Consider the following 144,179-nt stretch of genomic DNA (forward strand, 5'->3'; position numbering starts at 1 on the left):
ACTGCATATTATTATTATCTTTATCATTGTTATAAGCAGGTTATTAATAAGGTGTGTGTGTGGACCCCAAACTTCTGACCCGGGTTTGGAGGGCGCCACAGATTTGGTATTAGAGCTACAGGTTATAAGTCACTGACACAAGCCTAGATTGACGGGAATGGGTAGAGGGTTAGGATTAGAAGTAAGGAATAGAAAGATAGAACATCGAGAGGTTGAGTGCTACGGTATAACAGGTATTAGTATGATTCACGTCGTGGTTTGAGATTCTTATATTGCGATATGATTTCAGATAGCAGTAATGGCCGACTCTTTTATCCCCGTATCAGCTGATCACTCAGAGCCTTCAGTTGGAGTACCATCTTCAGATCCACGTCCTGTTGTTCCACCAGTATTGGCTATTCTACCTCCACCTGTGTTGCAGCCCATACCACTGTAGGCTATTCCACCCCCAGGCATGAGGCCACCTATCAGAGGTCCCCCACCTGTTGATTCAGGCTTTACTGGTCATTCAGTTACAGGAGTACCTTTCCAGTTCTCTTCTTTTCATGTCCCATATCATCAGTTTGAGGCTTGCCTTATGGAGCAGCGATTTCTAGATGAAGAAACCTCATTATTGTCTTGATGTGTGATTGAGTTTTGATTGTTAGAAACTCCCCCTGAGTTTGAGGATCTTTGATTTGAGAAAGGGGAACTTTCTATAGGTGATCTATCTTGATTTTCTGCTCCTTTTGATAACCCGACGGATGGTGAATTTTGAGTATCGACGGATGAAGCTGGTTGTCTCCCGACGGATAACGCAGATTGTCTTCTGACGGATGAAGCATTATACAACTCGACAGATGTTGAGTTTTGAGCTTCATTGGTGGTAGATTTATCTGTATTATCCTTAGATACATTCTATTGATCACTTTCATCATCACTGTCATCACTAACCATCTCCACATTGTCGAATTTGAGGCTTTCATAGTAATCTCCATCTTTCAGTCCTTCAGTCTTTTTATCATCAAACACAACATGTATTGATTCCACAACAATGTTGGTTCTCAGATTGTAGACTCTATATGCTTTACCAACAGCATATCCAACAAAAATTCCTTCATCTGCTTTAGCATCAAACTTCCCATTTTGATCAGTTTGATTTCTCAGAATATAGCATTTGCAGCCAAAGACATAAAGAAAGTTTAGAGTTGGCTTCTTGTTCTTGAACAATTGATAGGGAGTCATGCATCTTGCTTGATTAACCAGAGAAATATTCTGAGTGTAACATGCAGTATTTACAGCTTCAGCCCAGAAATATGTTGGTAACTTAGATTCTTCAAGCATTGTCCTTGCAGCTTCAATAAGTGATCTGTTCTTCCTTTCCACTACTCCATTCTGTTGTGGAGTCCTTGCTGCAGAAAACTCATGCAGAAACCCATTTTCCTCATAAAATGCTCTCATGACAGAATTCTTGAACTCAGTTCCATTGTCACTCCTGATTCTTCTGACCTTGAAATCAGGATGATTATTGACTTGCCTTATGTGATTGATGATTATTTCACTAGCCTTATCTTTAGACTTTAGGAAATATGTCCAAGAGAACTTTGAGAAATCATCTACAATTACTAGGCAAAATCTTTTCCTTGAGATTAGCAACACATTGACTGGTCCAAAAAAATCCATGTGAAGCAGTTGCAAAGGCTCTTCAATTGTTGAATCAAGTTTCTTCCTGAATGATGCTTTAATCTGCTTCCCTTTTTGGCAGGCATCACACAGTCCATCCTTAGAAAACTCCACTAAAGGAATGCCTCTGACCAGTTCTTTCTTTACTAGTTCATTCATGGTCTTGAAGTATAAATAGGATAGCTTCTTGTGCCATAGCCAACTTCCATCCTGACTTGCTTTACTGAGAAGACAAGTTACAGATTCTGCATTAGATGAGTTGAAATCAGCTAGGTACACATTTCCTTTTCTCACACCAGTGAGAACCACTTTGTTGCTTCTTTTATTAGTCACAACACAGGCTTCTGAGTTGAAGGTTACAGAATTGCCTTTATCACAAAGCTGGCTCATACTCAACAGATTGTGTTTGAGACCTTCCACTAAAGCAACATCCTCAATGATGACATTGTCCTTTGAAATCAAGCCATATCCCACAGTAAAACCCTTGTTGTCATCTCCAAAAGTAATACTTGGGCCAGCTCTCTCCTTAAACTCTGTGAGCAGGGTAGAATCACCAGTCATGTGTCTTGAACAACCATTATCCAAGTACCAAAGATTCTTTCTGTTTCCCTGCACACATCAAAATCAAATCAAGTTGATTTTGGTACCCAAGTTTCCTTGGGTCCTGCCTTGTTAGCTTTCTTTTTCTATTTCTTAGGCTTTATTTCATTTGGCTTAGGAATTTCAGAATTATCCTTAGTCATTTGAGTTGAGCCTTTGAAACCATTCATTGTAACAGAATTATCATGCATATTATGACTAACAGGAAATGGCATGCTATGTGTAAACATGTTATTCTAGTAAGGCATGCTAAATGGCATTTGTGGCATACTATATGCAGCATAATAAAGATTACGTGCAAATGGCATATTAGCAAAATGCGCATTCATATTCTGTGTAGACATAGCATTAACAGGCATGGGAGGCATGGCATTCATGTTAGGAAATTGAGGTTGCACGGACATGGAAGTAGATATGGCATATTTGCAATTAACAGATAGATGATTTACACTACCACACTTGACACAGATTTTTCTAGGAGCATATTTATCAGGTGTGTAGTTATTGTGTTTGTTAATCCCTACTTTACCAGTCCTATTATTTTTCCTTTTAGTCTTTGTTTTTACCTCAATCTTTTCAAGTCTGTCACTTAACTGTTTGACAGTCATGTGACCAACATTAGCCTTTTTCCCTTTCTTAACTTGACTCGACTCTTCTAAAACAAAGTTCTTGGAAACAGACCCATACTTCTCATTTAGCTTAATTAGTTTGGCTTTACTGATGGGCTTGCTCACAGCCGACGGATGATGATTTTCATCATTTGACGGATAACACTTTTTGTTATCCGACGGATGATCCTCATCATCCGTCGAGTCTACATCTGTTAGCAGCCCATCTACCAAATTAGGTTCTAATTCTCTTTGTTCTTTTTCCAGGCTTCATCACAGAAGGACTCGATTCCTTGAACTTTGGTGATTTGAGCATGGACATCTCTGGATGTTTTCCATGCTTTAATCACCTCTTGTTCACGCTCGAGCTGCTTCTTTAAAATATCTTCCTTCTTTATGGACTTAGTTAATTCCTCCTTAGTAATCTTACACTCAATTCTTAATTTCTCAAAATCAATAAACTGAGACTCAAGCACATTATTCCTCTCACTCAAAAACAAATTGTTTTCTTTGATTTTAGCATTTTCTTTAGTAAGAGACTTAAGTGTAACACACAAATAATATAACTCTGTAGACATGTCATTAATGGCATCATTACACTCAGCTTTAGATAAATGTGCAAGGTTTGTAGTAATTACCTGATTGTTTGAGGAACTTGTCTCTGTCTCATCAGACTTGGCCATTAAGGCTAGATTGACATAGCTGACATCTTCATCTTCATCCAGACCATCTATTGCCCAGTCATTTTCTTGTGTAATAAAAGCCCTTTCCTTTTGCTTGGGTAGATCAAAGTGTTTTTGCTTATAATCCATAGACTTAAACCTTTTCTTACTGGAATCTGACTTCCTACACTCACTGACAAAATGCCCTGCCAAGCCATATTTGAAACATTTGAATTTTGACTTATCCACCATGTTTCTATTTGGCTTGGCTGCTCCAAAGTTCTTCTTGAACTTGAGCTTGGCAAATCTCCTGGAAAGAAATGCTAGGTGTTCATCAATGTCCTCCATGTCATCCTGGCTCAAAGAATCTTCACTCTCTACTGCAAGCCCCTTGCCCTTGTTCTCACAGACCTTTGAAGTTGATTCAACAACTTCCATCTTCACTTCCTTCTCCTTTTCCAACTCAGCAACTAGTGCAATGGATCCTTCTTTCTTCTTTCCGCTCTCCATCCTTTCATCCTACTCTATTTCAAGCTCATAGGTTTTCAGGATGCCATACAGTCTCTCCAAAGTAAACTCCTTATAATCTTGTGAGTTTCTTAATGAGACTGTCATTGGTTTCCATTCCTTTGGAAGAGATCTAAGGAATTTCAGATTAGAGTCTTTTGTCTGATAGACCCTTCCATGCAACTTGAGAGCATTTAGTAGTTTCTGAAACCTACTAAAGATGTCAGTGAGAGACTCACTTTCTTCATTATGAAAATGCTCATATTGCTGAATCAGGAGCTGCATCTTGTTTTCTCTAACTTGCTCAGTGCCATCACAGATAATCTGTATTGTATCCCAGACTTCCTTGGCAGTTTTGCAGTTGATAATGTTGTCAAACATATCTCCATCAACTCCATTAAACAAGATATTCATGGCCTTTTTATCCTTCCTGACTTGTTCAATGTCAGGATCAGACCATTCATGCCTTGGCTTGGGAACTGATGGCTCGTTTCCTGTTGTAGCTCTCATTGGAACATGAGGGCCTCTTTCTATGCAGTCTACATAGGCCTCATCTTGAGAAAGCATGTGAATATGCATCTTTACCTTCCAATGATGGTAATTATTTTTATCCAGAAAAGGGATCTTGACTCCAACATTCTTCTTGTTCATCTTGCTGTATTGTTTTGATCTTTAAACTCTTTGTAAGTTAAGAGCCTGCTCTGATACCAATTGTTATTCCCTTAACAATATGACAAGAATTACATAAGGGGGGTTGAATGGAATTCTTGAAACTTTTTCTTGAAATAAAATGTTCAAACTCGAATATAAATATAAGTGTATTGATTAGCACAATGCGGAATAAAAACTTAAGTGAATCAAAACACAAGTAATTAAAAACAAGAGTCTTTAAAACTTTCTGGTGGATTTGAATGATTCCACCAGAGATATATAATATATATCGAGAGAACTCTGTGTGCAAGAATGCTCACAACTGCTTACAAATATGAACTGCTGAGAATACAGAGAAATGCTAATAATTCTGCTTACAAATGTTTCTCACTTTTTGTATCTCAGATATTTGTTTCTATTTGCTACTTCTTGGTTTATATATTACCAAGATTATAAAGTCAAAAGACAGGATCATTATAGAAACTATCGGGTCTAATGCTTTGCTACTTTGTTCTCTATTACCCAGTTAATAGGATTTCTCATTTCATTTGCATACACTTCGACGCATGTGACTATGCTGTCACTGTCAACTGATATTTGAATTCTTTATCCGTTGAGTACATGATCATCTGTCAATTTTATGATCATCCATTGATGGCTTCATTAATCATCCGTCGACTGCTATATTGAACATCCGTTGATAGCCATTTGTTCATCCGTCGATGGCTTTGTTAATCATCCGTCGGTAGCTATTTTGGCACTTGACTTCATTTCATTTATGCAGAATTACAAGACATCATTTATGTACAATTAATCAAGCTATTCTGCATATCTAGTTAAAGTCAAACATGACTTATATGCTACTACAGAATCTTTACAAAGGTGTATGCAGAAATGTGCTACAGACTCATTATTACATAAGCTACTCACTCGATGGATAATAGGTCATCATCCGTCGGGACTATAATGTGTTATCCATCGGGACTAAAATTCTTATTCGTTGAGTGCTACATTATTTCACTAAGTAAAATCTACTTAGGTGTTTTGTTCATGTAATCATCAAGTACACAACATATGCACAACAGAGAGTAGTCCATCAAATCCTTTGGATTTGCTTCTGGTTCTCCCATTGTAATAAGAACCTCTTCTTCTTTCTCAACTAAGATCTCTTCTTCAACTTTCTCCTCTACTACAACTTCTTCCTCAGCTTGATCCAGTGTTCTCTTATGAGACCGAGAACGTATGCATACACGCTCGCTAGATTACCTGAAACACGTCAAGGAAATAAGTAACAATGTCCGAGTCACTGAACTCTAACGACCAATGATGACAAACACATAAACTAAAAATTAACACCGAAGTCCCCGGCAGCGGTGCCAAAAACTTGTTAGGGCTAGAACACGCGTTAATATTCACGCAAGTATACACGATCGCAAGTAATATAGAATAAATTTGAGTTCGTTCCCACATGGACTGGTTTAGGTTAATTTCAATCAATGTATCTATGCAACACTAGTATGGTTTTTATCCAATGCTAAGACGAATAACAAATTGATTTTTATTATAGCTAAGATTAACTAAGAATTATACTAAGAACATAAACTAGGAGATTAAAGAGAGTTGAATAATATATGACACAAATATGGGATTCTAACTTCATTAAATACTGCATTTAATAGCCTTTTCGTTCTTAGACTTAGCATGTAATGGTGATGACACTAATCAAATAACACGAAACTGATAAACGCCAACTTTCGTGTTACGAATACCATACTACCTGATATCCACAAATGAGATAAAAGGTGAATAGACACCAATTATATTGAGACCCTATATGTCTATAGAATTTAATAACATAATGGTTTAATGCACAAGTTATCTATCGTGATTACATAGGGCAAGTAAGATGGTTAAAATTACCTACGAATCATGCATATCACATACATGAACCTATGCTAGCATGGCAAGTTCTAAACCTTTAAATTCACTTTCACTTTATTAAAGATTAACACACTATCTTATAAGTTCGCGACGCTCATAAGACGAATAAGCACAACCAATACTAGGTTATCATACAATCACCACACACTAAGGCATCGAAACGAATTACTAAAGAAATCCATAAATAAATCCGTTAGAATCCCACGATAACGATTAGCCCATAATTGGACTCATCATCAACGTGGATTCCGATGAAAGCATGGTATAATAAACGTAGTCTTCATACTGAATAAATAATAAACCAAGTATGAAACAAGAGTATAGGTTCACGAATAAGAAAACTAGCATCCAAATTTACAACTTAAAACAAAGAATCACAAGTATGAACTAGATCTTCTTCGCCTTGGTTAAATTGTGCTCAACAGTCTTCTTACGCCTTCTCTTTAAGCTCTGATACATCTTGTTATGAAAAATGAACATAAGTTATGTATATATAGCAGCCCATGCAGAGTAGAAGTCCAACTGATCAAAATTCCAGAAGAAACAAGATTTTATTTTCCCGACCTGGCACGGCCGCGCGCTTCACCAATGCGGGTGCGCTGACATTCTGGTCTTTGGGCACGGCCACGCGCTACTTCAGCGCGGGCGCACCGTCTCTCTTGAGAAATTTCTGCCTTCTTTCTTTTCTTGCTAATTTGAGCTGGTCTTTTCACGAGCTTTTATTCTGGACATCATCCTAGCACCAAATTAGCATCCCAACAATGCTAATTCACCTGTATTCCTGATAAATGCCTAAAATGCAAAAACACTACAAAAACACGTTAAAAACACCAACAAATTATTGAGTATAAAACATCAATTCAAAGCTTTACGGCGCGTTATAAAGTGTCATAAATGCCACTCAACACTACCTCTTCTTGAATAACTTCATAAGATAGTTTGATCTTGTCAGTCATTCCATAGTATAAGCAGTCATCTGAGAAGGCATCTTCATCTTCATATTCTTCATCTTATGTGATCATCTTTATTTCTACCATCTCTACCTCTTCAAAAGTGGGCTCGCATTCCCTGGGAAATTCACTCTCATCTATCTCCCCTTCCTCCAAACCTTCCAACTCTGAAAATAGGGTCCTTGGAGCATATACCTCAGATAGAAGATTTCTCTGAACCTTAATGACTTGACTCAGAAGATCTTGTTTAGATTTTGATTTCTCTCCCTGAGTCATAGAACTCTTCTCAGCAGTTCTAGATTTGATCAACGCCCTTTCATCAATTCTTTCTTCTTCTAGCTCATCTCCAAACTCATCATATCTAGAACCAGCTGCTTGAAATGCATCTTAAATTAAATCCCCAGCAACAACTACTTTTTCTTGCTCCACCCTTTTGTCCCCCTCAGTTGTGTTATCCTTCAGAGTTGGGGTTGATTGAGCATGCAAGATCAAGTCAGGGATATCTTGAATAGATAGTTCTGAAATAGACACTTGCTTGTTGACTGAGGTCTTTGGCCCAATACTGGCAAGAAATATTCTGGTGGAGGCAAGGATTTGCGCTTGCTTTCTAACTGAGAGCTTTGGCTCAATATTGGCAATTACATTTCACTTTCCTGATTGTGAGAGAGATTACTCCACGAATTCCCATAAGCTTGCATATGATGCTTGTTGAAGTTCAAGCTGCTCAAAAAGATGTGCAATCTGTTGATCCATGATACATAATTCATTTTTAAGATATTGATCCTTTAGAGCCAGTTGTTCTTTGAGATAACCATCTTTAAATGCCAACTGCTCTTTAAGATAAGATTTTGTGACGTACTGTGACATGTATATAGGTAAGTTTTGGGTGGTAGGTATCTCAAGGGCTTCTCGCAGCGTTTCACTCAGCACTCTATCACTCGTTTTTGGGATTGGTGTTTCACTCATCCTCACGGATACACTCCGTTCACAGCTCTGAGATCCAGAAGTACCTGCAAGAAACACTGGAGCCATCCTTAAGGAGGTTATCAATGGTGCAATGAGAGTTTACGAATCCTGATCCTTGTACAAGATAAGTTACATGTCATCGTGATATGACTAGTCCAAAGTTAGAATCTCTGGGAGGATCATCGAGGCCGTTATAGTTGGCATTTGTTTCTCAACTTCCTCTAGTGTCGATGAAGACACTGTCCCCTTAGGCTCACCAGGTGAATCTGGTTCATTGCCAGTGGGTTGTCGATCCGCACCTATGTCAGATCCCCTATCCACAGGTGCATCCAGGTTTATTAGTCCTGGGGAGGTAAGTGATGTGCTAGATGTGGCAGCAATTATATCACTTTCTCCTAACACATGTGAAGGCAATTGATCCATTGAAGGACCTTGAACATGATATTCAAACCGTAGTATGGTTTAATGCCCTATTTTCATTAATTCATCCTAACCAAATAACGCTCTTCTAACTGACTCATTTAAACTTCAAGAGCTTGTATATTGGAAATAGTGTTTGACTCAATACAGGAGTCGTGGCCGACGAACGAAGTTCAATAGACCCGCCTTGTTGAGAAGATGGATCTAGTAACTATTTAAGTGCCTTTTCAGCCAAGTTATCCTTTTGGGAAGATACTTTGGGGGGGTTACAGTTATCTCTATAGGGGAACTGCTTTGCTTCGTAGGAGACAGAGCTGTGGGTTCACTCAAAGTACCTTCCTTATTTACTACATCTAGTGCAGTGTCTCCCTCTTCACTCATAGGATCCTTAAACGCTAGGGTTTGGGTTAATAGATTTTGAGAAGTTTGTATGGGCTTAAGAGGGCGGCTATGAATTTGCGTGAAAATAAATTCACTACCTCTCCTATCTCCTTGTTTCTCAAGAAGTTGTGTGTGAAAGTCACCAAGGTGTAATGAGTCAATATCTACTAAATCAACAAAAGTTGCACTTTGAGAAGACTTATTCATACCTGTGAGATCTGGCCTGTAGAAATCTGCTTCTGATTGAGTGGGCACATAATCTTCTTGTTGTTGTTCAGTAACTTCAGTTTGAATAACCTCTTCTGGATGTTCAGCAATGACAGTTTGTTGATCAATTTCCATAAGTTGAGCTTCAACTTTAGGCTGTGGAACATGTTGCTGAGCACCCTGTTGACTTGTACCAGCTTCAGCTTGATGTCTAGCCTCAGATTGTTGAGCAATGGTAGGAAAGTACTCTTCCATAAAGTCTATCAAGAAATGGGGTTGTTGTTGGGATAAGGTGTCTGATTGATCAGCTTGACCACCATTTTTGAGGACAACACTTGAGAGTCTTCTAAGTTATCATTGTGAACCAAAGTTTTCTGATCTTCTATCAGCTTTCCGTTTAGAACAATCTGGAGAAACCTGACATACAAGATGTGATCTTGTTTCTAAGCTTGTTTATCTAATATCTTCTCAATGAACAGACGCCCAAAGTTAATGCGTAGATTGTTAGCAACAACTACTCTAATTTCTTGATTGAATAGTGTCAGTTCATGAAATTCACCAGTCTTGGTAGCCAGACAGTAAGACAAAATGTTAAAGAACAGGTGCCATGATTTTGGTAGATGGCTTTTGTTGAAGTGCTTTGGAATTATGTCATTTGGCATGGTGCTTCCGATGACTTTGAAGAAGCTAAACAGTTCCCATTTCTGTGGTAATTTAATAAAATTATCCCGAGGGAGGGGGAGATACTCATTGAAATCATCCTCAATGATTCTAATTGTGTCATTACCAACCAAGAAAGAGAAACTTATCTTATCGTCATCTGACGTGTCTTCAGCTATAGTGTGTACATATCTGAGGAGCTCAACATTTAACTTGACATTAGTAATCAAAGCATAGTACACAATCGAGTGCTCATTCAGAAAACAGATCCATTTTTTAAAATCACCCATTTTAACTGGATCACGTTCTATAACCGAGACATAATTAATTTTTAGTATCTTAATATTATCCGCCATTTTAATTAAAAAATGAGAATACAGTTTTGATCGTAAAACAAATTAATCGTGCACTTAAATTAAAACTAGAAATTAAATCCAACACACACAAATAAAAAGGAACAAATATTTGTCATAAACCCTAAAGAGCAAGTGACTCGATTAACCAATTTAGATCAATTATAAAGAACTAAACAAAGCCTAAAGTCCAAGGGAAACACAGATTCTGATCTCGTTTAATCTTTGATGATATCAAAAGATATTGTTAAGTGGCATTTATGTCCACTTAGAATGCTCTATAAAGGCTTGGATTGATGTTTTGTACTCAAGTTATTTGTTTTTTTTGATGTGTTTTTGGTACTATTTTGCATTTCAGGCATATATACGGGATCGAGGTGATTTATCATTGCTTTGATGCTAAAATGCTGTTAGGAAGGTGTCCTTGGAGTTTGCTCATGGAAAGCCATCAAGAACCAGCAAATAAAAGAAGGCAAATCAGTTTTTTCCATAATGCCAACGCGCCCGCGCCAGAGAAGCAGAAGGACAGCGCGCCCGCGCTGGTGAAGCGTGCGGCCGCGCCGTGTCGGGATAATAAAATCCTATTTCAATTAGAAGACTGTTTTCTAGGCTTCTGGATTAATTGGGCTGCTATTTAAAGACAACTTAAAGACGTTTTTCATAACAGAGCTTAAGGAGAAGACATTGAGAAGACCTAGGAGCACAAATACAACCAAGGCGAAGAGGATCTAGTTTATTCTTGTGATTCTTTATTTTAACTTGTAATCTTGGATGCTAGTTTTCTTGTTTGTTGAACCTATTACTCTGGATTACGTGCTTTGTTTATTATTTATTTTATAAAGACTTAGTTTATCATACCATGCTTTCATCGGAACCCACGGTGATGATGAGTTTTTTTATGGGCTAATCGTTATCGTGGGGTTCTAGCGGATTTACTTATGAATTTTAATAGTTAATATATTTTGATACCTTAGTGTGTGGTGATTGTATGATATCCTAGTATTGGTTGTACTTATTCATCTTATGAGCATCGCGAACTTATAAGATAGTGTGTTAATCTCTAATGAAGAGACAATGAATTTAGAGGTTTAGAACTTTTTATGCTAGCATAGGTTCATGTATTTGTTATGCATGATTCGTAGGTAATTTTAACCATCTTGCTTGCCCTATGTAATGTAATAACCCCAATTTTTGGAAAATTTTTGAAACCCTTATGAATAGTGTTTTTGCTGAATGAGAAAACTTTTCATGCCACACTAGGTAGGGGTTCTTTTATGGATATTCTGAGATTTTATTGGCACACTATATGGTATATAAGTGTATGTAAAGATCGTCAGAATCCAATTCCGAACACTTTGATTTTTCCCGGAAATCCACTAGATACGGAAAGAATTGAGTATAAGGTAACATGATAAAAAGGATTTAAATTAAAGGATTATAAGAGAGGATCATAAAAGAAATACAATATATTGAGAAAGGTTAAGGGAACCTAAGTAATAAGATCCCGGGTATGATCCCTCAAACGATAAACGAAAACGAAAGTTAAGCGAACCGTATAACAGATCAGCGGTCATTAGGCAAACAATTAGAAGCTAATCAAAGAGATTAGAAGGGATGATGACATAGCAATGTGACATAAGCATGACATAAGGGGAAAGAGATGTGGTTGATTTAAAACCACACAAAGTCAAGGCTAGAAAGGTAATTAACCAAAAAACAAAACAAAAAGCAACCAACCAAGCCAAAACATCTCATTTTCATCAAAAAACACAAAACCCCCATTTTCTTCATGAAGCTCTCGGCCCCTTTTCTTAAAAAATGAAGATCCAAGCTCCACCAATTACTATTTAGCAAGGTATTTATCTAAGCTTCCCCATGGATAGTTACATACTTCCTATAAGTTTAAGCTTCTAATTCTAAGCCAATCTTTTTCTATAAATCATGGAAGAAGATGGTGAATAGTACTTTCTTGAAATTAATTTTTGTGTTCTTGATTTCTTTGAAAGAACAAGCTTGTAGGAGGTTAGATTAAGGCTTCCATGGGCATTTTAAGGATCTTTCATGGATTAAAAGCTCCAAGGAAGGTATAAACTCCAAACCCTAGCTTTAGTTTTGAGTAATTAGGAATGAATATGATTGATATAGCATATGTGAAGCATGATGCTTGATTGTTTAAAGTTTGGTTGAGTTTGTAGAGATTAGTTGGTTTTGTGGTATTTTTGGGGTTGTAAATCTTGATAATTAGTTAAGGAACCTAAGTAAAGCTTTTAGTTCATGTTTGAGGGTAGTATGAAGTTGATAATATTGAGTTGTTGGGGATGTTGGAGTGTGTTTTGGATGGATGTTGGTTGTATGATTGATTTGGGGTTGATTGGTGGTTGTTTTGGAATGGTTTAAATTTGGGAAATCGCGTAAACATAGCCGTCGTAATGCCCGATTTACCGTAGACTGTTTTTGTTCTTAACATCAGAACCCTTGAACTCACTGCTAGGTTTTGACCATTGCCATGTTTAGATAGTTCATGTTACGAGCTTCGTTTTGATATGTGGTTCGTTTGATTCCGATGAACGGTTTAGGAGAAACGGCCGTTTTAAGTAACGACGTTTCGCGAATGAACCCTTACCCCTCGCCTTACTTTGAAACATAGGTTAAAGACCTTAAAGGACTAATTGAAGTATGAAACATTTATGTAAGGTGTAATAGGCAGTTGGTAAGACACTTGCGAAAGAATCGCCTTAAAACTCGTAATGGTTAATTTACTAAAATGGTGGAGCCGAGGGTACTCGAGTGACTTAAGAGAATCAGTAAGCGCAAAACGAGCGTTAGAGTCTGAGTTGGTTAGAGTATAGATTTACAAGTGACTTTGGTTTAATTCCAACTTACTTGTTGCTTATAGGTTACCAGACTCGTCCCGAGCCATTCGTAACCCCCAGTCGCTCAGGCAAGTTTTCTACCCGTTATACTGTTGTTGTGATGTATATGTGTATATGCATGATCTTGCGATAAATGCATATTTGTTATTAGCAAATTCTTGTGATATATTGTAGCATGTGATATGGTATATATGCATGCCTGTTTCATATTCTTGGATTATATATCTGTTGGTTAAAATGATTGCAGTTGCATAATACCTATGCTAGAGATAAGCGGTATTTGAATTTACCCTTAGTATAGGGGATCAAAAGGTGAACATATTTCTAAACCGGGAGTTGATGTTCCCGAGTATAATATATATATTTTTATATATATATGGTTATAGTTTTTAAAACTATTAATCGAATAAGGTTTATTCGATAACTTTAACTTTATATTATTATTGAATATTATTTCGAATATTCATCCGAGGACTTATGACTCCTTTATTTTATTATTGAATATTATTTCGAATATTCATCCGAGGACTTATGACTCCTTTATTTTATTATTGAATATTATTTCGAATATTCATTCGAGGGCTTATGACTCAGTTTATATTATTTAATTATTATTAATTGGATGGTCATTTGAGGATGTATTGACTCATTTATTGTATTTAATGAATATTATTTATAATATTCATTCGAGGTATTATGACTCCGCTTATTATTTAATAATATTCTTTATTTTATTAAAGAATAATGTTTCGATAATCAAACTTATTTTTGATTATTCAAATAAAGATAGTACTTTCGTATAAGTATATCTTTGGTTATTTAATACTCATTTCAAGTATAAGTTTTAAAACTTCTACTTCAATTATTTTTATAAAGATTATTCTTTATGGGAATATTATTTAAATAATAATATTCAGATATTTTCTAATATATTGGGACTGATTTATTTCATTAAATCAGCATTACTCCAAACACTCTTTAAAGTGTTTTCGAGTCTTCAAAATAATTTTTAAAAGTTAGAGCGGATCTCAAAACTCATTTTTATATTTAAGATCTTCCTTTTAAAGGGGATTTAAATACTCGTTCAAAACTTGAGGGATCCGGCTCAGTGGTGTATTTTACATTCGCAACGAGGTTGCTGTTTTGAGAAAACATCTTGATTACTTGCCCATCGTTCGGGAAGTAAGTTCATCTATTTGAGTCGGCATAAGCAACATGGGCTCAGTGGGCGTCCATGAAAGTGTAAGTGGCTCAGTGGGAGTCCATCAAATGCATAAGTTGCTGAGTGGCAGTCCAGCATAAGGTCCTATTGCGGCCAGGGTGATCACCAGTGGGGAATTCGTCCATCTACTAGTAGAAAAGGTTACTTATTGGTATCTTTGCCTGATCAGCAAGATATCAGGTTTATGCCAAGGTTTTCTCATTTCCAAATTCATTGGATATTGCAACTCTGTTTATAATTTTCATAACAGAGGTTTTCAAGGAGTGTATGAAATGTATATATATAGGTGTATATATATATCGGGATTTAATGAAGTATCTCGTAACTTCATTATTTATAATGATATTCAAAGATTGAATCAATTCAAATCTTGTCTTGTAGTCTCATCTATGTGATGAACTTTTGAACTGATTATAACTTGAACGGTGGTAGTTCAAGTAATATTTGGAAAAGATATAAGTATATTGGGGTATCTTGTAACTTCATATTTTCAACTTATATCTAGTTAATGATTATCTTATGCATATCAAAGATTTTCAGAAAAACGTTGAGACAAGGGTAGATATATGAGATCACCTTGCAACGATATTTTTATACAGTTATAAACTGGAACTCTGTGTATATTATGCATGGAAGAGGACTTCCAAGATTTTGAAAAGTATATATGTATATATACTGAATATTTTGCGACTTCATCGCATTAAGATATCAAACTTGGTTCATTCCTTTTGACCAAGACTTTCATGAGTACTATGAGAAGGCTCATATATTGTTAATCATTATACATATTATTTTGGTGGGCTTGCTGCTCACCCTTGCTTTCTTCTTTCATCACACAACAACAGATAGAAAAGATGAACAGGACCAAGCTCCCGATTTGTAAGCGGTTAGAAAACGTTCCGTAGTCTTCTGGAAGCGTTGATGCCGCCGTAGCTGAGGTGGGAGCTACCAATAGGCTAGGTTTTCAACTATTGATGAACCAGACTTATGTATAATATGAATTGTAATAATGGCAAGGAATATGTAAATTTATTCAGAAAACCTGTTAAGGTGTATTGGCAGATAATTGTGGAATAAAATGACTTGTGATTATTTTTTGGATGTTCATCTCTGAGACTATAACGTGTGGTGTGTGTGTTTATTGTGGGGTCACAGTACAGAGTAGTTGATTAATTATTAAGATTGGGTGTTATTAAGGGAAATGGAACTCGTGACAACCCGGATCCCCGACCCCGGATTTGGGGGTGTTACAGAAGTGGTATCAGAGCTAAGCGTTATAAACCTCAGAGATGATGTGACGTAAAGATAATAAGTTCACTAAGATAATAAGAACTCTTGCCAAGTTCATAGTCGGGCTACCTAACGTAGTACCGACAGTTAAAACCCTTATGGGAACCCTTATAAATGTAGCGATAGAAGCGTAGTTCGTTATCGTATATGGTAGCGAGACACCGAACCCTGAGGTTGAGGAGCAACAACGCGATGATGTTTTATTACTTATTGGAGATCATATTATGGATCCGATAGAGCGTCCTAACGCAGGACCGGATGATGTTGATATTGAGGATGTAACGGTTGAGGATGTTGTCCTAGAAGGGACAGTTGCTGAGGAGGATCCCATGGAGGATCCTGACAAGAATGAATAAAGGACCATTGAGGAATTGATAACCATGGTTAGGGAAACTACCAGAGGTAGGATTGGCCGATCACTACCGGAGGTTCGTTCAAGTTTGTAAAGATAGTAGCCCCTTTAACGCGGCTTACTCGTAAGACTGAGAAGTCCGAATAGACAGAGAAATGCGAGAACAACTTTTAAGAACCGAAGCAAAGGTTGGTGACGTTCCCTATGTTGGCGTTGCCGGATGGAAAATGAGATTTTGTGAAGTGTAGTGACGCTTCGCATAAGGAATTAGGGTGCTTCTTATACAGCACAACAAGGTAATCGCGTATGTGTCAAGACAATTAAGGGAATATAAAATTCGATATCCCCACCCATGAGCTTGGGCTCGTGGCAATAGTTTTGCCCTAAATATTGGAGGCACTACTTGTATGGAGAGAAGTGCGAGATTCACAAACCATAGGAGCTCTAGTACATTTTTACGCAGAAAGAGCTCAACATGCGCCAAATGAGGTGGTTAGAGCTAATCAAGAATTATGATTGGGAGATTCTTTATCATTCAGGGAAAGCCAATGTGGTGGCTGATGCCCTTAGTAAAAAGGAGAGACTCAAGATAATAATGTCTTTGGGAGAGTTTATAAGAGATTTTGAGAAAATGGAAATAGAAGTGAAGGTAACCGGAGCCGGTACCGAAAAGCTGTTTGAGATTGCAATACAGTTCAAATTATTAGAAAAGAACATATTGTGCCAAAAAAGTGATGAATGAAGGCAGAGAGTCAATGACTGGAGAAGAGATCCATACCGAGAAAGATGATAAGAGGATAGTGAGGTGTTCCTACAGAAATTGGGTTCCAAAAGTTCAAGAGCTTAAGGATGAGATCTTAAATGAAAGCTAGTTTGAGGAATAAGATATAGAGCAAACCCTGAACGTGATAGTCAGGGAGGTCGCCATCAAGATAGAAGGAACCCATAACATAATGAAGTGGAAAATGAGGATTTTAACGTATAAGATAACCCCAAGTATGGGAGAAGGATGAAACATTTCATATTAAGGAAACAGAAAGTCGAGTAAGGAAAGGAGACCCGAGATGGTACCCCTATACGGCAATTCATGGACCTGTCTAAAGAGAACTTAGACTATTATCCCCAACCACCACCCTGAGGAGACGGTGTAGTGGGAAATTCTTTCAGGACCTTTAAATCGCTAAGCTCTCAGTGTTCCAAGGAACAAGTTGACCCAGTCGAGGCAAGAGCCTGGCTAAAGGAAATATAGGAATCATTTGAGATTCTAAATGATTGACGAACCACAAAAGACTGTTTTTGTCACTTACCCTCCTAAGAGAGAGACCACCCGCTGGTGAAAGGCCAAGGAAGGCACGGGGCAAGAGATTATAATAAACTGATTTAAGTTCAGTCAATTGTTTTCGGGAGAGTAATTCCCAAAGATAAGGAGATAGTGTAAAAGCTTTAGAGCCAGAACAAAGGCAGACGAGTATGATGAATTATGAATCTAAGTTGTAAAAGTTGTCAAGATTCGTTCTGAGGACACGAATCCAGAATGACGGGATGTATGAAATCAATGCTTATGTTGTGTTGGTTCATGAAATAATGATAAGAGAAAGGAAAATAAAAAAAAGGAAACTGAAGTGCAAAGGAATATAAAGGCAAGAGAGTTTGAGGAATGATAAGGGAGTTGGGTATGAGGAAACCCTAAAGACTCGTGGTAATAGAAATAGAAAAGTATGTGATCGTCAGGATGAGGGTGATTCACCATGAGTTAAATTGATGGTTGAAGGTATAAGAGATACATATGTTTTATCCCCTGTAAGTTGGGAGGATTCGAGGACACCTTGAGATAATTCGAAGGATAAATAAGGAGACGCAGATAGACTGAGGAGACAAGGAAGTAAGAAATTAGGAAAATTGGATGAAGGAAGTGACCTTCAAGAATGTGAAGTGTAAGACCGGTGGCTTGATACCCAGAAAGGGAGACGCCCGGTATGAAAGATATCCCAACATTGAGATGACTGTTGAGATAAATAACAAAAGTAAATACGGAATTGTTAAGAAGAAGTTCATGTGAACACGACCAATATCTTCCAGAACATCCATGTTATCATTACCAAATCAGGAAAGAAAAACGGATGACCATTGTTATCTTTTGGAGGCCATGTGGATTGACCTCAGTTTGAATAAGGATGCTATTGTGAAATTAGGCATATACTATCGAGGTTGGAATGATTGAATAAGATACCCTTATCAGGGATATATGACTTGATTTATCCATGGAAGGATGCATGTACCTTTTAAAGGTGGAATTAAGGATAGAACATCGGTAACTTAAAATGAATCCTCGGGGAATGCATAAAGGTTGGAATTTCACCCTTAATAGGGATAGTGTGAGTTTTGACAGTATGAATTGGAAAGGATTAAGGTAATAACAACCTTTAAGAATCAGTGGAGAAATTTTTCAGAAGTATATAAACAATGATTCTGGTATTAATAAATGGTATCTTGATATGCCCTGTATCTAGGGAATACATGAGGAATGATTCGAGGATAAACTTAGAGGTTTTACAAGGAGAAAGGTAATATTCAAAATTCTCAAGAATAAAAACGTTGATAAAGGAAATATGACGTAATTATAATGATGCCAAGTGGGGCACGTGTTAAACCACGAGAAAGTATGGATCGAACCAGTAAAGGTCAAAATTGTTCAGGGCAATTACGGCCTAAAATAAAAGATGTTCTAATTATGATTGAGAGTCAGTCATGACAGTGATTAACCTCTAAAGACTGAGGCAATAACTTATGGAAAAATGGTAATTTTTTTTTTACTCATCAGATTTTAAGGAAAACATCTTCACATAAGCTGTGATTGAAATAAGGTAGAAAATTTATTTGGAGGTGGTTAAAATGACATTGACTGTAAGGAAATTTTACTATCAGGAAAGGCCAAAGAGGTGGCCGACACTTTAAAGGTAAGAGGATAATTATAGGCGCTTGTGCCAAAGGAATACAGTGATGATGGTTAAAGCTATGCAGGTTGTATTATGGTTTGGAAGATTGACATTCCTTCTGATGACTCTGCAATACCCAACCGTAATAGTAGTTGGTAAAGGTTTAATTCGTGTAATCGCCATGAGCGGGCTATCTATCTCAGAAGATACTATCTTGAGAATACTCCAGGACTATGTTTCGAAAAAGACTAAACAAACCTTTGAGTTAAGTCTTCTATTTAAGGCATATGATTAAGAGTGGTATTCACCTGCTATCGTTGCTTTGACTGAAACTCTTCTGCAATTTTATCTGCTTCATGTCATGTAAGTACGTCAAGTTCAGGAGTGTTCTTCATGAATCATGAATGGTGATTATGTTAACTCCTTAGAAGGATTCTATACGACATGTATGGACTCTGTATGGTTAGATATTAAGATTTCATGGAAAGTGAATGACGACAGTAGGTCAGTGGTGGACCATAGTAATGCAACAATGATTCTGGGAGTAATGAGCTGATTACAAACGTGAGAGTTGTATTGGAATGGATGTTGAGGTTGAGTACCACTAATCGGGTCGAGGTAGCGTATAAGTTATCTTTGATAGAAAAACTAGGTCGATTATTTACCTATTGAGTATCCATTCCTTCTTATCAATAGGGAGTCGTGTTACTATATGAGGAAGGTTGCGGTGCAAGCATAGAATTCTAGTAACGATGATGTCTAGAATGAGATCCCAGATTCGATTTTCGATATCGAGGGAGTTTCAAAGGTGATTGTGTACAAGCTTGAGGAAGAGCATGGGTCCATAGAATGATGGACGGAATAGCAAAACATATTTAGGCATGTGAAATACGATGCTATAATACTTGATGTTGATATAAATACATATATGTTTTGTTCTCCTATGACAAACCTCTATAGTTCAGAGGTAGGTTCCAAGCCAGATATTTTGTGGCAGTATATTTTTTTTTTCATATATACAATTCTCTTCATTTCGTTCTTTTCTCTTCTTTTCATTTCATGTAAGCTGAGAAGAACAACCTTTCCATAAGGGGAGGTATTGCCGAATGACTATCTATCTGTGTGATAGAAGCCTAGTAGGATACCATCTATTGTTTAATTGCTTGTCAAGTACTAAAGGCTGGCCACCTTCTGTACTAACTATGCAATGTAACAAGTGTTCATGATCATAGTGATCTCTCAATAAATTCTTTTACTTCTATATGAAGGACTAAGCTTTCGAAGATAGAAGCAGCTGAAAAAGGAGTAGTAAAGTTGTGGTGGTATGCGGAATGGAAACACATTCGTGATACTAAGGTTGACGAGGTTATTAAAAGGATATAGAATGCTAACGAGCAAAAGTTTAACCAGTATAATATTAGGGACGGAAGGTAGTAGCGATTAAGAACTGGAAAAGAATGGGTATTGAGAAGCAAAAGCTCTAATGCTAAAAGCTATAATGAGAGTCTGTGCAATAGACTTGAAAGAAATTGGAATGATCACTTAACACGGATTGAGTTTTCTTACGACAATAGATCATATGTCAGTATTGAGATATCGCCTTATGAGATCCTTGAGGGAAGACAATGTCGATCTCTCTTATGTTAGGATGAAGTTGTAGAGCGCAAAATGCTCGGACCAGCAGTGGTCCAAAGGACCAAGGATATGATAGATCTAATCAGAGGACGGCTGGTAGTAGCCCAAGATGGACATGATACATATGTTGATTTGACATGAAAGGACAAGGAATAGGAAGTAGGGGACCTAGTGCTGTTATAGGTATTCCCTCGGAAAGGATTGATGAGATTCAGAAAGAAAGGAAAGCTAAGTCCACAATGTGTCGGACCCTTGGAAATATTAAGAAGTATTTGGAGGTTAGCATATGAGCTAGCCTTACCCCAGAACATGTAGAAAGTCATAACGTGTTTCACATATCAATGTTAAGGAAGTGTAATTCGGATGCCAGATAAATAGGGGCATATGAGCGCATAGGCATGCGACCAGACATAACCTATAGGGAGCAACCAGAAAGGGTTATAGATCGAAAAGGAACAAGTGCTTAGGAGAAGGGTTATCAAACTATTCAGAGTTTGATGGAAGGACCACAATGTGGGAAAATTTACTCGAGAGTTAGAAAGTGCAATGCTAAGAGAGTATCCCTATTCATTTTCTATCTGATTCCGGGACGGAATCCTTTTAAGGAGGGGAAACTGTAATAACCCCAATTTTTGGAAAATTTTTGAAACCCTTATGAATAGTGTTTTTGCTGAATGAGAAAACTTTTCATGCCACACTAGGTAGGGGTTCTTTTATGGATATTCTGAGATTTTATTGGCACTCTATATGGTATATAAGTGTATGTAAAGATCGTCAGAATCCAATTCCGAACACTTTGATTTTTCCCGGAAATCCACTAGATACGGAAAGAATTGAGTATAAGGTAACATGATAAAAAGGATTTAAATTAAAGGATTATAAGAGAGGATCATAAAAGAAATACAATATATTGAGAAAGGTTAAGGGAACCTAAGTAATAAGATCCCGGGTATGATCCCTCAAACGATAAACGAAAACGAAAGTTAAGCGAACCGTATAACAGATCAGCGGTCATTAGGCAAACAATTAGAAGCTAATCAAAGAGATTAGAAGGGATGATGACATAGCAATGTGACATAAGCATGACATAAGGGGAAGGAGATGTGGTTGATTTAAAACCACACAAAGTCAAGGCTAGAAAGGTAATTAACCAAAAAACAAAACAAAAAGCAACCAACCAAGCCAAAACATCTCATTTTCATCAAAAAACACAAAACCCCCATTTTCTTCATGAAGCTCTCGGCCCCTTTTCTTAAAAAATGAAGATCCAAGCTCCACCACTTACTATTTAGCAAGGTATTTATCTAAGCTTCCCCATGGATAGTTACATACTTCCTATAAGTTTAAGCTTCTAATTCCAAGCCAATCTTTTTCTATAAATCATGGAAGAAGATGGTGAATAGTACTTTCTTGAAATTAATTTTTGTGTTCTTGATTTCTTTGAAAGAACAAGCTTGTAGGAGGTTAGATTAAGGCTTCCATGGGCATTTCAAGGATCTTTTATGGATTAAAAGCTCCAAGGAAGGTATAAACTCCAAACCCTAGCTTTAGTTTTGAGTAATTAGGAATGAATATGATTGATATAGCATATGTGAAGCATGATGCTTGATTGTTTAAAGTTTGGTTGAGTTTGTAGAGATTAGTTGGTTTTGTGATATTTTTGGGGTTGTAAATCTTGATAATTAGTTAAGGAACCTAAGTAAAGCTTTTAGTTCATGTTTGAGGGTAGTATAAAGTTGATAATATTGAGTTGCTGGGGCTTTTGGAGTGTGTTTTGGATGGATGTTGGTTGTATGATTGATTTGGGGTTGATTGGTGGTTGTTTTGGAATGGTTTAAATTTGGGAAATCGCGTAAACATAGCCGTCGTAATGCCCGATTTACCGTAGACTGTTTTTGTTCTTAACATCAGAACCCTTGAACTCACTGCTAGGTTTTGACCATTGCCATTTTTAGATAGTTCATGTTACGAGCTTCGTTTTGATATGTGGTTCGTTTGATTCCGATGAACGGTTTAGGAGAAACGGCCGTTTTAAGTAACGACGTTTCACGAACGAACCCTTACCCCTCGCCTTACTTTGAAACATAGGTTAAAGACCTTAAAGGACTAATTGAAGTATGAAACATTTATGTAAGGTGTAATAGGCAGTTGGTAAGACACTTGCGAAAGAATCGCCTTAAAACTCGTAATGGTTAATTTATTAAAAATGGTGGAGCCGAGGGTACTCGAGTGACTTAAGAGAATCAGTAAGCGCAAAACGAGCGTTAGAGTCTGAGTTGGTTAGAGTATAGATTTACAAGTGACTTTGGTTTAATTCCAACTTACTTGTTGCTTATAGGTTACCAGACTCGTCCCGAGCCATTCGTAACCCCCAGTCGCTCAGGCAAGTTTTCTACCCGTTATACTGTTGTTGTGATGTATATGTGTATATGCATGATCTTGCGATAAATGCATATTTGTTATTAGCAAATTCTTGCGATATATTGTAGCATGTGATATGGTATATATGCATGCCTGTTTCATATTCTTGGATTATATATCTGTTGGTTAAAATGCTTGCAATTGCATAATACCTATGCTAGAGATAAGCGGTATTTGAATTTACCCTTAGTATAGGGGATCAAAAGGTGAACATATTTCTAAACCGGGAGTCGATGTTCCCGTGTATAATATATATATTTTTATATATATATGGTTATAGTTTTCAAAACTATTAATCGAATAAGGTTTATTCGATAACTTTAATTTTATATTATTATTGAATATTATTTCGAATATTCATCCGAGGACTTATGACTCCTTTATTTTATTATTGAATATTATTTCGAATATTCATCCGAGGACTTATGACTCCTTTATTTTATTATTGAATATTATTTCGAATATTCATTCGAGGGCTTATGACTCAGTTTATATTATTTAATTATTATTAATTGGATGGTCATTTGAGGATGTATTGACTCTTTTATTGTATTTAATGAATATTATTTATAATATTCATTCGAGGTATTATGACTCCGCTTATTATTTAATAATATTCTTTATTTTATTAAAGAATAATGTTTCGATAATCAAACTTATTTTTGATTATTCAAATAAAGATAGTACTTTCGTATAAGTATATCTTTGGTTATTTAATACTCATTTCAAGTATAAGTTTTAAAACTTCTACTTCAATTATTTTTATAAAGATTATTCTTTATGGGAATATTATTTAAATAATAATATTCAGATATTTTCTAATATATTGGGACTGATTTATTTCATTAAATCAGTATTACTCCAAACACTCTTTAAAGTGTTTTCGAGTCTTCAAAATGATTTTTAAAAGTTAGAGCGGATCCCAAAACTCATTTTTATATTTAAGATCTTCCTTTTAAAGGGGATTTAAATACTCGTTCAAAATTTGAGGGATCCGGCTCAGTGGTGTATTTTACATTCGCAACGAGGTTGCTGTTTTGAGAAAACATCTTGATTACTTGCCCATCGTTCGGGAAGTAAGTTCATCTATTTGAGTCGGCATAAGCAACATGGGCTCAGTGGGCGTCCATGAAAGTGTAAGTGGCTCAGTGGGAGTCCATCAAATGCATAAGTGGCTGAGTGGCAGTCCAGCATAAGGTCCTATTGCGGCCAGGGTGATGACCAGTGGGGAATTCGTCCATCTACTAATAGAAAAGGTTACTTATTGGTATCTTTGCCTGATCAGCAAGATATCAGGTTTATGCCAAGGTTTTCTCCTTTCCAAATTCATTGGATATTACAACTCTGTTTATAATTTTCATAACAGAGGTTTTCAAGGAGTGTATGAAATGTATATATATAGGTGTATATATATATCGGGATTTAATGAAGTATCTCGTAACTTCATTATTTATAATGATATTCAAAGATTGAATCTATTCAAATCTTGTCTTGTAGTCTCATCTATGTGATGAACTTTTGAACTGATTATAACTTGAATGGTGGTTGTTCAAGTAATATTTGGAAAAGATATAAGTATATTGGGGTATCTTGTAACTTCATATTTTCAACTTATATCTAGTTAATGATTATCTTATGCATATCAAAGATTTTCAGAAAAACGTTGAGACAAGGGTAGATATATGAGATCACCTTGCAACGATATTTTTATACAGTTATAAACTGGAACTCTGTGTATATTATGCATGGAAGAGGACTTCCAAGATTTTGAAAAGTATATATGTATATATACTGAATATTTTGCGACTTCATCGCATTAAGATATCAAACTTGGTTCATTCCTTTTGACCAAGACTTTCATGAGTACTATGAGAAGGCTCATATATTGTTAATCATTATACATATTATTTTGGTGGGCTTGCTGCTCACCCTTGCTTTCTTCTTTCATCACACAACAACAGATAGAAAAGATGAACAGGACCAAGCTCCCGATTCGTAAGCGGTTAAAAAACATTCCGCAGTCTTCTGGAAGCGTTGATGCCGCCGTAGCTGAGGTAGGAGCTATCAATAGGCTAGGTTTTCAACTATTGATGAACCAGACTTATGTATAATATGAATTGTAATAATGGCAAGGAATATGTAAATTTATTCAGAAAACCTGTTAAGGTGTATTGGCAGATAATTGTGGAATAAAATGACTTGTGATTATTTTTTGGATGTTCATCTCTGAGACTATAACGTGTGGTGTGTGTGTTTATTGTGGGGTCACAGTACAGAGTAGTTGATTAATTATTAAGATTGGGTGTAATTAAGGGAAATGGAACTCGTGACAACCCGGATCCCCGACCCCGGATTTGGGGGTGTTACATGTAATCACGATAGATAACTTGCGCATTAAACCTTTATGTTGTCAAATTCTATAGACATATAGGGTCTCAATATAATTGGTGTCTGTTTAGCTTCTATCTCTTTTGTGGATGTCTGGTAGTAGGGTATTTGTACAACGAAAGTTGGCGTTTACTAGTTTCGTGTTGTCTGATTAGTGTCATCACCATTGCATGCTAAGGTTAAAGAACAAAAAGGCTATTGAATGAAGTAGTAATGAATTTAGAATCCCATGTTTGTGTTATATAAGTAAATCAACCTTTTAATCTCTTAGTTAATCGCATGTTAGTTAATATCTTAGTTATAAACAAAACCAAACTTGTTATTCGTCTTAGCATTGAATAATAACCATACCATCGTTGCATAAGTACATTAATTGAAATTAACCTAAACCAGTCTCCATGGGAACGAACTAGAAATAATTCTATATTACTTGCGATCGCATATACTTGCGTGAATATTAGCGCGTATTTTCATTCTAACAGATTATACTGTCAAATGAATGTGCAAGTCCTGGGCTTTAATAAACTATGATTTTTATAAATTTGGCAAAGTTTTGGTAGGGTAACAATCAATTTAAAAATCTGCCTCTCTTCTTCTCTTGCGACTTGTAACCAGATGTGTGTATATATTGTGAATGAAAAGCAGGTGTTTGTTATATATACACACGACATAAATTAAAAAAAATTAAGGGCCTAACTTGTGACTACTATGGTGAGTACTTAGAATGAGTCTAAGTCGTGACCACAGTAGTCACAACAACACAAAAAAATACTAAGTGAAGATTTTACTTGCGACCACTGTGTTGCACTTAGATTATGTCTAAGTTACGACCACAGTTGGTAGCAAGCTAAAAAAAATATAACTCCCTGTCAAATTCCAGAGATTCAGAATCCTTTTCTCTTTGCAGGCTTACTAACTTGGTGTCATCGAACGTTATATTAAGGCTTTCAATCACCTTCTGATCAGCAATCACATAAACCCTGTAAGCTTTAAATTCCAGAAAGTAGCCAAGAAATATGCCTTCTTCTGCCTTAGCATCAAACTTACCCAGATTCTCATTTCCTTCTTTAAGCACAAAGCATTTATCCCCAAACACATGAAAGTATTTCAGTGTTGGTCTCTTGTCATCCATAATCTGATAAGGAGTCTTGTCACGATCTTTATTAATCAGGGTCTGATTTTGAGTGTAACACATTGTGTTGACAGCTTCAGCCCAGAAGTATGTAGGAAGTCTTGATTCGCTTAGCATAGTTCATGCTGCTTCAACCAAGGTACGATTCTTCATTTCCGCTACTTCATTATGTTGTGGAGTTCTTGGTGTTGAATACTTTCTCGAGATACCTTTCTCTGTACAGAATTCATTAAGAAATGCATTCTTGAACTCTGTTCCATTATTTGATCTGATCTTTCTGACAGGTAGTTTCGCTTCCATCTCAATCTTCTTTATGTGATCAACTATCATCTGTGGTGGTTCATCATTTGATTGCAAGAACACAACCCATGTGTACTTTGAGTAGTCATCAACTATCACTAAGCATATATTTTCCTTGATAGTGATAACACATTCACTGGACCAAATAAATCCATGTGAATTAACTGAAGAGGTTCAATTATGCTTGTCATTTCCTTGCTTCTGTGTGATGCTATCTTTGACTTCCCTTTTTCACATGCTTCACAGTGTTCTTCTTGATAGAATTCCATATGTGGTAGACCTCTCACCAACTCCCTCTTTACCAAAGAGTTCATTGTTTTAAAATTCAAGTATGAGAGCTTCTTGTGCCATAGCCAACTTTGTTCTGATGAAACTTTGTTGTAGCAATACATCATTACTCCATCATAGGTAGACTTCAAGTAATCTACGAAAATATTACCTTTTCTCACTCCCAGTAAAGCAAGCTTCTCATCTTTCCTGTGTGTGATCAAACTCCTTTATGGTCTAAAGTAAACATTGTAACCTTTATCACAAAATTGACTTACGCTCAGAAGATTATAATCCTTCCACAAGAGAGATGTTTTCAATGATGACATCCCCAATTTCCAAATTATCATATCCCGTAGTAAATAATTTATTGTCATCTCTAAATGTAACTATAGGGCCAGCTTTCTCAACCATACCTGTGAGCAGGGACTTTTCTCCTGTCATGTGCCTAGAACACCCGTTGTCCAGAATCCACATGATCCTTTTCTTTCAAACCTTACCCTGCAAACACAGATTGATAAAGAAGACTTTGGTACCCAAGTTTTCTTGGATCCTGAAGGTTTAGGGGTAGAAACAGGATCAACAAATGAAACCTTAACAGGCTTAGCATTCACTTTGATCGACTCCTTCTCAGTGCTAGTCTCAATAGTATTGTCAGACTTAGAGACATGAGGTACTATAGTCTTTGCCTGTGTGTTCTTATTACTCATGCTTGTCTTAGTGTCAGTGCAAGTGCTAGCAGTTACATGAAATGCTTTAAAATACTCAGACATGGTAATAAATACACATGGCATACCACCAACTAAGGCACATGGCTCATGAAAACTAGGCATGTTAGGTATGGAAGGCACACTAGAAGATGTAACATTATCTACTTTAGCTTTAGTGCATGCATGTGTAAGGTGTGCAGTAGAATTGCAATTATTACATAACTTTCTAGATGCAGATGAGGAAGATGCAAAATCAGCTTTGGGTTTTGCCTTACTAATTGGAACCTTAGGAGTCTTAAGGGATTCTTCTACCTTCTCTTTCTCTCTATCCTCAACAATCAATTCCTCATTGATTAACAAACTTAATTCATCCAAAGATTCCAAAACAGACTCAGTGAATAACGGAGATACAACATCCTTAATAACATATGGTACCTTTCCTGAGACAAACATGTTTATCTCTGATGCACCACTATATTTCTTACCAGCTAACTTGGAGTAGTCAAGTCCTATTGAAGTCTTAGATTTAAATCTTTGACTATCTATTATCTCCTTCTGACTCAAAGCTGTATTCTTAAACGCATGTAACTTCTTTTCAAAATCAGCAATTTGGGTTCTAAGAATGGCTTCTATGTCTGCGTTACACTTAACCTTATTCTTTAGATATTCATTCTTTTACTTAAGGTCTTCTAATCCAACTACAAGAAATTCTAGTTCTTCATTTCTAGAGGTTAAACTCTCAGCTTTAAGAACTAGCTTCTCATTTTAAAGTTTATATGCAAGCATGCGTGTATGAACATTATACAATTCTAAAGTGAGTTTATGCAAAATAGATTTGTATTCAGATTCAGATATATTAGTAGTGGTAAGTTCAGGAACCTGAGATGATTGTGGTGATTTCTCTGCAGAGTCTGCCATAAGAGCTAAATTCACATACTCTTCCTCTTCATCCGAATCAAATCTTCTCAGCTTTTTCCTTCAGCAATGTGTGCTCTTTCCTTTTCCTTAACCATATAAGCATCCAGCTTATGTTTTAGCTTCTCATTCTGCCTCTTCATATCTTTATAAGTTTCTTTATTTTTATAAGAATCTTTTCTTTTTGCTGCCTTGGGCTTTCTACAATCAGATGCAAAGTGCCCCAACTCATTGCAGTTGTAACATCTTGTTTTATTCCTGTCTACCCAGCTTGACTTGTAGCCTCCTCTGGAGCTTGACCTTGACAAGTAGCTTTCCTTCTGAAATCTCCCAGATGAACCCCTTGATTTGTAGTTGGATCTTCTTAGAATCTAACATAACTAAATTTTGCAGCCATGTATGCCATAGATTTATCCTCCAACTCTTCAAGTTCTTCTTGAGAGTAGAACTGACTTTCATCTTCTGGCTCACCATGAGCAATTTCAGCTATAACAATTTCCTTGATTATTGAGGAGGGTGCAACCTTGACTTCTTAAGTTTCAGGTTCATGAGCAACAAGTGCAGTGGTTTTTGCAAGTGCTTTGCTCTTACTGTCAATATATCCACGGCCATAGATAATGGCTCTCTGCTCTTATTCCAATTCATGGATTCTCATCTTTCCATATATCACCTCCAGGGACATAGTAATAAAATCATCTCTTTTCCTGATTGATGTGTTCTTTTGTTCCAAGTGAACTGGTAGAGTCAACATAAACTTTATGTTAGACTCTCGAATTGGATAAATTTTCTCATGTAGCTTCAATTCGCATAATAGTCTTGCATATCTTTCAAAGAGTGAGCCAGTGTTTTTCCAGGTTGAAGTTTAAACGCTTCATACTGAGTCGTCAGAATATCCATCCTGTTTTCTTGACTTCTTATGTACCTTCCATCAATAGCTCAATGGTCCCACATATCCTTTGCACTATTACTTCCTAAAAGTTGATGTCTCATATCATTATCGGTCGATTCCACTATTATGAGTTGAAGGCCTGTGTCCAGATTCATCAACTACTTTTCAGTCTCTATATATTTAGACGGATCCCTGGGAGTGGATATTGAAGGAATTCATACACCAGCTGGGGTAGTCGATTCAGTAACCACTTTCATTGGAATATAAGAGCCATTCAGTAATATCCCAATATATAATGGAATTGAAGCTTTCATAAACAGCATCATCCTTTTCTTCCAAAGGTTATAATTATCTCTGTCAAATGGGGGAACCTTGATACTTCCAATTCTTTGGTTGTTCATCATCTTGGCGGAATTTTTCAAGAACTTGTTTCTTTTTTCGGATCTTGATTTGTATATCGATGAACAAGCTCTGATACTAATTGTTAGTCCCAAAGTATCGTAGAAGGAGAGTTGCATAATATACCTAGAATCTTTTTTGATTCGTTTCAAGTTCTTTGTTATATTTACGGAATCAAAATAGACACAAAATAATTCGAGAAATAAATTTTTTATTAATATAAATCTTGAGGTTGCTACAATCTAATCAATTAAATCATTAGCTATAATAAATTTGACAGCACAACAATATGTTTACAAGCTTCAATAAATAGAGCCTTCAATGGAGTTTCGTAAGAAATACAGGTGGTTGTTGAGAAAGATAATTGAATAAAATAAATTCATTCTGCTTCTTTTGTAGTATTTCAAATGTATTGGACAGGTGGCTTGATTTTAGCCAGAAAACCAATTCATTTATTTCTTCATCCAATGAAATTACCAAGTTAATTACTAGCGACAAGAGGGATGAAAATATCTGTCTTTCTCCTTGCGACCACAGGATGACAGTTATCCCTTGTTACTTGCGACCACATGGAAACTTCCCTTGTCTTACAACTTTTTACTGGCGACACACACACACATAGAGAGAGAGAGAGAGAGAGCAGTGGCTCTAACTTGCGACCAAGAGGCAAACAATTGCCTTAGGAATATTTCTCTCTTAGTAGCGACCACAGTCAAGCTTTTGGACTTGGTATCTAATATGACTTGCGACTGCAGTAAAACAATTTTCCTTTAGCCATTTCTCCCTTTACTTGAGACTACAAAGGAAAACTCTTTCCTTAACATAAATTGTTACTTGCGACCACTAGGATAGATTTTCCTTGGTGCAAATTTGGACTTGAACAAAATTCTTTCTCTCTTGAGTTCCTATAATTTGTATCAACAATAAATCTTCTGTTATAACCAAATTAAATCCTTTCTGATATGAAGATTCTTGGTGCACTAGACTGGTTCACAAACAATTAACATGAATTCATTTAATTCAATTTCCTTTGCAATTTTGAGCTGATACAACTTGGTTGGTTATTCATTGTTTCATTCACTGAACCCCTGATCTTTAATACTTCAAATCAAATCATTTCACTGACACCGGGAGTCCTTTGATATTTTATCTTCAGGGAGGCTTGAATATTTTAATGAACTTCTTCCCAGGACCTATTAGGGATTTAGAGCATTAATTTCATCTTTTGATTCTTTGTATTTATCCAGTCTTCATCTTCAGGGTTCCTGTGCTTCACAGTTTAATACTATTTATCTGTTTCTTTTTTTATGTTGAGTTATATTTTCTCGGTTACATATGACGTTACATTATGCTTTACAATTCCTTAATTTTCTTTTTCTCGTTTTGTAAGTATCTTCATCTTCTTCTTTTTAACCATCTCTTATACATGTATGCATTTTAATGTTCTCAACATTATTTTAAAGGTTTATGTATTTTTATGTAATTGCTTCTTTATTTTTTTATTACATGTATTAATTGCTCATGTGTGTTAATGACTGCTAACAATTATTTACTCTTCTTATGTAGATTATTTTATTCAGTTGAGGCCAAGAAAATGGAATAAACAATGATAAAAATTAAAAAATTACTAAGAATGAAGGAAAAGCATTCAAAGATGATGAGACCTTGAGATGACTGGTCTAAACTTTTAAAACATATATTAATTATTTTAATGAATTATTATATATAATATTGAACAATTAGTATGAAGATGTAAATTTAATTTTTACTCTTATAATGGTGACATGCTCGGATTGTGTTTTATGATGAGTTTTTCAATTTTGGTTATTGTTGTACGCTTATGATTTAGATATAAATTTAGCAATTTGTTCTACATTGATATCTATAATTTTTTTTAAATAACTGCCCAACGTTAATTCCTACCACATTCATGCTATTTCTTACCGCATTCAAGCTAAACAGTGGTAGGAAATGGTTGGTGGAAAATGCCAATTTTCATGGCTTATGGCACAAAATCTACCATTTTTAATCAAAATATACCAATTCTGGAAGGAAATACCGATTTAAAACCTTCCAATTCTGGTAGAAAAAGATATTGAATTGGTCAACTAGCATGTGGCACGCCACGTAGATGAGTCCCACATACCAATTCAGCAATTGGGGTCCATATAATTAGTGTGACATTGTTGGTGATGTGGTGGACCATGTGGCACGTCACATGTGCAACCACTTGACAAGTAAGGGCCATTTGAAAAACAGCCTCAATTCCTACCAAATAGCATTTCTGACCTAAGCAATTCTCACCAAACTATTTCATAAGAATTGACCCCTTTTCTACCAGATTATGGTCATTTACTACTAAACGCATGGTAAGAAATGACCGTTTTCCTTGTAGTGCATGTTAACTGTGCGTTGATAAAAATTAGAAAACACTTAACATAATTCATTGATTTGAGATCTATCAACTTCAATCTAATTCAATCTTGTTTCTGATTGGTGGAGAAAAAGTGAATTGAATTGTTAATCTTAACTGTTGGATTAAAATTTGAAGTCACCTAATCTAACGAATGAGATTATTAATCCGCGTGAGACCAATTATTGGGTATGAATTCTTTTGGAGTATTATAAATAGTGTTTCGACCGCTGATCCAAACGCCGATTCTCTCACTCCTACCATCAATCTTAATGTCACGGCAACTTCTCTCACTTCCGACCCCAAGATAATGCATAAGAATTGAACCATTCTCCTTTTACAACCAGATTATAGCTATTTCCTACCAAATGCATGGTAGAAAATACTCTTTTTTCGTATGGTGCATGTTAAGAGTGTGTTTGTAAAAATTAGAGAACACTTACCATAATTCACTGATTCGAGATCCATTAACTTCAATCCAACCCAATCTTGTTTTTGAGTGGTGGAGAAAAAGTTAAGAGGATCTATAATCTTAACAGTTTGATTAAAATTTGAAGTCACCTAATCCAAGGGTGAGATTATTGATCCGAGTGAGACCAATGATTGGGTATGGTTTTTTTGGGAGTATTATAAATAGTGCTTCGGTTGCTGATCTTAACGCAGCTTCTCTCACTCCGACCGTCGATCTTAATGTCGCGGCAGTTTTTCTTACTTCCGACGTCGAGCTTAACGCCGGAGCTCTCTCACCGCTAGATGCAGCTTTTTCTTCAGATCCCGCTTCGTCAACTCTCCCTTCGGACGATTAAATTTTCATTCCGGTATGAAAGATTATCTTACTTTTATGATTTTGATATTTATTAAACTATTAAAAAATTAGTTATATGACACAAGTACTTAGTACCTCCCATTAGGTGTAAAGTAAGGTCAATTTCAGTCAAACAATGCATTTTAATAAAGATTTTTTTTTAATTTTTCACTAAAATATTTGAGATATCATTACATGATATTTTATAATATTTTAGTTATGGCATTTGTGAGACTAACCTTTAATTTTAGTATCAGTCCTTTAAAATTTACCGTTGTAACTTATTTTTAATAACTTTTTAAAACATATTCTTAGATATGTTCAAAGATTTTTCTCATAATGTTTCATAGTTTTGTGATAAATTTTTTGTTATGGTCAATAAATAGTAATTTGATTAGTAGCTATAGAAGATGAATTTAGTGAAAACAACTCAAAATTTAAATGCAATGCAAATTTAAATTTAATTATTGTTTATTCTAATTCACACATGCTGAGTTGTTGAGGACATGAATGAGCAGAAATATTATATTTAATATATTTTTATGCTAGCAGTTGGATGCTCGATAAATGAAATGACATGAGCCATTGGATAAAAAAAATCCTAATTCTTGGATACAAATAAAGGTCTCTTCTTAAAATTTTCAAATAAGAAAGTGTTGCAATTATCTCTCTATAAATTTTACTTTTAAGGTGATTAGTTTATCTTCCATATTTGTTATTAATTTTTTTATTATAAACTTTTTTGATTATTTGTCTTTATCTTCTACAAGATTATAATTTTGCTTCACATTTGCTCCATTTATTTTGATGATTAATAGATGCCTTAAGAGCATGAGTTATGTTCCATTTTTTGATCATTATCCGCTATATGATCAGTGTATCTACTAGTGATCGTTCACAGTTCAACTTGAGAAAATAAAGTCAATTCATGTTTTATTTTAATCAAAACTCGTTTGGTTTTTTCTTGGGTATTTATAACCACTTTTTAGCGTAGTTATAATTTTTTAATAATTCTTTAACCATTGGATTGTCTTGGTGGAACTAAGGATGATTATAGTTAATCTAACACAAATTTTTTTTATAGGAAATTAAACAAGAAGTTTGTTTCGATTCAAATACGCTTTCTTGTGTACATATTTAGCCATGTTTTTAGGATTTTTTTTAAACACTCAAAATGTTGGTTAATGCCACTTTGCTACTTCCTGTAAGTGTTAAAAAGATTAGCCTCCTTTACGGTGAAATTTTATCACTTAAACATTTGATTTTGTAAGTGTTATACATGAGTTTTCATTGTAGACATTTTGGCTCTTTCTTGGCACATCTGAAATCATGTTTTTAAGGTTTTATTGAACATTTCAAGCTCGCTTTAAGTGGGTCCAAGTGGGTACCTAAAGTTGATAAAATATTGGCTTGGTTGTAGCAATTTTATCAACTCGTTTTGTTATTTTTCTTAGTGATAATCAAGACATTAAACTGGGCTTTGATTCCCAGATGTCATCAAGGACTATGGTTTTGCATATTAGGTGTCGATTATGGCCACGTCTTGGCTAGGTGTCGACATAAGTCAAGCTCATGTCCAGATGTCGACACGAACAATGGCAGATGTCGACACAAGCCATATTTTGACTTAGAAATTATTTCATTCTTCTGTGACTTCAAGCTTTTTATTTTCAAAGAACTAACTTCCTTATGGAGATAACCAATATATTTTATTATTGATATGTTGACGGATAGTGCACTAGTCTGGTTCACAGACGAATAACATAGAATTGAACATCTTGATTTGTTTGATTCTTTAGTTATTAACACATTCAGACTGCTTCATTTCTTCAATCCACTGAAATCCTTGATCTTCAGTGCTAGAATAAATTCCTTTATGTAACACAGAAAGTTCTTTGATATTTTATTCTTCATAGAGGTTTGAACATTGAAATGAACTTCTTTCCGTGAATTTGTTACGGACTTGGAGCTTTAATTACTTGGAGCTTTAATTACATGTATTGATTCTTTATATTTATCCAATCTTTGTACATTTTCACTTTTATAGTAGCTTGTGTCAAAAGATCAAAGTTCACTTAAACTGAGTTTCATTCTCCTCTTGTGAAGAGTTTAATGAACTTTAAAAAGCCTACTTAGTTCTTGAACTCTTTCGTAAAAAGCACTAATCAAATTGAGATCAACGCTTTTGTTATTTGGCTATCAGAACGAACTAAGTATTCATCAACACACCAGCGCACCGATAGCCCAACTCAATATGCCCAACATTAATCAATATTCTAATATATACATTTCTTTTCTCCAATCATCATCTTCTTGTGCACACGATAATGAATGTACATACATACACTATTATACATACATACACGATCACTATCATCACCAACCATATCTGATATAAATTGAAATCATTATTTTATGTTAGTCATCACCACCGTATCATATCTAAACTGAAATCACTATTTTATATTGCACAAATTACTGAAATGCCAGTTTACGCTGAAAATCACTAATTTGTCTTACAAAAATCACTAATATGTGTTATAAAAATCACCAATTTATATAATAAAAATTACTCACAATTGATACAGAGTATTATATACTATACGCAACCACTATACCACTACCGCTTATCTCACCGTCACAATCACCTCCAATCAGTTCATCACGATCAGAGTGTTATCGCCATAATTTCGAACAAAAATTACTAATTTTAACTATTAATATAGTAAGTAGTACATGTAGAGAGAGGTGGGGAAGAGAAAGAGGTAATCAAAAAAAGAAAATTTAAGAAAAGATGAAGATGAAAGGAGGATGGAGAAAATGGAGGGGAACCGGCGAGGATGGCGGTGGAGAAAGGGTTGATGGCGGTGGTGGGGTTGATGGTCCCCACTACCATCATATATATATATATATATATATAGAGAGAGAGAGAGAGAGAATTAAGTTCTATTAGAGTAGCCCCTATATATATAGGGGCTACTCTAATAGAATCCAATATTAGAATAGAAACTAGAAACCAAATAATTTTTTTAAAAAAAAAATTACTTCGAAATATGTATGTAAATCGATCGTTGAGAGATGTAGAAAAATACAGTCAAGTCTGATTTTAACAAAAAATTATCATTTGACGGGAAAAATCAAATTAAAAATAAAGGAGAAAAGCTGAAATTGTGTGTGGGAGGGTGCAGATTAGTTGGGTGTGGTGCTTTTAGGGGGTTTTTTTAGATTAAATTGATCTAATGGCTTAGTTTAGTTTCTAGTTTTTATTCTAATTTTAGTTTTTATTTGTTCATTCCCATATATATATATATATGAGAATGAACAAATACTAAAATGATACGTATACACATATTTGGGAAAAAATGACGGATTTTACATGTTTTTCGTGAAACAATACCAAAATGTTATGAAATTTATGGCCAATTATGACCGTTTGAATCTGCCGATGCCAAATGCATAACAAGATTCAGAAGATAATATAACTCAAAATGATGATTAGACACCTATATCAGTATCTGTATATGGAAATAGATAAATGAAAATAAAATGATACACAAAAAGAGAGGAGAACTCTAAGAAGAGAGAGTGAGAATGGGAGAGAAGCATATTTGTCTTCTCCGTCATGTTATCAAAATAATTGTATATACATATATGTGCCTATTTCATAATACTCATTTCGTGCAACTGAGTATTCATGTTTTACTCAGGACAAAATGTGTATTCAGCATTGATACTCAGATAAAAAGATGTTTATTTAATATTGAATATCTATAGGATACTTCGTTGCTGAATGCGTAATGTCAATACCCCATTTTACATTACGTAATCCATCAGTTATAAATGTACAAATTATCAGAACTAGTTATTTTTGTTAGTTTTTTGCGGAAGAAATGTTAAAATTGTATATCACTCCATATTTGGCACACTAACACACACATACATATATATATATATATATAAACTTGTTTTTATCTATATTCATATTATATTAAATATATGGTACCTAATATAATATATAGTATTATATATTATATTCTTACCTTATTCTTGTCATATGCATGCTTAAATGTTTATTTTCTTATATGACATACTAGTAGGTTACTTGCACTTATTCTATTAACTTGTGTTAATATTATATGGTAAAAATTAGATAACACTCACTGTAACTTCATTTGTTTTGAGATCTATCAACTTTAATTCAACCCAATTTAATTTCTGATTAGTGGAGAAAAAGCGAAGCGGATGTTAATCGTAACAATTGGATTAAAATTTGAAGTTATCTAATCCAATGAATAACATTAGTGGTCCGCGTGAGACCAAAAATTGTGTATGAATTTTTTGAGAGTATTATAGATAATATTCCCTACATTTCATTTTAGTAGTCTTTTTTGATTAAGATAATATATAATAGGCTTAATGACCTTTTTAGTCTCAACGTTTATATTAGTGTACCCATAAACCCTTTAAGTTTAAAGTCGTACATTTTCGCTCCTCAGATATCCAAAACATGCCTTTTAACCCTTGGGCCGAGTTGGGCCACGTAAAGTTACATAACGGCGAGGCTATTTCAGTAATTAACCAGCCCCTATTCAGACAAGTTTAAAACGTACCTTTTCAACCTTAAAATTTGAAATTGTACCCATAAACCTCTAAAGTTTGAAATGGATTTAATTGATTCCCTTAATTTGAACAGCCGGTATCACACAAAATGGCATCTCTGAATGAGGTTCTCTCTCGATCTGAAATGGATACACATATGCGATATTAGGACAAGTATAAGATTAAAAAGTCTTTGACTTTGTCTATGAATGGCATGCAGAAACCTCTTATTCTTTCTCTATCTAACCCAACTTCCCAAGCGGAGTGTACTGCTGAAGAAGCTTAGACATGGTCAGAAGTAAGAAAATGCACATTTTACTCTAAATTTATCCTTTCCTAGTTCAAGTAATAATATCTGTTGTCTAAACTGTTAAAAGATTAGCTTATCTAGTCAACTGACAGCTTGTTGCTTATTCTCCTGGACCGAACTTCATTTATACTTTTCTAATTTACAATCTGCAGGGCCGTGCAATCTTTGCTAGTGGAAGCCCATTTAAACCTACCGAATATGATGGAAAACTCCACATTCCTTGCCAGGTTGACCAGAATACTAGAGGGATGTACTATTTTTTTCCTAAGAAATATTATGAATATATGACCACATGCTTTCTACGTCTTACAAGAAAATAATGCTTACATATTTCCTGGGTTTGGTTTGGGCATAATCATGTCTGGTACCATTCGCGTACATGATGACTTGCTTCTGGCAGCCTGTAAATACAATAAGAAATTAAATTGATAAATTATATAGTGTAAACTGCTGAGAATTAAAGTTTTTGTTGAGATCACCATTCTCCCACAATAGTTTAAAATAATATTTACAGATGCAGTTCCTCTTAAACTCGGTTCCTAAATTCTAACTAGAGACGTTAAAATTTGATCGATGTAATGCATTTTGGTCTATGAAAATTTTCTTAAGCCTGTTGTTTTTTCTAGTTTATATATAGGATTGTCGGATGACAAATTACATTATGCTAAGGATCTCATTGACGTTTTAAAAAAGAAGCACAAGGATGGGATATACAAAGAGATGGTACTAGATTGGTTTAGTTTGTTGATCCTTTTCTTCTGATAACATCTAACATTATTAAAATCTCTTCAATTAGATGAAATTACCGTATTGTGCAGGTCATATATGTAGAAGCATGTGAAAGTGGCAGCATATTTGAAGGTTTGTTGTCAGATGGAATGAACATTTACGTCCAGACGGCCTCAAATTCAATCGAGGATAGCTATGGAGCATATTGTCCTAAGGAATTTGGTCCTCTTCCTTTTAAGGATCATCCCCCACCACGAGAGTTCAGAACTTTCTTGGGAGATTTGTATAGTGTGTCTTGGATGGAGGACACGTATCTATTTTCACATGGTAGATCATCTACTTAACTAATATAGCTTCTATAATTAACTTTATAATTTACAGTGAGACTCATAATCTGAAGAATGAGAGTATTGAACAACAATACTATAGAAGGTACATATAGACATTCTCAAATCTAGATCATAGATCTACTCGATTGCTGTGATGTATCTTGTTGTAGTTATAAAACTGTAAAATGAATATATAGTTCAATAAAACGTGTGCGAGGGTATGTCAGTATGATCCATGTTGCTTTATCAAAATTATCAACTCCATTACTATTTCATTTTCTTGATGAACACAAAATAGAAAAAAGCCCGATATAATCGATCGATCTCATAATAGGCCACGGTATGATTTAGAAAGAAGTTCCATTAAGATCTTGTAACCAATTGTAAAAGCACTAGCTGATATCGGGCGATTGAATTAATCAACAAATATGAACATGTTTGTATTATAAACTCAACCAAATACCAATATGTCATTAAGGGAATCAATTAAAACAATTTCAAACTTTAGGGGATTATGAGTACAATTTCAAATTTTAAGATTTAAAAGGAATGTTTTAAACTTGTGTGAATACCGGCTGGTTAATTACTGGAATATCCTTGCCGTTACGTAACGTTACACGGCCCAACTCGACCCAAGGGTTAAAAGACATGTTTTGGATACTCGAGTGGCGAAAAGGTATGGCTTTAAACTTAAAGGGTTTATTGGTACACCGGTGCAAACGTTGAGGCTGAAAAGGTCATTAAGCCTATATAATAAGTAAGTTTCAAGTCTTATCCCTTATTATTGCACTAGTTTTGTATATAAATGTAATAAAATTACATTGAAATGATATAAAACAAACTGGTAAATTGGGAAATTTGTTCATAAATATGCATGGTATGTAAAGATACACAACTATTGTGAGATAAATTTTGTTGTAAAAAGACATTATTAATATGGGATAAAGGGATGGAGTACTTAATTATCACATCATTGAATTTAAGTTCCATGTGACAACGCTCCATCAAATAAGAATCATCATACTCCCTCCCACTCATTTACATTTCTCAATTGAAAATATTAAGCATATTAAGGAAAAATTTCGTTAGATAAATTTTAAATCAAATATCCTTATTTAATACATTTAAAAAATTAGAATATAGCTAAATTTTAAACAAATAAATTTTGGGAAAAAATATTTAGGGGTAGTTTTGAAAAATTAACTTTAAATTTGTACTAAAATAAGAGATGAATATATAATTGGAGATAAAAAAAATTCTAAAAGAGACATATATTGAGATAGGTGGAATAGATCAGTTGCGAGCTAGGTGAGTCCAGTATTGCCATTGAGTTTTCAATCTCATCATCTGCCCACCTGTAGCCCTCTTGTCTTGTCGCACGTAATCGTGTCAAGTGTCAACTAATAATGCAAGTACTCAACCCAACAAGCCAATCAATTCTCTAGTTCATAGTCGACTGATGGAGGGGGAAACCACGGCTAAAAAACACTTTAAGCTTCACCCCTACTAGTACAATGTCACTCACATCTTATTTGGGCGACCTTGGCAGCCGTTGGTGCGGATTTTGGTGATAGTACCAAATATTCAAATAACTCATACACCATTACTAGAGTGTGCTCCCTGCCGCACTACATAAATTCATTAACCGCCAAACGTTTAGAATTACGAATTATGAAGTGTTTGATAGCCTAAAATTGGTCCACCAGAGTTACTGGAAATTCTTTCTTTTATAGAGGTCGACCTCTCTGGAAACACGATCATTCAATTTGCATGTAAAAGCCTAACGAATTTGTGCTCTACTGTAAAATTTGTAATATTTTGAAAAAATTGATAAGATACAGATACACAATAAAAATGCAACAAAATTTATGATTTCTGGCTACAACTACCTTCTCACCTGCGAAAAATATCAATCAACAACCTACAAATTTTCAGTGGTGCGTGTTGATAAAACGAGCCGTTAAAGTAAATGAATTTTTCATATTCGCGGTAGAATTGATATAAACAAATGTAATCGACTGCAGAAAACCTAATTAGCTGGTTTTATCAACTTGCGAACGGAAAACATACAGGAAAAGAGATTGAACAAAAAATACACTACAAGAAAAATGGTCTTTTCCTACCAAGCAAATCAAACCAGAAAAACTTGGTAGGAAATGGTAGAGCATTTCCTACCAACCCGTAAACTGGTAGGAATTGCTCTAGGTGGGGCCCAGATTGTGTACACGCAAGCACCAAAACCTACCAATATTGGTGGGAAATTCAAAACCTACCAATATTGGTAGGTTTTGACCAAAATTTGATACCAAAATGGTCCCATCAACCACGTCATCAGCCCTCACTTATTTTATTGTTTAAAATTTTTTATGAAAAAAGAAATAATATCTTAAATCTGAACCATTTCCTACCAAGTTTGGTGGGAAAGTGTTTCCTACCAAGATTGGTAGGTTTTGGTAGAATCTTATTGTGAAAATAACCCCACCGACCACATCAGCAGGCCACATATTATTAAGAATATAAAACATTTTTCTGAAGTATAAAAAAATATTAATAATTCAGGTCATTTCCTACCAATATTGGTAGGAAAAGGACATCTGGCCGTGAAAAGCATTTCCTACCATATTTGGTAGGAAAAGGTCTGGAATTAATAATATTTTAAAAATGGACCCACCACCTTTTTAGTTTTGTTTTGGGTGGTGTTAATAGAATGAAGATAAGATGAAAATTTAGAAAGAAGAAGAGAAAGATAAGAAAGAAGAAGAAGAAGGAGAAAAGGGAGAAGTTTTTTTCTTCAAGAATCACTTTCATTGTAAAGGTATAATTTGATCTCATTGTTCTTTATTTCAATATTGTAAGTTTTTTTTGTTCTATGTTAGTTAGGATGATATTGTGTATGATTTGAATGTATAATTTGTATATGCTTTATAATTGAAGAGAAAAAATGTGAAGTTAAATTGAAATGGTGTTTGTTAATATTGTAGATGGTGAGAAAGATGTTATAATTTGTATGTTAATAATTTATATATGCTTGAAATGTTAACAATTCCAAAAAGTGAAGTTAAATTGAATTGTAGTTTTGTTAATATTGTAGATGTCAAATGTAAACCGTGGTTGGATGTCACGTCGTATGAAAAGTGATCGCATTACGTTAACGGATGAGTATAAAAATGGTGTGGAAGAATTTTTAGATTCGGCAAAAAGGTGTGGGTTGACAAAAGATAAGACGTTGTGTCCTTGTAAGAATTGTGGGAATGGTCATTGGGAAAATTTAGATACCATAAAGTTTCACTTGTATGCTTCCGGATTTTTTGAATCATATACCGTGTGGACTTTACATGGTGAGAAAGAGCCAACAACGGAGTCTCGACGGACATGTCATCGTAAACGACGTGCACCACCAATTGTGGAACCACTAGTGGATATGTTTGGGTTGTTACGAGATAGTTCCGGGCAAGATTTTTATAGCTTCAATGATATGAGGGGTAGTAATAGTAGTAGTATGAATGATGCCGAAGAATCTCCAAATTTTGATGCTTCTCAATTTTACACCGATGCCAATGAGTCGGGAGCTCCTATTTACCCCGGTAACAAAAATTATACAAAACTCTCTTTCACTACGAGATTGTTACATTTCAAAGACGTATCTCGTTGTAGTGAGAAATCATTTAATTTACTACTTGATATTATTGGGGAAGTGTTGCCACGAGATCATAAGCTACCGGTTTCTTATTATGCAATGAAGAAAATGGTGAAAAAATTGAAGTTGGGATATGAAAAAATTGATGTATGTGCAAATAATTGTATGTTATTTTATAATAACGACGAAAAAAAAGTTGTTTGTGACATTTGCAAAGAGGATCGTTACAAAGATATCATGGGAAAAAATGGAAGGAAAATACCAAAGAAGGTGTTAAGACATTTTCCGCTAATTTCCCGTTTACAACGATTATACATGTCGGAGCATACGGCTAAACATATGACTTGGCACAAGAATAGAGAAATAAAAGAGGGAGAGCTAAGTCACCCCTCGGACGGAGATGATTGGAAAAATTTTGACAAGCGATGCCCATCTTTTGCTAAGGAGTTTCGTAATGTTCGACTTGGATTGTCGAGTGATGGTTTCAATCCATTTGGAAATTCCGGAAATAATGTATACACATTGTGGCCGGTTGTAGTGGTCGTCTATAATCTACCTCCTTCTATGTGTATGAAAAGACCGTTCATGTTTATGACACTACTAATTCCCGGTCCGGATAATCCGAAAAAAAATCTCAATGTGTTTCTAAGGCCGCTTATGAACGAATTATTTATTTTGTGGCAAAGCGGGGTTGAAACTTATGATCAACATTTGAAAACAAATTTCATCATGAAGGCGGCACTTATGTGGACAATTAGTGATTTTCCCGCTTTAGGTATGCTTAGTGGTTGGTCAACAAAAGGGAAGATGGGATGCCCGGTTTGTGTTGGAAATGTACAAGGTTTCCAACTCAAGAATTGCGGAAAATGTTGTTTCTATGGAACATATCGAACATTTTTGGATAAAAATGATCCGATGCGAAAGAAAAATCAAAAATATGCTACAACGGAACTTAAAGTGTTTGATGGTCGTACCAAGGGTGAGAAATTACTATCTTCTTTATTGCAAATAGATTTCGCTCCACCCGGAAACACTTTTAGTAAATTCAAGCCTAGGGGCTATGGAGTAGATCATCATTGGACCCACTTTTCAATGTTTTGGGAACTACCGTATTGGGCATCTCATGATCTACGACATTGTATTGATGTTATGCATACCGAGAAGAATGTGTTTGAGAATATATTTTACACAATTGTAAATGATCGTATCAAGACTAAAGATAAAACAAATCAAGGGCGGATTGCAAATATCTAGATGTACGACGTGATTTGTGGATCGATGAAAAGGGGATCATGCCTAAAGCACCTTACACAATTACTAGAACTCAACTCCGGCTTTTATGTGATTGGATCTCTAAACTTAAACTTCCCGATGGATGTGTCTCGAATATATCCCGTTGTATCAAATGGGATACTTTAAGAATTACCGGTTTTAAATCGCATGATTGTCATATTTTCATGCAAAAGTTAATGCCAATTGCTTTTCGTGAATTTTTACCATCTTATATTGTGGAAGCTCTCACCGCTCTTTCAAATATTTTCCTTGATATTTGCTCATCCGTTTTACTATGTGAAGATTTGGATGTCTTGGAAAAACATGTAGTGAGGACAATGTGTGTGCTCGAAACCGTCTTTCCACCGGCTTTATTTGACATTATGGAACACTTACTTGTACACTTGATTGAAGAATGTAGACTCGGAGGACCGGTTTACTATCGTTGGATGTACCCTTTTGAGCGATTGTTGAAGCATATGAAAGATAAGGTCGGCAATAGAGCACGGGTGGAAGGTTCAATTGCGGAGAGATATGTTGAGGAAGAAATGATCAATTTTTCTTCATTTTACTTTCGCTCTTCCATAAACACGGTTCATAATACCGCACGTCGTAATGAAGTTGTGGTTGAAGCACAAGAAGAAAATGTTTTAGAAGTTTTTAGATATCCTCTTCAAACTATTGGGAAGCACGTTGTTGGGTATTTAAATAAAAGTGATTTGATGATTGCAGAATATTATGTGCTACTAAATATGCCGGAAGTTCAACCGTACATTCGGTAATTTACTACATGTGTCTTTTGTAATTAAATGTTAATTTACTACATGTGTCTTTTGTATAGTGTTATATATAATTTACTAATTACTTTTGTATTTCAGGGAATTTGATGCCCACATACGTGCGAATGATCCACATATATCAAATGAAAGATTGGAGTCGCTCCAAAAAACCAAATTTAAGCCTTGGTTTAGAGAAAAGGTACTTTCATTAATCCGCATATTATATGGTACATTTGATATAAAAATATTCTAATATAATACATATTTTTATTGTATATAGGTTGAAAATGGTGTAAACTATGACCTTTTCAAATATTTGATTGATGGGCCGGTATGCGATATTTTCTCTTTTCAAGGTTGTTTGGTTAATGGATATAAGTTTCATGTTAATGATGGGGTTTTTGTTAAAGGCACTTTTCACAATGATGTTCTTGTTAATTACTATGGTCAAATAGAAGAAATTATTAAGCTTATCTATGGAGGAGGAAATTTTGTTTATTTATTTAGATGTCATTGGTTTGATAGTGTTGGAAATGGTGTTCGGGTTGATAAAAATCGTGTTGTGACTATTGATGTGAAATCAAGGTTGAAGTCGAATGAAATATTTATTTTGGCTAGTCAAGCAATTCAAGTATACTATGCTCCCGGTGTATTGAATCCTCGGAGCAATTTGTATACCGTTGTGAATTGTAAAAATCGCCCTATTGATGAAACTACTAATGAACCAAATGAAGAGGCTTTTCAAGAGAATGTATCAAATGCGTCTTCATCGTCCTTTTTTATTGATTTCGCACAATATGATCCCATTCGAATTGATCGAACTCAAAATATGGAAGAAGAAGAGGAAGAAGATGAAGAATTACAAGAAGACGAAGAAGTTGAAAGAAGTAGAGAAGAAGAAGAAGAAGAAGAAGAAGAAGAAGAAGAAGAAGAAGAAGAAGAAGAAGAAGAAGAAACCGATGGTTTTGAAGATATTGATTGATATGTATTTTGAAATTTAATTGTTCTAGTAATGAATTTTAATGGTGAGTTTTCTACATTTTTTATATTGGTAAATTTTCTACATTCTCTATATTTAAATAGAGAATAACTGGTTTTCTCTACAGAGGGAAATAACTGGTTGTAAATAACCTCTAGTAGGAAATAACTAGTTGGAAATAACCTCTAGTAGGAAATAACTGGTTGGAAATAACCTCCAGTAGGAAATAACTGGTTGGAAATAACATTTGGTAGGAAATATGTGGTAGGAAATGGCGGTTCCCAACCTTCTGTTTTAAAACCTACCAAAAACGGCGTATTTCCAACCAGTTATTTCCTACCAAAACTAGTAGGGAATGGCTACCACCTATTTCCCACCAATATTGGTAGGAAATGTGAGAAACTATTACGAAAAGAAAATATTAAATATGAAAATGGTTTGATAAATTAAAACTTTTCAAGTGAAATGTCATTTTATAGTGAAATAAAACTAGGAAAAAAATTTGGGTAAGAAAACAATTATGACTAAGAAAATCGTTTAGAAAACGGAACGTCGAGATTGTTCGAAGATTGAGTTAGGTTTTCAACTCAAAGTGTCGGGGATGAGTTAGACATTTGGATTTTTTTTAATAATCCAACCTTACGGATGATTAGATATATGAGTTTTATACATGTAATCGAAGTATAAAACTTTTAAAAATTAAGCTATTATGTATTTATAATAGATCTATAGAAAAAAAATATAAGAAAAATATATTTTTTGTACTGTTTTCCCATAGTTTGTCACATTTCCGTTGATCAAACTCTATAAACATAAACATCTATTCATTTTAATAGTGAAACTCTAAAAGTTAGTTGATCACACTTACATCCCGTGTTTTCATTTGTTTTTTGGATAATTATAATTATTACGAAAAGAAAATATTAAATATGAAAATGGTTCGATAAATTAAAACTTTTCAAGTGAAATGTCATTTTATAGTGAAATAAAACTAGGAAAAAAATTTGGGTAAGAAAACAATTATGACTAAGAAAATCGTTTAGAAAACGGAACGTCGAGATTGTTCGAAGATTGAGTTAGGTTTTCAACTCAAAGTGTCGGGGATGTTGAGGATTACACACTTGGATTTTTTTTTTTAATAATCCAACCTTACGGATGATTAGATACATTAATTTTATACATGTTGTCGAAATATTGAATTTTTAAAAATTAAGCTATTATATTTTTATAATAGATATATAAAACAAACTTTTAATTCCTACCAAAATTGGTAGGTTTTGCCCAAAAAAGTTGTTTGTCCTTTTCCTAATAGGGTATTTCCTACCAAGTGTGGTATGAAATACACCTAAAAACTGGTAGGAAAAGGCAACACCTGAAAATAATAATTAAATTGTTATTTTAATAATTTCGTAAAATATTCGATTTTAAATAAAAATTATCCAATTTTTTTAACTAAGATATACTTGTTTGTGTCAATTTTTTCAGAAAAAACATTTTGGCACAATGGTTAGTATATTGTAAATGATTCTGTGGGGTGTGGGTTCGAATCCCACCTCATTTTTTTTGGCGTTTCCGCCAAATTTTTGGCGAAAAAATTGAATTTACCGCGCAGGTCAAAACCCACCAGTTTTGGGATCAAAACCTACCAATATTGGTAGGTTCTGATCTTACAATAAAATATTAAAAAATTAATTGGGGGTTAAACACATATACCCTACCAACATTATTCTTTCCTTTCGATACTCTCTCTCACCATTTCTTCACCATACTCTCTCTCTCTCTCTCTCTCTCTCTCTCTCTGTGTTTACCCTACCAGTTCATCATCTCTTCTTCATCTCTTCGTCATCTCTTCATCATCTCTTCGATTGGTAAGCTTTCTTCATCTATTAATTTCTTCAGCTATTCGTTTATGTATTTTCCCTTTTGTTATTATTTATTTTTTATTCGATTTTATATGATTATGTGTGTATATGATCATATGTATGCATTATTGTGTATTGAGTATCATTGATTAGATGTTTATTGTGTTTGGGGTGTTAACTTTTGCAATTTTAAAGAGTATCGGGTGTTAAACAGGGGATTTTAGGCTAGATATTGGGGCTTTTGGGCAATATGCATGCAATATTTATGGGTTGTGTTTATTATGCATGCTTTAAATATGGGTTGTGCTTAAATGTGATTTTAAGTCCATCAAAATTGATTTTTGATGAAACTATGCTTTGACTATGGGTTTTTCAGTCATTTTTTACTAAACTATGTGCTTAAATATGTATTTTGATGTTTTTGATGTTTATTTAAGTTTACGTATTAAGTTTTAGGTATACGTATGATGTTGCAGTGAATTAGTATTGTAATATGCAGTGGATTCACATACACATAACACATACACTTGTGTAGTAGTCATATATAGTTGTAAAATAGTGTGTGTTTGGTCGATAGTGTGTGTTTGGTCAGTCGACAAAATGTGCGTAGTGTGTGTCTGTTGCTATGCCAACAGACATATATGTTGAAGCTTAGTCCGTTAGGGTTGAAGCTTAGGAAGATATTGTTTACAGGGTTATTGTTTAATTTACTACTTGATATTGTTTTTTACAGGGTTAATGGCAAAGGTTTTCCAGGGTAAGAGTCCTGTGGCATCTGTAAAGAAAGGCAACAAAGTTCCAGTGAATAAGAATGGAAAGATCGCTAAGTCTAAGAAAAATGCGAGTTCACGCAAAGGAAAATGCAAAGGCAAAGTGACGGCAGCATCAAAGGCAAAGGCCAAAGCTTTAGCGATATCACAGTCTTATCCCCGCGGGAAGACAAGGGTAGAATTAGTTGAGTGGATGGGTCCAAGAAAGCGAGCAAACTCCCGTGGACTATTTGGTTCCACACCTCCAGCAAAGCCGACTCGTATTGATATTTCAAATGGAGTGTAAGTCTAAATTTATAAACTTTTGCATTTTATTCTTTACTACTTTACCTAACTTTAATATATGTCCAATTAGTAACGATTATTATTTTTGTAGCATAATGCATGATGAAGCAAAGAAGACAATTCTGGGCATTGTTCGCGGGTTCTGGCCAGTGGGAGCTTACACGTGGACTGATATCAATGATATGTATCCTAAATGGGTTGAGAAAGTTATTACTGAACTCTATGTAAGTATCCATCGTCTTAAATTTGATTTACTTTCAAATACACATGTACTTTTAATTGATAGTTTAGTTGTTTGCTACTGTGTTTGTGTTTCTGTTTGCTCCAAGATTTGGCAATTAAATCAGAATGAAGAGGCAAACGCTCCTCCGTTTCAGTATTAGTATTACAGAAATAAGAGTATTATTTTAGGACAAAATTGGTTTCTCAACTTTTTGATGTTTATTTTATTATCAAAATATAGGTAATTGCTAATTTAAATGTTTTAAGAGGAAAAGGTTATGTTAAAAGGTGGCATTACATACTTATTTAAACATTTTATTTGTTTACTATAATCATTTGCATGTAATTTCTGCACTATTGAACAACTTATGTTTATATAAATTGCAGAAATATTTCAGACATGAGAAGGGTCAAAGTCGTAAGGAGGCTTATAGGACTATAGCTGGGCATCTCAAGGCATTGATTAAGCGAACAGTGCATGAAGAAAAGGAGCGAGCTTATGCAAATTCCGAGAAGTTAAAAAAGCCACTGCTGGAAGTTAAACCTTCCTACTTCAGTGATCCGGTATGGGAAGGGATGGTTCATTTCTTGGAGTCGGATGAACACAAGCTACGATCAGATAAGGGAAAAGCAAATCGTCAAAAGGTGACTACCTTGCACAGCGCTGGTGCAAGATCTTTTCAGCAAGTGGAGAAGGTAACATTCACTTCATAATCTAGTAAAATAGAACTTGGATTTAGAATCTTGTTTATTAATATTAATTATCTTTATGCATCTATATGTTAGATTTTAACTGAGGAAAAGAATGGCGTTGTGCCAACTCGCCTTGAAGTGTGGGACAAAACACACACTCGCAAGGAAACGGATGCTGATGGCATGCCAATTTACACAACTGAGGCTGCAAAGGAAATTGCGGTATGAAATTAAAATTGGATAATTTGTTTTATATAACTTATTAGAAGTAAATGACAATATATCTGAGTTTTTAACGAGTTTGATTATGCATTTATATGTTGAAATACAAGTTAGGTTTTCTATGCATATTGGAATTCATAATGCTGGATTTTGCATAAACTCACTGTGTAGCCAAATCTTGTGAACTCCAGAAATTAATCAATGTTCTCACTGTGTAGCCAAATCTTGTGAACTCCAGAACGTTATTAGACTTTGCTCTATACAATTTATATAAGCAATTAACGTCCCACGTATTTACTGGTATTTCTTTTTTGGATTTTTTTATTAGCCGGATAGATGATTCTACCATATATCTCAAGATGATTTTGATAGTGAAATTTAGGCTTGTTTCATAATGCTGGATTTTGCAAATGTATCTTAATGTTTATTAGCCAAATCTTGTGAACTCCAGAACTTTATTTGATTTGCTCTATACAGTTCATAATGCTGAATTTTGCAAATGTGTCTTAATGTGTCTTAATGCAAATTTAGGCTTGTTTTATACTGAAATTTATCAACATCTTATTTTTATCTGAGTTTGTTTTATTTATCTGATCTGAACGAAGTCTCTTGAATTATATAGCAAAAAATTGAGATGTTGTATTTTAGGTCAGAAGCTGTAACACTTTATTTCCAAATCTTTTACAGCTGAGCTATGCAAAGATACTTGAAGAAAATAACTTTGATCCTACAGCTGAGAATGCCGTGGAGCCATTTCAGTGGTGGTTGATGGCCACAGTACCTGCTGGTGAAAAGCCTAAGAATAACAGGCTTGTTGGTTTTCCGAGAACTTCCGCCCGTCAACTGATCAAAGATTTGTCAGTCCAGTATGATGAAGAAGCGGAGAACAGGGCTGAAACTTCTGATGTGGGTGCTGCTCGTAATAGAGGTGTCCCTGCCAAGTTATTCGCAACTGTGGTAGGTGGAGTTCTTGAGATCCTGAAAACCAATCCTTCTACCTATCAGCGACAACTTAATGAAGAAGAGGTTGAGAATCTTGCTCGAGCTGCCCTTGATCTTAGCGATCCTGGAAACCGAACTGAATTCACTCAGTTTGTTTCAAATGAAGTGCTGCATCTCGTGAAAGAGCTTGTGGAAGATATGTTCAAGAGGTATCAGGAGAAGGAAAAAGAGGTAATTTTCTTTTGCAATTTTCGTACCAATCTGCCATTTATTCAGCGTCGATGATTTATCGCGAATCGGTTATGCATTGCAGGTTCTTTATAGTTCTGATGAGGAGACTGATGTAACAGACATCTCTGACGATGAAAGCGATGTTGAGGCTGCTGATGGGGAAGGTCAGAATGCTAATGGGGAAGAAGGCGCATCTGAAGGCGAAGATGAAGAAGGAAATTTTGAAGGCTCCAATCGTGAGGATGACTAAATCTGCTCCCCTAAAACTCTTTGTTTTATGAAGTTTGTCGTTAAAATTGTTAGACTTAAATGATTTTGGTTAAAATGCTTTTGGTTAGACTTGGATTGTTTTCAGTATTATGCTCTTGTAAGCATTATTAGGATAATGGTGAATTTCTAAAGTAGGGATATAGTTGCCGGAAACTTAGCTTTTGTTTTAATTATGGATGGTTGGTCAATCCTTAGTGTCCGGTAACTATGTCCGGAAATGATACAATTGTTCGAATTATGAATTAATCATGTACTGAATTCTATTTTGTGCTTGTTGATTATGTATTTGTATGTTGGTTACTTGTGTTTTGGTTTGTGTTTGGCTTTAGTTTATGGTAATGACCAGAAACAAATAATTTTTTGACAAATAAACAATAAAATCCTACCAAATATAACCTACCAGAATGCCCATTACAAACCCAGAATGGTAGGTTTTGGTTCTTCTATAAACTAAGATATATAGTAGGAAAAGGTTGGTAGGAAATGTTGATCAATCAAAGCCTACCAACGTTGGTAGGAAAAGTGACACAAAACCTACCAATTCTGGTAGGAAAAGGGCTTGACTTTGTCAAAGGGACATGCCACGTGGCATGCCACGTATCTGGGCCCCACAATCCAAATCATCAACTGGGGTCCATATTTGAGTGACGTGGCAGGTGACGTGGCAGGTGATGTGGCGTACTATGTGGCACGCCACATGGACTGACACTTGGCAAGTGGGGTCAATTGAAATACAAGCATCAATTCCTACCACGAAGCAATTCCGACTGGAGCAACTCCCACCAAGCCTTTTGGTAGGAATTGCCCCCATTTCCTACCAGAAATAGACCATTTCCTACCAAAATGCTGGTAGGAAAAAGCCGTTTTTCTTGTAGTGATGGTAACTAAAATCTATTTATATCCTGCATTATTATCAAAATCTTTCGGACAGTCTGGTGAAGTATAGTAACATCATTAGTTACATATCAGAGGTACAACATTGGCTGCAGAACCATGAAGCTTACTAGCATTCATGCCTACTAGATATGTATTGATATTCTTACTCATCTAAATTTACTAGTAATATTAATACTCATGTGGGGAAAAACAATCCACAAATATTAATCTCTCTCTCTCTCTTTCTCTCTCTCTCTTTCATGTTGTGTACAGGATAGTGTTTAATCCCCCCCCCCAGCTCTCCATGCATCCTGGGCAACTATATAAATGCACATATGCACGTTCGGCGTTCCCACATTTCCTTGCCAAATTTTCAAAACACTAAACTACTACTAGGCACTAGCACTAGCTAATACAAAAAAACACAATGAAGTACCCAAAGCCCATCTCCGTCATATCGTTCATGTTCCTCGGCTCCCTTGTTGGAAATAGTTCAGCTCACCTAATCCCACCGTCCCCTCAGATTAATGTTCAGTGGAGAAACTCACCCCCAGACGTGCTTGGAAATGGCGTTCCCGTCCCCCCTGTTAATTTTCCTCAGACAAGCACTGTTGTGAGTGGAGTACTGAACCTGAAACAGTACGTGACCTGTGTTGACAATGGACCGTGCCGGGGAAAACCAGTTTGGTGTCCAGATGATTGTACCGTTGGATGTAAAGTGGATTGCAACAAGTGTTCGGCCTTTTGTCCTTTCTAGTAACGATATATACGCATATATCTAGCACTAGCTACCTAGCCAAGCTTATATCTCATATCTCGATATCAGATATAAGTGCCAACGATCTAAATGAATATGCAAATAGTATGATATTGCTGTTTAGTGTACGCATATTTTTGTTTGGTACCAGTTTCATCAATTAAACGGCTGTGGTTTAGCACCTGTTTTTTCACTACAATTATGCGATCAAGTATGAATAATTATCATATCATCAGGTAGATGAGTGATCTTGTTAAGTCCCTTGCAACCGCAAGATGACCCGTCAATTTACAAATATCTCGTTTAAGTTATTCAGCTAGCTTTTTTGTATCAGCTTTGATATAGGCTACGGTGTACCAATAAAGAGTGGAATACCAGCAAAACATAACCCAACTAGACCCCGCCACCCATAACATAATGGACATCAACAATTCATGACTTTTGCGGTTTTTGATTAATTATATCATATTTTACAACCCCTTGTGGACACGAAATAAAATTATTACAAGCTATGTCACCGCTTAGAAGTGAACTACAGCCCATCAAATTTTCTGAGCATAAATTCTTTCCCTCGACTGAACTCTTGTTCATGTTCGAGCTTAAATTTTTTAGTCCAACCAAGTTCCTCATAAGTCATATTATTCCGTGGGGGCGAATACACCGTGGTTCAGATGAAAAATTAAGTCACAATTTAACATCATCATGTTTGCATTGTAAGGAAATGGGAAAAGATTTACAGTGGTAGCATTACTATAATTTTAAATACATCAGGTAAAATACCTTTATAATTTTCACATCTAACAGACAATACATCTCTCTTTTAAACAAAACAAAAAATTGAATATTCAAAACACAATAATCAAACAAGTTACGCCTTCGTTAAAAGAAACCCGAGCTGAAACATGCATTTTTTCACAAAGTGGTCCTATAACTCCCTAATGAGTAATGAGTATGTGGCAGTGGTTCTCTTCAATAAGCTTTCTGTATTTTGGTGATCACATTGCAGCTCTAAAGGCCCCTCTTGCTGCATCGCGCTTCATTTCTGCTGCTTTGCCGCTACCACGGAAGTACATGTATACTTGCTGCAGACAAATAAAGACAATTAAGATAATCATATGTTTTCTTTGAGATAAATCAATTTATATTTTACATGTAACAGATGTGGAAATACATGAAATTGAAAATTACCTGAATAACCCAAACGCTGAGCACAGACTCGAGACAAAATAGTCCAAATCCAACGAAATAGAAAATCTGAGCAAGATATGTTTAACAACCATTGTTAATACTTTGTATGGGATAAATTGTCCATTTAGCATAAATGCTTGAATGTCCGAGGAGAATTGTAGCATTGAAGATGGGCTTTCTAAAGAATCACTAGTGAAATAATATGATAAGTGTGCGCTTTATAGGACAGTTGAACCTTGATCAAAAAAAAAATTGACACAGTTGAACAAGGACAGAACTTACCCCAACTATAGCATGATCACCAATGAGATCTACCGCGGGTAAAATACCTCTGATCCAAAAGTCATAACAGGCAAATTAAAACAAATAATATTTGTTTTCTAACCACAAGGTTACTATGAACATAACTGAAAAATGCTATTTTTATAGAGAAGGAAATCCAGATTCCAGAGTATTAATTTTTTCGTCAAATATTTTATGTTTTAAATTAGTAGGTTATTGAATTAAAAAATTTAGCATCTAAATAAGACTCACGCAAGTGATTTTCCCTTAAAAACTACAGGAGGAGCCACGGCAGCAAAGATAACGAAACCAATGTGGACCTGTATGACAAAAGTAGAATGAGGCATTTTCTTGTACATATACATAGCAGGTACTTGACAAACCCAAGACACTTACCAGATAAAATAGGAAAAACCATGCAAATTTCATAGCACCTTCACTCCTGTAAGATTCAGATACGTTGTCAGCTAAAGAAGCACCTATGTCAAAACTATGCAAAACATGGTTGCCAGAACTGTCTGCTAAATTACTGAACACTGTACAGAAAGGACAAGATCCATGACCCATTGGCTGTTGGATACCACATATTACAGAAGAATATTATTATAGTGCATCAATAACAATTTATCCAGCACTTGCATTAATTTGCAAAGGCAGTCAGCTTCAGACAGTTTCATGTATTTCGGTAGAAGTGTAATAAACCTTTTGATTCAGTTTAGATACATTTGTAAAAAAAATTACTTAAGCTTTCTAGGTTTTGGTTTTATTTGACAATTGGACCACTTAAAATATTTGACGGAGCGGACTCTTTTATATAAAACCTTGGAATGACCTGACTCTCCATTCTTGGAGAAGAGTAAATGATGTGAAATTACGCACTGTTCTGTACATGTAACTTCATCCTTCATCCAATTAATAATTATTTGTGCATGTCATATATACCCTATAGTCCAAAACATGTAAATATACACATTTAATAACTCTATAATAACAGTGAAATGGATCACTGAACAGTGAATACCAATTTCAGAAAGACGAAAGGAAGTACCTAAAAGCTCGATAAAGTGGACGATACCACAACACATAGCCTCCTGGGACCCCAGAAACAAAGTAGATAATGGCAAGGAACCAGATTTTTGGATCTAGAACGGAGAAAATATATTTGTGTTACAAAAAATTTGGACGACACAACAATTGAAAAGCAAAATAAGATAAACATAAGAATTTGTAGGTTAGGTTGGAGATTTTACCTTCTCCTTTGATCCATGCTGTAGTAGTGGCAATAATATTCCAGAAAAGACAGAGTACTAATCCTGTTTAATTACAATGAGCCAAGCATAGTGAGAACCAGCTTTACCTTTGTAATCTAAAACTTTATGAAGTCAAAGAAGTTAGATTAACCAACAAACAGTAATCACACACACAAAATTTAAAAAATAGTCGACAATAATATTCTTTATCAACCCAACATACATTACACAAAAGGCATAAACAGTCAGCTTTGAACCATATATAAATTGTTTGGCTTCATGGATTCTACTTAAATATATTACTATTATATAATTGTCAATGTTTCATGAGTCATGACTGAAATTTTCAGAGGAAATATAGGTTATGACAGCAAGAATCCATCTTTATCGACAGATACAGTTTTCTACACAGCTGTAAACAGAGATCCTTGCACGAAATAATCTGATTTAAGTATTTAACAATTGCTGTTGCCTGTTATAGTGCTCAGAAACACAAACCGAAAATGAATAAATTCACTTGTAAAGCCATGATGTCAACACAACCATATCAAGATAAGTAATTTATTTACATACTCAGATTAAAATCTTTCTTTATGTTCAATTGTTCGTATATATTTATCTTCAATATGTCAATGAATATGGCAAATACAATCTACAACATCATTCTCAAATACCTATCAGTGACTCGCTGGCCTTATCAAAAGCCTTATTTAGGTTATTTCAAAACATGAAGAAATCTTCTTAGGGCCATATCACCATTAAACATTCTCGAAAGTGCACCTTCCAGACATAGCAGGTTGCTTCAGGATATCATAATATGATAATATGATTCTCAATTTTTTTTGGTAACTGCGCAGCTTGGTCACTACTTATGGAAATTAAATATAAGTTTCAGACCTGTCCTAATTAGTCATCTCCTCAATTAATGCTAAACGATATTTTTGAAGTGTAAAAATATACTAGATACTCCATACTTGAATTTGGCACTAATCTTACCCAGAAATATCCTTGTAGTATGGATAAAACATTTAGTTCTGAGGATTCTCAGAGATCTACCTTACCAGGAATCATTTTGATTCAATTTCTACCACTCTCATCTCTTTAAATTAGCTGAGAAAATTGCGATTCGATTAAACTAAAGTTAAGTGTACTCAAGAGCATGAACGAATCACAGAAATAATTGACTTTTTTTTACCAACAGAGATTAAACTGAAGATATACCTTCTCATTTATTTTAAAATAAGTATACAACACAATAAGGTGGGCACGCAGAGATAGGTGGATGTTACAGATCACAAGAATTGCATGCAAGACTTCGACAAGAGCAAAACAATACCAGAGCTACAAATAACCCATCAGATAAAGACGAACCAACCTAAGTATGTTGTAAACGCCACATACTGCAGTTTTTGTAGGTGAATTGGTATCTCGTTAGCAATGTCATGATGAATGATTGGGAAAAATGGTGGCCAATTTTTCTCCTCCAGAACAATACCCGCTGCAATCAAAGGGAGAGAGTAAAATTTTAATTTCAACTTTCAGACCACAATATATCTATGTCACTGTACTAGTAACATAGTTTAGAGAAGAATTGTATAGGAAAAATAGGTAAAAATGATAACTAATGACAGGTTTATATATGCGCCAAGTCTATAACATTTAGCAGGTACAGAGAAGTGAAGATCAGACATTACCACGTGCTGCAGCTTCTTCTTTGCGCCGGACTATCTGCATGGAAGACAAAATTCAAGTTATTTTTGTGCAGGTATCTGGTACACAGAATTCTATGCTAAAGTATGTACACAGCTTACATCACTGACTTGTATAAATGGATTTATGGTTTCAATACCTGTCAATGGATCGGGTTTGGATCGGATCGGCCTAAATCCATATCCATATCCATTTATTTTTTCGGATTCGGATCGGATCGGCTCCGGATTTTTTATAGGCCGATCCATATCCGGATCCGTTCGGGTCACGGATTTCGGATCGGATATCCGCTCCATTAATGTATATTTATGTTTTTAACTTCAATTGTTACAAAATCTTTTTAAAATTGACAATTTTGAAAAATATTATAATACAAGTGGAATATAATGAAGTCCAAAGATAAATTACGAACTAAAATTTGCTTTTTAAAACAAATTTACTATTGGGTTGTACAGTATTTTAAATTTAACAAAGAAAAAAATTGATGTTGCAAAATGAAAGTATTATATGAATTGAGACTTGGGTTATGCGGCTCTAAAAGGTAAAAGAACTAGGGTTATAGAAATAAACTATACTATAGAGATCGAACCGAACAAAATATAGATAACGGGACTTGACTCAAGGATAATGGGACTTGACTCGAGGATAACGGGACTTGACCTGGAAATAAAAGTGTTATATGAATTGAGACTCGGGTTATGCGGCTCTAAAAGGTACAAGAACTAGGGTTATAGAAATGGACTAGACTATAGAGCCCGAACCGAACGAAATATAGATAATGAGACTTCACTCAAGGATAATACGTTTAAAATTAGAATTATTAAAATATTATATATATATAAACCGGATCGGGTTATTAACGAATCGGATCGGCCTAAATCCATATCCGCTCCATTTATAATCGGATTTTTCTTATCGGATCGGATCTCGGATCGGATTTTTAATAGGTTGATCCATATCCACTAAAATGGCCTCGGATCGGATCGGGTCGGATCGGATTTTTGATCCATTGACAGGCCTTTGACACCCTTGACGCATATCAGGAAATTTTAGGCATTTTGAGAAATACAACGGAAGTTTTTCAAGCAAAGCTTGAAAGACAAGTTCATATTAATTACCAACCAATTAATCTTTAAATTATCAACATGATGTTTTTGAATCGCGGGTATAAGTTAAACTAAAATCCTATAAAATATCTCAAGGTGTTGGGTGACGACTTTCTGAGTAACGTTATGACGGTATATGATTGCATTAACAGCTTCTATTAGTGGAAAGTGGAAAGCACAGACAACGTGTATAATTTTCTTTAATAATGGACATAGTACCTTTCTTGGAACATCGGAAAAATCACATTAGAATTTGTGAAAATACATACCTCTTCCCTCTTTTTCAATTCAGTTTCCCTTGCTTGCAGCTCCCTCTCTTTCTTTTTTAGATCCTGCATTCAAAACAGAAGGTAACTAATAAAACAAAAAGTAACATATACGAATATAAACAAGTATTATCTTCTGAAACATGCACCAATGCAAACCATTACCGCAGCTGAGTCTAGGGGAATATCAACAGAGGCATTGCGATCATAGAATTCTGCAGGTTCATGAGGGAGGGGTGAGAGCCTAGAATTCGCAGCAGGTGGTACACGCCCAGCAGCATTCTGGTAACGCGTCAAATTAATAAATATATAAGTACGAAAGTACAAAATTCGAAAGTTGAAGTCTCCTCATAAACAGATGGACCTAATAACAATGTCACACACACATATACACACATACAAAGATCCCGAGTACTACATACATCTAATATAAATCTCAAGCAAACAATGGACAATATATACTATGATGCTAGATAGTAAACACAATCTAACTAGTATATTGCTCCCCATCCTTCACGAAATTAACTTTCACACCAAAATTCAAGCCTAATACACGAATATTACGAGAAATAAGCCGTAAACTCCAAATCAAACAAGTCAAACAACTAAACTAAATGATCGAGCACAACATAACTTCGAAACAATCAACAACAACATAAAACACAATTAAAGTCAAATTACAGACAGGCAATAACCTAGCTTGTAAATTCAAAATAAAAGCATAATAATAAGTCATAATCAGCTATAGATACAAAAATAGAAAAAGGAGCTTACAGAGAAAGGATTAACTTCTTCTTCTTCAGCGAAGGGATTGGCATCGTAACGACCGGCCATTGCTGAATTAAAGCTACTTAGGGTTTTAGAGAGAGAAAGTCAGAGAGATCTAAATAGAGTTCAACTACAGAGAGAGAGAGAGAGAGACGAGAGTTGTATTTGTGCGTCTAAAACATATATTGAAATTGCGGAGAGAAGATTGGACTTGCAGACAGAAATGCTTTGATATACACGGCCTTATTTTATTTATTTTTGCTTTGCTGTTTTTTAATTTGTTTTTTTATCTCTACAGTTTTATATTTTCGAAGACTATTTGTTCACGCGGTTTACATAAATGAACGCCAAAGTTTAATTTCTGTGAAACTTCACTCTAACTTAATAATTTTAAAAATTGAATGAATAACAAAAAACTCAAATTTGTTGTAATATTTAACCTCTCCCATCGAAAAGGATTAAGAGTCCAGGAGCATCCGTTTCTTTACATTATTTATTTACTGAGTTTTGTTTTTACAAAATCGGAAATTTTTTTTGACCGTCTGTTATTAAGTATTGTAAAAAAATTATATTATTATAATTTACAAAAGATGCAGAGAGGTTTGTAGAGCAATGCAAGCATAGTCATGACAGACACTCTCAGTATATAAACCAACACAACTCTGCAATGGTTGATTTCGGTTCCCCGATATTCCAATCACAACACAAAAATTGCCTCCATTACTCGGTGACTTTTAGTGTACCTTGTTTTCTGCATGAAAACACCTTTGACAGCCTAATTTTTCAGAAACTGACCACCCAATGCACCAGATCCAACAACAAAATCTGAGCATTCTTTTGCAGTTTGGGCTCAACACTGATATTTGGGCATCATAGCTATTTAGTGGTTCACATTCACTACTAATTTCCAATGGTTCAGTAGGAAGTAACTCAACCAAGTCAAAGTAGAAGAACCGTAAGCAATTTGCAGAAAGACGTTTAATGGCCATAAATTTATATGTTACAATGCGTAAATGAAGAAAGATAATTCTGTGATACTTGGGAATAATGATACAAGCCCAAAAGTAAAGATCAACTTCTTAAGCCACAAAGAATGGTATTGTTGTTGGAGGAATATCGTAACAACACGAAATCGGAGGGTTGCTGGAATATTAGAGCAATTTGTGTGTAATTGTGAGATCAGGGTTTATGAAAAACAGGGGCTGGACTTGGGAGGTGTCTCGATTTGTCTCGTTGTATCGGATCCCTTTGCCAAGATGTCTGCGTACCAATTTATATTGGATCAAGCCTACGCAGTTCTGTGAAATTTGGGTTTATCCCTAAGAGACTTTAGGGATAAATTTCGTTAATGTGGTAATTACCAATTTTATCTGATTTAATCTGAGCGTTGTGATATTTTCCTGATTTGAAGAATATCGTTGAGAGATATTTTCCGTTATTGATTTATTGAGATTGATTATTTCCTCGTTTCGGAGAGAGGATAACTTGGGGTTTAAGCAATTAATTATTAATCGTAATTAATAATTACCAAATTACGGAATTATTAAAAAGTATTTGACATGCCAAAATGTGGCATAACAACTACCCCCCAGTTCTTCAGTGTAGCTTGCTGCAGTGGAGAACTAAATATTCTTCGATCGCTGAAATAACTAAAAATCAGAGTTTAGTACATAACATAGAGCACCTTCGTGCTCAAAACAATTATGCGAATGCACGTGCGAGACCATGCAAGATCCGAAAAAGATACATATTTCCCTTGTTTGTGGCTGCGCGAGCACAAGTTTAAAAAACCATTGCGAATATCATTATTAAGTTGGACCTTGGCGTACACACTTCAAGATAGATATAACAGCCGATTGTAAAATTGTATTATTGAGGTGAACTGCTAGTATTATATGAATGTAACAAGATCAACAAACATGCCTTCAGTAAAAGATAAGGTGGAACTCCCGACCTTCAATCTCTTTCTGTACTTAAGATAAGGTGAGCTCGCACCTTGAATCTCTTTCCATACTTGAGATAAGGTGAGCTCGTACCTTCAATCTTTCTGTTTGTAATCTTTCTGCCTATCTAGGCGTAAGGTGTCAACAATACAAGTTCACAATCGGCAGTGTATATCATTCCAAGTGGTTGTCTCAGCTACCCAACATAGCAATTCTCATTCACAAGTTTGAAAATATTTTTCGACATATATGTATTATCACGACAGTATATGCAAAATATTTTAAACGCAATTCAAACATAATAAATATGCCAATTTAAAATTGTCGCGATATTTATTTTCCCGAAAATAATGCTCTTTATTAAACATTTTCCCAAAATTATGCAACTAGCATAAATATTTTATATTTCAGAAAGATGCAGCTCGTACGATCTTCTTATATAAAAATAAATCTCCAAAATAAATATTTCGTACGATATTTTCTAAAAAATATGTGTGTCGTCCAAAATTAGGATCTCACAATAACTTTACAATCATAAAAATATGTGGCTCGCACACAAAAAAATATATATATTTAAAACATGATTTTTATACGCATACTTGAAACAATATATAATTTGTGAAAAATAAAATAAGAAAATAAAACTTATCTTTTTATGTTCGCGTACGTGGTCTGGCCTCCGTAGTAACTTTGTCTTTATTTTTTCGTTTCCTCCATGGTCCAACGTTTCTCCTTTACGCGCTTCTCCGTTTTTTTTTCCGAGCTGCAAGTCCGTGCATGACTTTGGATTCATGTTCCTTTATTTATTTATTTTTCCTCCTATTCAACATCGCATGCTGAGTTGTTTCTTCGACTTCGATCCGATTTACTCCCTTCCGTTTCATTGTTTTCCAGTTGTCGAGTTACCACCGTTTTTCTTATTTGGTTTGTTGTACATGTAGCCTTTTGTAATTTCTTCTTTAATTCTTTCGTGGGACCATCACAACATAAGCACACATGCTGCTTTCTTTTTTCTTTCGAAGTCATCAAATTAGTAGTTTAATTTTTTGGTTTCCTCTAGTGGTTGTAATATTACTGCATAGATCACAAAACGCTTCAAATTATTTATGTCATCTCGTTTTTTCCAAGAACAGCTATCGACCCCCCTTGTATGCCACGAATTTTGTAAAATTATTCGTCCTCCTCGAATAATAAGCCCCATCCTTCTAGCGCCAAATGTTATAGGGAGAATTTCGTATAACAATGTTGTGGAGGTTAATGGGCGGAACAAAGATCAAGGACGGTGTTTGAGGGCGGAGGAAGGTTGTTTGGTGGTGGCTAAGCTTGTATGTGGACTCCTTAAGAAAGAATAGGGTTTGTTATTCTCTGTCAAGTGTCGACTCATATCTCATACAAGTGCCTACGTACCCTATTTATAGGGATCAAGCCTCACGTAGTTCTTTGGGAACAAGTCACGTAGGCTAGGGTTAGGACTCTTCAGCCCGTGTAGCCAAGCCCACGATAAAGTCAGGCCTTCAGCCAATTAGTCACGTAAATCTCGATCGGCTCCACACGCTTCCTACAATCTCGCGGCATCTCCGCAATCCTTCCCGTGATTGTAGGAACAACCCGTGTCGATCCCGAAATCTACGAGCAACTCAGTCATCTATGAGTCACTTTCCATGTTGCACACAAAGTCTTTCGATGCGGCCCGGCCTGGTCACCTCGGCCCGCACCGCCTTCAAACAATAAATATAATATTACCTCTGTTTCTATAAGATGTGGGCTCATGAGCTCAGCCCGCGTGTGGGCAGCTAAGCCCACCTCGCATGAAGGCACCTGAGCCCACCTCGCGTGGGCACAACCAAGCTCAGCTCACATATGAGAGCCCAAATGACAAATGTGAGCTCACCTTACATGTGTGAGCCCAGCTCGCATGTCCTCGCTTGAGCCCAGCTCGCATGTTTGAGCCCAGCTCTCATGTCATGAGCCCAACTCGCATGTTACGAGCCCAGCCCGCATGTGAACCCAGCTCGCATGTTACGAGCCCAGCCCGCATGTGCTGGCCCAAGTCATATAAATCCATGATTCTAGCCCACACACGAGAGTCCAGCTATTTAGTACACCCACAGGGACCTGTTTAGGGCCCATGACCGAAAGCGGGCATAACAGGTATAAAACTGTAATGCCAGAAGATTGATCCCAAAATAAGCATAAAAGTACAAAAGAAGATGTATAGATAACCTGGAAAAGTGGCAAAACTTTCATGTTTAATAACCTCCTGCTCAACAATTCCGCCTGACGTAGCTGCTACGGGATTCAGAACAGCACGAGGCACCAAGAGAAAATTGCTGCAGAAGTTTCGGGTTATTATCATCCACTTTCTCATCCCCCAAGCTTGCATTCAGTGTGCCACCAATGGATATGAGCTTCTAGCATCTTTTTGAAAACCAGCAACTTGGGAAGCGTCCTAATTTAGATACAAACTCGTCAAGTGCTTGAACAGCCGCAAGAGTTTTGGCCGCCCAAAATTAGAGATATCGCTCAGCAACTATTCTCCCTGGTCATTAGGTGCTTTCTTCAATGACTTAAAAATTCAAGAACTTGAGCTTGGGTTGCTTCACCTGAGTTTCAATACGCCAACACCGCCTTTCTTATAATGCCCAAAAATTGTTGTGCCATTTTCAAGGTCCAAAGAATAGGACCTTGTGATATCTTTTGTGGCTTTCCTTCATTGAGTTCTGTCATTCCTCTAAACTCTGAGAACACATTACAAAATAGACCTCTAACCATAGACCCGTGATATAAAAGCAGGTTTGTCACTACTTATAGAAGCAATAATGCCGGTGTGAAGTTCCTCGCCTCAACATCAACCACGGTAGGCCAAAATCACAGAACACGTTACCAAGGCAACCTCTCACTTCAGTCTTTATGAATGCAATAGGTGGTTGAAAAGCCTTCCAGACATCAAAATATAGTGTTACTTCCACACTGTGGAATAATATATTTGGTAAACATTTTACACCCATCAAAATACAGGGAGTGTAATTAATGAAACATGTTGTCTTGAAATTACTACTATCTACATCATAATTCAACAATTATCCTATGCAAACACAAAAAAATTCTGTGGACAGAGATTATCAAATAAGGATTCCAATAAGAAACTTGATAGTGCAGAGGTGTCCACATATCGAAAGTGCAAATTCTTTCAAAACAAGGTTTATAATAAAGGAATGTGAACTTGCAATTGATTTGATAATGGTGACACGCCTGGTCGAGGGTAAAGGGTCATTCTATCAAATATATAACAGGATTGAAAAAACACAAAAGGTGTGTCAAGTGTCAACCACCACCCACAGGATATATCGGGTTGGTCATACAATTTTGTAATTTGTATCGAGGAATTTAATATGGCGAAGTTCAGATTTACAGCCACACTAAGGTTCGGCAGAGTATAGCCACGCAACAAAGTCACCATAAAACCACAAACAAAAGTTCAACAAGATGTACATCAGAGTATATAAAGAAAACCTCAGAGAAACTGTAAACCATGGGGATACACTGAAAAGAATGTCTGTGATTACCACTTGTATATGTTTTACTCCTTCCATCTCATATTATGTGTCTTGTTTTGACTAATATATGATTAAATTGACCAAGTTTTAATCGATAATTACGACAATTTTATGTATTATTTTTAAAAAATAAAATATACATTTGAAACATAATAATAAACACCAACAAGACTTCCAAAATCATATGAAGATATTCCTAGAACTAATGGTAAGCTTTGTACGCCTAGATGATCCACACGGATAGATATTTTTCCGGTTTGTAAACTTAGTCACTCAGTTACTTTTGTGGGCTAAATATGCCTGAATCATGAAGTCATAAGCTATCATTTGATCACTCTTTTTCAGTATCATGCAAGGATGAATTTCTAGGATAATAGAATGATGACAAGGCAAGTAAAGTGTTGGACCAAGATAAGACGGCCCAAAAAAATCATAGTTAAAATAATTATGAAACATTATGTAAAGCTCAAGAAGGTCCAATTTGTAAGATAAAACTCATTTGGGACTTGGTATAAATAAAGGACAACAACTGAGAGGTTGGCAAATTAAGTAAAGAGATCATCTCCTAGAATTATAGTTTAATAATAATAATAATAATAATAATAATATTGTTAGCACATCATTTGGCGCTAGAAGGAACTTTGTTTTAGCACATCCAACCAGAAAATGTATGTAGAAGAGCTTGATCCGGGAACAGCCGGACCAACACAAGTGAAAGAATTGACGGCAGAACCTGCCGCCGATCCCTCGGCCTTCGATGGCTGTGAGATTCCAAAACAGTCGGAATTAAAGCCAAAATGTTTGTTTCCCTCGCCTGAAGGTCCTCTGGAAGATCAACCGAAGAGCTGGAAGGATACACGTCAAAGAGACAAAAAGAGAAAATCCGTGTCGGATCAACATTTTAGAATACAAATCTCCAGAGGTAAAAAAGTTCTTTCAAGCGACATGTGACTGCATTTGGAAAAGAAAGAAAAGCTAAGAGTCCAAAACCAAGAAAATCTGGAAGAACCAGAAGAACCGTGTGATTTAGATGAAGAGCTAGAGCTACTAGAGCGCGAGACTCGGAGGCTGCAGGCCAAACTCGAGCGAAAGCGCGAAATTTACCGTCTTAGACGAGAGCTCCAACAAACAACGATACAGAGCAAGGAGCAAGATGAAGAATTTTATGATGATGACGATGATGCAGAGTATGAATACGAGCCATCAGCAGAGTCGACCTACTCACAACCTCGTGAGCGTCGACAGCGGACTGTGTCATCCGCCGAGGTTTCACGCCAAACTGAGTCCACGGAGTCTATATCACATGAAGAATTTGCTAAAATGCAAGAAGAAATCGCTCAAATGCGTAACATCATGAGGAATCAATCGGGATTCGAAACTGTCTCTAAAAGCCCCTTATCCCTCCTCCTCGAGAAAGCACGAATCGACAGAACATTAAAAACCCCATCCCTCGATCACTTCGACGGATCCTCGGACCCGTTGGCATTTCTCAACACATTCGATGAACGAATGGCATTCTTCGGCCACTCCGAAATCGCCCGTTGTCAGTTTTTCTCTACATGCCTTCAAGGCACAGCACTCCGATGGTATAGCAATCTGCCACCTCGATCCATCGATTCATGGGCAACCTTAAAAAGCAAATTCCAAGCCCGGTTCTCCAGTAATTACAAAGGCATCAAGGTCACAGCATCTTTGATGACAATGCATCAGCGCTCAGGTGAGAGCCTTCACAGCTTTTTAACCCGATTTAGGGAAGAGATCACCGAGATTCCAGATTTAATTGAACAAATGGCCGTCAATTTCTTAACGGCAGGCATCGATAAGTCACGACATGGATTACTCCTAGAAGAAATTTTTGAAAAAAGGCCAAAAACTCTCCAAGCAGCATTCCAAATTATTGAACATCGTATGATGCTACAAGAGGCAGTAAGTTGCATTCAGTCACCACGACGCTCTTCAAGGCATGAACGCCGTCGAAGTTATAGCCCGCGATCCCCCGCGCGAGAAAGACGCCGTGAGCGTCGTCGATCACCTCCCCCGCGTGTGGATGATCGTTTTCCGAGGGACAGAAGGGAAAGGGACTGGCAGCCCCACACTCGACTAGAAAAAGAATTCACTAAATTGAACACAGAGAAAACAACAATTCTGGCAGTTCTAAAAACAGAACCAGACTACAGAACACCAAGGCCCATGAAAGCCGGGAGACCCCCCAGTTCCAGATATTGTGAGTATCATGAAGATACCTGTCACACCAAAGAATAATGCTTTCAACTTAGCAACCTCATAGAAGGAAATATTCGTCGAGGACATTTGGTACATTACGTACAACAAGAGGACAATCCCAGACGTCATCATCGAGATCAAGAGGATCGGGTCATCGACGTCATATTCGGAGGAGCAGCTTCTGGAGGATTCTCTCACAACTCCAGAAAAGCATACGCTCGAGAAGTCTTCAATGTCAATCCTCCGACAGTTAAACGCCCTCGCGCGAGCCCGACCCCAGTCATTTCCTTCTCCGATGATGATTATCATCCGGGTCTCATCGAGGGTCATCAAGATGCTCTTGTCATCACAACCCGAGTACGAAATCATCGACAATGGAAGTTCTGTCGATGTTCTCTACCACCACGCCTTTTCACGGATGGACATCGGGGATCGACGGCTCGAGAACTCTCGAACGCCGTTGTACGGATTTACTGGAAATGAGGTCCATGTGGTAGGAACAATTGATATGCCAGTTCTCTTTGGCTCACCACCTTGTCAGGTTTGGAAAGTCGTTAAATTTCATGTGATTAGTGCTTCTTCCAGCTTTAATGCCATTTTGGGCCGCACTACTATCATAGCCCTAAAGGCAATAACTTCAATCTCTCATTTAAAGATGAAATTTCCCACGGACTTCAGAGTCGGGGAAATGATTGGAGATCAAACGACCGCGAGACAATGTTACCTGACAACAGTTTCCCCAAGGAAAAAGGGGGGAGAAGATCTAGAAGTCAACCAGGTATTCGAGATATTCATGTTTCCCTGCAGAAGAGATCGAAGTGGTCGTTGGCAACCCATCAAAGACAACCAAGGTGGGAAAAGGACTCCCTAAACATTTGAAACAAGATATCATTGTCCTTGTTAGAAAATTCGCTGATAATTTCGTCTGGGACCCGAAAGACATGCCAGGAATCCCCGAGGTTGTCGCACGCCACTCTCTCCACATCAACAAAAACGTCATTCCAATACGAAAGAAGCGTCGAATATTCTCCGATAAAAAAAGGGCAGCTATCGATCAAGAAATTGACCGACTCCTCGAAGCTAAATTCATCGAGCCCGTTCAGTTCCCCACATGGATCTCCAATGTCATTTTAGTCAAGAAACACAATGGAAAATGGCGAATGTGTGTCGATTATTCGAACGTTAACAAAGCATGCCCCAAAGACTTCTACCCACTCCCAAACATCGATCAGTTGATCGACTCTACAGTAGAAAATGAATTCCTCTCCTTTATGGACGTGTTTTCAGGGTACAACCAGATAAAAATGGATTCTCGTGATTGGGAGAAAACGGCATTCGTTACTCACAAAGGATTGTTCGGGTATCGAGTCATGCCTTTTGGAATGATTAATGCTGGCACAACCTTCCAGCAGATGATGGACATAATCTTTGGCTCGCAAATAGGAAAAAACATGTTAATCTATGTAGACAACATGATAACCAAGTCCAAACTCGCCGCTAACCACTCACTTGACCTTCGTGAGACTTTTGAAAATGCCCGAAAACATAACTTGCGTCTCAACCCTAAAAATGCTCATTCGGGCTTACGTCCGGCAAGTTCCTGGGATTTCTGATCACACAGCGAGGCATCGAGGCTGACCCCGCACATACAAAAGCCATCCTAGAAATGGAGGATCCAAAATCCATCAAAGACTTGCAAAAGCTAACGGGATGCATAGCAGCCCTTTGAAGATTTATCCCTCAATCGTCCAAAAGATGTCTTCCTTTCTTCGCCACCATAAAAAAGTCTTCAAGGTCAACACCATTTGAATGGAACGATGAGTGAAAATCCAGCTTCTCAGAACTTAAAACATTTTTAACGAACCCTCCCATCCTCACTAGGCCAATCCCAGGCAAAGCTCTTCGCATCTATCTTTCGGCATTCGATGAAACAGTTGCAGCCGTCCTGGTTCGACTCGATGAAGGAAGGGAAGTCCCCGTGTACTACATTAGTCACTCACTGCGGGACGCTGAAACTTGATACCCTCATGTCAAAAAAGCTTGTGTATGCCTTGGTCATTGCAAGCAGAAAGCTCCGACATTATTTCCAAGCAAGGGAAATACATGTGTTGACAAATGCTCCACTCAAAAAAATCTTGCACAAACCTGATATGACAGGAAGACTCGCTGCATGGACCATCAAATTAAGTCAATTCTACATCGAATATAAACCACGAACAGCCATAAAAGCTCAGGTCCTCTCAGACTTTGTGGCAGAATGTCAATTCAAGCCCAAAGGGTCAGACCCCGAAGGAAACCCAACCAAGACCATGGCTATTGTTTGTTGACGGATCATCGACCTCAAATTCTGGTGGTGCAGGGATAATTCTTATCAGCCCAGATGGATTTAAAGTCCAGCAAGCCCTTAACTTCGAATTTCAAGCAACAAATAACGTGGCCGAATACGAGGCACTAATTGCGGGATTAAAATTGGCAACGGACCTCGGAGTAGATATTATCGACATATTTGGCGATTCCCAACTAGTGGCTAAGCAAATAAGCGGAAAGTTTAAGACCCACAATGAAAGCATGGCTAAATACCTTGCAATGACACAAGAGCTGCTCAAAAAATTCTCCTCCTGGAAACTGTCAAATGTTGATAGAACAGAAAATCATTGGGCGGATTCACTTGCCAAGTTAGCCTCGTCCAATATGAAATTGAACCTCGACCCAGTATATGTTGACAGTCTGAAATCCCCCGCTATCGACATGGTGATGATCCACAATATTCAAAGCAGCCCTGACTGGCGAAGCCCTATCCTCGAGTACATCCTAGAAAACAAACTTCCCACGGAAAAAAGTGAAGTTCGCGCTATCATGTTTAAAGAAAGAAATTATTGCGCGATCGGTTAAGTGTTGTATCGACGTGCTTTAACTGAACCACTTCTCCGATGCTTAAGCCCAGAAGAGGTCGACCAAGCAATCCTCGAGGTTCACACGGGTTTATGTGGTGAACATCTCGGGGGAAAGACCCTAGCTCTTAAAATCATGAGACAGGGGATGTATTGGCCAACACTCCGAAAAGATTGTGAAAGTTACGTCCGCAAATGTCAGGCATGCCAATGACATGGGAGCGTGAGTCATCGACCCACAACAGAGCTCAACTCGATCCTCGCTCCTTGCCCTTTCTATCAATGGGGAGTCGATATCGCGGGACCTTTCCCGAAGTCTAGAGGTCAGTGTCAATACATCGTGGTTGCAGTCGACTACGCGACGAAATGGGTCGAGGCAAAGCCTCTCTCCAAGATCAGAGAAAAAGAGATGATTGATTTTTTATGGAATATGTGGTGTTTCGATTCAGAATTCCAAGGATTTTAGTTTTAGATAATGGGACGTAATTTGTTGGCGCACAATTCAAGAAAACTTTAAGCGACTTGAAAATCTAACACATCAAAGCATCGGTTGCATACCCAGAGGCCAATGGCCTTGCAGAAGTAACGAACAGAACCATCTTACAAGGATTAAAGAAAAGGATAGAATAAATTCCCCGATGTTGGGTTGATGAGCTCCCTAATGTGTTGTGGTCCTACAGAACAACTCCACGAAGCGCAACAGGAGAAACCCCTTTCCGCTTCGCGTACGGTGTCGACGTTGTTTTGCCTGTCGAGATTAGCCTGATTTCCCCTAGGATCGAGGTCTCCGATCCCTCTCTCGCAGCTGAAGGATTACGTTTTCACAATGACTTACTTGAAGAAACAAGAGAGGAATCTAGATTTCGCATGATCGCAGCTCATCACAGCCAACAATCACAGGAAAATTTAAACCAACATGAGAAGGCCCATACAAGGTATCGAAGGTCGTCAGCGCAGGAACCTACGAGCTCTCGTACCTCGATGATCAACCAATTAAGAATGCCTGGAATGGTATCCACCTCAAGAAATTCTACCAATGCTTAATTCTTTATGTAATGATTAAAAGTTCGAGGCCGCAGGGCCCTACCAAAAACCAACCCTCGATGCAATGAGGGTCGTTATGAGATCCCCGTCGAGGGAATTTAAGTTATGAAAGCTTTGTCATTTTGGGAAAAACGCTATAATTCGTCTCCCACTTAACCCACAAAAAGAAAGAGAAAGAAAAAATCAATCAAGTGGAATTATCTCCATATTACATCTTTAATAGCTTCGATGACATGAAAAACGAACGGGGAACAATAACACAATATATTTTTGAAAAACGAATTTTTTTTTAACTACAGGAAAGTTATATCGCAGCTCAAAAGAACACTTTAAGTGCTCAAAATAGAGATATCTCCTTAAACATAAACACACAGAATACCATTAAACAACAAATAAAATTCACCAACGGCGAGTAGCAGGAAATAACATAAATCCAAAGATCAACATCAGGAAAGCCTAAGTTCACAATTTCACAGAAGCCATAAAGTCATTAAATAAAACTTAAAATAAATACATCATCTACGGGGGATTCCCCGCCTTCAATTCTTATCGGTCGGATCACCAGGACGCGAACCCACGAGGTCAGATATATAGTTTTCAAAAGTGTGCCCCGTGACGTCGAACCCCGCCCCTTGCATTCGAGTAACACAATGCCCATAACCATCCCCGAGAGCATTCACAATATCCTCGATCCCTTTCTCAACCTCCGCCTTCAAAGCGGTATTTTCGTCAACAATAAGCTTATATGATGAATTCATCCCATCAACTTGACGCTCAAAGGCTTCACACTTAACCCTTAGACTGTCGCGCTCTTTTTCAGCATCACGAAGCTTCTGCTCGAGCTCCGACACCTGCGCATCCATCGATTGACCTTTAACATCCACCCCACTTACTTTCTTCGACAATGCGGTGTTCGCATTAGCCAATTCAAATGACCTTTTCTCTAAACCCGAGTAATTCGTCTCGACTTTCTTCTTCTCTGCCCTAAGAGTGCTCACTTCAGGTTCCAACTTCGCTCGAGCCTCATCACTTCCACCAACTCGAAATTCTTCCACGACATGCATGAAATCAGCGAGAAACTGCCATAATTCAAAATTACAACAATTAGAAATGAAACAAGACAAGGTACTAAAAAAAAAAATTTACATACCCTTCCAGCTCGGCTCTTACAGCGATCCGCTAAATCCTCTCGACGACGCCCGTCGAAAGCAATCGCATCTTGAGGAAGATGAAAAAGATTGAAGACCCTCATCGGCACAGTTGTTCCACCTGTCCAGCGTTCGTGGGGTTGAATCTCGACCCTCACAACTTCTTTTTTCGATCGGGGGTCGATGGTAGGAGCCATTGTCGCCCTGTTACCAACCAATGTGAGGGTCCTGTTCACCCCACCAACCGACGCGTCCGCTTCACCAAACCCGCCATCTCCATAATTTTCCTCTTCAACTTCTCGACGCCCCCTCTTGCAAGGATTCAGATCAGCCGGCTCCACATCTGACATTGCCTTCCCAGGATCTTCCACAACTTTATTTCCTTGGTCATCCAATAGCTCAATCGACACAGAATGCCCAACACCATCAGCACTCTTCCTCAATGCTCTCTTAATAAGCAACATCATAGCCTTGTCCATCTCTCCTTTAACCCCGCTATTCAATATTTTCCCCAAAGAAACTCCAGCCACTAATGCAAAACAAGCCAAAAGAAGAATTTAGCACGAGTAATATTAATGCAAGAAGTAACATTAAAAAGAAAAGGGGGAGAGAAGAAAAGAATACAACAATAAAAAAGGAGAGAACGAGCAAATCACTAAAAATTCCCCCTTACATTCATGCATTTCTAAAAAATCAGGTTCCTTTAACTGAAGATGAGTGTACACCGAGGCCACCCCATGAAACCCGTTCAAATACTTAGCATCACACTTCTCGAGATTATTCAAGTAGTCGATAGTAAGCTGACTTACTTTCCCACACGGTTTCACAAATTCTAAATCCGGCCCCCCAAAATACAACCACTTAGAGTGATACCCCGAGTTAGAGGACCTAACGCTGACAATCTTAACCCTTTTGTAAGGACAGTCGAAGTAAACCTGTCCAATCGTGATACCTAACGGCATAAATCGAGAAGAAAAACTTAAATGAAGGAATCAAATTCCTATCACAATAGAGAGCGACAAATCCACTAAGCTGTGCAAGGGAATTGGGCATCAACTGACTAACTCCGCAACCAATAGCCTCGAACATCGCCAAGAAAAATGGGTGGATAGGCAACCGGAGCCCGAAGTGAAAAAGGATTATCGGTATCCCATGCATCCCATACTCCGGCATCATCCATACCCTTTCATCAGCAGTCGGCACTCGATAACGATAATCATTCATTAAATCCACGTAGGATTTCAACTTACTTACTGGGGGATCCTTGGTAATATAATAACTTAAATAATTCAAACTCGACCTATCCCCGAACTCCTCCATACCCGCACGAAGGCTATCCTCAACAATTCGACGCCTCCTCTCTAACGTTCGAGGGCTCAAAGGAGGCGAAGGGAGAGGTCCTGTAGGAACGCCCTTTAACAGTTCATCTTCGTTCATAAAATCAAAAGATCCACATTGCTCTAAATTGGGAATCTCCAAATTATTCAAATTCCAGAAGGATTCCTGATCACCCTCCTCGAGGGGCCGTTTACCGGGGTCTCGACCAGAAACAGTACGGATAGATGACGAACTAGATTGATCCATTAAATTATTGTAATCGAACAAACTAAATCAAAAGAAGCAAGATGTAATTTAGAAAGTGGAAGATGACTTACAGGTGGTTACTGCAGATGCCGAGAATTTGAGATGAAATAGGAAATAATCCGGCCAGCCGCTCCTTTTCTTTTAACTGAATCAGAAGTCGAACAGTCCCGAGGTTCCAATGTCCAATCAATAGTCCCCGGAAAATAAAAACCGAAATACTTATACATTTCAAAATAAAAAAAAATAAGAGAAACAAAGTTAAAGTATAACAATACGCACAACACATTCCTTTTTTCTATTTTATTTTTATGTATACTATTTAATCATCTCGTTATCTTATTCCTTTTGACCACGCTTTGCTCATTTTGATAGCTCTCAGGTCCCGAAATAAAAGCGCAAATCTAAAGATAATTGCTTGAACTGGGAGGGGGACAAATGTTAGACCAAGATAAGACGGCCCAAAAGAATCATAGTTAGAATAATTATGAAACATTATGTAAAGCCCAAGAAGGCCCAATTCGTAAGATAAAGCCCATTTGGGACTTAGTATAAATAAAGGACAACGACCTCATTGAGGGAGGTTGGTAAATTAAGTAAAGAGATCATCTTCTAGAATTATAGTTTAATAATAATAATAATAATATTGTTAGCACATCATAAAGGTAAAAGACAATTTTAATGATCATTCATAGAAAAAAGATTATGATACTTGATAAAGTTAACACAACTATTGATTATCTGATTCATTTTTCTTTTCATTTGTGATTTGGCTAGGAAGCCACCATAAATAATGTCCAAAATACCTATTTACATCACAAACTTTTTAGAAAATCGATGAAAAAAGCTCATTCTATATACTTATGAAGACATCAATTTTAAACTAATTAGACATCAGTTTAAGATGATGTATATTAACCAGACATCTTCTAAAACTGATGTCCATGTATATATTAGACATCAGTTGTGAATAAGGATATGATTTCTAAGGTGACATTTTGCAACGCTTCCTGACCTATATGAAAACAAAAGAACCTATGTATGGGTGACATTTGACATCAATTTTGGACTGACGTGAAAAAAATATACTTTTCTCTGCACCCGCGTATACATCGATTTTTAAGGAAATAAACATCAGTTTGATCTTTTTTAGTAGTGATATAACAATTATCTACTAGTTATCTACTTCGCTGAATATCAATATCAGTTTAAGTATATTATTTAAGTTTCTGTTTTATTAAATTTTTTTGGTACATGAGAGTTTTTGGGACGAGTTCACTTTATTACATGATGGACACAAAACAAATTGATTTGCGTAGTAGTGTATTCTACCCGATAAAACCAAACCAAACCCACCGAATTCCTAACCAACCATATCGATAAAATTAAAACCGAACTTAATTGAATTAAAAATTATAAAAAATAAATTAAACGGGTTGGGTTAGTTTTGCGCGCAACCGCCCAAACAGACCCGCAGGCACCCCTTCTCAAGCTAAGTGTTTACCTTTATTTATACTAACTTATGACCGTCCTATGGGAGAATAATTTTTAAGCACAAATAGTTTTTAATAATATATTTTACTTTAACATTATCTATAATTTAAAATATATTTTCTCAATAATTAACAATAAATTTTAGAAGATAATAAGTTATCACATTTTAGGGTATTTTTAGTCATTATTATGTTAAAAATTGATAATATAAACTTTAAATATGATATATTATTGATGAGACTTGAACCTTAAATATCTAAAAGTAATTTGACAAAATAAAAAATATAAACCTTTAATTATAATATGTTGTGGCGGGATTCGAACTCTGAACTTAGAATAATTTAGATATTAATATAAAAATTATTTTATTATTGTATCTAACCGTTCTTCTCTATTTAATAGTCTCCCGTCTCACTCATTTTTTTATCATTTTTTTTCTCATACTTGACACGAATTTTAAGACTAATATAAAGTATAATTTCATAATTTATTTTTAATTTTTTTCTATAAAAAAAATTAAACAACATATTTTTGTATTAAAGAAAAAAATTAAGAAACATTTAGAAAACTATATTTTGTAAAAGTTTTAAAATAAGTATCGAGCTCATAAAGAACATAAAATAACATAGGCAGTATTTCTTCCTAAAAAAACAGAGACAGCAAAATGTTTTGGTTATCTTTCATAAAAAAAAGATATGAGGTTTATATTTTCAATAGACATGGACTAGGCATAGAATCTGTAAAATCTGTCATATATATATATATATATATATATATATATATATATATATATATATATATATCGAATAGATTACTTACATTTTAATCCAAAAAATAAATTATGAAACAATCGGGTTTATTTTGTTAAATTATCTTTTAATTTTAGAATTTTACTTTTTAAGTATAATTAGATTTTATTTTAATTTTTCATTATTATTACAAATTATTTTATTTATTTTTATCGATTAGAATTTAATTCTAAAGGACCCATCACTAATTGAGTGAGAGGCTTCTTGTTTGAAAACCGTGTAGCGGGTATTTAATATTCATTCTGGTAGATAAATTAATTTTTTTTAGTTATTTATTACACCTATTTTAATTTTTTAAGATTATTAATTTAAATTACTCATAATTCATATAGAAGTAGTATAAAAACGCAAACAGTCCTAGACGAAACATAATAGAACGCACAACCTGTCAGTATAAATGACATAATGAGAGTGAGTCGATATAGTTCTCAGAGCTTATGGCAGTTATATTATAATTGGAGGCGCTCATAGAAAATCACAGTTAGGGTCAAAGAAACAGTAGAGTTTTGGGTGCAAGATCTAACGAAGATGTTTAAATTCTTCATCCTCTCAATTTCTTTGTTTCTTCTGTTACTACTCATTATTTCTCGTTGTTATACAAACTACTGGCTACTCACTATTACTCGGCCCATAAACCAAAAGATCACTTTGATGAGACCAGCAACAAGGGACCTGCAAAACAACAACAACAACAAGAAGGAGAAGAAGAACAAGTAGATATCAACAACTTATGGTCTGAACTTGATCCCAATCTGTTGGGTGAAATAGTTGGCAGACTCTGTTTGGCTGACCAGCTTCGTTTTCATGAACTGGCTGCACGCTCATCCCATTACTCCTATAAGAAAAGCATTACTATGGTATCTAAGCTTCGATCGCAGTCTTTATGAATTACAACTCCATGACCCATCATCTCCTGACTCAGCTTCAGTTAAAAACATATCATTATCTAAACTAGGTTTTTTATCTCCTCCTTCTTATAAAAAGGTTTCATCTACCCTCCTCAAACACAATTGGTTTCTTATTTGCTTGGTGAAACCAAGATTGTTTTTTTGGAAACGTAAATACATCTTTTTGTTATCTCCTTTCACTAATAAAGTCATAACTCTCCCCAAAATTGACTATCCGTGGCCTTTCAAATATTTGACATTAACGTCTTCCGCCCAACCTGATTCTCCGGATTGTGTCTTCTTCTTTGTAGACACTTGCGATGCTGATGACAAAGTTACAATTTTAACATATCGAAATGGTGATAAAGAATGGAGTGCTAAAGAATTCAATAAAGTTACTGATTTTGTGCACTGTTCTTGCAAGATTGTCTACCTTAGGGGAATTCTGTACATTGTCTCTCCTTATGGACAACTAGCTTCGTATGATTTTGTTGGTGGGGAATTCAAATTTGAATGCTTATTTGTGGACGAGCTTTTTCGTCTAAATATGAACTCTAACATATACATGTACAGAGTGGTCGAGTTAAATGGAGATCTGATGATGATATGCTTTGTCCCATTTGAAAATATAAATGTTATGCTACCCGAAAAACCGTATATAAGAAGGTATAATTGGTCAAACAAAGATTGGATTCCTGTAAGCAGGTTGGGCGATAAATCATTATTTATAAGCGAGCAAAACAGTCAAGTTGCAACAATCAGTAAAGATGATATGAGAAATAGTGGAGTACTACTATCTAACAAGATATATCAATTTTTCGATGACGGGTGCCTTATTTACTCCCTAGAGGACGGTGAATTAGTTCTATTCAAGTCTATTAGTTTCAAAGTTGGAGGTAAAAGGTGGCAGTGATTTACCAGAATACAAGTATAAGGGTGGTAGTAGATTTAGATTTTCGGATACAACTAAGGCAATGTATTGGTTAGAACCTCCCCGTGGCTGCTCATGCTTCTCCTAAAACAGTCAAGGTAGACTATCTTATAATCTCAGGTATCTAAATTTATGCATACCTTCTTCTTCTTTTGTTAAGTTTCTTGTTATCCGTCCTTATTTGTATGCCCAAGGCTTAGTTGTTTTTATTTGTTGGGTTACTGTAGATCTTGCACGGTTATCAATTCCTTTATGCAGATCAAGAATCAAGAAAAATATGCGAACACTCTCAGACTTGCTGCCCCCTATTTCTTTGTGTTTATTAGTGTATTCACTATTTACATGTACTTTTAGGTTGAGAGATGGGAATATTGTATAACTTTTTTTCACAAACTTTATGAATTAAAAGTTTAAATTCTTAATATTTTCTGCAACCTTTTATGCTTGTATACATGTCTGCTGCCTATGAAAACATGTTGCAGCATATGCCATGCCTTCGGATACAAGTTCTTTCAACGCTACTTAACAGTTTCTGCAGTGCGGCATCAATTTAAACTCAGGAAAAGATAGTCGAGCTTCATAATATAAAGCACAATTAGTTTTGAATACTCTGCTTCACAGAAATACATATTGTCAACGTCTAAATATGCATAAAAAAATTGCTTAGATACAGATAGAGCTGTTCGCGAACCGAGCCGTTCGCGAACAAGCTCGAGCTCGGTTCGGCTCGGTTCGTTAAGGGCTCGAGCTCGAGCTCGAACACAAAAATGTGTTCGTTAAGAAAACGAGCTCGAGCCGAGCTTTTGGCATGTTCGGCTCGAGCTCGGCTCGAGCTCGGCTCGAGCTCGGCTCGGCTCGATTCGGCTCGAGCTCGGCTCGGTTCGGCTCGAAAAAAAATTAAAAAAAAAATTATTTTTTATATATTTAATTATTATGAATTTTATTCAGATTTTTTATAAATATTTTTAAATTATTGAACTATACGAATGTCAAAATATATATTTTAGTAATTTGAAAAAATTCAGATATTAAAAATTAATTTTTTAATTTGATATTTTAATAATTAACAAGTGATTTGACTATTACTTGTAACTAGTATTTATTTCCTGATCGGTGTTTCGATTTTTTGAAATTATTTATAAATGATCCAACCGTACGGATGTCAAGATCTATATATTTAAGTGATATAATAAAAAATTTAGAAAAAATAAATATATTTGGTTTGCTATTTTAACGGTAAACTAGTAGTTTGACTAGTACTTCTCCCATATTAATGTTTCGATTTTTTAAAAAATATTTATGAATGATCCAGCCGTACGGATGTTAATATCTATATTATTTAGTAATATGACAAAATTTTTAGAAAAAATAAATGTATTTGATTTGTTATTTTCACAGTCAACAGGTGTTTTGACCTTTACTTGTAACTATTGTTTAGTCTCATATTAATGTTTCAATTTTTAAAAAATAATTATGAATGATCCAACCGTACGGATGTTAATATCTATATATTTTAGTGACATGATAAAAAATTTAGAAAAAAATAAATTTATTTTGTTTATTATTTTGACAATCGACCAATTGTTTGAATAGTTGTTAGAACTAGTGTTTAGTCTCATATTAATGTTTCAATTTTTTTAAAAATATTTATGAATGATCCAACCGTACGGATGTTAAGATCTATATATTTTAGTGACATGACAAAAGTTTTAGAAAAAAATAAATGCATTTGGTTTGTTATTTTAACAGTCAACCGGTGTTTTGACCTTTACTTGTAACTAGTGTTTAGTCTCGTATTAATGTTTTGATATTTTTAAAAATATTTATAGATGATTCAACCGTACAGATGTTAATATCTATATATTTTAGTGACATGATAAAAATTTTAGAAAAAAATAAATTTATTTTTTTTGTTATTTTGACAATCAACCACTTGTTTGAACAATACTTGTAACTAGTGTTTAGTCTCGTATTCATATTTTGATTTTTTTAAAAAATATTTATAGATGATCCAACCGTACGGATGTTAAGATCTATATATTTTAGTGACATGACAAAAGTTTTAGAAAAAAATAAATGTATTTGATTTGTTATTTTAACAGTCAACCGGTGTTTTGACTTATACTTGTAATTAGTGTTTAGTATCGTATTAATGTTTCGATTTTTTAAAAAATATGTATGAATGATCCAACCGTACGGATGTTAAGATCAATATTTTTTAGTGATATGACAAATTTTTTAGAAAAAAATAAAAGTATTTGGTTTGTTATTTTAACAGTCAACCGGTGTTTTGACCAGAATTTTTTAATTAAGCTCGGCTCGGCTCGGCTCGGCTCGGCTCGGCTCGGCTCGACTCGGCTCGTTTTGATGGAGAAAGCTCGTGTTCGGCTCGTGTTCGGCTCGGTTCGACTCGACTCGATTTTGTTCGATAAAAGCTCGTGTTCGGCTCGTTCGTTAACGAGCTCGAGCTCGAACACATGTTTTTGTTCGTTAAGAAAGCTCGGCTCGGCTCGTCAGAAAAAAAAATTAAAGCTCGGCTCGGTTCGATCAAAACTCGACTCGGCTCGGTTCGTGAACAGCTCTAGATACAGACTCTTCAATTTTATAGTTTCTCCAGGTCGGAACCAATAGCAGACCTATCGTCTTTCAGCTATACACGATAAGTCTCGAATATTATTATTTAATATTTATGCCTTCATCTTTAAGAGATTTTTTCTTTATTTAATTATCCAACCCCTTAAGATGAGGAGGTTGTTATCTTATATTTATAAGGAGTCCTAAATGGGTATTCTTCGATTTTACATCAAAGTCAATGACTATTTTAATTACAACTCCTTGGGCCGTCTTCCTTTGGTCCAAGGTCAACATTTGTCCCCTTTTTTTCCTGCAATATTTTCAGATTTGCTTCAAATAATTTGTCCTATGAGAAAAAAGATTGGAATAAAAAAGTGAATTTGCAAAAGTAAGCGTAAAAATAACAGTCAAAAAATAATAAAATAACAGGTAGGAATTTAAAATGAAGGTAAAAGTAAAAATAATTGTGAATAAAGACAAAACAAAAATAAGAAACAGGTGTACTTCTCTCCTTTTCTTTGTGCACATGCGTGTGTGTCTTAATATGTATATATTTGTATTTTTTTCTTTTTTTATTGGGGGAGCAAAAAACTGTTCAGTTTTTCTACAAATCTCTTCAAAGTTCCTGCGGTTGCTGCCACTTCGTCCCTCACCTCTAAGTTCTTTTCTTTTCCGTTTTACATTATTCCTTATTTTTTTATATGCTTTGCTTTGTACGGTGTCCAGTCTCGTTGTGTTATTTTCTCTAAATCTTCTTTACTTGCTTGTATGTTTCCGCTTAATCTCTTTCCCCCTTCTTTTTAGAATTAAATGCACTTTATACCCTCAAATAAAGTTGAAAAAATAATTTTGTATCAAAACTTTCGGAAATATAACTTGCACCCCTCAACTTCAACTTACTAATTCAGTATGCACTCTTTTGCAGATTATAATTAAAATAATAAGGGGTAAAACGGGAACTTCATTTTAAAATATAAATAAATTTTAGTTAGAATTTCAAAAATAAGTTAAAATATTTATAAAAATGATTTCTTGTATATTAAATATTAATATTGATCAGAATATTTTCATTAAATGCACTTTAAAATCATAACGACGTCAAAAGATTTAAAATGAAATAATTACATTAAATTAAGTATATAATTAAAATATATATAAAAAATTATGTTGAATTTAATTTTGGTAGAATTATATAATTTTTGGCATTAATAATATAACTAAAATTCAAAACTCAACTATATAATATTATTCAAAAAAATTAAAGTTATTATTTTATAGCTATAATAATAAATTCAGTTTTTAATATAATCTGGAAAATAAAAAATTTAGTTTAGTTAATATTTTACTGAAATTCCCATTCTACCCCTTACTTTTTTAATAATAATCGTGGAAGGGGTGTTTTCTGAATTGGCGAGTTAAAGTTGAGGGGTGTAAGCTGAGTTTCCAATACTCTTGATACACATTTGTTTTTGAAACAAAATAAGAGGATGCAAAGTGCATTTAACCCTTCTTTTTATATGTTTCCGTGTTATGAATATGGAGAGTTCTTCAGCTTCTGTAGAGATTGTGTCTGATCAAAACCCTAAGAAAAGGCCCCTCGAGGGTGACCAAGAATCTTTGCTTAATTTTGATCACTTAGAAATTAGCACTATAATTCTTTCAACTTTATGAATGAGGATGAGTTGTTGAAGGGAGATTTTGTGGAGTCGCGGGCCGCTGTTCCTTTAAGTCCTAGATAACTATAGTATTTAGGCAGCGAAAGCTAGCGGATAATTTGGCGTCAACTGAATTTAACAGTAATGAAAGTTTCAAATAAGTTTAATAATCAAATTGTACATTAATTTGGGTTAAGTCATTTATATGAAAAAAATATGAGTTCAATGACCTACTTGCAAATTCGGGTCCAACTGGCTAAATATCCGTTTAACCCTGGCTGCAAGTAATAGATGACAGGATGGACCCCTCCTTTTTATTTGGCAAAGTCCGACCACCAGCTTGTGTTTTTATAAACGCGTGAATATAATTTTGCAAAGGCGTTAGGATTAGAGTTATACCATAGAAGGGGTACTACCAATCCTAACCTAAATATAATAGATATCTAACCGGCGAGCCACAACCTGATAGTACTCTGAGCTTCTTCAGAGGCAGTGATGTATATATATTCGAGGTGTTCATAGAAAAGACAGTCAGTTTTATTAGGGTTGAAGAAAGTGAAAACTTTTGAGGTGCCGTATTTCAAGTACTGTTAAGCGAAGCAATTGAAGAGCAAGGTCTAACTAAAGATGTTTGGTGATCGAACAAAGACGCTTGGCTTCTTCATCCTCTCATCAGTTCCTTTGTTTCTCCCAATATTATTACACAAACTACTCCACACTCGAGCTCGTTTTTATTCGTTAGGTAAACCAAAATATGACCTTGATGATGAGTCCCATAAGGAAAAACAAGAACAAGTACTAGTAGGTTTCAACAACTTATATGGTCTGCACTTGATCCCAATCTATTGGGTGAAATTCTGGGCAGACTCTGTTATGCTGACCAGGTTCGTTTTCGTGTTGTTGGCAAGAACTGGCTGCATGCTCATCCCATTACTCCTGTAACAAAACCATTGTTATGGTATTTAAGTTTCGATCACAGTCTCTTTGATTTACAAATTCAACTTCTTGATCCATCATCTCCTGTCCCAGCTTCAGTTCAAAACATATCGTTACCTGGATTAGGTATTCCATCTCCCGCGCCTAATGAAAGGGTTTCATCAGCCACCCTGAAGCACAACTGGTTATTTATTAGCATCTCCAAAAGAAAATTGTATTTTTGGAAACGTAAACACAACTTATTGTTCTCGCCCTTCACTAAAAAAGTCATCATCCTCCCTAAAATTGACTATCCATGTCCTTTCAAATATTTTACATTAAGGTCTTCCACCCAACCAGATTCACCTGATTGTGTCTTCTTTCTTGTAGACACTTGCACTGCTGACAAAATTACTATTGTAACATATCGCAATGGTGATACAGAATGGACTGCTAAAGAATTCGACAGAGTTACTAACTTTCGTAAATGTTTTTGTGAACCTTTCTACCTAGGTGGAATTCTGTACATTGTCTCTCCTTATGGACAACTAGCTTCCTATAATACTGTTAACGGAGAATTCAAGTTTGAAAGTTTATTTACAGACGAGCTTTTTCTTCTAAATATTCGTTCTTTGAAGCTGTTAAGTTGCAGAGTGTTCGAGTTAAATGGATGGCTGATGATGATACATTTTATCCCATACCGAAAGAAAAATGTTAATTCACCTGCCAAACCGTGCATTAGAAGATACGATTGGTCAAACAAGGATTGGATTCCTATAAGCACCTTAGGCGACAAATCTATATTTTTTATGGAAGGAAGTCTTCAAGTTGCAACCTTTAATAAGGAAGATATGAGAAATAATGGAGTATTATCGGACAAGATATATCACTTTTTCAAAGCCGGGTGCTTTATTTACTCCATATAGAGCTTAAGTCTGTTCATGTAAACTTGTCCGAGAATGGGGGCAGTAATTTACCTGAATACAAGTATAAAGGCGGTGCATCTTTACGTACAGCAGCAAATGACGTGATTTACTGGTTAGAACCTCCTCATGTCTGCTCTGCTCCTCCTGAATGATGCCGGTGCACTCTCATTAAACCCCACGACGGTGATGGGCGGGATTTGTTGATACAAGAATAAGTGCACGAATTACTTCATTAGAAAACATAAAGTTTTTATTTGTCATCAAGGTGCCGCAGGGCATTCCTGCTTCACCCTTTCCCAACTCTATATTTGCTGTTCAAAGTGTATCATGTTGATTCAATTTGCATTTATATAATCTTTTAAAATTTGTTGATATTTAATAAGGATTGGAAAAAAAAATTAAAATCTAAATGTATTTCATTTAGATTTAAAAAAGTCAATTAAAATTTGGTGATGTTCGATTTGAATATTAAATAATCCATCAAATCTGATGATATTAAAAAATTCATGAATTTGTTTTTATTTGAAAAAGTAGTGGATTTTGATGGATACAATAGTACATTTTTAATATTTTGAAATCTCTTTAAATTACATGAGATTTTGATGAATTCCTGAAAAACTTCAAGACTTTACAAGATTTTTTTATCAACTACATCAAAAATTCACGAAAAATTAAAATTAACAATTTTTTTTTAAAATACATAAATTATTATTAATATTTTAAAATATGAAATAAATACACCCCGTAATACTACTAGATTAGATTATTAGTACATACATATATTTATTTAAATTTTCATATAACGGCTAAATATTAAAATGTGCTTGCTTTGTTTTTATCAGTATTCTAAAAATCGGTCTAGGCGGCCGCCTAGGCGCTAAACGGTGCTAAAACGCCATGACTCGGACCTAAACAGTGAATTAGGCGTTTTTTTAAAAATCGGGATTAGGCGAGTTAGGCGGTCAAAAATCGGTCATAGGTGGTCTAGGCAGGAAATAATTAAAAAAAATATTTTTTTATGTTTTTATAATTTTAATTCATTAATTTCATAATTTCACACAATATCATGTCAGTTTCTAATATAAAGTATTGGTAAGACGTAACAAGTAATCTAATATATTTATTTACTCACTTAAAATATAAAAATAACATATTATAACTAGTTTAAAAGTGTGAATTAAAATATAATTAATATTATAAACTCAATAATTAGTACATAACAATTGTCAAAGATGTAGATATTGTTTAATATTATTCTAATTTTTTTTTAAACAATTTTTTTACATATTAATTATTATATAATTATAAAAGTTAAAAATAATATTTATATTCTTCCAATTAATGTTCCGTTTAATTGATCTGATTAATCTCTGACTTACAAATTAATCTCTTAAAGATACCCTTACCGTTCTGCCACGCCTAGCGATTTCTTCAAAACTAGTTTTTATCCCTGGTTCATTTGCATTGTATGTACTTATTTTCGCAACAATTCATTAGCTCTAGACTTTCGGATTATGTAATATTATTGCAACCTTGTTTTGTCTGCTCAAATTTTACGTGCATTCTTTCATTTCTGTCAACCCTTGTTTGCATACGGTCATTAGAAATCGGTAAAACTCTTAGTTAAAAAAATATCAAATATATTAAAAGCTAGCGTAAATGTTCGTGCAAGACACGGGACTTTATATATATTCAAATATTATCTCGAGCGAACTTGCATCTATATAGAAATGATTTTTGAATATTAAAAAAATATTTATTTTTATTTTATCTTATATCTTATATTTGTATAGAAATTATGTAATAATAAGTATAAATTTTATAAATTTGATTACATCTCGTAAAATTCAAATAAATAAAAATGTGATGACATAAAGTTCATTACTAGATTGTCTTACTTCTTTTTCATTTTCATACATATCGTCAAAATAAGATTAGACAACTTAAGTGCTGAGAGCTTACTTTCCTTTTGTCATAGAATTTGATTCTCGCTAATCTCGAGAACTTTGAGATTAGATATTTAATGTAAAGTATATTTGCTTAATTACTGAAAAATCAAAACTAAATTATTTAAACAAACACATTTGAAGTTAGTTTATAGGGGATATGCATCAAGTCATTTCGGGGTCGGGAAGTGTTATCCCCGCCCCCAATCCACCAACTCACCCCGGACCCCGAACCCCGAACGTGGTATTTTTTCCTCTTTGATCACCGCACGAACGGTAATTCCCCAGGGATTCGGGAAATAATTAAAATAATAATTTTGTATTTTAATTAATATTTTTGATATAAATAATCTACTAATTCATATTATATAAAAATATTAATAATATCTCATTTTAAATATCAAATCATATTAAAATTGATTTATAATATAGAGAAATGATAAATTAAAAATATTTATTATATTACATTATAAAAAATTCGATCAACAAAATTACAAATTATTTTAAAAATATGATAATATTTTAAATCCTATTATAGTTACACACACGTGGGTAAATTAATAAGAGTGTAAGACATATTAAAACTAATGTAAAATGACATGCTCGGTTTGAACATAATAACAAATGAAGTATACTCAGAAAATTATCTTGATAAAAATTAAATTGGTCAATATGAAGGTGTAAATTATTGTCTAATTTAATAAATCTTCTAGCAATAATTTTTTTATCTTAGAAATATACTTAATAACAAATAATGAAATGCACTACATTTAATACATTATTTATATTACATCAAATTTTAATATTTTATTTTTTTGTATCATTGCCCGACTAATCCAAATTTTTATTTTAAAACTCGATCATTTTAATCAAGATATCGACTGAGTACACATACTCGAACTTATTCACAAACTGATTTTTCATTAGTTTTAATAAAACTTGCTTTTAAGTCTAACTCGGGTTAAACTCGATTCTAGACGGATTGAACTTTAAAAATACTAAAAATGAACAAATGGTAAAAAATATTGAATCAATATAATTATTTAATTATTTAATAATCTTACATAATTTACTCACCCGCGTCACTGTATACTCTATATGGTCGATTTAGTACAAAACTAATAATTTTCACCTCCTTGTGAATTATGATAAATATTTTTCCTGTTATCTAGGAGATGTTTACAATAGTTATAAGAATAAGAGTAATAAATATTGTTCCGGTTGTTTTAATCTTTAAAATAACATGTAATTTTTATATTATATATATCTATACTAATAAATTAGTTTTAGAATTTAACTTCTTGATATATTTAATTTTTGATCCGAGTAGTAATTTCCAATACTTACGGAATAAACTGAATATTCTTGACTCCATAAATTCATTGGGTTAAACTTAATTAATTGAATTATGATTTTTACATAACACATTCAAATAAATTATAACAAAATATTTAATATTATAAAAATATAAAATCATAACAATTAACAAAATATTTGATATACATATATATAAATAATACACACACACATATATAGGAGTGCGTGTGTGCATATTTTTTTGTTTAAATAACAAAGTGATGCATTTTGAAATTTCATAGTAAAACTATAATAGCTAAATTAAAAAAACGGAGTGACATCAATAAATAATATAAGTTAGTATTTTATTTACTCAAAAATTAAATTTATAAAAAGAGAATTTGATAAAAAAAAGAGAATATGGCTTATCTAATAATAATTTTAAAACGAACTCAAACTGTTATGTAGCACATGTGGTAGTGACATAAAATTAATAAGTAGGAGATATATGGTTCGATTCCTAGTGGATATACTAATTGTACCTATTTTAACTAAAATTGTGTAAATATGGCATTTTTATAAACTTTTAACATTAAAGGGCAAAATCGTAATTTCACCATCATTAAAATGACACAATTTAAGAATTTTAAAATTAACTCAAACTTTTATGTAGCACATATGATAATGACATAAAATTAATAAGTAGTAGGTATGAGGTTCGTTTCCTATTGGATATACTAATTGTACTTATTTTTAACTAAAATTGTGTAAGGATGACATTTTTATAAATTTTTAACATAAAATGGCAAAATCGTAATTTTACAGCCATTAAAATGGCTCAATTTGACCTCAGTCCTCTTTTAATATATTGAACTATAATAACTAAATTAAAGAAATGAAGTGACATCAATAAATAATATAAATCAGTATTTTATTTACTCAAAATTTAAATTTATAGAAAAGAGAATTTGATAAAAAGAGAGAATGGCTTTTCTAATAAGAAATTTGAAATGAACTCAAAATGTTATGTAAGACATGTGGTTGCGACATAAAATTGATAAGCAGGAGATAGTGGTTCGATTTATGGTGGATACACTAATTTTACTTAATTTTTAACTAAAATTATGTAATGATAACATTTTTATAATTTTTAATATAAAAGGGCAAAATCATAATTTCACAATCATTAATGTTGGTGAGACATGCGTACTATATGAACAGTTACGTGATAACTCAACACGAGAACAACACTAGAATATGACAGGTTAATATACTACGTCTACATAAGAAATCAGAAGAAATGAAGATAAGGCAAATACAAAAAAATCAGAAGATTAGAAGAAGGCTTGAAGTATGTTTACAAGTCACTGAAAGAAACTCATTAATATGTTCATGCCTTAGTGAAGAATAAAGTTTAAAGATTTTCAGGGTTTCAGAAATGATGAAGATTCAGTGTATAAGTGCTACTAGAAGATTTCAGTGTATTAGCATTGATTGAAGATAGACAGTGTATGAAGCATAGGAATCTGAAAAATTGAAGATATGGTATAGACAGAGGTTAAAGAAGACAGTTGTAGTCTTGAAGTTATACTCACTGACAGGAGTTCATTTATATGTTCAAATATCAGTGAAGAACGGTGATTGAAGTATTCAAGATTGTAGTAGCAATGAAGCGTCTAAAGTACCAGAAAGGATTCCTATGAAAGTACAGTTGTTTATTGACAGTAAGTGTTTGAAGCGATAAAGTTGTTGCAAGCTTAATAATGTAATCAAGGCCATAATACGAAGAGCTGAATCGGAGTTATTCGTCTGTGAACCAGACCAGTTGCATTAGGCGTCAACAGCTCGTGAAAAGAATCTGGGTATTATTTTTAAAATAATTGTTGAGTTGAGGAACGTAGTTGAATTGAACGTTTATCTGTTAAAATACGAGAAGAGGTGCGCAGGATGCAGTTAAACAGCTCGAGGGATTGACCTAGTTCAAAGTTTAATTGTTAAATTAAATAAATTTATTTAATGGACTTTAATATAATTTATTTGATAAACTTAAAATGATTTGTTTTATAAACTTTAAATAAGTTTATTTATAAATCTAAATTAGTTTATTTATATAAGTTATATTTAAGTTTATTTTATAAATTAATTTAGTTACGATTTAAACTTAGATAAAAAGAAAAAAGAAAATAAAAAAGGGAAAAAGAAAAGAAAAGAAAATGAAAACAAAAATAAAAAGAAAAAAAGAAAACGAAAAAGTAAAGAAAAAAAGGAAAAGAAAGAATTGCAGGTTGTAAAACAAAAGATAAAGAAACCAAAATCAACTTGGGCCCCGTTTGGTATCGCTGTTGCAGACAGCTACAACAGCTTTTTGCTGAAAAGCTGTCAGAAAGGTGTTTGGTAAATTCTAAAAGCTGCTGTCTGGAAAAGCGCTTTTGATCTAAAAGCTGCTGTTAGAAAAAACATGTCCTCCCATGCTTTTGAAAAAAGTTGTTTTCAGCTTTTGCAGGAAGTAGCTATCAGTTTCACCATCAAACCTTCTCAAAAACATTATTTTTATATATTATATTTAAAAATATGCATAAATTAAAAAAAATTACCAAACAGTCATCTAATTTTCCTGACAACGCATTTTCCTCCAGCACTTTTTCTCACAGCACAGCAGTTTTTAACAGCACTCCCAAACGGAGCCTTGGTCGCAGGTTGTTAATTCAAAGGTCGCAGGTTATACTCCTAAAGCCCTGGTCACCAGTTAGATTTTGGTTAATAATTCTATGTGCCAAAATCCTTAGTCGCGGGTTAGCAATTCCTTACTCCTCAACCACAGCTTTGTTGAATAATCAATTAAATTGTGTGGTTTAGTTTTAGCCACATATTTTAATTGATATAAGTCTACACAACAGAAGTAGATCAATTCACTTGTGTTGTTCATCTTCTTCTCCAAAATGAGAGTTGATGAAAACCAAGCAGCAAAGAAAATACTGAGACGCTCAAGAAAATTGTATACCCGTTTAACTTCTCTTCGGAATAACTTATAATGCCCGGTTTAACTCTTGTATATTCTTAAGGGCATTATAATCTTTACCCGGTAATATAATCCTTAGACAAATAAAAACTATATCATTGTATAGGATTTAATTTGTTCATCTTTGTAAAAGTTAGGAACTTTGTTGTTGTAGCCCGCAAGGGTTGACTCAGCCGATTAAAGAGGGGATAACTATCCTCTTGGTGACGGGAGGAGAATTTATGATTATGCCTCCTGATCCAGAGCATGTCGCTTAAATGCGGTTTACCTTGGTTCACGGAATTTGCAGGCTATTACGTGGGCCCGTAGGGTTTACCCAGTACGCGCCCTAAGGGTAGCGGCTGCGGGTTATCTAGGATAAAAAAAGTTAGGAACTTTGTTGTTCTTAGATTGTAACCGGTTAATTTATTTACCGGAGTGTAGCAACACCCCTCGCGGACTTATATATAAATATATATATTTTTCCGAATATCTTGTGTTCCTCATTTTACTGTTTCAAACACTATTCACCTCAAGAACACGGGACCATTAACCGAACACTAAATTTTATATCCGCAAAAAAATTGAAAGAATTTTTTAATTTAGTGAATATCGTATTCAACCTCCCATTTTACGATACCTCGGGACCTAACAATTAAAATGACTCAAAATTAAAAAAAGGGGTGACATTAATAAATAATATAAATTAATATTTTATTTACTTAAAAATTAATTTAGAAAAAGAGAATTTGATAAAAGAAAGAATATGGCTTATCTAGTAAGAATTCTTAGATTAACTTAGAATGTTATCTAGCACACATGGTAGTGACATAAAATTGATAAGTAGGAGGTAAGAGGTAAGATGTACGATTCCTAGTGAATACCTTGATTCTACTTATTTTTAATTAAAATTGTATAAAGATGGTGTTTTTATAATTTTTGTAACATAAAAGGGTAAAATCATAATTTTACGGCCATTACAATGGCTCAATTTGCCCTTAGTCCTCTATTAATATATAGAAGAGATAATTATTATAGATATTATGTAAAAAATTATACTCTCCAATAGTTTTTTCCCATTAATTATAATTTTAGCCAACTTATCTATTTTGACTATATTTGTCGAATTTAGACCTACAGTGAAATAATATTTTTTTTAACTAATCAATTATTATAGTCTACTCCACCGGATTAAATCAGTTTTCAACAAATTTTATATAATTATTATTTTATTTATTTAAGCTAACATCTATTGAATATACTCTTAACCATCACTATTTACTAGCAATTAGCATATCATAAGCCAATATTTTCATGATAGGAAATATAGCTTTTGTCCTTTATGCGTTGTTATTTATGTTTTTTGCTCTGTTCCAAATTTTGTTAGTCATGTGAGAAATCAAGTAGTATAGACAATCTCGATAACTAATTAGTAAGCAACCCTAACCGTGTTCACCTGTTAGCTAAAATATCCAGGTTAATATACATATTAGGTAAAAATAATGTCATTCCAACCATGAGACCTGTTAGCAATAATTATAGATATCATCTATCACATCTTCTATATTTGTTGATGTTGTAGTCATTAGCTAAAATATTCAGATCACATCCACGTCAGCTTTCTCATATATTTAAACATATAACTATACATACATACATATTTATATTTATATTACATTTAATATATATGGATAAAAAATCTTATTTTATATTGAATATTTTTAGCTTATATAATATTAAGTATAAAAATATTATTCTCTTATTAACCAAATTTATTAATTATTTTGACATACAATTGCATATTTATAAAAATAGTAATAAATCCAATATGATAAAATATAATAGAACTATATATTTTATAATATATAATAGATTTTATTCATTATTTTCATATTTAAATGTGTTATATATTTTGAATTTTAATATTTATTAAATTGCAATTATATTCAACATTTTTCATTACGTTTATATTTTATTTACACTTTTATTAGATTAAGTATTAAATAAATTTATTTTATCATTTAAAATATGTATTTTAGTATCTCAAAAATAGGTAAAAATAATATTTTTGAATATAGCTAATCATTATAGCTAATAACATTAAAGAACATGTGCTTGCAGTTTCAACAAAATTATAGGTAATGATAATTTGGCTAATCATTTGAGCTAACGTGGTTGGAGATGCTCTAAGTGGCCCGCTTTTGTCTTCTTATTACTTTAGTTATGTTGACTGTTCAGATTCACTACAACAAATCTGGCCATTTACGACACTTTTTTTGAATTGAAATCGTCGAAATCGTCGTAATTGAGCCATTTACGACGGAAAAAAAAATCGTCATTTTTGATCGAGAAGTAAGTTCGTTTTTCGTCACAAGATAAAATTGCGTCGCAAGTTAGGAAGTAGGGGCCCACATTATCAATAAAATAATAAATCTACTTACGACGGAATTTATCGTCCTAAGATACCACAATACGACGAATAATAACGTCGTAAGTAGATAACTTACGACGGAAAAAATATCGGATATTACCTTACGGGGCCCATTTTTAATGAGATAAAACATAATTTTAGGACAGAAAAATGCGTCGTAAGTTAGAAATTTCCGACAGAATAAATGTCATATTTTAGAAGGTGGGGCCTACAAGCTGGGAAATTAAAATTCAAAAAAAATATTTTTTTTAAATATGAAAATGGATACATTACGACGGAATATTTGAAGAACAACCGTCATAAGTTTGTTTATCCAGAATAACCAAATACTAATTTTTTAGTATCCAACCATTTTTGGCTTCCAAATTAAATTCTAAACCTGCCAAAATCTTATGCAATCGCAAACTCGAAACAAATTCTAAAACTGCCAAAAGACAATCAACATTTATTAAAGGAAAATACACAATTATCATTGTATTAAGTTTTATCAATAATTCTAAATCAAACACGTTACAATGCTAGCATGGAATATATCCCTATACTTGTATTCTTACGTTTTCTTTGTCTAAAAAAATAAAATACAATACACAACAGAACAACAGTGGCATTATGTTTATTATTTTTCAGGAAGTCCCTTCCACTTGAAGTTTTCTGCATATACATCTTAATCTGCAACCGTAAAGAAATAAAACTTAGCAAAAAAACAAAAAAAAACATAAAGAAAGAATGATCCGACCCCTCATCAGTTGGTTCTAAAAAAATTTACAACAATTTTCTTGCTAAAGATGACAATAAATAATAATAAGCAGCAATCAACTCTTAAGAAATATATGTATAACAGAAGCATTATCATATATGAATGACATATACAACTATATGAAATCAGGTGTCATAAAGCAGTCTCCGGTCTCCTTTGAATTTATCCAGGGAAGGCGCAAGGGAGTAGATATAATCAGAAAGGCTTGATTTATTAAAAAATCATTCCAGAATCCCAAAAATCTTAATTCTCAACTATATCATCCCTTAAATGAGCTTAAATCATGAAATAAATAACAAATGCTTTCTATTATAGCCTTTCCCAGCTATTAACAAAGATGTAAAACTTGGTAGAAAGATATTTCGAACCTTTAATAGAGGTGTTTGACGCTTCTTAACCTGCAAATAAGAAAGTCAATTAAAAGAGGCATGACAAGAGTACAAGATTACATAGACCCACCATCACATGTCATCAACTAAATGACATTCTGGCATAGTGGCACATCAGCACCAAAAATAGGAGCCTAGCCTGTGTCCTTAAGATGAACAATATAAAACAGAATGCCAATTAGCTTTACCGCATATTCCCAGCCATGCCTTTCTGCAAATGACTTCGCAGCATCTTCACTGTCGAAATTCAGCGCAGATTCACCAACATGGGAGTAGGGGTCTCCACTAGATGTCCATCCCATTAAAGGATTTTTCCATCTACAGATGCCACAGGAAAAATACATCAATCACAAACTACTTTGACACATTTGAGCACTTCTGACAAATTATTTAGCAAATAATATGCTTACAAAGCTAATTAGGGTTGTCCGAATAAAATATTATTAGATTATTAAGATTCGATTGAGAAACAGGTAATGGATGTGTATGCTGATATAAAGCTTCTTTTCTACATGAAAAGTGCAATATGTCTTTCAACAAGTACTGCACATGAACCTCAGATGACCCTTGTGCTCTGTAAATTCCGATGGCCAATAAATTTCTTTAGGAAAACCCCGGTTGTTACGTGTTTTGATCTTTATATGGACAGTAAGGGACAGACTGGCTCTAAAGACTAACAGCGTCCATAGCAAAAGTCCTTTACTAATATGTAAACTAGACTCTTTTTTTCACCCATGGTAAAGAGGTTGGACACTCAACACTCGGACATAGGTATGGATACTTCACACTATGGTAGAGAGGTTGTACACTCAACACTCGGACATTGGTATGGATACTTGACACTTGATTACAGGTTTTTTTTTTTGCCCAGTCTTACACTTGGGCACTTTCATCAAGTCCGAACATAGCTCTACACATTAAGATATTAGCAGAAAGAAACTTGCATAACCCCTTGTTCCTATTATGCAAATTGGACAAGTTTGAAATGACAACAAAAATACTACAAGCTTTAAGACCCTTTTAGCTCAAGAGGTCCAAATCAGGTTCTACAGTCCAAATAAATCTTGTTTAATTTATTTATTAATAGTTGAAAAGAGATGTAGAGGTAGATATATCACACTGCTATTAAACGTTCAAATTAAACAAATTAGCAAATTTAAATTCAATGTCTAGAATGAATAAATAATAGTGGGAGATAATTATACTTTTGGGAGATAATTATACATCCGTTGACAGTCCATCAATCAATTCCATTTCCTTTTTTTTTCTTCCAGGCATTCTCACAGAAGGATTCAATTCCTTGAACTTTGGCAATTTGAGCACTAACATCCCTAGATGTTTTCCAGGCCTTGATTACCTCTTGCTCACGTTCTAGTTGTTTAGAAAGAATTTCTACTTTCTTAACATATTCTTCTAGTTCACTCTCAATAGATAAGCATTTGATTTAATCTTTTCAAACTCAATTACCTTACCCTCTAACATAGCATTCCTATCACTTAAAAACAGATTGGTCTCTTTAATTCTCATGTTCTCTTTAGTCAGTGATTTAAGCGAAACACGTAAATGATACAATTCAGTAGACATATCATTTATAGCTTCATTGCATTCATCTTTAGAAAGCTGAGAGAGGTCATTAGTGTTAGTTCCTTAACAATATAGCAAGAATTACAGAAGGGGGGTTGAATGGAATTCTTGAACCTTTTTCTTGAAATAAAAATGTTCAACTCGATTATAGATATATTTGTTTTGATTAGCACAATGCGGAATGTAAACTTGAATGAATCAAAACATAAGTAATTAAAAACAAGAGTCTTTAAAAACTTTCTGGTGGATTTAAACAATTCTACCGGAGATATATATAATATATCGAGAGGACTCTGTGTGCAGAAATGCTCATAGCTGCTTACAAATGGAACTGCTGAGAATACATGAAATGCTAAAGATTATGCTTACAAAAATTTCTCTGTTTTTGTGTTTTTCAGCTATATCAGTTATTTTTCTATTTGCTACTCTCTTGGTTTTTATATTACCAAGATTACAAAGTCAAACAGACTGAACAAATATAAAATCTAACAGTCTTAATCTTTGATGCTTTTCATCCTCTATTACCTAGTTAATGGGCTTCCACAATGTGTTTGTATCCAACTCGATGGCTGTGTGTCAGCTTTCACTGTTCAACTGATGTTTGAATTCTTGATATGATCATCCGTCGACTTTCAGATCATTCGTCGATGACTTGATTGATCATCCGTCGACTGCTATGTTAAACATCCGTTGATAGTCATTTGATCATCCGTCGAAGGCTTTGTTAATCATCCGTCGGTAGCTATTTTGGCACTTGACTTCATTTCACTTATACAGAATTACAAGACATTGATTATGTACAATTAATCAACCTATTCTGCATATCTAGTTAAAGTCAACATGACTTATATGCTACTACAGATTCTATACAAAGGTGCATACATCACTGTGCTACAATCTTATTATTACATAAGCTACTCACTCGATGGATAATTAGTTAATCATCCGCCGGGACTATAATGAGTCATCCGTCGGGACTATAATTCTTATCCGTCGAGTGCTACATAATTTCACTAAGTAAAATCTACTTAGATATTTTGTTTAGGTATTCATCAAGTACACAACATATTCATAACAATCTCCCCCAATTTATGTCTACTGGAATTGTAGCCATAAACTAAGAGATACTTGATGATAACAAAACATCCTAAATAAATATCTTTAAAGATAAGTAGATAAAACTGAAAGTGCTTCAAATAAACAAAATGTACAAGGTTTGGCTCACAGTCAGTTCAAGATGCTCCTCTAGCCTTAGCAGATTTTTCTAGTTTCTTGAAGGTCTGGATCTTCTTCCAAGCTTTCTATTGTTTTCTTCAATTTGATTATGGAGCTTCCTGTGGAATTCTAGTTCATCAGATTCCGAGAGATCTAGCATTTCTTGCATCTCCAAGAGAGTCTCATTGCTAGAGATACTCAATTGGTCTTCTAGTCTGAAGAATCTTCTCACACCCTTGTCATCCATGAATTCCATCAGCCAGTAGGGCCTTAGATGCACTCTTCTCCCTATGTATGGGATGATAAGAGTCTTAGGGAGTGCATCTTTGGCTCTAACACTCCTTAGCTCTTCAATCTTCTTCAATACTAATCTTCTTGCAGTTACATTGGACCCAAAGTTTTTCTTGAAGGATGAATAGACTTTGATCAACACAGCTTGACTTTCTTGAAGTATCCTGTGAAGAAGCCACTGAATCTCCCTTCCTCCTTTGTACTTGAACACCAACCTTTCAGGTAGGTTTCTGTATGCATCAATTGCCCTTACTTCATCCAGCTCCTCCAGATAAAGGTTTAGATCTGAGAATTCTTTGATGTCACACAAGTACAAGTAGTCTCCCCTGTTGACCTTGGGTTGAGCTTTAACTACTAACTTGGATTTGAGAAGTGACAGCTTCACTTTCTTGACTGCCCTTGATTTTGTCCTTTTTGGCTTAGTAAGGATTGGCAAGTTGAAATCAGGAATTGGTAATTTATCCCACTTTATTGGCTCATCCTTTGGCACAATAGGCTCTCCATGTATGTTCCTGTAGGGGTCCACCACCCTTATGTCTTCAAATACCACAGAGGGCTTTGATGCTTGAGTTTTAGCTTGAGTGGATTCCTTAGGAAATTGATCTTCCAATTCCTTGTCAACAACATCCAGTTTCCTTTTTGTTCTTCTAGCCAATTCTTTCTTTCTTGGGGATTTCTTCTGTTCTTCAATCTTCTTCTTTGATTCAGCAGCTTGAGATGGTTGACAGGGAATTTGTTGAGAAGAATTCACAGCCTGTAGCTTGGCCAATATAGCAAAAAGTTCTTTCTTTTGTTTAGACTTCTTTGCATCTAGAGCAGCTTGCCTCTTTTCCTACTTCAATATGGCTTTTTCTTCTTTCTTTGCTTGAGCAAATTGTGGATGTCCAGCTACCACACAAATTTCCTTTCCATTTCTGAATATCTTTACAATTCTCTTTCTTGAGGCTGAATCAGCTGGATCTTTGTAGAAGACAATAGATCTTGACAGAAGCTTCTTTTCATCAGGCTTGGGTGTCTCATACACAGTATCCATAGGGTTCTTCAAAGATGACTTTGGATAGTTTGTCGTTGGTTTAAGAATTATTTCAGCCTTTGTAGTCTTGGTGCAGGAAGATTGTCCTTTCTCCAGATAGTTCATGCTCATCTCATTCACACTGATTGGCTTGACATGAGAGTGATGGATGGATGACTGAACTGGTTCCTTGACTAATTCAAACTTTTTCTGTATTTCCTCATCAATCTTTTTCCAGTTGATCAAAGTCAACTTTACTTTATCAGCATCTTTCAAATTTTCTGCTGCTGTATTGATTAGATCTATACCATCTGCAACTTGTGGCTTGGAGATAGTAATTGAAGGTACAATTACTTTGTTGATTTGAACTTGAAGTGTCTCCCCCTCAGTTGGTCCTTTCTCCCCCTTACTTGATTCTCTCTCCCCCTATTTGTTATCATCAAGTGGAGGAGTTAGGCCTTGTGCTTTAGCCAGTTGCATAAGAAGATTTTTCCGAGTCTGTTGATTTTGAAGAAGTAAAGCCACTGAATTCTCAATATTTTGAAGTCTGTTCTCCAGCTTGGCTATCTTCTTGTCACAATCTGATTCTCTCCTTAATCTCAGTAATAGATCTTGCATGGTACCATATGGCATTATTGAATCCAGCTTCTCAGAATTGTATGTCTTCAAGTCAGCTATTTCTCTTTTGAGTTCATCCACATTCATATTCTGTCTTAAGTGTTGGATCTTCATGAGATGTAAAGAGTCTAGGTGAGCTTGAAGAACTGCCTTAGTACCAGCATCTGAAGTTTCCTGAAGAGCCTGTTAAATAGCTATTACGTGTTTGACCAAGGACACCTCAAATTGTCCTGGTGTAGATTCCTTTGCCCAAACCCATTCAGGTAAACTTAAAGCAGAACTTGGGCCTTCAGCTCCCCCTAAGTTCATGCTTCCATCCAAAGAACCAGAGTCATCATCATCAGAATTTACTCCAAATTCTTTAGATGGCTCTCTAGCTTGAGAAGGCATCCTGTTAACAGCAGCTTTATCTCTTTGAAGAGATTATGTGGTGTGCACTAAATTCAAAGTCTGCTCTGCCTCCACATTGCCCTGAGCAGCCAACAATTGATAGGCTGAAACAGGGTGAGTAAAAGTGCCAGCATCCAAGGAAATGTTATCAATTACGGCTTTGTAATGTTGCTGAAATTGTCTTTCCTTTTCAGCATCATCCACAATCATTGACTCATTAGCAATGGCTGGATCCATCCTTATTTCTCATGTACCTGCCTTTCTCTCATATTCTCTCTTTTGTTGCATCAGGGTCTCACCCTGGCTCCCCACCCTCACACCCTCACCTTCACCTACTAAGGTGGGACTTCCCTCACTCACTTTTGCCAATCCTGAATGAATGGATTGCTGAGATTCACTCTTTTCCTCTCCTTTTGCCTGGGAGCAACCCAACCTCTCACTCAATGCACTCTCCTCTCTCAGTCCTAAGAGTGATTGTATTACTATTAAATCTTCTGCACTTGAAATTATTGAAGTTTGAAGTTGTGCAGAGACACTCGACGGATAAGTGATATCCGTCGGGTGAGTGGTAAAACTATCCGACGGATAACTGCTGTTAAGCTTATCCGTCGGGATATAATCATTACTCGACGGATGAGCAATATCCATCGAGAGAGTAGAAATGAATGAGGTGGGAAGAGAAATTATTGTAGACTCTGTGTTGATTGAAGTTATTTGAGGCACATATGTCACAATAGAATCTGAAAGAATTGGCAAGTGAGCCAACAAATCATCTAAAAGATGATGCTCACTTGCACTAGATTTTGGCTTCCCCAACAGAGTTAAAAAGGGGGAATCAGGAATTGAAGTGTTTATCATGTCCACTTCCAGTGAGTTAGTTGGTGAGTATGGTGTTTCAGTGGCTTCTATAATGAGAGATTTTGGCTGTGACTCCACATTTGTTGGAGCCACATCAAACTAAATTTGAGAAGGTGCAGGGACTGTGTCTTTAGCACCAGTTTGCACTAAATGTGTGCCCTGTGCATCCCCAGTTGTTTTGGATTTCTTCTTTCTAGTATAAGTTTGGGGTGAGCTTGTGTCCCTAACCCTTTTGGCCTGTGCTCTTGGATGAGAGCTTTGTTCAATAGCCACATCCTTTTAGGAGGATGCAGCTAGAAGTGAGCTTTTGTCCTTTTTAAGCACTGCAGTTTGTTGGGAAACTGTAGTGTGGCTGGGCTGGGGTTCACTCATCTCTCCAACCTTATCCTTGGGGTTTCTTTGATGTTCACCCCTTCCCTCACCTATCTTATCCTCCTTCACACTCCCCTCTTTGGCTTTGGAAGATTTTTCAACTGGTACCTTTTGAGAGATACCAGAGGGGGTTTTCTTTGATTTGGATTTGGAAATTACAGTTGATTTGGTAGCTTTGGTAGGCAACTGTTTGGTCGTTGTCACAGTTGCCATAGTTATGCCTGAAGTCAAAGAATTAGAGGAGATTGGAATAGTTGAGGGTATGGATGAACTTACCTCACTTACCTGAGGTGTCAGCATTACAGGGAAATAGAACATTGGCACATCCTTGTGATGGTTGCTCTATTCAAGTCTGCAATGATTCTTCTCTCTTGAACCCAACAAGCCAATATGTTGTTTGGGTTCTCAAGTACAATCTCTTGACAAAGATGGTTAGCCAAAAGCATAAAAAATCTAGCATAGTAAACATTCTTTCCTCTTTTGGCTAAGTCACCTAGTTTAAAACCTAACTCATACACAATAAGGTCACTGAAATTGTAAAATTTGTCTGTAACTAGCATGCATAGCATGTTAAGCATGGAAATGTTCACAGAATCAAAATTACTGATTTTTCCAGAAAAGACTTTAGTTACAACATCACACAAGTAACTCCATTCCTTCCTAAGACCTAGTCTTCTAATTTCACTTAGCTTATTAGTTGGAAGTGCATAATGTGAGGAATTAAGCATATTGATCAAATCAGTGTCAGTGTGTGGTGAAGTTACATTATCATCAAGAATCTTGAAACATGCTTTTATCACATCACTACTGATACAGAATTCATTACCTTTGATGGTCAGAGTGATGGTTTTGTCAGTATAGTTGTAGATTGATGTTGTCCACATCTCTTCAACAACTTCACAATAAATTGTGGGTGATTCCAGCATGGCAAAACTTAACTTGCAGTTCTTCACGAAGTCCATCATCTTGCGATAGTCTTCTGATTGCTGAATACCCTTATTGACCAAGGCAGTGAAGTTGTTCTTCTCATAGATGAACCCAGTCTGTGACATGATCTTTACTACGGGTGCCATTGTTAGAGAAGAAAAGCTTGAAGAGAAGGAGGATTTTTGCTTGAGAGAGAATGAAATAAACACAGTTGAATTTGAGAATGATAAAAGAAAATGATTAGAATGATATAAGCTTTTATACTTTGCTCAAAAACAACGGATAAAAATAATAAAGAAAAGTAAATTACCCAATAAAAATTGCCTAAAATAGCCGTTTTAAAATAAACTGTAAAAATTCCACCCATTATCCGTCGTGCAATGCTTACAAACTGTAAGTATACTCGATGGATAATGTTCAGGGAATTAACGGTTAAGATTTAGACACTTCGACGGATGAGGAAAGACAGTTATCCGTCGAGTTTTTAAAGGATTCCAGAAAAATAATTGATTTTTATTTGCAATTTGTATATCGACGGATGACTCAACCCGATGGATAATGGTCATCCGTCGAGATGCAAATTTTGACTTAGCCAAAATTTCATCCAACACTAAAAATCAGGTAAATTTCTGGCTACTTTTCAACTAGCAAAATAATTCAGATAAATTCAAGAGTAATTAAGCATACCTAACTCACTTACCAACCTAGAAAAGGTGGATTCATCCAGTGGCTTGGTAAAGATATCTGCAAGTTGCTTCTCACTTGGAACAAAATGTAACTCTACAGTACCATTCATTACATGTTCCCTTATGAAATGGTACTAGATGTCTATGTGCTTTGTCCTTGAATGTTGCACTGGATTTTCAGTGATGGCAATTGCACTTGTGTTATCACAGAAAATAGGAATCCTTTCAACTTGCAAACCATAGTCTAGCAATTGATTCTTCATCCATAAAATCTGTACACAGCAACTACCAGCAGCAATATATTCAGCTTCAACTGTAGAAGTAGAAACTGAATTTTGCTTTTTACTGAACCAGGACACAAGCTTGTTTCATAGAAATTGACAAGTTCCTGTTGTGCTTTTTCTGTCAATTCTGCAACCTGCATAGTCTGCATCTGAATAACCAGTTAGATCAAAACCAGAATCTCTAGGATACCAAATGCCAAGTTTTGGTATTCCATTGAGATATCTGAAAATTCTCTTAATAGCTATTAAGCGAGACTCTCTAGGATCAGCCTGAAATCTAGCACATAAACATGTAGCAAACATTATATCTGGCCTACTAGCTGTTAAGTATAGAAGTGAGCCAACCATGCCTCTATAGCTTGAAATATCCACAGACTTTTCAGTAGTGTTTAGTTCAAGCTTAGTTGCAGTGGCCATGAGAGTTTTTGCCGATGTGCAATCTATTAGATCAAACTTCTTTAAAAGATCAAAAATATATTTAGTTTGACTAATGAATATTCCATCACTAACTTGCTTAACTTGTAAACCAAGAAAGTAAGTTAGTTCTCCCATCATACTCATTTCATACTTACTTTGCATCAGTTTGGCAAACTTTTTACAAATTTTCTCATATGTAGAGCCAAAGATAATATCATCTACATAAATTTGAACAAGTATGCTAGAGCCATTAACATTTCTGAAAAATAAAGTTTTATCTACAGTACCTCTTGTGAAGTGATTTTCCAAAAGGAACTTTGATAAAGTGTCATACCAGGCTCTAGGTGCTTGCTTCAGTCCATAAAGTGCTTTCAGTAGATAATAGACATACTCTGGAAAATTTGGATCTTAAAAGCCAGGAGGTTGACTTACATACAATTCTTCCTCCAAATCTCCATTCAGAAAGGCACTTTTGACATCCATTTGATAGACCTTGAAATTGGCATAGGCTGCATAGGCTAAGAAGATTCTGATGGCTTCAAATCTTGCAACAGGAGCAAAAGTTTCATCAAAATCTATTCCTTCTTGCTGGCAATAGCCTTTGGCAACCAATCTGGCTTTGTTCCTTACTACTATGCCATTTTCATCCATCTTGTTTCTGAATACCCATTTGGTGTCTATTGGATTCTTTCCTTTAGGCTTGGGTACCAGCTTCCATACTTTATTCCTTTCAAATTGGTTTAGCTCCTCCTGCATAGCTAAAATCCAATCAGGATCTAACAAGGCTTCTTCTACCTTCTTTGGTTCTTCCTTTGAAAGAAAGCTGCTATATAGACATTCTTCTTGAGTTGCTCTCCTGGTTTGAACTCTAGAAGAAACATCACCAATAATCAGTTCAAAGGGGTGATCTTTTGTCCATTTCCTTGGCTGAGGTAGATTAGCTCTAGATGAAGAGACCTCAATGTAGTCTTGATGTGTGATTGAGTTTTGATTGCTAGAAACTCCCCCTGAGTTTGTGGATCTTTGATTTGAGAAAGGGGTACTTTCTATGGGTGATCTGCCTTGGCTTCCTGCTCCTTTTGATAACCCGACGGATGGTGGATTTTGAGTACCGACGGATGAGGCAGGTTGTCTTCCGACGGATAACACAGATTGCCTTCCGACGGATGAAGCATTATGTAACTCGACGGATGTTGAGTTTTGTGCTTCATTTGTGGTAGACTTGTCTGCATTATCCTTAGACACTGTTTCTTGATCACTCTCATCATCACTTTCATCACTAACCATCTCGACATTGTCGAATTTGAGGCTTTCATGGTAATCTCCATCTTTTAGTCCTTCAATCTTTTTATCATCAAACACAACATGTATAGATTCCACAACAATGTTGGTTCTTAGATTGTAGACTCTATATGCTTTACCAACAGCGTATCCAACAAAAATTCCTTCATCTGCTTTAGAATCAAACTTTCCATTTTGATCAGTTTGATTTCTCATAATATAACATTTACAGCCAAAGACATGAAGAAAGTTTAGAGTTGGCTTCTTGTTCTTGAACAATTGATAAGGAGTCATGCATCTTGCTTGATTAATCTGAGAGATATTCTGAGTGTAGCATGCAGTGTTTACAGCTTCAGCCCAGAAATAAATTGGTAATTTTGATTCTTCAAGCATTGTCCTTACAGCTTCAATAAGAGATCTATTCTTTCTTTCCACTACTCCATTCTGTTGTGGAGTCCTTGCTGCTGAAAACTCATGCAAGATCCCATTTTCCTCACAAAATGCTTTCATGACATAGTTCTTGAATTCAGTTCCATTGTCACTCCTGATTTTTCTAACTTTGAAATCAGGATGATTGTTAACTTGCCTTATGTGATTGATGATGATTTCACTAGCCTCATCTTTAGACTTTAGGAAATATGTCCAAGAGAATTTGAGAAATCATCTACAATTACCAGGCAAAATCTTTTCTTTGAAATTGACAATACATTGACTGGTCCAAACAAATCAATGTGAAGCAGTTGCAGAGGCTCTTCAATTGCTGAATCAAGTTTCTTCCTGAATGATGCTTTAATCTGCTTCCCTTTTTGGCAGGCATCACACAGTCCATCCTTTGTAAACTCCACTAGAGGAATGCCTCTAACTACCTCTTTCCTTACCAGCTCATTCATAGTCTTGAAGTTTAAATGGGATAGCTTCTTGTGCCATAGCCAACTCTCATCTTGACTTGCTTTGCTGAGAAGACAAGTTACATATTCTGTTTTAGTTGAGTTGAAGTCAGCTAGATACACATTTCCTCTTCTCACACCAGTGAGAACCACTTTGTTGTTTTGATTATTGGTCACAACACAGGCTTCTTTGTTGAAGGTTACTGAGTTGCCTTTGTCACAAAGCTGGCTGATACTCAACAGATTGTGTTTGAGACCATCCACTAAGGCAACCTCTTCAATGATGACATTTTCCTTTGAAATCAAGCCATATCCCACAGTATAACCTTTGTTGTCATCTCAAAAAGTGATATTTGGGCCAGCTCTCTTCTTAAACTCTGTGAGCAGGGTAGAATCACCAGTCATGTGTCTTGAACAGCCACTATCCAAGTACCAAAGATTCTTTCTGTTTCCCTGCACACATCAAAATCAAATCAAGTTAATTTTGGTACCCAAGTTTCCTTGGATCCTGCCTTGTTAGCTTTCTTCTTCTGTTTCTTAGTTTTTAACTCATTTGACTTTGGAATTTTAGATTTTTCCTTAGTCATTTGGGTTGGGCCTTTGAAACCACTAGATGCAACAGAATTATCATGCACGTTATGGCTAACAGGAAATGGCATGCTTGGTGCAAACATGTTATTCCAGTAAGACATGCTAAATGGCATTTGAGGCATATTGTATGCAGCATAATATGGATTAGGTGCAAATGGCATATTAGCAAACTGTACATTCATATTCTGTGTAGGCATAACATTAACAGGCATGTGAGGCATGGCATTCATGTTAGGAAATTGAGGTTGAACAGACATGGGAGTAGACATGGCAGATTTGCAATTAACAGACAAATGATTTACACTACCACGCTTGACACAGATCTTTCTAGGAGCATATTTATCAGGTGTGTAGTTATTGTGTTTGTTAATCCCTACTTTACCATTCCTATTATTTTTCTTTTTAGTCTCTGTTTTTACCTCTATTTTCTCAAGTCTGTCACTTAACTGTTTGACAGTCATGTGACCAACATTAGCCTTTTTCCCTTTCTTAGCTTGACTTGATTCTCCTGAAACAAAGTTCTTGGAAATAGACCCATACTTATCATTTAGCTTGGTTAATTTGGCTTTGCTAATGGGTTTGCTTACAGCCGACGGATGAGGATTTTTATCATTCGACGGATAACACTTTTTGTTATCCGACGGATAGTCATCATCATCCGTCGAGTCTACATCTGTCAGCAACCCATCTACCAAAATAGGTTCTAGTTTCTCCTTATTCTTTTTCCAGGCTTCATCACAAAAGGACTCAATTCCTTGAACCTTGGTGATTTGAGCATGAACATCTCTGGATGTTTTCCATGCTTTAATCACCTCTTGTTCACGATCGAGTTGCTTCTTTAAAATTTCTTCCTTTTTCAAGGACTCAGTTAATTCCTCCTTGGCAATCCTACACTCAATTTTTAGTTTCTCAAACTCAACAAACTGAGACTCAAGCACATTATTCCTCTCACTCAAAAATAAGTTGTTTTCTTTGATTTTAGCATTTTCTTTAGTGAGGGACTTAAGTGTAACACGCAAATGATACAATTATGTAGACATGTCATTTATGGCATCACTACACTCAGCTTTAGATAAATGTGCAAGGTTTGTAGTGATTACCTGATTGCTTGAGGAACTTGTCTCTGTTTCATCAGACTTGGCCATTAGGGCTAGATTGACATAGCTGACATCTTCATCTTCATCCAAGCCATCAGTTGCCCAGTCATTCTCTTGTGTAACAAAAACCCTTTCCTTTTGTTTGAGTAGATCAAAGTATTTTTGCTTGTAATCTACAGACTCAAATCTTTTCTTACTGGAATCTGACTTTCTACACTCATTTGCAAAATGCCCTGCCAAGCCACATTTGAAACACTTGAATTTTGATTTATCCACCATGTTTCTATTTGGCTTGGCAGCTCCAAAGTTCTTCTTGAACTTGAGCTTGGAAAATCTTCTTGAAAGGAATGCTAGGTGCTCATCAAAGTCCTCCATGTCATCTTGGCTCAATGAATCTTCATTTTCTGCAGCTAGCCCCTTACCCTTGCTTTCACAGACCTTTGAAGTTGGTTCCACAGCTTCCATCTTCACTTCCTTCTCCTTTTCCAGATCAGCAACTAGTGCAATGGATCCTCCTTTCTTCTTTCCTCTCTCCATTCTTTCATCCTGCTCTATCTCAAGCTCATAGGTCTTCAGAATTCCATACAGTCTCTCCAAAGTAAACTCCTTATAATCTTGTGAGTTTCTCAATGAGACTGTCATTGGTTTACATTCCTTTGGAAGAGATCTGAGAAATTTCAGATTGGAGTCTTTAGTCTGATAGACTCTTCCATGCAACTTAAGAGCATTTAGTAGTTTTTGGAATCTACTAAAAATGTCAGTGAGTGATTCACTTTCTTCATTGTGAAAATGCTCATATTGCTGAATCAGGAGCTGCATTTTATTTTCTCTTACTTGTTCCGTATCATCACAGATTATCTGTATTGTGTCCCAAACTTCCTTGGCAGTCTTGCAGTTGATGATGTTATCAAACATGTCTGCATCCACACCATTGAACATAATGTTCATGGCCTTTTTATCTTTCCTGACTTGTTCAATGTCAGGATCAGACCATTCATGCCTTGGCTTTGGAACAGATGGCTCATTTCCTGTTGCAGCTCTCATTGGAACATGAGGGCCTCTTTCTATACAGTCCACATAGGCCTCATCTTGAGAAAGCATATGAAGATTCATTTTTACCTTCCAATGATGGTAATTATCTTTATCAAGAAAAGGAATCTTGACTCCAACATCTTCCTTATTCAACTTGCTGAATTATTTTGATCTTTAAACTCTTTGTAGATTAAGAGCTTGCTCTGATACCAATTATTAGTCCCTTAACAATATAGCAAGAATTACAGAAGGGGGGTTGAATGGAATTCTTGAACCTTTTTCTTGAAATAAAAATGTTCAACTCGATTATAGATATATTTGTTTTGATTAGCACAATGCGGAATGTAAACTTAAATGAATCAAAACATAAGTAATTAAAAACAAGAGTCTTTAAAAACTTTTTGGTGGATTTAAACAATTCCACCAGAGATATATATAATATATCGAGAGGACTCTGTGTGCAGAAATGCTCACAGCTGCTTACAAATGGAACTGCTGAGAATACAGGAAATGCTAAAGATTATGCTTACAAAAATTTCTTTGTTTTTGTGTTTTTCAGCTATATCAGTTATTTTTCTATTTGCTACTCTCTTGGTTTATATATTACCAAGATTACAAAGTCAAACAGACTGAACAAATATAAAATCTAACAGTCTTAATCTTTGCTGCTTTTCGTCCTCTATTACCCAGTTAATGGGCTTCCATAATGTGTTTGTATCCAACTCGACGGCTGTGTGTCACCTTTCACTGTTCAACTGATGTTTGAATTCTTGATATGATCATCCGTCGACTTTCAGATCATCCGTCGATGACTTGATTGATCATTCGTCGACTGCTATGTTAAACATCCGTTGATAGTCATTTGATCATCCGTCGAAGGCTTTGTTAATCATCCGTCGGTAGCTATTTTGGCACTTGACTTCATTTCACTTATATAGAATTACAAGACATTACTTATGTACAATTAATCAACCTATTCTGCATATCTAGTTAAAGTCAACATGACTTATATGCTACTACAGATTCTATACAAAGGTGCATACATCACTGTGCTACAATCTTATTATTACATAAGCTACTCACTCGTGGATAATTAGTTAATCATCCGTCGGGACTATAATGAGTCATCCGTCGGGACTATAATTCTTATCCGTCGAGTGCTACATAATTTCACTAAGTAAAATCTACTTAGATGTTTTGTTTAGGTATTCATCAAGTACACAACATATTCATAACAAGTAGTGATTACCTGATTGCTTGATGAACTAGTTTCATTCTCATCGGAATTAGCCATCAGGGCTAAGTTGACATACTCCATATCATCATCCTCATTGGCTCCATCAACTGCCCAGTCTTTTTCCTGAGTCAGAAAATCCCTTTCCTTTTGTTTGAGCAATTCAAAATATTTCTTTTTGTAATCCACTTGCTCAAACTTCTTCTTTTCAGAATTTGGCTTTCTGCACTCACTTGCAAAGTTTCCACTTGTGCCACAGTTATAACACTTGAACTTAGATTTGTCCACCATGTTCTTGTTTGTCTTAGTGGCTCTAGTGTTTTTCTTGAATTTCATCTTTGCAAATCTTCTGGACAGAAAGGCCAGATGTTCATCAACATCATCAGAGTCATCTTGACTGGAATTGTCTTCAACCTCAGCTGCTTGCTCCTTTCCCTTGCTTGATTCTGATTTGCTTGTGCCAATTTTGAGACTTGGCATTGTCTTTTCTTCATTCCTGGCTTCAATTCTCTCATTTTCAGCTACAAGTGCAACTGATCCACCTTTTCTCTTTCCCTTCTCCAACAGCTCATTGTAAGTCATATGTCATAGCCTATTTGTATATTCGAGGATTCAACTCAACTCAAATAAGAATGTAATAAGTAAATAGTGGATCTACCGTCAAAGAGATCTCGCAAAGTAATATATGTCAAAGGATTCAGAGACAAGGTTCATCTACAGACTTGAGGAATTAATTCACTGGAAGAAGTTCAAGAAATTGATCATGCCTCAGTGATATAAATCAAGAGTGTGGATTTAATCAAGTGACAGAGATCTCGTCAGAGTATCATTAATTACAAGGATTTAATCTGAAGAAAATCAAAGTATCAAAGTCAAGACATGAAGAAATGTCACGGAAGTTAGTCACTCATGAACCAGACAGTACATCGAGTGTCAGCATTGAAGTGGCGGAATTGATTCATAAGTCTCAATGATTTTCAGAAGATTGTCAGAAGAATGGATGCTGCTCAGGGTTAGTATTAATTCTCTATTAACTAATTAAGTCATATAATTTAATTAAGAAAATAAATTATATCTGCAAAGATTAATTTATTGATTAATTGAATTAAATTGATTAATTAATTTAGAATTAATATTGAGGATTTACAAGATTTTAATTGGTTTAAAATCTGCTTAAATTCAAAACAAGACAATTCATTTGAACTAGTATGACAATCGGTATGACAATTGATAGTCATACCGAAAGTCATGCCAATACATTTAATTGTCTTATTAGAATTTCTGTTTAGATTAAAATCTGTTATTAATTCAGCAAGACAATTTATTTGAACTAATATGACAATCGGTATGACAATCAATAGTCATACCGAAAGTCTTGCTAGTTCATTTTGATTGTCTTGCTAGTTGTAAATATTGTCATACCGAAAGTCTTGCTGGCCAAAGAGATTGTCATGCCAGTACATTTTTCAGTTCGGTGTTTGATAAAAGAAGCAGAAGACTTTTATTGATCAACACTTTTACAGAATCCAATCAAACAAACAAAAAATAAGAACACAGCAGCCGCCTAAGAAATATTTCATTGTTCTCTGCTGAAATTCAAAGATCAATTTCTAGATTGCAAAGTTAAATCCAATCAACTAGAAATCATTCTCTTGTTCTTGTGTAACAATCTAGCGGATCAAAATCCCTAGAACTTAATCTCAAATCGCGTTTAGCATTTGATTCTAATTATTGCAAAAATAGAAAAAGTTCATGTCGAATTTATTCTAGATTTGTGATAATTGATTTGAGATTAATACCTTGTAATCGATACAGTTGTTGTAACACCTTTCAAGTTTAATAATATTTTTATTTAACTTGAATTTTGTTTCACATTTTTTATTCCGCATTTATTCGATTATTTGGTACTGTTTGTATTCAACCCCCCCTTCTACAAACAAATTGGGACCTAACAATTGGTATCATAGCCTTCTGATTAACGAACAAATCAAGATCCTAGACTTTTGTGATTTTTCAACTCCTTGAATTTTTATTTATTCAAAAATTCATAATGACTTCACATAAAGTTGGAACCGTTAAAATTCCACAATTTGATAAAGAGAATTATATCATGTGGAAGAAGAAGATGCTATTATTTTTACAAGTTGCAAATCCCAAATATTCAAACTTGTTAAAGAAGGGTATAAAAACTCCGATGGTTATTGAACCGGAGGTAATAATAGATGGTGTGATGACTACTAAAGCTAGAACCTATCCAAAAGAGCCCGAAGATTTTACTCCTGCTGAGAAGGAAGAAGCCTCCTTGGATGCCAGCCTTCAATTAATATTAATTGATTCCCTTGATCCCTTGATGAACAGACATGTGATGAACTGTAAAAATTCTAAACACATGTGGGAAACTATTGAGGTAATTAATGAAGGCACAGAGGAAGTTAGGGAGAACAAGTTGGAAATCCTAACCTCTGAATATGAACATTTCAAATCAAATCCAGGAGAAGGAATTACTGAAGTGTTTGAGAGGTACAATGCGTTGATCAACAACCTGAACATCAATGGAAAGTATTATTCAATCAGGGAGGTCAACAAAAAGTTCCTTTTAACACTGCCAGCTCATCTTGAACATAGAATCACTGCCATTAGAGAAGCTAGAGATCTGAGTGAGATTTCTTTGGACAGGCTCTATGGAGTGTTAAAAACCTATGAGTTGGAGCAGATTCAACAGAAGGAAGTCTATGGGAAGGATAGAATGGTCAGCACATCCACTGCACTTGTAGCTGAAGGTCAACAACAACAACAATCTCAACAATTAGAAAGAATGGTACAGTTTTCCAAGGGTGAGGAAAATGAGTTAGTAGCAGAATATGATCCTCCTACTACAAATCAATCTAGTGATGATTTTTATTCCTTGGAAGAGCTGGAGCAATTGGAAGACGAATCAATGGCCCAAATTGTCAAGAGATTCTCTAATGTCAGATTCAGGAGGAATCCCAAGCTTAAGTACAAGTCCAACTACAACAAATTCCAGAAAGGTGGATCTTCATCCTCTAACACCAGCAGTGGTGGATACAAAACAGGGATGGTTGATCGGGGCACCATTAGATGCTATAACTGCAATGAGTTGGGACACTTTGCCACAGAATGCAGGAAGCCAAAGCAAGTAAGGAAGAACTCTTATGATTCCAATCAGAAGAGTAACTCTGAAAGGGCTTATCTGGCAAAGGGAAGAAGCTGGGATGATACTGATAGTGAAGATGAAGAAGAAGGGAATCTTGCTCTTATGGCTATTGAGGGAAAAGCTTCATCGTCAAGAAAAGAGGTAAAATATACTGATGCTGAATTAGTATATCATCTAGGAGGCAACTTAGATAATGCACGTCGTGATAATGAACTGTTAAGTTTACAGATCAAAGACCTTGAGAAAGAGGTCAATGAATTAAGACTTGTGCATATTAATCAAGACAAGTTAAAAAAATAAGTATCTTTTCTAGAGAATAGAGTTGACTGTTATAGAAAACTCGAAACTATTCTCAAAGACAAGATCACCGGTCTTGAGACTAAGGTTAGAGCCTACTTCAATTCTTGTTCGAAGGCTAAAGAGTTCTACAGTAAGCAAGCTGTTAATCAAACATCTGGAATAGGTTATGATTACAATGCTGCTATTGGAGAATTAGGCATAAACTCCCCTCCTCATGTCTGTGCTAAAGGGAGGGAAGTACCACATGTGCTTAAGGGTGTTGATGAACCCCTCTATAAAGCATCAATTGCTGAACCATTTGATGCGACCTCTTCTGTTATTCAAGAAGAAATACGTGCTGAGGATCATGCTTATGAGAAGATTGTTTCCAAGTCAAGTGAGTCGAAAGTTCCAGTCAAAGTTGTGAAAGCAACTGAGACTAACTCAGACACACATGAGTTGGATAACAATAATGCCATATCTACCATGCATAAATTACCTGCTGTTAATCACTCTCATAAAGCATGTGGTGTTGCTAATTGTATGTCTTGTGCTTTTAATATGATGTATGCTTATTTTAATGGTAAGCATGTGTCTAATGATAAGACTACTCCTCGTCAGCATGTGAATAACAAGAAGCATGATAGGTCTAAGACTGCTAGTCCTTCTAAGGCTAGAAAGGAGACATTTGTGCCTAAGCTTAAACAGAAATTTGTTAAGGCTGTTTACAAGGTTAAATGTTCAGTCATTGAGAATGTTGAGATCGTTAAAATTAAAAATGTTGTTTTGCATGACAAAGGACAATTCTACAAGTATGTCGGGCCCAACCAAGTTTGGGTTCCGAAGAAGGTCTAATCCATTTGAAGTGCAGGGCAGTATACAGGTGTAACCGGTAGTGTGGATTCTTGACAGTGGATCATCAAGACATATGACCGGAGATAGAGCCCTGCTATCAAATGAGGATTGAGAAAGCTGGCCCCCTGATTACCTTTGGAGATAACAGCAAAGGTTTATCTGAGGGATATGGCTGTTTGCAAGCTGGATATGTTATCATTGTAATTTTGTATATTGTGCTAGGTTATTATCAGGAAGCAGTATCTAACATATAGCACCAGTGACGAGACTTGAGAATATTACGACATATCAAGCACCTGCTGCACATTACACTTGGAATTGTACTCTAGTAAGATGTGTACAAGTGTACTCCTGGTTGGTGAGTCAAAAGAGGAAGTCAATGCACCACAGTTCATGGACTTTGTAGCTGCAGATCTATTGGACTATGCAATTTCTTCTTCACAATCTCACTTCAGGTTGGTATGAACTAGTATACTGCTCAAGCAATCGTCAAGGACATGGTATGGCACTCTAACAGAAGTTATAATTTTATATGAATAAGTAGAGTCATCATATTAATAACTATCTTATCACTAAGCACAATCATATTGTTTTATATGTGCAGTGGTATATTGATTATGCAACATAACAATTAGTATCTAAAGTACTTGACAAGTATCGGTCAATGATATGTTGTTAACATTATGTTGCAGATATTTGTAAGCTTTTGACATGAATGAGAATTACTTAGACTTTACCCTAAGTGATCAATGTTTTATCAAAAACTCATTCATATTGAAAAAAAAAAATCAAACTTCTTTCTACATTAGTGATTTCTTATTTCATGTAAAATCTTTTGAAATCACTATTGTAAATCATTTTATCTCTCTATATTGCTCTATGTTCTGTAATATAGGTTTAGTCTCCAATGACTTTCTTTCATTAACAGTCATGAGGTTGAAAACCCACAACGTCTATCCCAGACTGTAAAGACAAACACAAAAACAGAACCAACCAACACTCTCTTACCACTAAATGTAGTATAAATGAGCGTGAGGGAGATAGTGCCTAGTGCACCACATAAGGAAGGTTCTATAGTCAACCCAGTAGCTCTGTCTCCTACATAGATGAGTAGTATTTAAACCGAGACAACTGCTAGCCCCTATACATCTTCTCAAAAAGATGTAATGGCTAAAAAGGCACAAAAACAGTTACTAGATTCATTCTCTCAACAGGGTGCGTCTATTGAAATTTTGCCTGTCGGCCAAGGTATCCGATGTAGTGTCACCACTTCAAACATAATCAATTCTTGATGCACAAGGAGAGGTTACACACACAAAGGATGAGTTGACGGAAATAAGAGTTTTGACCATTTTAAGGTCAGATTCGATTGTTCAAGGTTCGTTAGTGGACCAATTGCCTTTACAGGTGTTAGGAGAGGATACTGATCCAAAAGCCATATGTCAGTGGTCAGTGTCTACCTCCCCAGGCTTAAATCCCCTGGATGCATCTGCGGATAGTGGATCTGACATAGGTGCAGATCGGCAACTTGTTGACAATGATTCAGATATTACCTGATGAGTCACAAGGAAATGTCTTCACAGACATTAGAAGGGAACTTTGATCTTTATGCTAAATTCGTTGGATCATTGTTTACCTTCCCAGAATTCAAATCTGGAACCCTAAAAGGGAAACTAGCAACTTGTAGATTATGACTCAGATTCATCTGACGAGTTTAACAAGGATGGGGATTTACGAACTCCCATTGCACCACCTGTGACCTCCTTAAGGATGGCTAAGGTGATTTTCCTTGCAGGTACAGCTGGAATATGGAGCTATGAGAGGAGTGATACACTTGTGAGAATGAGTGTAAACACGAGTGGAGAGAAGAGTGAAACACATGTGAGGTACACTAAAACAGAATCACACACTCACAGTGAGGAAGAAAGAGAAACTTCTTGTTATTTCTTTTCCAACCAAGTGAAATATGAGAACTCCTTCAGACGACGGCATACATTCCTTCCTTAAGGGGGAGATAAAAGCTTAAGTAATAGTTTGGAGGATTCCTCAACTAAGGGGGAGAAATAGCAGGGAGGAAGAAAAAGATCCAACATGTACACTACATCACACCATTGTTGTTTGTAACTGCGGATCCTATTGTACGGGAGAGGTGGTAAACACAAGGTAATTTTCTAGTAAGGGAAGAAGCTGTTTTCAAAAGGGGAGTACCATTGGCTTTTATCTGCGGATCCTATTGTACGGGAGAGGTGGTAAATGAAGGTGATCTTCTTTAATCAGTTGATTCTCATAGGGGGAGAAGTAAGAGAGATATGGGCTTCTCAACAGGAAATGTAGTTGTACAAATGAAGATGGAACTACTTGAAGATATGTTCAGTCTAGAGGAACATCTACTTGGAATCTGGAAAATGTTAAATCTAGTCCAGAACTTTTCTGCTATTTACTTTGCATTTCTTTTTATATATCTTTTTCTTATTTATTAGTTGAGTTATCCTCTAGGTATTTGTGTGTTATTGTCTAACAAACAAATAGGGGGAGATTGTAAGTCATATGTCATAGCCTATTTGTATATTCGAGGATTCAACTCAACTCAAATAAGAATGTAATAAGTAAATAGTGGATCTACCGTCAAAGAGATCTCGCAAAGTAATATCTGTCAAAGGATTCAGAGACAAGGTTCATCTACAGACTTGAGGAATTAATTCACTGGAAGAAGTTCAAGAAATTGATCATGCCTCAGTGATATAAATCAAGAGTGTGGATTTAATCAAGTGACAGAGATCTCGTCAGAGTATCATTAATTACAAGGATTTAATCTGAAGAAAATCAAAGTATCAAAGTCAAGACATGAAGAAACGTCACGGAAGTTAGTCACTCATGAACCAGACAGTACATCGAGTGTCAGCATTGAAGTGGCGGAATTGATTCATAAGTCTCAGTGATTTTCAGAAGATTGTCAGAAGAATGGATGCTGCTCAGGGTTAGTATTAATTCTCTATTAACTAATTAAGTCATATAATTTAATTAAGAAAATAAATTATATCTGCAAAGATTAATTTATTGATTAATTGAATTAAATTGATTAATTAATTTAGAATTAATATTGAGGATTTACAAGATTTTAATTGGTTTAAAATCTGCTTAAATTCAAAACAAGACAATTCATTTGAACTAGTATGACAATCGGTATGACAATTGATAGTCATACCGAAAGTCATGCCAATACATTTAATTGTCTTATTAGAATTTCTGTTTAGATTAAAATCTGTTATTAATTCAGCAAGACAATTTATTTGAACTAATATGACAATCGGTATGACAATCAATAGTCATACCGAAAGTCTTGCTAGTTCATTTTGATTGTCTTGCTAGTTGTAAATATTGTCATACCGAAAGTCTTGCTGGCCAAAGAGATTGTTATGCCAGTACATTTTTCAGTTCGGTGTTTGATAAAAGAAGCAGAAGACTTTTATTGATCAACACTTTTACAGAATCCAATCAAACAAACAAAAAACAAGAACACAGCAGCCGCCTAAGAAATATTTCATTGTTCTCTGCTGAAATTCAAAGATCAATTTCTAGATTGCAAAGTTAAATCCAATCAACTAGAAATCATTCTCTTGTTCTTGTGTAACAATCTAGCGGATCAAAATCCCTAGAACTTAATCTCAAATCGCGTTTAGCATTTGATTCTAATTATTGCAAAAATAGAAAAAGTTCATGTCCAATTTATTCTAGATTTGTGATAATTTATTTGAGATTAATACCTTGTAATCGATACAGTTGTTGTAACACCTTTCAAGTTTAATAATATTTTTATTTAACTTGAATTTTGTTTCACATTTTTTATTGCGCATTTATTCGATTATTTGGTACTGTTTATATTCAACCCCCTCTTCTACAAACAAATTGGGACCTAACACTCATCTTGCTCCATCTCAAGTTCATAGGTCTTTAAAATTCCATATAATCTTTCAAGTGTGATGTCCTTATAATCTTGGGAATTCCTTAGTGAAACAGTCATAGGCTTCCATTCCTTTGGTAGAGGCCTTAGAAATTTGAAGTTGGAGTCCTTGACTTGGTACACTCTGCCATACAGCTTCAATCCATTCAACAGTTTCTGAAATTTATTGAAAGAATCATTCAATGATTCTCCTTCTTCAGAATAAAAATATTCATATTGTTGAATGAGAAGCTGCATTTTGTTTTCTCTAACTTGCTCAGTACCTTCACAGATAAGTTGTACAGTATCCCAAATTTCCTTAGCAGAGAAGCTGTTAATGACATTATCAAACATATCTTTGTCTAGGCCATTGAATAGAATGTTCATGGCCTTCTTGTCCTTATGAACCTCTTCAATATCTTCAGGAGTCCATTCTGCCCTTGGCTTGGGAATAGACTGTCCAACAACAACTGTGGTAGTAGCAACTGTGGCCACTTTATGAGGGATGTGAGGACCATTCTCAATGCAGTTTATGTAGCTTTCATCTTGAGAGAGAAGATGTAGATGCATCTTCACTTTCCAGTGATAATAATTATTTCTTTCCAGGATTGGAATCTTCACTCCAATATCCTTCTTACTCATGATGTTAGTAGAATAGATCTTTAAACTCTTTGTATGTTAAGAGCTTGCTCTGATACCAATTGTTATTCCCAAGGAACTAACAATGAGATTTACAGAAGGGGGGTTGAATGTAAATCTCAAAAGTTTTTCAAGTTTTGAGCAGTTTCAAAAGCTAAGTGTATGATGAACAGATGTGTGTGAATTGCTTTAAGCAAGTGCAGACAGATGTATATTCAAAACACAAATGTAAAGAACACAGAGGCTTTAAAAACTTTTCTGGTGGATTTGTTGTTCCACCAGAGATGTGTATTTCAGAAAATCTGTGATACAAAGAATTGTTCACAGCTACTTCCTAGTACAAACTAGATGATTTTCTCTCTAAGTTTTTCTAAACAGCTCTGGAAAATTCACATCTAATTATTAGCTGCAACTTGGTTTATATCTCACCAACTATTTCAAGTGAAGACAAAGATAAAATACAATTATAAAATAGTTCTTCACATGTTTCTTCTTCATTTCTCTATCCAATGCAATCTAAGATAATATGTGAATCTTTGAATACTTTCTTGTTTGCACCAGAATGGAAATGCTGCTTTTTCTTGATTCCTCCAAAAGGCTACCACATTCCAATTGTCTCTGTCAACCCATGTGCCTCTGTCAGCTTATGAATTGTCACTATCAACTGCTATGGAACTGAGCATCCATTGAAGCTTTCATCCGTTGGAGGCTTTATCCGTTGATGCTCTTATCCGTTGAAGCTTTAGCAGATGAAGCTTTATCCGTTGATGCATTCATCCGTTGATGGATGTTATCCGTTGAAGCTTTAGAGACATCCGTTGAGTCTTTGTTTCTCATCCGTTGAAGGTCTTTAATTTAGCAGTTGATACTACTTCATTTATACAAAATTACAAGGCATGAAATATTTATAATTAACCCTCCTATTTGCATATCCACAAGTAGTCAACGTGACTCATATTTCCTACAACTTCTAAGAATTACAACTCATTTACAAAGACTGAAATGTGCTACAATAATAAAATTATTTCTAAGTAAAGCTACTCCATCAATGGATAGCCAAAGTGATCTTATCCGTTGAGGCTACAAATACTAGATTTCTACTTAAGTGTTTTGTTTAACTTATCATCAAACTAATACACATATATTCCTAACAAATCTTGAATTAGTTTTTCGATTATTATAAAATTATTTTTCAACGATCCAACCATATGGATGTCAATAGATATATATATTAGTGATATGACCAAAATTTCATATCAAAATAATTTCATTTGGATTGACATTTGAACAGTCAAGCATCAGTTTGACCAGTACAGCTAACTAGTGTTGAATCTTGAATTAGTGTTTCGATTATTATAAAAATATTTTTCAACGATCCAACCGTATAGATGTCAATAGATATATATATATATATATTAGTGATATAACCAAAATTTCATATCAAAATAATTTTATTTGGTTTGACATTTGAACAGTCAAGCATCAGTTTGACCAGTACAGCTAACTAGTGTTGAATCTTGAATTAGTGTTTTGATTATTTTAAAAATATTTTTCAATGATCCAACCATATGAATGTTAATAGATATATATATTAGTGATATGACCAAAATTTCATATCAAAATAATTTCATTTGGTTTGACATTTGAACAGTTAAGCATCAGTTTGACCAGTATAGCTAACTAGTGTTGAATCTTGAATTTGTGTTTCGATTAATTTAAAAATATTTTTCAACGATCCAATCATATGGATGTCAATAGATATATATATATATATTAGTGATATGACCAAAATTTAATATCCAAATAATTTCATTTGGTTTGACATTTGAACAGTCAAACATCAGTTTGACTAGTACATCTAACTAGTGTCGAATCTTGAATTAGTTTTACGATTATTATAAAAATATTTTTCAACGATCCAACCGTATGGATGTCAATAGATATATATATTAGTGATATGACCAAAATTTCATATCAAAATACTTTTATTTGGTTTGACATTTGACCAGTCAAGCATCAGTTTGACTAGTACAGCTAACTTGTGTTGAATCTTGAATTAGTGTTTCGATTATTATAAAAATAATTTTCAACGATCCAACCATTTGGATGTCAATAGATATATATTAGTGATATAACCAAAATTTCATATCAAAATACTTTTATTTGGTTTGACATTTGAACAGTCAAGCATCAGTTTGTCTAGTACAACTAACTAGTGTTGAATCTTGAATTAGTATTTTGATTATTTTAAAAATATTTTTTAATGATCCAAACATATGGATGTCAATAGATATATATATTAGTAATATGACCAAAATTTCATATCAAAATAATTTCATTTGGTTTGACATTTGAACAGTCAAGCATCAGTTTGACTAGTACATCTAACTAGTATTGAATCTTGAATTAGTGTTTCGATTAACTTAAAAATATTTTTCAATGATCCAAACATATGGATGTCAATAGATATATATTAGTGATATGACCAAAAATTCATATCAAAATAATTTCATTTGGTTTGACATTTGAACAGTCAAGCATCAGTTTGACCAGTACAACTAACTAGTGTTGAATCTTGAATTAGTGTTTCGATTATTATAAAAATATTTTTCAACGATCCAACCATATGGATGTCAATAGATATATATATTAGTGATATAACCAAAATTTTATATCAAAATAATTTCATTTGGTTTGACATTTGAACAGTCAAGCATCAGTTTGACCAGTACAACTAACTAGTGTTGAATCTTGAATTAGTGTTTCGATTATTATAAAATTATTTTTCAACGATCCAACCGTATGGATGTCAATAGATATATATTAGTGATATGACCAAAATTTCATATTAAAATAATTTCATTTAATTTAGCATTTGAACAGTCAAGCATCAGTTTGACTAGTATAGCTAACTAGTATTGAATCTTGAATTAGATTTTGACCAGTACAGCTAACTAGTGTTGAATCTTGAATTAGTGTTTCGATTATTATAAAATTATTTTTCAAAGATCCAACCGTATGGATGTCAATAGATATATATATTAGTGATATGACCAAAATTTCATATCAAAATAATTTCATTTAGTTTGACATTTGAACAGTCAAGCATCAGTTTGACTAGTACAGCTAACTAGTGTTGAATCTTGAATTAGTGTTTCGATTAATTTAAAAATATTTTGCAATGATACAATAATATGGATGTCAATAGATATATATATTAGTGATATGACCAAAATTTCATATCAAAATAATTTTATTTGGTTTGACATTTGAGCAATCAAGCATCAGTTTGAATAGTACAGTTAACTAATGTTGAATCTTGAATTAGTGTTTCGATTATTTTAAAAATATTTTTCAATGATCCAACCATATGGATGTCAATAGATATATATATTAGTGATATGACCAAAATTTTATATCAAAATAATTTCATTTGGTATGATATTTGAAAAGTCAAGCATCAGTTTGACCAGTACAGCTAACTTGTGTTTAATCTTGAATTACTGTTTCGATTATTATAAAAATAATTTTCAACGATCCATCCGTATGGATGTCAATAGATATATATTAGTGATATAATCAAAATTTCATATCAAAATACTTTTATTTGGTTTGAGATTTTAACAGTCAAGCATCAGTTTGACTAGTACAACTAACTAGTGTTGAATCTTGAATTAGTGTTTCGATTATTTTAAAAATATTTTTCAACGATCCAACCATATGGATGTCAATAGATATATATATTAGTGATATGACCAAAATTTCATATCAAAATAATTTCATTTGGTTTGACATTTGAACGGTCAAGCATGAGTTTGACTAGTACAACTAACTAGTGTTGAATCTTGAATTAGTGTTTCGATTAATTTAAAAATATTTTTCAACGATCCAACCATATGGATGTCAATAGATATATATATATATATATATTAATGATATGACCAAAATTTCATATCAAAATAATTTCATTTGGTTTGACATTTGAACAGTCAAGCAACAGTTTGACTAGTACAGCTAACTTGTGTTGAATCTTGAATTAGTGTTTCGATTATTATAAAAATATTTTTCAACGATCCAACTGTATGAATGTCAATAGATATATAATATTAGTGATATAAATAAAATTTCATATCAAAATAATTTCATTTGGTTTGACATTTGAATAGTCAAATATTAGTTTGACCAGTACAGCTAACTAGTGTTGAATCTTGAATTAGTGTTTCGATTAATATTAAAATATTTTTCAACGATCCAACTGTATGGATGTAAATAGATATATATATTAGTGATATAACCAAAATTTCATATCAAAATAATTTCATTTCGTTTGACATTTGAAGAGTCAAGCATCAGTTTAACCAGTACATCTAACTAGTATTGAATCTTGAATTAGTGTTTCGATTAATTTAAAAATATTTTTCAACGATCCAATCATATGGATGTCAATAGATATATATATATTAGTGATATGACCAAAATTTCATATCAAAATAATTTCATTTGGTTTGACATTTGAACAGTCAAGCATGAGTTTGACTAGTACAACTAACTAGTGTTGAATCTTGAATTAGTGTTTCGATTAATTTAAAAATATTTTTCAACGATCCAACCATATGGATGTCAATAGATATATATATATATATATATTGTTAGGAATATGTGTATTAGTTTGATGATAAGTTAAGCAAAACACTTAAGTAGAAATCTAGTGTTTGTAGCCTCAACGGATAAGACCATCTTGTCTATCCATTGAAGGAGTAGCTTTACTTAGCAATAAGTTTAGTATTGTTGCACATTTCACTCTCTGGTTTCAAGCTGTAATTCTTGGATGTTGTTAGGAAATAATCAGTCATGTTGACTACTAATGGATGTACAAATAGGAGGGCTAATTGTAAATATTTCATGCCTTGTAATTTTGTATAAGTGAAGAAGTGTCAACGGATATTGAAGACCTTCAACGGATAAGAAACAAAGCTTCAACAGATGTCTCTATTGCTTCAACGGATAATATCCAATAACGGATAAGTGCTTCAATGGATAAAGACTTCAACTGATAATGCATCAACGGATAAAGCTTCAACGGATAAAGCCTCAACGGATAAGGCATCAACGGATGAAAGCTTCAACGGATGCTTAGTTCATTAACAGTTGATAGTGACAATTCACAAGCTGACAGAGGCACATGGGTTGATAGAGACTTACTGGAATGTGGAAGCCTCTAGGAGGAATCAAGAAAATGCAGCATTTCCATTCTGATGCAAACAAGGAAGTATTTAAAGATTTACAGATTATCCTAGATTGCATTGGATAGAGAAATGAAGAAGAAACATGTGAAGAATCTTTTCAATTGTATTTTACAGTTTGTCTTCACTTGTAAACTTGGTGATATATAAACCAAGTAGCAGCTAGTAATTAGATATGAATTTTCCTTGAGCTGTTTAGAAATATCAAAAGAGAAAATCATCTAGTTTGTACTAGGAAGCAGCTGTGATTTAATTCTTTGAATCACAGATTTTCTGAAATAACACATCTCTGGTGGAACAACAAATCCACCAGAAAAGTTTTTAAGTTCTTTGTGCTCATTACATTTGTGTTTGAATATATATATGTCTGCATCAGCTTCAAGCAATTCACACACATTTGATCACTCAAACACTTAGCCTTAGAAACTGCTCAAAACTTGAAAAAGTTTTGAGATTTACATTCAACCCCCCTTCTGTAAATCTCATTGTTAGTCCACTGGGAATAACAATTGGTATCAGAGCGAGCTCTTAACATACAAAGAGTTTAAAGATCTATTCTGCTAACATCATGAATGTACAGAAGAATCCTCCTGCTAACATCATGAGTAGGAAGGATATTGGTGTAAAGATCCCAGTCCTGGAAAAAGATAATTATCATCACTGGAAAGTGAAGATGCATTTACATCTTCTTTCTCAAGATGAAAGCTACATCAACTGTATTGAAAATGGTCCTCACATCCCTCACAAAGTAGCCACAGCTGCTACTGCAACAGTTGCTGTTGGACAGTCCATTCCCAAGCCAAAAACAGAATGGACTATTGAAGACATGGAAGAAATCCGTAAGGATAAGAGAGCTATGAACATTTTGTTTAATGGCTTAGATCAAGATATGTTTGACAATGTCATCAATAGCCAAACTGCAAAGGAAGTTTGGGATACTGTACAAATCATCTGTGAAGGTACTGAGCAGGTCAGAGAGAACAAGATGCAGCTTCTTATTCAACAGTATGAATATTTTCACTTTGAAGAAGGTGAATCATTAAATGATACCTTCAACAGGTTTCAGAAACTATTGAATGGATTGAAGCTGTATGGTAGAGTGTACCAAGTCAAGGATTCCAACTTAAAATTTCTTAGGTCTCTGCCAAAGGAATGGAAGCCCATGACTGTCTCTTTGAGAAATTCTCAAGATTATAAGAACTTCACACTTGAAAGACTATATGGAATTCTGAAGACTTATGAACTTGAAAGGGAGCAGGATGAGCTGTTGGAAAAGGGAAAGAGAAAAGGAGGAACAGTTGCTCTTGTAGCTGACAGTGAGAAGATGGAAGCCAGGAATGAGGAGAAGACAATGCCAAGTCTCAAAATTGGCAAAAGCAAATCAGAATCAAGCAAGGGTAAAGAGCAAGTTGCTGAGGATGAAGACAATTCCAGTCAGGATGAAGCTGATGATATTGAAGAACATTTGGCCTTTCTATCCAGGAGGTTTGCAAAAATGAAGTTCAGGAAAAACACAAAGTTCACTAAGACAAACAAAAACATGGTGGACAAATCAAAGTTCAAATGTTACAACTGTGGCATTAGTGGACACTTTGCAAGTGAGTGTAGGAAGCCAAATTCTGAGAAAAAGAAATTTGAGCAAGTTGATTACAAAAAAAAGTATTTTGATTTGCTCAAACAAAAGGAAAGAGCTTTTCTCATTCAAGATGATTGGGCAGCAGATGGGGTAAATGAAGATGATGATGTGGAATATGTCAACCTAGCCCTAATGGCTAATTCTGATGAAAATGAAACTAGTTCATCAAGCAACCAGGTAATTACTACTGATCTCTCTCAGCTTTCTAAACATGAATGCAATGAAGCCATAAATGATATGACCAATGAATTATATCATTCACGTGTTTCCCTTAAATCACTAGCAAAAGAAAACACTAGGATCAAGGAGAATAATGTGTTTTTAAGTGATAGGAATGCTGTGTTAGAGGATCAGGTAATTGAGCTTGAAAAGATAAAACTTAAATGCTTGACTGTTGAGAGTGAACTAGCAGAAGCTGTTAAGAAAGTAGAAATTCTTTCTACACAGTTAGAAAGTGAGCAAGAGGTAATCAAGGCCTGGAAAACATCTAGGGATGTTAGTGTTCATATTGCAAAGGTTCAGGGAATTGAATCATTCTGTGAGGATGCCTGGAAGAAAAACAAAAAGGAGTTAGAATTAATTGATGGATTGTCAACGGATGTGGAATCAACGGATGATGAAAGTTATCCGTTGAAGGAAGAAAAGGAGCATCCGTTGAAGGCTCATCAATTAAAACAGGCAAGTTCTTTTAAAAATAAAAGTCTCAATAAAAAGAATGATTCAACTCTCAAGAACTTTATCAAAGAAGGAGCTAGCACATCCAGAGATGTCAGTAAGGTGAATATAGGACACATGACTTTAGATCAGCTAAAAGATAGGCTTAAGTTGGTTGAGGATAAGAAGGAAACTAAAAGAAAATCTAAAAGAAATGGGAAGGTAGGGATTAATAAACATAACAATTACACACCTGATAGGTATGCTCCTAGAAAAAGCTGTGTGCATTGTAAAAGTGTTAATCACCTATCTGATAATTGCAAATCTGTTAAAAATGCTCCCATGCCTTCAAATCCCTCCATGCCTAACATGTCTATGTCACCTCTGCATGCTATGCCTGTTATGTCTCACCAGAATCCCCATGCACATTTTGCAAACATGCCATATATTAACAATCCTTATTTTACTGCATTTAGTATGCCTCAAATGCCATACAATATGCCTATGTGGAATAACATGTTTGCAAAACCTATGCCTTATCAAATTCAATCAAATGTGTTAAATGATTCTGTGACTAACCCTACACTTCAACCAACCACATCTGAGACCAAGGTTGACCCAAAGTTACCTAAGTCAAAAGATGCAGGAGGAATGAAGTCTAAGAAAAAGACTAACAAGGATGGACCCAAGGAAACTTGGGTACCAAAATCAACTTGATTGATTTTGTTGTGTGCAGGGACAAAGAAGGAATCTATGGTACTTGGACAGTGGTTGTTCAAGACACATGACAGGAGATTTCACCCTTCTCACAGAGTTTAAGGAGAGAGCTGGCCCTAGCATAACCTTTGGAGATGACAACAAAGGATTCACTATGGGATATGGCTTGATTTCAAAAGAAAATGTCATCATTGATGAAGTTGCATTGGTTGATGGTCTCAAACACAATTTATTGAGCATCAGTCAACTATGTGACAGAGGGAATACTGTTTCCTTCAATTCTGAAGCCTGTATTATCACAAGTAAAAAGGACAATAAAGTGGTTCTAACTGGAGTTAGAAAAGGGAATGTGTACTTAGCTGATTTCAACTCTACAGATGTAGAATCCATAACTTGTCTTCTCAGCAAAGCAAGTCCAGTTGAAAGTTGGCTATGGCACAAGAAGCTGTCCCATTTGAATTTTAAGACAATGAATGATCTAGTCAAAAAGGACTTAGTTAGAGGAATGCCTCTAGTGGAATTCACAAGGGATGGATTGTGTGATGCTTGTCAGAAAGGAAAGCAAAAGAAAGTATCATTCAGTAAGAAGCTTGAATCTGCAATTGATGAACCACTACAACTTCTACACATGGATCTTTTTGGACCAGTCAATGTATTGTCAATTTCAAGGAAAAGATACTGCCTAGTGATTGTAGATGATTTCTCAAAGTTTTCATGGGTTTATTTTCTTGGATCAAAGGATGAAGCTAGTGAAATCATCATCAATCATATCAAGCAAGTCAACAATCATCCTGATTTCAAAGTAAGGAATATTAGGAGTGACAATGGAACTGAGTTCAAGAATTCAACCATGAAGTTGTTCTGAGAAGAAAGTGGGATCATGCATGAGTTCTCAGCTCCAAGAACTCCACAACAAAATGGTGTGGTGGAAAGGAAGAACAGATCACTAATTGAAGCTGCAAGGACAATGCTTGAAGAGTCAAAACTCCCAACTTATTTTTGGGCTGAGGCTGTTAACTGTGCATGTTACACTCAGAATATTTCTCTAATCAATCAGGCAAAATGCATGACTCCCTATCAATTATTCAAGAGAAGAAAACCAACTTTAAACTTTCTACATGTCTTTGGTTGCAAATGCTACATCTTAAGGAATCAATCTGATCACAAAGGGAAGTTTGATGCAAAGGCTGATGAAGGAATATTTGTTGGTGATTCTGCTGGAAAATCATATAGGGTCTACAATCTAAGAACCAACATTGTCATGGAATCTGTACATGTTGTGTTTGATGATAAAAAGATTGATGGACTAACAGATGAGGGACATCATGAAGAACTCAAATTTGACAACATTGAGATATACTGTGATGATAGTGAAGATGAGAATGATGAAGAAGGCATCTCAAGAAGAATTCAGAATCTGCCTTTGGATAATGCACAGAATGCTGCATCCGTTGAAAGTCATAATTCAGCTTCCGTTGAAAGAAGCGATGCAGCATCCGTTGAAAGACAAAGTGCATCATTCGTTGAAGTTCATAATGAAGCATCCGTTGATCACAGTCTGTCAACGGATAATCAATTCACTTCAACAAATCAACATTCTATCTCACATCATGACAATACTGAGGCAGCCTCATCTAGGGCTAATCTACCACCTCAAAGGAAATGGACCAAAAATCACCCTTTTGAACTGATCATTGGTGATGCTACATCAAAAGTACAAACTAGAAGGGCTACTCAAGATGAATGTCTGTATAGTAGCTTTCTATCACAGGAGGAACCTAAGAGAGTGGAAGAAGCTCTATTGGATCCAGATTGGATTTTAGCAATGCAAGAGGAGCTAAACCAATTTGAGAGGAACAAAGTATGGAAGCTGGTACCCAAGCCAAAGAACAAGAGTTCTATTGACACAAAATGGGTATTCAGAAACAAGATGGATGAAAATGGCATTGTCATAAGGAATAAAGCCAGATTGGTTGCTAAAGGCTATTCTCAACAAGAGAGAATAGATTTTGATGAAACATTTACTCCAGTTGCCAGACTTGAAGCCATCAGAATCTTTCTAGCCTATGCAGCTAATGCCAATTTCAAAGTCTATCAGATGGATGTCAAGAGTGCATTTCTAAATGGGGAATTGGAGGAAGAAGTTTATGTAAGCCAACCTCCAGGTTTTGAAGATCCAAATTTTCCAGACCATGTGTATTATCTGTTGAAAGCACTCTATGGACTAAAGCAAGCACCTAGAGCCTGGTATGAGACTTTGTCAAAGTTCCTTCTAGATAATCACTTCACAAGAGGTACTGTTGACAAAACTCTCTTCTTTAGAAATGTTAATGGCTCTAAGATACTTGTACAAATTTATGTAGATGATATTATATTTGGATCTACAGATGATAAGCTTTGTAAAAAGTTTGCTAAATTAATGCAAAGTAAATATGAAATGAGCATGATGGGAGAGTCAACTTACTTTCTTGGTTTACAAGTTAAACAAGTTAGTGGTGGAATTTTCATTAGTCAAACTAAATATATTTATGATCTTTTAAAGAAGTTTGACTTAATGGATTGTTCACCTGCAAAAACTCCCATGGCCACTGCCATTAAGCTTGAATTAAACAAGGCTGAAAAGTCTGTGGATATTACAAGTTATAGAGGCATGGTTGGCTCACTTTTATATTTAACTGCTAGTAGACCTGATATAATGTTTTCTACATGTCTCTGTGCTAGATTTCAAGCAGACCCTAAAGAATCTCACTTAGTGGCTATTAAAAGAATTTTCAGATATCTCAAGGGGACTCCAAATCTAGGAATTTGGTACCCTAGAGAGTCTGGTTTTGATCTAATTGGCTACTCAGATGCAGATTATGCAGGTTGCAAAATAGAAAGGAAAAGCACAACAGGCACCTGTCAATTTCTAGGGAACAAGCTTGTATCATGGTTCAGCAAGAAGCAGAATTCTGTTTCCACATCAACAGCTGAAGCTGAGTACATTGCTGCTGGTAGTTGTTGTGCACAGATACTATGGATGAGGAATCAACTATTTGACTATGGTCTGACTGTTGACAAAATTCCAATATTTTGTGACAACACAAGTGCCATTGCCATTACTGAAAATCCAGTGCAGCACTCAAGAACCAAGCACATTGATATCAAGTACCACTTCATTAGGGAACATGTGATGAAAGGTACAGTGGAACTTCATTTTGTTCCAAGTGAAAAGCAGATTGCATACATATTTACCAAGCCACTTGATGAATCAACATTCACAAGATTAGTAAGTGAGTTAGGTATGCTTAATTATTCATAATCTATGTCATCTATATAATCTGTCTTGAAGCCTGAAATGAAATTTGCTGCAAGAACAAAGTTGGCTTTAATTAAGACTAATCCTATCAACGGATATTCTCTATCCGTTGAAAGCCAAAATTGTTCCATCAACGGATGTTCATTATCCGTTGAAAGACAAATACATTTCTGGTAATTTTATCCTTCGACGGATAAAATGGTGTTGTTCATCAACGGATAACTATTTCCCTTATCCGTTGAAGTGTCACGTCAGTTACTATAAGTGAGTCACAGCCGTTGATTCTTTTACTCAACCGTTGATACAGATATACAGTGTTGTATGTATTTGTATTTAAGGTAGTTTTCAGAATTTCTACAGTTTTATTTATTCTTGAACGGCTGTAACTTACTTAAAATTATCATTCAATCATTTTATTTACGTTTTAATTCAAGAAAGTATAAAAGCCCAATTGAACTCTTATTCTCACTTTACGCTTTCTTGTAATTCTTATTTTCTTTCTCTCTAAATTCTCAAGTTTTTCTCTGCAACCTCTACTCACAACAATGGCACCAGTAGTCAAAATTATGTCTCAAACAGGATTTGTTTATGAAAAGAATAATTTCATAGCCTTGGTTGAAAAGAATGAAGCCCATTCTGATTATCACAAGATGATGGACTTCATCAAAAACTGCAAACTAAGCTATGCAATGCTGGAAGCCCCAACCATCTACTGTGAGGTGATTGAGGAGATTTGGACAACTGCAGAGTTCAACTCCACAGATATGACTATTGCCTTCTCTCTCAAAGGTAAGGACTATTGCATTAATTGTGATGATATACAATCTTGCTTTAAGTTGCCTGAGAATAATGCCATGACACCACACACTGATAAAGATGTCTCTGCTATGCTAGATTCCATAGGCTATGCTTTTGATTCTGCTAGTTTGGGTAGTATTAGAAGGAAAGGCCTTAGGAAAGAATGGAGTTTTCTTGGAGATGCCTTTATTAAGGTTTTCTCTGGGAAGATTAGCAATTTTGATGCTATCACTTCATCTCTTGTTAATATGCTCTATATGCTAGTTTCTGATAGGTACTTTAATTTTAGCAACTGTGTTATGCTAGAATTAGGTTCCAGATTAGGTAACAAAGCTAATAGACCACATAACATCTACTATGCTAGATTTTTTATGTTATTGGCTAACCATGTTGCTGAAGGGTTGGTTATATCCAATGAGAATAATAAACTCAAATGATGGGCACAAGAGAAATGGGTCCTTGCAGACCTTTTGAGAATGAACCTCAACAGCCAGGTGCCATTGGTATACTTGCCAATCATGAATGCACCACAGGTAAGTGAGGTAAATATTTCTATAACTCCTACTATTTCCAACCCCAATGTTTCTTTGCCTTCTAGTGTGGCTATGGCAACTGTGTCTTTGTCCAAACAGGCTCCTACCAAAGCCACCAAATCTAAAGTTTCCAAAGTCAAGTCAAAGAAACCTACCTCTGTTGTTTCTCAAAAGACAACAGTTGTAACAACTACCATAAACCCTGAAGGGAGTGAACAGGGTGTGAGTGGTGAGGGGAGGGGTGAACATCAAAAAGCCCCCCAGGATAAGGTGGGAGAGGTGAGTGGTACCCAAACCAGCCAAGCCACAGTCTCTCAAAAGACTGTGGTGGTTCAAAAGGAGTCCAGCACATCCCTAGTTGCATCCTCCCAAAAGGATGTAACTATTAAAAATAGTCCCCAACCAGGGACACAGAACAAAAGAGGGAGGGACACCGAAGCCACACATTCACCATTTAAAGCCTTTTCAAGGAAGAAGAAGGCCAAAACCCTAATTTCCACACAAGGGACACACATAGCACAAATACATCCACCAGTATCTGTGCCTTCTCAAATTCAGCTTGATGTGATTCCAGCAAATGTGGAATCACAACCCCATTCTCTCAATTTAGAAACACACCATTCATCAAACTCTCCAACACCCTCTCTGGATGTGGATATGATATTCACATCAATTCCTGATTCTCCCTCATTAAAACTCAGGGAGGAGCCCCACTCAAAACCTGATGATCATCATCTTTTAGATGATTTGTTGGATCATCAGCCAATTCTTTCAGATGTAGTTGAAGATTCTGTGTTACCTCACTTAAAATCAATCCACACAGATTCAACAATTATGTCACTTTCTATATCTACATATTTTCCTTCTTCAACGGATATCTCTTATCCGTTGACAAGTGGTTGTTCTTCAACGGATAAGCTTAACAGCAGTTATCCGTTGATACCATCAGTTTCTACTTCAACGGATACTCCATATCCGTTGATAGTCTCTACACACTTAACAGAAACAATTCCAACTGTAGAGGACATGGCAACTGTACAATCACTTTTAGGTTTGAGGGAAGGGAGTGATCTTTTGAGTGAGAGGTTGGGTTGCTCCCAGGCAAAAGGAGAGGTTGAGAGTCACCAAATGCATGCTATTTCTTCCAGCATGGCAAAAGTGAGTGAGAGGAGTGCCACCTTAGAAGGTGAGGGTGAGGGTGTGAGGGTGTGAGGGTGTGTGTGAGCCAGGGGGAGCCCCTGATGCAAGAACAGAGAGAAATTGAGAGAAAGGCAGGTACAGAAGCTATAAGGGTGGAACCAGCCATTGCTAGTGAGTTAATGAAAGTGGATGATGCAGACAAGGGAAGACAATTTCAGCAACATTACAAAGCTGTCATTGATAACATTTCATTGGATGCTGACACTTTTACTCACCTTGTTTCAGCCTATCAATTATTGGCTGCACAGGGCAATGTGGAGGCAGAATAGACACTACACATTGTACACACTTCAGAATCTCTTCTCAGAGACAAAGCTGCTGTCAACGGGCTGCCTTCTCAAGCTGGTGAGCCATCTGAAGAATTTGGAGTAAATTCTAATGATGATGACTCTAATTCTTTGAATGAGAGCATGAACTTAGGGGGAGTAGCAGGCCCAAGTTCTGTTCCTGATCTTCCTGCATGGGCATGGGCAAAACCATCAACACCAGGAGAGTTTGGTGTCACTTTGGTCAGACAAGTCATGACAATTCAGCAGGCCCTTCAGGAGACTCAGGATGCTGGTACCAAGGCAATTCTTCAAGCTCATCTGGAATCTCTGCATCTCTTGCAGTTGCAGCATTACCAGCAAAATCTAAGTATGGATGAGTTCAAGCTGGACATTGCTGATCTGAAATCCTACAATGCTGAGAAATTGGATTCACTTATACCCTATGGTACTATGCAAGATTTGTTGGGGAGACTGAGGAAAGCATCTGATGCTGACAAGAGGCTGGCCAGATTGGAAGATAGGGTTCAAATCATTGAAGAATCTATGGTCACCATTATTCAGAATCAACAAACTCAAACAAATCTACTCATGCAGCTGGCACAAGCACAAGGCTTGACCCCTACCCTTGATGATAAGAAAAAGGGGGAGAATAAAAGGGAAGGGGAAGGAGAGCCATCTACAACAGTTCATATTTCTCAAGTGCTAGTTCCTGTCATCACAACTTCTCCAACTATTCAAGTCAAAGGAAAGCTAGATGGAATTGATCTAATCCAGATAGCAGCAGCTGAATTGCAAGTCAAAGAGCAAAGGAAGAAGATTGATGAAAAGATGCAACTAATATTTGGTTCTACAACTTCTCAATCACAATCTGTGAAGCATAGCACAAAAGTGGAATCAATTATTATGGAACTCAAGCCAGTAGGGAGGCATAAGGATGGAGAAACTTCTTCCAAAGATCTGCAACCTATGGTTCTCAAGCCCAACAACAGATCCAATAAGGACTCTACAAAGAATCCTCTAAAAGAGGTGGATTTTCCTCTTCCAAAAGCTGATGAGGACAAGCTTTTAGGTAGAAGTATTGCATATCTCAAAGAGACCATGGATGAGGCTGTAAGGAGAAACATGGCTATTATCTTCAGAGAGGGAAAGAGCATATGTGTGATGCAAGGACATCCCAAATTCTCAATAGCCAAGAGGGAAGAAACCAAAAGGTTGAAGGAAGAAGCCAAACAGCTAAAGGCTGACAAAAGAGCACAAGCAAAGCTTGAAAAACAGCTAAAGTCAAATCAGGCTGAAGAACAGAAAGAAATTGAAGACAAAGGTGAAGATGAAGCTATGGGGAACATGGTTGGTACTGAGATGGAGGAAAGAAGTAAGGAAGAATGGCAGAAAGGGAAAAGAAAGAATGTCAATGCAAAGAGAAAGAAGGTAGATAAGACTGAAGAAACCCAATCAATATCCAAACCACTACCCTCTATTCCTGAACCAATTGTACCTGACCCCTTCATGAACATTCATGGTGAAACAATCATTCCCAAGGAGGAACCAATTGATTGGGACACCATCAAATTGCCCACCTTCCTAACCTCTTCTCCATCATCAAAGAAGCAGAAAAGAAGAATCAAATCAACACCCTCTAAAGCCTCAATCAAATTCACACAGAAGCCTAAGCCTAAACCTCAAACCTCTAAAGATGATTATGTTCACATCTGTGACATAAAAGAATTTTCAGACATTGAACTCTATCTGGATGAGCTGGAGGATGTAAGGGGAATAGCTGCCTACAGACAGCTACCAGAAAGACTAGTGTTCAAATACAAAGGAGTTGGGGAAAGAACATGGCCTCTTCACAGAATTCTGAATGAAGGCTACTCTACCTTGATTAGAGTCTACTCAGCCATACAAAAGGATTCTGGCTTTACCAGGACTGCCAAGACTGAGATTCTCAACAAGATTGCCAACATAAGGAAAACTTGGAGGGAGCCCAATGCTTTGCCTAGAACTTTACTCATTCAAGAAAGAGGAATTACAATTCACAAATCACCTCATTGGTTGATGGAGTTCAGAGACAACAAAGGAGTCAGAAGATTTTTCAGAATTGAAGATCAGCTAAAGATTGCCAGTAATGAAACTCTCAAGGATATGCAATCTAAGTTAGATATCAATGAAGAAGATGAAGCTGAATTCTATAGACAACTTCAACTTCAAATAGAGGAGAATGACAGGAGGCTAGGAAAGAAAACCAGGGATCAAAGGAAAAGAAAGTAATTTGCTCAGGCTAAAGGAGCACCCTTGGAAACAATGTAATTCTTCAATTCCATCTCAGCATATACATTTTTGTAGCACTTTTGAATTTCTGCTTCATTACAGTTTATATATTTGTTAAGTGTTTTGTTATCATCAAGCTAAACCCAAATTTATGCCTACAGTTCTAGTAGACATAAATAGGGGGAGATTTTTAGGAATATGTGTATTAGTTTGATGATAAGTTAAGCAAAACACTTAAGTAGAAATCTAGTGTTTGTAGCCTCAACGGATAAGACCATCTTGTCTATCCGTTGAAGGAGTAGCTTTACTTAGCAATAAGTTTAGTATTGTAGCACATTTCACTCTCTGGTTTCAAGCTGTAATTCTTGGATGTTGTTAGGAAATAATCAGTCATGTTGACTACTAATGGATGTACAAATAGGAGGGCTAATTGTAAATATTTCATGCCTTGTAATTTTGTATAAGTGAAGAAGTGTCAAGGGATATTGAAGACCTTCAACGGATAAGAAACAAAGCTTCAACGGATGTCTCTATTGCTTCAACGCATAATATCCATCAACGGATAAGTGCTTCAACGGATAAAGACTTCAACTGATAATGCATCAACGGATAAAGCTTCAACGGATAAAGCCTCAACGGATAAGGCATCAACGGATGAAAGCTTCAACGGATGCTTAGTTCATTAGCAGTTGATAGTGATAATTCACAAGCTGACAGAGGCACATGGGTTGACAGAGACTTACTGGAATGTGGAAGCCTCTAGGAGGAATCAAGAAAATGCAGCATTTCCATTCTGATGCAAACAAGGAAGTATTCAAAGATTTACAGATTATCCTAGATTACATTGGATAGAGAAATGAAGAAGAAACATGTGAAGAATCTTTTCAATTGTATTTTACAGTTTGTCTTCACTTGTAAACTTGGTGATATATAAACCAAGTAGCAGCTAGTAATTAGATATGAATTTTCCTTGAGCTGTTTAGAAATATCAAAAGAGAAAATCATCTAGTTTGTACTAGGAAGCAGCTGTGATTTAATTCTTTGAATCACAGATTTTCTGAAATAACACGTCTCTGGTGGAACAACAAATCCACCAGAAAAGTTTTTAAGTTCTTTGTGCTCATTACATTTGTGTTTGAATATATATCTGTCTGCATCAGCTTCAAGCAATTTACACACATTTGATCACTCAAACACTTAGCCTTAGAAACTGCTCAAAACTTGAAAAAGTTTTGAGATTTACATTCAACCCCCCTTCTGTAAATCTCATTGTTAGTCCACTGGGAATAACATATATATATATATTAGTGATATAACCAAAATTTCATATCAAACTAATTTTATTTGGTTTGACATTTTAACAGTCAAGTATCGGTTTGACTAGTACAACTCACTAGTGTTGAATCCTGAATTAGTGTTACTACTCTCTCTCTATATATATATATATAGATTAGTGATATAATCAATGTTTCATATTAAATTATTTTATCAAAATATTTATTTAGTTTTTTGGAATTCTTGAAATGTCACCCAAACAAATAAATGTTGACATTAATATGGTTGGATCATGGAATAATATTTTTAAATAATTGAAATTATAAAAAATCATTTGCTAATTTACGACAAAATTCGTCATAAATTATTATCTACAAAAAATTGAGAAAAGTCGAATTTACCGCCAAATTTTTGGGGAAAAAGTTAAATTTCCCTCTTTTATAACTTACGACGAATTTTAATTTTCGTCGTAAATTGGATGTTCCAATATTTTCCGTCACAAATATTTCGTCGTAAATTTAGATGAAATATTTTTTTATTTAATTTCACATTTAAATTTTAATAAAAATATTTAACTTACGACAAAATGTTCAAATCCTCGCAACTTCAAAAGTTTTTTATTTTCCCACCAATTTTTTTTTGGGAAAAAGTTAAATTTCCCTTTTTGATAACTTACGACGAATTTTAATTTCCGTCGTAAATTTGGCGATTCGATTTTTTTCGTCGCAAATATTTCGTTGTAAATTTAGATAAAATATTTTTTTATTCAATTTCCATTTAAAATTTTAATAAAAATAATTAACTTACGACGAAATATTTAAATCGTCGCAACTTCAAATAATTTTTATTTTTATTTAATCGTATCGTGCATAGGTTTATTAATAAAAAACTAAATTTACGACGGTTTTGGGTTTCGTCGTAAATGATTACGACGCTTTACTTTTTTCCGTCGTAAGTTTGGCGCACATTTTTTTCTGTCGTAAGTTGGCCGCCGTAATTGGCCTATTTTGTTGTAGTGATTAGATTAGATGCATACAAAATTCTGCACTCTTTCTGAATTTTGGTTTATTAGCTTGTTTAATGCTCCTTGATTGTTGACATTTTAAGGATATAATTATTTATAATATTTGGAAAAAACTGAAGAATATAATTATTTTTTTGTAATATATTTTTTCAATAATTGGAAAAAAAATAAAGAATATAATTATTTATAATAAAATATATCTAAATATAATATATTATAATATAATATGTCGTGACTGAAAATAAATAATATAATATAAGATATTGTTGACGGACTCGAATCATGTAGAAATTGTTTAGAAAATAGTAAATATACAAATCAAGAATATTAAAGCTTAAATATAATATGCTGTAAGGGGGATTTGAATCATGAACCCTATGAGAGAAGTTTACATATTAATATAATATATAATAGTTTATTATTATATTTAACGATTCTCATTTATCTGAATTATGATCTAACGACTGTTATTTAACATACCAAATAATTGACCAACAACCAAATAGTGGGTGTTCTTTTTATAATAATATAAATTTTGAACGGCTAAAAATTAGTGAATCTTAATTTATTTAATATTTTAATGATTATAAATGTAGGTCCCTTAATCTACACTATGTTTATTAAAATTTGAATATTTGTTTTGCAATACTTTTCTTGAAGGAAAGGTTCTAATATCATGAAGTAATCTTATTCTCATTGTTAGTCACGAGGCTTTCTTTGTTCATTAAGTCGCAAAGGCACGTTCAATGTGTTTTACTTAATTGTATTATTTTCTAAGAACTAAGTGGTGTTTAGTTATATTTGTTTGGTTTGCATATATTTTGAATTTAAAAAAATGGACCGGTCTTGGTTATTTGTGAATAGAAGAACGAAAGAGTTCCAGAAAGAAGTTGATGATTTAGTGTTATTTGCGTATGAGAACGACTATGATGAAAAGTCCATATGTTGTCCATGTATAAAATGTACACATAGTAAACATTTGGATGCTCGAACAGTGAAGGACCATCTTTTCCAAAATGGTATTGATCAAATGTACACATGTTGGACTTGGCACGGTGAGTTAAATATAGGAGAAGCTCAGCCTACCACTGAAGGGACCGACGGTTCACAATGTGTGGATCAGTTCCCGTCCAAAATAGAGAATGATAATATGGATGAAGATGTATCCTTAGACTCTTCAGATTTATTTAACAATATTCAATCTAAACATGAATACCTTTATCCAGGATGTGAAGGCTTCAGAGCATCTCCAGCGGTATTATTAAAACTGTTAGCTAAAATAAAATATGAAATGGAGACTATCTAAAAATTTACCTGTAAGGTTATTTACTCCAGTGGAGTTGGCTATAATGATTAGCTATATTTTGAAAATAGTATATTGTTATTATTTCAGGTTGTTATAAATAAAATTTATTATTTTAATATGGTAACAGATTATGTGTAATTTAACTACAGGTTGTTAGAAATTCGACAAATATAGCCAACATAGAAAATTGGCTAAATTTTTAGCTAAGGGTAATGCACAATTGGAACAAATAATTTTTTTACATAATATCTATAATATATATTTAAGGTACGTTTGAGACATTTTAAGCTAAGGGTTCATCGCCATTAGAGATACTCTTACTAAAATGAAGGTTTTAGTAAAGTTTTATAAATTGAAAGCAAAATATGAAGTATCTGATAGTTGCTTCTCTGAAATGCTACTTTTAGTTGGGTCTATATTTTCAAAAGTCAACACTTTTCCTTCTTCATTCAGTGAAGCCAAAAAAGCTTATGTGCTTTGGGAATGAAGTATGAGAGAATACACGTGTGTTTGAATGATTATTTATTACATCGTGGAGAGAGAGATGAAGATGAGACGAAGTGCCGCCTTTGTCATCTGTTGAACAAAAAAGGAGATGAATTGGAAGGCATTCCTGCAAAGGTTTTAGCTCGGTCATCAATATAACTTGAAGTACAGCTAACTAGTATTGAATCTTGAATTAGTGTTTCGATTATTATAAAAATATTTTTCAACGATTCAACCGTATGGATGTCAATAGATATATAATATTAGTGATATAAATAAAATTTCATATCAAAATAATTTCATTTGGTTTGACATTTGAATAGTCAAGTATTAGTTTGACCAGGACAGCTAACTAGTGTTGAATCTTGAATTAGTGTTTCGATTATTATAAAAATATTTTTCAACGATCCAACCGTATGGATGTAAATAGATATATATTAGTGATATAACCAAAATTTCATATTAAAATAATTTCATTTGGTTTGACATTTGAAGAGTCAAGCATCAGTTTGACCAGTACATCTAACTAGTATTGAATCTTGAATTAGTGTTTCGATTAATTTAAAAATATTTTTCAACGATCCAATCGTATGGATGTTAATAGATATATATATTAGTGATATAACCAAAATTTTATATCAAAATAATTTTATTTGGTTTGACATTTGAGTAATCAATCATCAGTTTAACTAGTACAACTAACTAGTGTTGAATGTTAAATTAGTGTTTCGATTATTTTAAAAATATTTATCAACGATCCAACCGTATGGATGTCAATAGATATATATATATATATATATATATATATATATATATATATATATATATATATATTAGTGATATAACCAAAATTTCATATCAAACTAATTTTATTTGGTTTGACATTTTAACAATCTAGTATCGGTTTGACTAGTACAACTGACTAGTGTTGAATCCCTAATTAGTGTTACTACTATATATATATATATATATATATATATATATATAGATTAGTGATATAATCAATGTTTCATATTAAATTATTTTATCAAAATATTTATTTATTTTTTGGAATTCTTGAAATGTCACCCAAACAAATAAATGTTGACATTAATATGGTTGGATCATGGAATAATATTTTTTAAAAATTTAAATTATAAAAAATCATTTGCTAATTTACGACAAAATTCGTCATAAATTATTATCTGCAAAAAATTGAGAAAAGTCGAATTTACCGCCAAATTTTTGGGCAAAAAGTTAAATTTCCCTCTTTTATAACTTACGACGAATTTTAATTTTCGTCGTAAATTGGATGTTCCAATATTTTCCGTCAAAAATATTTCGTCGTAAATTTAGATGAAATATTTTTTTATTTAATTTCACATTTAAATTTTAATAAAAATATTTAACTTACGACAAAATGTTCAAATCGTCGCAACTTCAAAAGTTTTTTATTTTCCCACCAATTTTTTTTAGGAAAAAGTTAAATTTCCCTCTTTGATAACTTACAACGAATTTTAATTTCCGTCGTAAATTTGGCGATCCGATTTTTTTCGTCGCAAATATTTCGTTGTAAATTTAGATAAAATATTGTTTTATTCAATTTCAATTTAAAATTTTAATAAAAATAATTAACTTACGACGAAATGTTTAAATCGTCGCAATTTTAAATAATTTTTATTTTTATTTAATCGTATCGTGCATAGGTTTATTAATAAAAAACTAAATTTACGACGGTTTTGGGTTTCGTCGTAAATGATTACGACGCTTTACTTTTTTCCGTCGTAAGTTTGGCGCGCATTTTTTTCTGTCGTAAGTTGGCCGCCGTAATTGGCCTATTTTGTTGTAGTGATTAGATTAGATGCATACAAAATTCTGCACTCTTTCTGAATTTTGGTTTATTAGCTTGTTTAATGCTCCTTGATTGTTGACATTTTAAGGATATAATTATTTATAATAGTTGGAAAAAAACTGAAGAATATAATTATTTTTTTGTAATATATTTTTTCAATAATTGGAAAAAAATAAAGAATATAATTATTTATAATAAAATATATCTGAATATAATATAATATAATATGTCGTGACTGAAAATAAATAATATAATATAAGATATTGTTGACGGGCTCGAATCATATAGAAATTGTTTAGAAAATAGTAAATATACAAATCAAGAATATTAAAGCTTAAATATAATATGTTGTAAGGGGGATTTGAATCATGAACCCTATGAGAGAAGTTTACATATTAATATAATATATAATAGTTTATTATAATATTTAACGATTCTCATTTATCTGAATTATGATCTAACGACTGTTATTTAACATACCAAATAATTGACCAACAACCAAATAGTGGGTATTCTTTTTATAATAATATAAATTTTGAACGGCTAAAAATTAGTGAATCTTAATTTATTTAATATATTAATGATTATAAATGCAGGTCCCTTAATCAACACTATGTTTATTAAAATTTGAATATTTGTTTTGCAATACTTTTCTTGAAGGAAAGGTTCTAATATCATGAAGTAATCTTATTCTCATTGTTAGTCACGAGGCTTTCTTTGTTCATTAAGTCGCAAAGGCACGTTCAATGTGTTTTACTTAATTGTATTATTTTCTAAGAACTAAGTGGTGTTTAGTTGTATCTGTTTGGTTTGCTTATATTTTGAATTTAAAAAAATGGACCGGTCTTGGTTATTTGTGAATAGAAGAACGAAAGAGTTCCAGAAAGAAGTTGATGATTTAGTGTTATTTGCGTATGAGAACGACTATGATGAAAAGTCCATATGTTGTCCATGTATAAAATGTACACATAGTAAACATTTGGATGCTCGAACAGTGAAGGACCATCTTTTCCAAAATGGTATTGATCAAATGTACACATGTTGGACTTGGCACGGTGAGTTAAATATAGGAGAAGCTCAGCCTACCACTGAAGGGACCGACGGTTCACAATGTATGGATCAGTTCCTGTCCAAAATAGAGAATGATAATATTGATGAGGATGTATCCTTAGACTCTTCAGATTTATTTAACATATTCAATCTAAACATGAATCCCTTTATCCAGGATGTGAAGGCTTTAGAGCATCTCCAGCGGTATTATTAAAACTGTTAGCTAAAATAAAATATGAAATAGAGACTATCTAAAAATTTACCTGTAAGGTTATTTACTCCAGTGGAGTTGGCTATAATGATTAGCTATATTTTGAAAATAGTATATTGTTATTATTTCAGGTTGTTATAAATAAAATTTATTATTTTAATATGGTAACAGATTATATGTAATTTAACTACAGGTTGTTAGAAATTCGACAAATATAGCCAACATAGAAAATTGGCTATATTTTTAGCTAAGGGTAATGCACAATTGGAACAAATAATTTTTTTACATAATATCTAATATATATATTTAAGGTACGTTTGACACATTTTAAGCTAAGGGTTCATCGCCATTAGAGATACTCTTACTAAAATGAAGGTTTTAGTAAAGTTTTATAAATTGAAAGCAAAATATGAAGTATCTGATAGTTGTTTCTCTGAAATGCTACTTTTAGTTGGGTCTATATTTTCAAAAGTCAACACTTTTCCTTCTTCATTCAGTGAAGCCAAAAAAGCTTATGTGCTTTGGGAATGAAGTATGAGAGAATACAAGTGTGTTTGAATGATTATTTATTACATCGTGGAGAGAGAGATGAAGATGAGACGAAGTGCCGCCTTTGTCATCGGTTGAACTAAAAAAGGAGATGAATTGGAAGGCATTCCTGCAAAGGTTTTAACTCGGTCATCAATATAACTTGAAGAACCAAAATTCACGTCTGTAATATCCTTCTCAATTACCCTTTCGTTGAGATTAATTTTTGGTTCCATTGCAAAAAAAAAAATTAATCTCCTCATTCATCTTTTTTTTCCTGTTGTTTTATCTTTATTGTTCCATGCTTTATGTTTAATTGAAATTCGTTTTCTCTGTCCCTGCAATTTATTCATGTGAGCAGTAGAGTTCCCAAGTACAAAGCCTCCTTTTATTACCTCATCCAACCGACTTGGATCACCAATTCCACTTATCACTACATCATCTATTTCACTATCTATTTTCTTTATATTCTTTTGTTCATTCTTACACAAACTTCATTCTTCATCTTTTTTGACTCTATAACTTGTTGTCAACATTCATCATAATTCAATCCATTCATCAACATATTCACTTTAACTCCATAACTTCTCCTGTCAAAGCTTTTAAAGGAAATCTCATAATTTTCACCCAACATTGAACACTCATCTAATTTTGCATCTTTCCATCTCCCAGATCCATTCTTCAAATATCATAATACTATTTGCATGCCATCCATTCGTCTTGTTTAAAAGATATGTATTGTACTTCCTTCTTCATACCTAAATATCTTTACTTTCCAAACATCATTGGTTTTCCATATTCGATTAAAAATGGTTTGTATGAATTTACTAGTACATACATTTTTTGATATAACTTTACCCACCCAAATTATGTCACCTTTACTTTCTTCAATTTCCCATTCATCATTTTGCTATACTGTTTGTTTGGTTACCCTAGGGAATTTATTTACCTAGGAAGTTATACTTCCCGTCTATATAAATTTATCGGTAAATGTTATAAACTTGTTCAATTAGCAATAGTTATTTGACTTCCTGATCATTCATTTGATTTACTAGTTTTATTTTTTTTCATAACAAATTTTATACTTTAATAATTATTATATCTTACTTATTATAATTATCTTGGTGTTTATCATTAATTTTTTAATATGTAAATTCAAAAGAAAATAATTACATACACGCAATCTTTCTGATTTATTTTTTTATTAATATCTTAACAAACATAGGTACTGAAATTATAACACATGAATTTAAATAATTGATATCTTTTATATTAAATAAACTATAAATGTACAATATAAATTCTAAAATAAAATTGATTTGAAATAATAATTAAAAATTAGATTTCAATATTAATATTTTTGATTGTAAAATCTTACGCTAACTAAAATTTAAAATATAAAATATTTTTACATGGAAATTAAAAATAAATTTAAAAAAAATAACTAACACATACTTTAATAAAGAAATATATTTTATTTGCATATATCTATACTATACTATTATAAGCAGAATACCCTCTATTTGGTAGTTAGTCGGTTGTTCGGTATATACGGTATATAACAATCATCATATCTAAATTCAGACAGATGGGAACCGTTGGATGTATTAATTAAATAATATTATATTAATATTTAAGCTGCTCTCATAAATTCACGGTTCGAATCACGTCAACAACATATTATATTTAAACTTTTATATTCTTTATTTTTAACAATTTTTACAGGTTCAAGGTTCGAGTACCTGTGCGATGCACGGGATGATTATCATTTTTTTATAGAAAACATTTTAATATTTTTTATTTATTTCATTAAATTTATTTTAATATTTTTATTTTCTGAATACATTTTATGTTTTTCGTAAATAATATAATTTTCAATTTTGTTTACTTTTTGTACTTATATATTTAGTTATTATTGTATTTGTATATTTGACTTTGATAACC

General features: G+C 34.8%; 5 protein-coding genes across 5 annotated transcripts; 4 read left to right on the forward strand and 1 right to left on the reverse strand.

Moving 5' to 3' along the window:
* Window positions 1-36,309: 36,309 nt before the first annotated feature.
* On the forward strand, window positions 36,310-39,497 carry LOC141664950 (legumain-like). Its single transcript, XM_074470909.1, has 3 exons — window positions 36,310-36,397; window positions 39,062-39,147; window positions 39,243-39,497. The coding sequence occupies exons 1-3, from the start codon at window positions 36,310-36,312 to the stop codon at window positions 39,495-39,497; spliced, it is 429 nt and encodes a 142-aa protein (XP_074327010.1).
* Window positions 39,498-42,573: 3,076 nt separating this feature from the next.
* LOC141664951 (uncharacterized) lies at window positions 42,574-44,373 on the forward strand. Its single transcript, XM_074470910.1, has one exon. The coding sequence runs from the start codon at window positions 42,574-42,576 to the stop codon at window positions 44,371-44,373; it is 1,800 nt and encodes a 599-aa protein (XP_074327011.1).
* Window positions 44,374-54,001: 9,628 nt separating this feature from the next.
* LOC141667164 (secretory carrier-associated membrane protein 3-like) lies at window positions 54,002-60,102 on the reverse strand. Its single transcript, XM_074473553.1, has 12 exons — window positions 59,856-60,102; window positions 59,247-59,363; window positions 59,085-59,147; window positions 57,694-57,727; window positions 57,375-57,497; window positions 56,000-56,062; window positions 55,798-55,891; window positions 55,146-55,191; window positions 55,002-55,069; window positions 54,750-54,798; window positions 54,468-54,533; window positions 54,002-54,361 (listed from the first exon to the last, which is right to left on the reverse strand). Exons 1-12 carry the CDS (start codon window positions 59,913-59,915, stop codon window positions 54,275-54,277), a joined length of 870 nt encoding a protein of 289 aa, XP_074329654.1. The 5' UTR covers window positions 59,916-60,102; the 3' UTR covers window positions 54,002-54,274.
* Window positions 60,103-67,804: 7,702 nt separating this feature from the next.
* On the forward strand, window positions 67,805-68,443 carry LOC141664952 (uncharacterized). The gene has a single exon (XM_074470911.1). The coding sequence runs from the start codon at window positions 67,805-67,807 to the stop codon at window positions 68,441-68,443; it is 639 nt and encodes a 212-aa protein (XP_074327012.1).
* Window positions 68,444-77,222: 8,779 nt separating this feature from the next.
* Window positions 77,223-78,771, forward strand: LOC141663909 (uncharacterized). The gene is made up of 2 exons (XM_074469756.1): window positions 77,223-78,477; window positions 78,585-78,771. Exon 1 carries the CDS (start codon window positions 77,344-77,346, stop codon window positions 78,337-78,339), a length of 996 nt encoding a protein of 331 aa, XP_074325857.1. The 5' UTR covers window positions 77,223-77,343; the 3' UTR covers window positions 78,340-78,477; window positions 78,585-78,771.
* Window positions 78,772-144,179: the final 65,408 nt, after the last annotated feature.

The sequence above is a fragment of the Apium graveolens genome, chromosome 6 (assembly GCF_009905375.1).
Source record: "Apium graveolens cultivar Ventura chromosome 6, ASM990537v1, whole genome shotgun sequence".
NCBI lineage: Eukaryota > Viridiplantae > Streptophyta > Magnoliopsida > Apiales > Apiaceae > Apium > Apium graveolens.

Bases quoted from the DNA above. Each gene is read 5' to 3' on its own strand.
- LOC141664950 (XM_074470909.1), top strand. From the start codon at position 36,310: ATGAAGATGAAAGGAGGATGGAGAAAATGGAGGGGAACCGGCGAGGAT. The intron at 36,398-39,061 runs GTCCCCACTACC...GTTTATATATAG, and splicing joins TGGCGGTGGTGGGGTTGATG to GATTGTCGGATGACAAATTA. The intron at 39,148-39,242 runs GTACTAGATTGG...CGTATTGTGCAG, and splicing joins ATGGGATATACAAAGAGATG to GTCATATATGTAGAAGCATG.
- LOC141664951 (XM_074470910.1), top strand. From the start codon at position 42,574: ATGTCAAATGTAAACCGTGGTTGGATGTCACGTCGTATGAAAAGTGAT.
- LOC141667164 (XM_074473553.1), bottom strand. From the start codon at position 59,915: ATGGCCGGTCGTTACGATGCCAATCCCTTCGCTGAAGAAGAAGAAGTT. The intron at 57,498-57,693 runs GTAATGTCTGAT...CTTTGATTGCAG, and splicing joins AGAAGAAGCTGCAGCACGTG to CGGGTATTGTTCTGGAGGAG. The intron at 54,534-54,749 runs GTAAGTTCTGTC...TATCTTGCTCAG, and splicing joins GTGATCATGCTATAGTTGGG to ATTTTCTATTTCGTTGGATT.
- LOC141664952 (XM_074470911.1), top strand. From the start codon at position 67,805: ATGTCAATCCTCCGACAGTTAAACGCCCTCGCGCGAGCCCGACCCCAG.
- LOC141663909 (XM_074469756.1), top strand. From the start codon at position 77,344: ATGAACTGGCTGCACGCTCATCCCATTACTCCTATAAGAAAAGCATTA.